Source organism: Lutjanus erythropterus, chromosome 19 (assembly GCF_056507025.1).
Source record: "Lutjanus erythropterus isolate fLutEry1 chromosome 19, fLutEry1.hap2, whole genome shotgun sequence".
NCBI lineage: Eukaryota > Metazoa > Chordata > Actinopteri > Lutjaniformes > Lutjanidae > Lutjanus > Lutjanus erythropterus.
Window position 1 is genome coordinate 11,534,251 of NC_139335.1, and position 113,504 is coordinate 11,647,754.

Consider the following 113,504-nt stretch of genomic DNA (forward strand, 5'->3'; position numbering starts at 1 on the left):
TTTCCAAAAATGAATAACCAGGTCTGGAAAGAAACACTGCTGTTTTTGAAATGTACTTTTTTAGTGCTTTGAACGCCACAAGCCGAGTGCCATTTAGTCCCATTACATTGGACAGAAGATATCGTCTAAACTTTAAACTCAACAGCTCTGCAACGCCAAAAAAATCTAGTTGGATAATAGCACTGCAGGTAAGAGGAAACATATGATTTATTTGATTTTGTGGTAAACTGTCCCTTTAAACTCAGAAAAAAAGAAGAAGAAAATTGGAAAGGAGAGGAATTGCAAGAGAACAACTTTTTACCAGGCATGGATGAGTGCACTGGAGTATCACTGGAGAGGTTTCTGTGTTGGGGGTGCAGCAGGTCCAGCCAGATTGTGCACTGTTGTTTTCCATTTCTGCCATATTTTGCCAATAAATCCCCTCACATCTTACACACTGGACCTTTATGGAAGGGATGAATCAGAAAATAACAGAAGAAAGAGAGCATCTTGTTTTTGAAAGACCAATGTTTAAAAGACAGATACTGACAGGACAAGCTTCCTGTTTTCCTGCACAACTTCCATGCAGTATTTTAGATTGTAATTTTGTTTCGTTTGTCAGATGAACCAGGGATTTCTGAAACAGGGAATTAGTTAAACAATATTTAGTTTGAGATTGTTTTCTAGTCCAGGTGCAGGAAATCCATCCACACTTTTCAGCACTGTTGTAATTTTGTCGTATGTTTGTATTTGTGAGCATAAAATAGAACTTTTCTCATGTGGGAGTGCATTTCCATGAGATTTCCCAAAAGCTTTGACAAAGCTCAGCTCCAGGATCAGCTGGCTCTTCTCAACGCTGTGCTCAAGCTGATTTATCTCTGTGCGGTGAGGAGACTGTCTATCAGTGGTTTCCAAATCACTGTCATGTTTGACAACTCAATTCTCAGGGTTTATTCTTGTTTATTAGTCTATCGTGTAGATTTTCAGCTCTCGGCAGAGATAATAATTGTGTAGCGAATGCTGTCTAACCAACGTTCAGCCCTCAGCAGAAAATATACAAGACTTTGGGGACAAAATGTCATAGGAGTGGTGGCACTAGAGTCGAATGGGAGAGAGGGAAAAAAACATAGTACCATGGAAATACCATATTGATAGTCACACTGCTCTTCTGCTTGATCATTATTCTGAGGTAGTGGCAACAGATGACCTTTCCTGGTCAGGAGCTTAGTGTGGTTAAAATTCAATTGAGTGGAAGAGAGCAGAAAGGAGAAAAGAATAACATGGTAACCTTTATTCTGCCATTGACGCTAACCTTGAACAATGGGCCCCAAAGGGGATGAACGCCTTGTACTTATATGTGTGCTGTAGAGTGTGCCTGTGTACATGTGTGTGTATGTCTGCGCAAAAGGAGCAAAAAGCAATTATTGTGCGTTTGTGATAGGAACAGAGATACGCAGGCAGACAGAGAGTGTGTGGGAAAGGAGCGATGATGAAATGGTTTTAAACAAAAGGTGGTTTGAAATAAAGTCATCATCGGGACTTTCACCATCTCTCTTTGTCTGTCTCGCATTAATATCCATCAGCACAGCTCTTGCTACCTCCACCAAACAGACCAAATCTCCACGGCTGCGTTTCTTATCCTGAGCCATTTCATTACTGACCTCTTCCTTTGTTCCCAACATCCATCCTTCCATCCTTCCCTCGCCTCTGTCTCCTCTCCAACTTCCCTCTTGAGGACTGAAACAGGGCTAATTGAAATAAATGAACTGGGGGAGCAAATCAGAGTTGATTACATCGGCTGTGTGAGGATTCTGATTGCATGCTTGTTGAGTGAATGTTGCAGAACCAGTTTGTAATGAAGAGGCTTGTTTGTCTATTACACTGACTGGACACTGCAGGCTGCCACACGCTGTCACAGATATTGTTCTAACCCACCTGTAGGAGTCTGCAGAGGAAAGGGAAAACAGCATGATTTCTTGTTTGTTTTTATTCGCACATCAATTTTTGACAAATACATTTGTTTTTCATTCAGGCAACAGGTTACTGCTCATAAAGTCCTCAGAATAACTGTACAGTATATAAAATTAGTACAACAACACTATACACAGGAGGGGCAGTGCAGGATGGGACAGGAGGAGAGGAGTTAATTACTGGAATGTTTAAATGCTATGAAACAAATTGAACCGCAAAAGTGAAAAATTACACGTACTGGATACACAGTCTACTGTTTGAGTTGGAGGAGGCAGACAGAGCGTTAAGGAATGTGATTTGCTAAAGGGAAAATCAACAGTAAAATAGAATTCACATGCATGCATGCCATTTTGGTAATGTTTCACAGCTCTGTTTTGTTAATTCACAGGAGTCTGTTTAAGCTGACATGCAGAGACAGACTGTAGTAATAATGTCATCTAAAAACAAATCCTGGAGCTGCTTCACAGACGGTGAATAATGCAATAACATGGCACTATAATAGCATGCATGGTAATTTTACTGGGATGTGACAGCAATTTCTGATTTGCAGCTCAACAAGTTTTAAAGGTAAATTGAAAGAAACATTAAAGGGATAGTTTGGATTATTTGATGTGGGGTTGTAGATAGATGGAGGTCAGCATGTCCCCACGTTGGAGAAGCAGAAGCCATGAACTGCTGTGGACAGGATCAGCAACAAAATATACTTAAGTACTTAAAAAAGGTTCACCTAAAAAGATCAATATTAAATTAAGTGTACGCTATATTTAGAAAATTTCTACCACTTTCCCTCACCGTCAGACAACCTTTTCCGATACCATTATACAAGCCAAATATTGTGCTCTCTTGTGATTTGTGCATCACACAATAACACAAACAATCTAACAAATCAATGCAGCGATAAACAACAAACTCCTGTGTTTGAGAGAAATTAAATCATTTCTAAATCAATATTTTGCGTCAAATTTTATTTATTTATTTTTTGGTAAGTAACCATGTAATTAGTGGGATAATAATACCGTGAGCAGGTCATTATTGTGAAATAAACCCCTTCAGGATGATTCAAGACTGCATCACCCTGTCAGGGTTTATTTCATAATAATGAAGTAACCCCTGCTGTGCATTATCCTTTACTTTTTCCTGGCGGCTAGGGCTGGGTATCAGTAATATCTCTAATGTACTGATTGAAATGTCCCAGTACCAAGTATTATAGAAACTTCTCCAGTGAAACGATACCTGAATTCAATCCATTTTGTACCCAGATCAAGAAACTGCATCACCACAGCGTTCTCTATAAAGAAAAAGAATTGGTACTGATATCATAATTTTTTTAACGATACCCAGCCCTACTGACAGCGAAGTCAAACAGTGAATATATTCTAAATGTAGCGTACACTTAAACTGGTATTGATTTTTCTGGCCTCTTTGCCTTCATTTATTGGATATGACAGCTGTAGATAGACAGGAAATGTGGGAGAGTGGGGACGACACACAGCAAAGACCCGGGGGCTGGAATCGAACCCAGGCCACTGCAGTAAAGTCACAGCCTTGGTACATGGAGCACATGCTCTACCAGCTGAGCTACGGGGATGAACCAATATTGATTTTTTGGGTGGATCTTTTTTTTAAGTGGCTAAAGTACCTTTGGTTGCTGATGCTGGTACTCCTCTTCTCCAAACTGGGGGTGTGTCGAGCAGCATCTACTGCAGATAATACTCTGACTATTGATAAGTACCTCACAAGCTCCACTTCAAATAATCAGAACTACCCCTTTAAAAATATCAATGCATCAAGTTCTCGAAACCTGATGCCGTCATTATCTCCATACTTGATATTGCATAATTGCTATTTTACTGGATTTACTATCCAAAATCAATGAAACAGCACAATGCAAATTCGCTTTAAGAGTGGATTTTCCCTTTAAAGCGCTAAGCCACATTTCTCTGAACCGCCCCTAACCTCCATTCACTGGCACTGTGAAATTGGCACAATCAGCCAGAAGATGTGCAAAAAACACAGTAGACTCGTCCCCAGCCTTTGAGGGTGTTTCCTGCCGCTGAAAGAGCAATAACCCTCTCCCTCTCTAGTCCTATAATCCTGCCCACAGAGACACACAAACACAGTGACACAAAAATAACAGAATCATCTTTAGCACCACTGAAGAGCAAATCATGTCACATTAACAGCAACATACTCTGTCGAAATTTCAACATATGAACAAAACCGAGCAACAAAAACCTCTGAGTAGGGAAGAAAACTGAAGACAGGTTATGTCGGCAATTATAAAACGCTTTCAAGAGATCCATGAAACGTCTCCTGGTATAAAGGACTGCAGTTAAGACTAGAGAACATTTTAATCAGCATGCTCTTAATTTTTGCCCTGAAATATCCCCAACCTAGTTGCTGAGGTATGTCATAGCAGGTATGTAGGAAGGATGTTAGTCTGACATACAGCACTATAGTCCTTGGAAACACAGAGGGCTCAAAAAGCTTATTATCAAGCCCGTGGAGGGAAGCAGTCCAATAAAGGAAACAACCTTATCCGTTCAAGTAAGTGTCGGGTTCAATAACTAGCTACGCCTATTGAATACTAATCAAGGTAATTCACTGAGCAAACTGCAGTTGAAGGGTAAAAAGGACAATTTATCATTCCTGCACACAGGAAATTAATTACTGTGCTTGTGTGGAATTAATATGCTAGGCTAGTTCACAACTGCTATGCAATTGTCATTATAGTGAAATCTGAGCATGCAAATGAGTATGACTGCGTCTCTGATTTATTCAGCTGCAGTCTGTGTAAAACATTAGGTAGCAACTAATTCATCCATGGTCTGAAAAATCACACTTAACTGACCCATACCACAGAATGACAGACAGTCTCCTTTCCGTGATCGGGCAGATCTGCCTTGTTTACAAGTGGTCATTGTCAAGTGGTGCACTCCTCGTAATTCTAGAGGATACAGCACACTCAAAGAGTGAGAGAAAAAGAACACAAAAACACTTCAAATTAAATATACTAATTGGAATATTTCCCTTTGGTAAATGTGCTTTGTTCCCACTGGTGCATATCCTCTTTCTTGCCGTTCTTCTCATTGTTGAAAAGCCACAGGACGTGGCCATTGAAGAGTCTTAAATAATATACCACAAACCCACCACATACAGGAACATTATACAATAAATATTGCTTGGGTCAGCGGTCAAAGTCCAGTTTCTTTGTCTGAAAACTTGCTGTGTGTCGCTTGTTTGTCGTTGGCAAGATGTTAACCGTTGAAGCATACTCGTCCAACTTGGAATCCAAATTTCTGGTTGCTGTTGCCAAAGTCTGCTGGAGCCACATCCATAATAGGGAGCAGCTCTGCCGAGGGGGAGTCAATCTCTAGAACAGTCCTTTCCTGACCTTTCCGGAACTGAAAGACAAAAATTAAAGCAATTACTACAATTTGCTTGACTTAATTCAACTAACTAGCTCTCCCCAGTCACTCTGGCCTAAATCTGTATTTTAGTCGGTGATTTGATGGCTACCCAGTTATTAAATCAAGCACCAGCAGACCACAGTAACACATAAACACATTAGTTTCATTATCTGTCCAGCTAGTTCCTGTCCCTGCATGCCCCTGCACTGACCTGGCAACCATCATGCACTGCATTGATGAAGGGGCTTTTGGCTTGTGTCAGCTCCTCATCATTGCTGCCCCGGAAACGGAGGGCATGCTGGTAGGAGCGGGCGGTGCTGTCAAACCAGCCTGCCGAGTTCTGGCAGGTGTAGGTGAAGCTCTGCTTGGCCGTGGCACTCAGTAGCTTCAGGAAGGTCAGCTGAACTACATGTACAGGGTTCCCATCCCTGTCATTGTAGGAGAACTGGATGGCACACATACATAGGCATTAGTGTACTGCATAGGCAGGGAAATGGCCACAAGTTTAAAACAGCATTACCCTTAAATGACACAAAATCTCACTGAGAAAAAATACACAAAAACAGGTTTTCTCTCAAAGCGATGAAGCCACAGAAAAACATGTCTGAGCTCATAATCTGTCAGACAAATATGAAAGTACAAATCTCCCAGCTTGTGCTGATGAAGGGGTTTACATAAGCAAGGGTGAAAAAGTTACAGCAACTTCTCATCAGAGTCTGAACAGCCAGGGAAAGTCAAGTAGGAAGGAAGGAAATTAAGGAAAGATAAAAAAAAAACAGCAGATTCCAGGATTCAAGGACATGAGAAAGCCTGTGAATTACAATGGTGCTGGCAGCTCTGTGATTATCTGAGAGGGTTATGAGACCTCTGATCAGGTGCACATGAAAGGCCAGCGCTGTGAGCGTGCTGCCCTGAATGCTAGTCAATGAGACAGAGCTGCCAATGGCTTTGTGTGAGTCATCCTCAAATCAACTGCTGGCGATATCAATTCAGCTCTCTCACTGCACATGGTCTAATAAATTAATACCAAATTATACGGTGCGTAGATTTACAAATAAAGAAAAATGTGCACACGGTTGAACACACACACATGCCTACACATTCATGTGAACGCACTCGTACAAATCCTCACATATCAATCATATGCATGAATATCATTCAAGCTCTCTCAATTAGGAGGAGAAATTTAGCTGAAAAAGACCGCTTGATATTTGGAGCCAGCTAAGATTAATGGTGGGAGGTGATGTTTGATTTGTTTTTTTGTACCTGCTTGCCTTTCCTGTATTGGCTGTACCAGCTTCCTGGCTTCTCTTTGTTCCACGCTGCTAATTTCACCTAGACACAGAGGGAGACAGAGGATGTTGAGCAGAATTTTAGGCTCAGGGGACACGGAGTGATTTGTGCTCTGATGTAATATGACGAGGTCGGCTTTGTAAAGGCTGACAGCGAGAGATTGGGAGACTTACCATCTCAATCCTCTTGTCAGGGTAGAGACATGTCTCTCCATCAGCTGTGAAGTTACAGTAAACCTTGATGGAGTCTCTGTGACAGCCCTGGTTAGGATCAATCCAGTAGTCTCCTACAAAGCACACAGACAAAGGGCATCAATAAGCACTAGATGTTGATATAATGAACTCATCTATGGTAACAAGATAATTTAAAAAAAAAAAAAAAAAAAGCAAACTAAACAACCTTTTGACTTAAAAAGTGTGTTTGTTAGAGCAGTGATTCTCCACCTCGGGGTCGAAACCAGATGGTGGTGGAGAAAAAACATAAATAAAATAATTGTGTCAAAGATGACAGTTACCAACATAAACCCCCATGTTCTGAACAGAAACAAACACTAACAAAAAGCAACATTTGAATTTTGTAACATAAAACTTAATAAATTACTCACTCAAAGACAAGGCATGATGGGAAATGATGCCATTTTTTAAACTGGAGAATTGTATTTACACTACATTGCCTGTACCAATGTTCTATATTGTGTTTGCGAGGGTGTTGGGGTGAGGAGATCACAACTTGAAAAGGCTGAGAATCCCTGTGTTAGAGGATGTGTGCATATTTAAGATAAGATAATCCTTTATTAGTCCCACTACGGGGAAATCTGCAGTGTAACAGCAGTGAAGTGGATCGCGAAATAGAAAGATGCATCAATAAAAACAATAAATAATAAATAAGTAAACAAGCAATATGTCTGAAATATGTCCAGTTTTCTCAACGAGTTTTTCTTAGATAGAACCTTGGTTTGGTGGTGAAATAGGCATCAATTATGAAGCAATGTCTTTGCTTACCATCTTTGTAGTCAGGTTGCACCATCATGAGCTCTTTGCAGGTCCGGGCGGGGCTCTCAAAGGTTCCCAGGGGCCTCCTCATCAGCTCCACCTCTGTTTTCATTGAGGATAGGGTGGCAAAGACTTCTTCCATTCCTTCTGGGTCCTCCAGAGGCTGATCTCCCTGGAGGAACTCCTCCATATCCGCATCCTCCTCCTTGGATGGAGCTGCTCCTCCTCCCCGATCGGAGTGCCTTCTTCTCTTCCGCCTGCCCTCCCTGATAGGTAGGGGCTCCACCATTGTAGCAGGGGGTCCCTGGAGGTAGCGCAAAGAGGTGAGCAAGAGGTGACAGAGGAGAAAGGAAGGGAGATACAGCTGCCACTGAGAAGGGCATGATATGTATCACTGGGGGTACTCACCGGGGCTCCTGGGGGGCCAACAGGGCCTGTATCTCCTCTGGGACCAACAGCACCCTGGAGGATAGGAGAGGACAAAACTTTGTGTCAATCATGTCTCACCTGGAGCCTCACTCACGCCACTTGGCTAAAGCCCAGCTTTATCCAGGCAGATATGGCTGTTGCTTTATAGGATTATCCAGCTGTGTGCATCAGCACTCTGTGGTCAAAGCCTTGGCTCTCAAGACACACTATAGTGGTTTTCATAACATCACACACACCACAACCAAATCCTATTAAAAGGGCCCAATGGAAAAATCACACACAAGGCAAGCGTGGCTGTACAGCAGGCTTTTAGTTCCAAAGACATGCGGTAAACACAGCAGAGCATTATGATTATGAAGCATGGTACATTTAAGCCAACAAACACACTTTTTCTCTCTTACCAAGCATATGTTCGCAGCAGCTGCTAACCAAGCTGAAGTGTGAGTATAGGAATGGCAATATATAAATAAGACAGATGACTGGACTCACCGTTTCTCCCTTCGATCCTTTCTCACCAGCTGTACCCTGAGAGTGAAGAGGAGGAGTAAGTAAGCAATAAGAAGACAAAATCTGTGAAAGTTTAGAAAACTATCTGATTACTCCTGCTTAGCAACATGGCAAGTAATAGTCAAAATTATTACTTACACTACTGAATAAGAAGGGGTAATAACAGAACTGTACACTCTGTGGATAGAACTGGTGCTCTGCTCTCTGCAGAGGGATTCATCGGCTAAATACCTGGTATCCAAATCTCACATGACCTTTAAATAATCATTTGTTGAGTTTCACTGTTGAACTGATCAGCCAGTTTACACCAGAGTCATAGAAGAATGACCATACTTAGTGATGTTTTCTTTAAAGTTGGAATAGGCAGTTAACACCCATGTTTGTCCAGACTCATTATGAGGTTTACTGAAGATACTGAAGATACTGAAGACATACATATTTTTATACATATTGTTGTAACAGCTACATCACTTACAGAGAGTCCAGGTGGTCCCAGTGGACCAGTGGGACCAGGTGGGCCGGACACACCCTAGACATAAGGACAAGCATATCTTGTTAGTGAACTGAACTTTCTTTGTGTAGAAGTGTATCAGATGCATCATTTTGCAAAGACATGTACCTCATCTCCTTTGGGCCCTTGTGCACCCTGGCTCCCTGGCAGGCCTCTGTCTCCCTTCTCACCTGCTTCTCCCGGGGGGCCAATTAGGCCGATCAGCCCACCATGACCCTGCAGACAGAAACATGGTTCATCATGGTTCATTGTTTCCCAGGGTTCAGACTGGTAGAAGTTGTTTTCTCTCTCAAAGTTCAAACACTTACTTTATCTCCCTTGTTTCCAGGGTCTCCTTTTAAACCTGGAAGTCCTGGTGGCCCCTGTTATTAACAACGACAGATGTATTAGTTTGCCAATACTGTCCATGTAGTATGTGACACATGGCTCAGTTGCGTTGGGAATCCTGATTTATGATTACAACTGTCCCAAATCCCCCCTCTCATTAAATAGGAATATAACAATCTTACAATTGGTCCTGGTGGTCCGGTTTGTCCTGGCGGGCCGTTTAACCCTTGCTCACCCTAGAAAGTAAACATATTAATTAAATATCAGGTTACGATATGCTGATTAAATGTAAACAGTACCTAATTCTGATGACTGTTTATTTAATGACATTGCTTCCGACTCAGACTGTATACTGACCGAGGGACCTGGAATGCCTCGAAGACCTTCTGGACCAGGCCTCCCTGGCTGTCCTTGGGGTCCCACTGGGCCTGTCTTCCCTGCTGGACCTGGGGTTCCTGTTGCCCCCTACAGAGCAAAGGAACAGACATAGACAGTGAGGCATTAGGGGAGAGATGGATCAGAAAGGCACCATGGACAAGGACAGAGCTCAGTTCCAGTTACTGTCTTTACCTTGGCTCCCTTCATGCCTTGTTTCCCTTCTTTTCCTGCAGGACCTATATGACCCTGGGGTTGAGAAAGACAAGGTTACTGAGATGATGGCAAAAGCTTTTAAATACAACCAAACACACATGGCCACTGGCTACATACAGATACATGCACATAAACATATAGGATATGCTTAACTCACCCTCCGTCCAGGAGGTCCTGTAGGACCTGGCTCTCCAGAGGCTCCTGGAGGTCCCTGCACAGAAAGAAAAACAGAAATGCATTTGCAGCCATAATGATGAAGAAGCAGAACCTCAATATATCACATATAATGAAAACTTCAGCGAGGCATACAAGACTACAAGTGTTGTTAACATGTCCAGCTAGTTACTTACTGCTTTGCCAGATTCTCCATTGTCTCCTTTAGGCCCTGGTGCTCCATCTACTCCCTACATTGATGATAAGATGTTGTTTAGAAGAATAATAACTTGATAATAATAGCTTTATTTATACATTCAAAAACAGAGTTTACAAAGTGCTTTTACAAACAAAGCCAGAGCAGGACTATCAGGAGGCAACAATAGCAAGTCAAAACAGTGAGACCAGACAAAAGCAGGACAGAATTAAGCTAAAATTGAGTTGAAATTATAACACGAACCAAAAGACACAAAAACAAAGAAAAAAGAACAATACGAACAATAAAAACTAACAACAGAATTGAAAGAATAAATGACAATGTTGCATTATGTCAGTATGAATAAATAAATAAATAGAAATAAAAAGAATAATGGATTAAAAAGACTGAAAAAAGATGACATCACAGAAGAAGAAGTTTATAAAAATGGGTTTTAAGAAGTGATTTAATGTCAAAAGCATGGTCGCCTTTAGATTTGAGCTTTGACTTTGCAACAGCCAGGAGGGACCCACCCAAGGAACATTTCAGCTATGTAGCTTGAGGCCAGACGCAGATGGGCTTTAGAAGTGATGAGTAAAATCTTAAAATCAATTCTAAAACGCATAGGGAGCCAATGGAGGGAAGCCAGGATGGGGCAGCCAGTTCGCCAGTTCACAGGGTTATATCCTACGGTGGGGCCCCTCTGGCTGGCATTGAGACTTAAATTAAAGTTGTCCATACTGTTACTATCAGGGCCCCTTGGGCTGAAACGACCAGCCTGAGGAAAATAAGTCTCCAAGAATCAGCAGCATCTTTTAAATCACTTCTTAAAACCCATTTTATAGGCTTGCTTTTATGTGATTCTTTTTATTGTTTCATTCTTTTTATTTGTATTTATTTATATTGACATGTTTTTATTGTTCTTATCTCTTTTACTGTTCTGTCTTCTCTGTACTATGTTTTTGCATCGTTTGCTTTTCCTTTTAATTTGACCTTAACTTTGTCTTGCTTCTGTTTTGCCTTACTGTTTGTCTTTCTGGTGTTATATGGCCTCCTGGGCCTCCTATTCTTGCTTTGTATGTCAAAGCACTCTGTAAACTCTTTTTTTATTTTGACAGATATTGCGAATGTGGTATGATTCACGATTAGTGGCAGAGATCACTTTTGCATCCCAATTCTCAAAAATCATGATGATGTGACATTTGGGGTCTGTACCAAACACATTTTCTTACATCTGGAGAACAAGATTTATAGGCCAGGGCATCTCTGCAGCACTACAGTACTTTATTATAATGATGTTTTCTCGCACATTTTGTCTTTATCAAAAAATTGCACCTTCGATTTGGATTCATTGCACTTGACCATATTGCAATTTCAATATTATTTTGATTAATTGTGCAGACCTAGTGCTATAGAAATAAAATTATTACTATTATTGTCATTATTAAAACAATAGTAATAGAAATACTGACATTAACACCAGGTTCTCCAGGGGGTCCTGAATCTCCGGGGAATCCAATAGGGCCCTGTGGGCAGAAACACTGAGTCAGAAACCATTGTATGTATTGCATGACATTAACAGACTGACTGATTCGACAACCAGAGCAGGAAAAAGTCACTGATCCGAAGAGACAAAGACTCACAAGGTTGCCTTTGGGCCCGTCCTCCCCTGGTGTTCCTCTGGGTCCTGGAGGCCCAGCTGCACCAGGAGGGCCAGAGTCACCCTTCTCTCCCACATCGCCTTTACTACCCTGGGACACCAGCATATGAAATGACAATCAATTAAAAGGCGGAGAAAAGACGAGGTTGAGCGAGACAGAAAGAAGAGATGGAGGCAACGTGACTCACAGCAATGCCAAGCTCTCCAGCTGGGCCGGGGTCTCCAGCTTCTCCATCCTCCCCCTGGTAGAGATGGAACATTCGGTAAGTTAAAGACACACCACACACACACACACACAGGCAAACTGTGTAGTTGCTAATGGGAAATGCTGACCTTCTCTCCAACGGATCCAGGCTGTCCGACTCCACCAGGCATTCCAGGTGGGCCCTGTGACAGGAGGAAGAGAACAGCTTGAACTAAAATATTATAAAACAAGGCCAAGCTTAAAATATTCATTTGATTTTTGAAAATCAACTTCTTGGTGCGGTATGTTTTTTCTGTTTTGTTTTTTCAGCAGTTCTGCTCACAGAAAGCTGAAACTGGAACAGAATTATCACAACACAAGGAAAAATATTGAGTGTCAGGTTTGATATGTGGATAGTGTGTGAGTCACAGTAGGGTGGATTCTGTTTCCTTTCTCTCAATCAGTTTGTTTGTTTGTTTCTGTGTGTGTATGTGCATGCATGTTGGTGTGCACGCATGTATGTCAGCGGATTGCGCTTTGTGTCTGGAGACAAACTCAGTAAAAGCATGTCTTCGGTAGAGTGCACAAACATGAGAGCTGAGTACAGCCACGCACTACTACTGAGCACCTGCTGTCAACCGCTTCCCTCACATGCCATCCCACCCCATTTCGCTCTTTTTCACTATTCAATCCATTTATGAATCCCACCATCTCCCCACTGCTGTTTTTCCATGCTTCCTGTGATGAAGCACTAGCGTGGCTCACACAGATTTCTGCAGCTTGCTGCTGAATAATTGACCGGTGTGAGAGGCTGTGGAGAGACGGCCATTACTAGAGGTAAATATAACTGCCTCTTAGGGATGATAGTCTAATACTTCTTAATGATTCATAGAGCAGTAAATATAACTCTCTCCCAGGGATTATATTCTAATACTATTTAATAATTCAAGTTTCAAAAGCAGTGGAGGGTCTGTGGCAGGAAGTGTTCAAATGAGGAGACTACATGAAGAGATGAGGGACTGGAGGATATAAAATATCTGAGGTGTGTGAGGATAAGCTATGGTTCAGTTTGAAATTTAGATAACACTTTGTATTGAATGGAGATCCTTTTGATACCAAAGCAGATACGCCGTCATGTTTTCTTTATGAGTCCCAGAGGCGTGAAGCTACCATTGGCTGAAAATATCAGACCTCCAATTTTCGCACAGGGTGTGTTTAATTTCAAAACAGCATTTGTGCAAGTCAGATTTTGGACATATCTTAAAATACAAAATTAACAATGAGAATGATTAATTGTCTGTAACGCTTTATAATAACCATCATTAATACATTAATGATACTGTTTGAGATGCTTTTGCTATGAAAACTTGATTTTAACCATTATAATCATCAGTTGCATTTTATAATATCCAAAGGATATTTATTAATGGTAACAGTGTTACATTTTTTTTTTTTTTACAAATGATTTCTGAAAGGTTTACTAGTCATTTGTTAATCATTAAAAAATACTTAATATGGTTATGAAATAATTTACTAATGTATCAGAATGAAATTGTTGTCTCAACAGTTATGATACAATATATACTTTGAAGGAGCAATATGTAGAAATTGTGTGTGCAAAAATGAGTGCTGCAGTCTAAATAGCAAGTTGGAGCCATAGACTATATATTAAATAGGTTGTAATCATATTTAATAAATGATCTATGATTGAAGTGAACTGTTTCCCTGTGCTCCCTCCTCTCCAGACTCAAGCTCAAGCAGGCGGTAGGAGAACTGCAGGAGCGAAAGACAAATGCAACGTCATAAATCGATAACAGGCAGTGATCAGTTCTACACGGTAAGTTGATCAGCTGTTTACGTCTGTCAATTGCGTGTCAATGTAAAGTTCAGCCTGAAAACAAAAGCCCACTGCTGGACACAGTTCACACGCTGGACTTGGAGTTAAGTGACTGCCTGTCGGACACAATTAACATATTGCTCAGTTTCACCTTCATTAACATCCTCTCTGTCTACAAGATTATTAATGATTTCTTATGACTCACAAATAGACACTCTTTCAGTGACCATTCAGCATTGACTTGATTAATTAATGTGAAACAGGTAAACAACAACAGTTATTCTATCCCGGAATAGAAAAGAGCGGCTGTGGCTGTAACGTTTCAATTTAGCATGTTTCCTTAATCTCTGATGACAAATTGTGGTTATTTTATTTTGATTCAGTAAATATATTACAGATTTCTCAGATTTCTCATTCAGATCAATTTACCATTTACTAATGAAGCTCATTATAATATAATTGTTGTATAGTTGTATAATTGTTACCTAAGTGTCAGTTTCTATGAATTACGTTAAAAATGCAAGAAAATCTGGTTAAAATCTGACAGAAAAAATTCTGAGTATTGATCTACATTAAATACTATTATAACATTTATGAATGCTGATCATGCTAATTTGCATTATCAGATAGATGGGCTGTGCAGGTGCATTTATTGTTTTAATAAATTTAACACAGATTTAAAGACATAAATTTTAAAAAGTCATGCTGCACTCTACCTCTCCTCCTATGGGCCCCTGAGGGCCTCGTGGGCCGTGCTGTCCTGGAGGTCCCTGTGGAGAGAGACATAAAATAATTTCATTAGGATCTGGGTGCAGACAATAAGAATATAGTGCATCAATAAAGCACACAGAGAAATATAAACTGAGTGTGAGCTGTGGGTTGGCTGGTGCCTCCTAAATGAAATGAGAGTTATAAGTCAGCCCATGGTGGATTGCTTATGTAATGGCCCCAGTATCTATGATCATTATCGTAGTGACATGATGAAGACGTCCAGACAGGTCATTACCCTCAATATGACAGGCTCTGATTCCACCCCCCCTCCTCCTCTCTTATTCTCTCTTATTAATAAGAAACCTCTAGCCTGTGATGTGTAAGACCAGATTCTCCGAGCCACAGTGACGGCATGTGATTTGACTTTTCTGTGCAGCTCAAGAGAGTGCCAAGCAATTAATCCTAACTGTGCTCGGCTTCAGTTTCAGTTGAGTAGATGTTGAGCTGTGCTCTGAATCACTCTGAAGTCTTGGAGGGAGCCTTGTGTTGTAAAGACACTGAGACAGAAAGACAGACAATCTGCCCAGAGAGAGACTGTGTGGGACTAGAGGAAACACATATCCTTCTGGCGGAGAGATACTTGAGCATTAGAGGGGAGAATTCTGTGATCCGCAACGCTCACACATGAATGAAACTTCCCCACTGAGTCTTCAGCATCTCTCCTCTCCTCTCTTTCTGTCTCTCCTTTGTTTTGGTTCCATTCTGATGCATTCCCTCCCTAATCTGGCTGTGGAGAAGAGGGGCTATAGAGAATCTTGTTGAGCGTGTGTTCATGGTTGACAGCGTTGTGAGATGACTGTCACAAAGGAGGATGCTCATTAGACAGCCAAGGCTGAGGCTAATCTGATTAGCAGCTGTCACACTGTCTTCCTGCTCACAATCAGTGCCCCGCCTCTTCCCTCCACTCCACTGCTCCACTGCCTCCTTTCTGTCACTCTCTCGATTTTCTTTTTTTTTTTTTATCATCGTCTTCTTTTTACATACAGGACCACCTCCTCTTTCTCTGGGCTCGTCTTCCTTGCACATGAAGTCATGGTCTGTTTTGTCATTCACACTCAGAGAACCGTCACACAGTGGAAATCTGTCTCAGGATTGTTTTAGGTTTAAAGGTTTAAAAGGCTTTCTTTCTTTTCACCGCCGTTATTATGAATATCATTTTAAAAGATGAACAGAAAGATGATACACCAACACTGTAGAGATATGAGGAACATAATTAAGAGAGCAGTGAACTGGAGAGTTTGTGTTTTGTATTTTTTCACAGCCAGCATAATGACACAGTATTATGTTATACGCCATAGTAATATGGTTGACAAGTTTGCATGAAGTTAAGTGCTGAGGACAGCTACTTAGCAGAGCTAATGTGGGATCTTCATTGTTTTGTCAAGAGTTGTCAAGGCTATTATAATGGAAACACAGCTCTGGGCTCATATACTGTAGTCTGGGTAGATACATTTTTTGTTTTAAATCAGCTGATCTTAATTTTTGTGCAACAGCCTCACAAGGCAAACCAAGCCCCACTGAAGACCACTGCCTGTAGTTTGAGGGCGGTAAATTTTAATGATTATCGGCAGAGGGAAAGGTAGCAGAATCAGCACAGCTGGTACTAACAAAATAAATAGGTGGCACTAATTAAATTTTACAGAGCTGTGGTGGGTTGTCTGTGAACCAGCTGGGTGTTATCTTTGATAACAAGCTTAACTTTGACCAACAGGTGAAATGAGTCGTTCAGTCATGCTTCCTGCATCTTCAAAACATGTCAGAAATTAGCAATTTTTTATCCGCTAAGAAACTGGAAACTGTCAGTACATCCTGTTTAGATGACTAGAACTCGCTGTATTCTTCAGTACAACCTCTCCAAACTTCATCTAATTCAAAATTTTGCAGCATAGTATCCAATACGAGTCCAAATAATGATTACTTTTAAAGCACATTTGGGTTTGGCCCCTGATTATATCACTGATTTACTAAGCCTTGACAATCCTGAATGCAGCCCTGTGGCGGCGGTGTGCTACTAATTCCTGAATCAAGGCCAAAAAACAACCAACAGGAGAGTGAACGACCTGCCAGATGAGATCAGGTTGGCTAGTTAGTTTTTACTATATTTATTTTTGAGTTTTAGTAATTAATACATGCTTGACATTTTTTCTGTATCATTTCGACTTTATATATTATGTAATTCCCTTTGTATTTATTTGTCTTTGTAAAGCTCATTAACAATCTTTTCTTTCTACAAAAACTGAACAGCAGTGTCTCGTTCCAGAAATCATGAGATGTATTCTATAATACGATTGGATTGCATTAAAGGGACAGTTCACCTATGCACCTGTGCTATTTAGCTTTCTAGATAGTTTTCTTGTGAGTTACAGAGTTAGATATCAGCTGTAGAGATGTCTGCCTTCTGTCCAATATAATGGTCCTAGATGAAATTCAGCTTGTGGTGCTCAAAGCACCAAAAAAATACATTTGAAAAACTGAACAACACTGTCTCTCTCCAGAAATCATGACCTGGTGTTTTGAGCACCACAAGATGAGTGCCATCCAGTTCCATTACATTAGAGAGAGGGCAGACATGGCCAATATCTCCACAAGTCACACCAAAACTTTCTAGATGGATAAATAGCTGTACAGGTAAGAGAAAAAAATATGTATTTTGGATTTTGGGGTGAACTGCCCCTTTGAAAATGTTTTTTTCTACTGATCGCAGGTGACTGTCGCACTCATAGCTCTCATAACTTTATTTGGACTGTATTATCTACAGGTATCAAGCAACATAATTACACCTGTAGTGCTCAATGTTATACTTCTAATGGTTTATAATTATAAAATTAGTGTAGATGCTGTTCACTGTACCCTCCTGATCTAGCCAACTCCTGGGCATCATCTAATTTTCTCCAAAACAAAAGGGATGGTCAAGTAAGGCTTTAATCTAGATTGTACCTTTTGATAGCATCGGTAACAGAACCACATCAGAAAGAACCACAATAAGAGAATGGTGCTAAGACTAACAAGATATTTCAGTGCCACTTGCATGACACAGTTTAGGGCCCTCATTATTAAAGGTCCATATTTTTTACAAATATAGTTTTCACCTCATGAACAGAAATATAATCTACAGTATTTGCAGAAGCATTAGATCCTAAACCTTCCTAATAAATAACTAAATTGACCTTTAAAAAAAAACAACTAATGAATGCATGAATATGTTTTCTCTTCAAAAATCTATTAAACTGTTTTTGACACTGGAGAGAAAAGTGGAGTAAAGTGGAGACACATATTGAAAGTTGTTTGGAAAGTGGGGAAAAGTCAAGTCGATATTCAGGACGAGGCAAGACGAGTCAAAGTCATAATAATCATGCAGCAAAGTGTGAGATGTCTGAAAAGTGGTGTTGAGAACAGACTTGAGACTGACACTGGACCATTGCAGTGGACTTGAGATGAGTGTTATATGTGCTGAGATTGCTGAGCAGCACTCACCATCGAGCCGACATGCCCGCTCTCTCCTTTCTCCCCTGATGGTCCCGGCATTCCCTACAAACACAGGTGTGGTGAGCAACACAGTCTCAGGCGTGAAATGGAAACAGATACAAACCACAGAATAAATGTGAAATCTGCGATGAGACAGTTTGGATAGGAAATTTCACCTGTAGTCCAGAAGGACCAGTTGCCCCCTTAAAGCCTCTCAGTCCTTCATCTCCTTTCGGCCCATTCATGCCCTGCTGTCCACGAGGACCTGGCTCACCATCCGCACCCTGACGCATACACAGACAGGTCAGCACTATGAACGCTGCGCAACCTAAAGCAACTTATTATACAGTGATATGCTGCTATATGATGCACTATGAGCTTTCATAACATACTGGCAGTCCTGGCTGGCCCACAGGTCCTTGACTTCCAACGGGTCCCGGAGGGCCCTAGAAAAGCAGAAGGGCAGTTCAATACTGTTTCACTGCAGGAGAGACATGATTAAAACCATCTGCTCACTCCACCAGAGGATCTACTGTCCAGACAAACAGTTATTACAATGAATTGCCCCAAACCAATTATCAGCCAGTTTGTCCTCTACCCCCTGCTGATGCTAGGTGATGATGTGATGTTCGGACTATTCACATAAAATTCATACTCACAGCTTCTCCTTTGTCTCCTTTGCTGCCCTTCTGGCCTGGTCCTCCCGTCTCTCCCTACGGAGACAAATGCACACACGTGAACACATATGCACGATTAAGTCCAACTAGAATCACCGCCCCGCCAGTCACTCAAGCTGATGTTTACATCCATGTATGTCCAGATATCGAGACTCATTTGAAATATGGGGTGAAGACTCTGAAGGAATTAAAGTTATTGAGTGTATTTTTTCACATGTACAACACATGATTCCAGTAAGTAATTTCAAGTAATATAGATGCTGTGTTCACTTAGAGACTATTTTTACAGAGGAGGACAGAGCTGATAGCTGAACATTATGATGTTACACTGAAGTTGACCTTTGATCTTTTGGGTGTTAACTGTCATCACTTCATCATTTCATCCTATTAGATATTTCTGTGAGATTTTGTCATGATTAGTGTGTGAATTCCCGAATTATGGCTGAAAAACTGACCACCAAATTCTAACCAGATCATCCTTGAGTTTGAGTGGATGTTTGTGCCAGATATAATTCAGTTCCCTGGAGGTGTTCCTGTCATATTGACATCCAAAATCTAATTAGTTCATCTTTGAGTCCAAGTGGATGTTTGAGCAAAGTTTGAGGAAATTCCCTCAAGGTATTCTTAAGCTATCACATTCACTGGACAGCCACCCGTGAAAAAAATGCCTCTGATCATGGTCAAAATCAGCAGACATTTTATAGCAGTGCTGAAGGCCATGCTGGCTTTCCGGTGTAACTACCTTGTCTCCGTCCTCTCCTGGAGGCCCAGGAGGTCCCGCAGCCCCTGGCAGACCTACAGGTCCAGGTTCCCCGTCATGCCCAGCCGGCCCCACGGGGCCCTTCTCTCCCTGGAGAACAGATGGGAAAACGGCGCACATCTAGCAAATGCTACAATACTTATTATCCTCATATAGCAGCGTGACACATTGATTAATGCACTGCACCAGGGAGGAAACTCACACCCAAGAAAGCAGCTTGATCACATTCATATTTTCTCTGTGCCTCCGTTACCTCTGCTGCTCTCCGTCTCATAATGACACATTCCAAAGCGAGAGCACATGTTGTTTATTACCCAATGGTGGGAATTGATGATGGTACAGTATGTGTCCATGAACATTGTTGCCTAAGAAACAAAATTAGCAATGTTCCAGATCTTACTGGCTCGCCTTTCTCTCCCATCGGCCCAGCAGGACCCACGCCGCCAGGCCGTCCTGGCTGGCCAATAGCACCGGCAGGCCCAGCGGGGCCCCTCTCCCCAGTGGCACCCTGGAAATGAGAGGAGATAGAGAGGTGAGGTGGGCATGTCACATGATTTACTCTTTGATTTAATGTGGTGGTCACGATTACTGATCACCATGGAAACAGCCTCCTGCTTCACATGTCCTAGTATTCTATATAACATAGGAGCTGAACAGAGAGCAGGGGGATGGGAAGCAACTTGACAAAATCAGACTTACAATAGGTCCTGCAACACCAGGTAGTCCTTCTCCTCCTTTCAGACCTGCTGGACCCTGGAGAGGCAGCAAATTTACCATCAACAAATTACAGTACTTTAGAGCTGCTCTGATTCAGTTTCCGTGTGCAAAACTCATATGTAATCAGCATGCTGCTCTAATTGCAAGCTGGACATTTAAATATAATCTGACGTTGACGCTGAGTGAAGTAGGATGTGAGATATATGGATGGATGATTGCTTTACCATTGCACCAGGCGTCCCTCTGCTGCCTCTGAAGCCTTGAAGCCCAGCAGGGCCACTTTTTCCTGGAGCACCTGGTGGACCAGGGTCGCCCTGGAAACCAAACATGCACACATATGTGATTAGATATAAGGCAAGTAGCCAGCAGACAGCAGGCCCTTATGCAGTCATAAATCACGCCAACCAGCAAGTCACACCAAGAAGGAACATTTATCTTTTATGAGCCATAATACACTCAACACGGCGAGGATTCCTCTGTTATTTATTAGCAAATTAGAGGATAGGATGAGACCCAGGAGATAAGATATTCAGGCACTGCTGAGAGAGTCCTTGGACTTTATCTAATATAACAGTAATAAGGTGATGCTGGCAAGTGATTATGATCCTGACATTATGATGAAAACCACTCACCTTGGCACCCTCCTTTCCGGCACTTCCCGGTAAACCGTGCTCACCCGGAGGCCCTGGTGAACCTGGATGGCCTCTGTCTCCAGTTGGCCCTGTCTCACCAGATTTGCCCTGAAAACAACCAAATTACACAACACAAATCATCACACAATTGTTATCTCAAAGCATGCTGTTGGAAATATACAGATATACAGATATACAGTCTGCTTGGGAATTAACTAGGACCATTAGCTGATCCTCTTACCTGTGGTCCAACAACGCCTGGGGGGCCGGGGGGTCCATTCTTTCCTTGGAAGCCCTGAAGAATGAGATAAGTGAGACTGATGACCCTCAAATTAACAACTGAAATATTCAGTGGGATCTGTGGAGCCAGGTTTTTTTTTTTTTTTACTAGATTTAGTTTAGGGCTCTCAACTTGCACTGGGACGTCAGTAATTCAATGCTGAAGTCATGACATATAAAGTGGATCATGTTGACTCTCTGCTCTCTGTTAAAGTACTGCTGGAGTGTGCTAGCCTGGCATCACCAGACCTTTTCACATCTCTCAGTTCATTTTCGATTTCCAAGGGGTGATATCAAGAGGTGCAGATGGAACACCATGGCTGCTTGATATGGGAAAAAAAAATCTTATTGCAATTATTTTGACAAATATTGTGATTGTAATTGCGATAGCATTCATGATTGAGGAAATTATCCTTTTTGCATCAACAAATTAATTTTCACAGAAAAAAAGCATGATGTTTTCTTACATCTGGAGAAGATTAGTAGGCCAGGGCATCTCTGCAGCACTACAGTACTTCAGTATTAAAAAACTGCAGCTTCTTGTTCATAATATTGCTCTTGGCCATATTTTGATTTCAATAATATTTCGATTAATTGTGCAGAACTACCTACAACCCATCAGAGCAACAAAACCCATGATGTAACACTGATTGACATGCAAGTTGAAATGGTGCTTGGTTTGTTTTCAAGCAGGAAAAAAATGGCACTCTGGTCTTAAAAGTTCTCAAATTAAAGCTAAAGAATTACTAAAATATCTTTCTGAAAACATTTGAAGTGAGTAATAGGCAATGCGGGAACAGACTCTTGAATCAAATCAATTTGATCAGCACAGTCTGGTTTGGCAGTTTTATCTAAGATTTGGGAGCCTGGTGGGTCACGCTTTCCCAAAACCAGCCCAACTGTGGGGGAGCAAAGGCACACTGTATTTGTGTGTGGTTATGTGGGCGTGTGTGTGGCGTGTGCCAGGCCTGTGTGCGTATGCGCTATTCTGGAGTCAGTTTGGAAGGATTTAGGTATAACTAAATGATTTTATTTTGAATATGGATGTGAATTTATAGATATTATTAATGTGATTTGATTGCAACCCAACCAGCGGAAAGTACAGCAAAAAAATCATCCTGCATCAGTACTATCCAAGTATCCAAATTCCATGGGAAAAACGCAGACCTGGCAACCCAGTGTGATGTATCACTTTTCAAAACTGGACTGGCGTAAAATCCACTGGTTTATGCTCATATACAAAACCCTCCTTGGATCGCCTCCTCTTTACTTGTGTTGCTTACTGCAAACCACATCTGCTGCCTATAACACTCGTTCCGCTCAATGTATTCTGTCGAAAATCTCCAAAACAAACATTGTAATTGAACAGTCGTCATTCCAGGCTGCTGCAGCCAAGGACTGGAATGACCTGCAAAAACACTGAAACTGGAAAAATGTTATTCCCAAGTCAGTTTTCAGAAACTCTGTTGGACATTCTCACTGAAACATGCAACTATTTCTTGACCCAGTAACATTTTTAAAACTTCTGTCTGCCGGCTACTCTCTGTTTGCCATCGCATGCTCCTTGTTCTTTTTGCTGCTATTGTTATTACTCTGCCAGTCTGCCTTGCTATTTGTTGCTTGCCTGCTTGTTTATTTGTTGCTATTTGTTGCTTTGCTTGTTTTGTTCTTGCTGTTATTGCATTTCACTGTCTGTCTTACTGTATGTGTGTGCTACTTTATTGTTTAAGGTAGTACCTTATGCTGCTGTCTGTTAGCCACCTGCCCGTGGCTGTTTTATACTGTTTGTCCTTTATGTAATGTGCGTTGTGTGTGTTGCTGTCTTTTTTTCTCCTGAAACTCCTTTTAGTCCCTGTCCCCTTTTATTCAAGATGCTCTTGCCTTTTGCCAGGCCGCCACTGTAAGTAAGAATTTGTTCTTAATGACTTGCCCGGTTGAATAAAGGTAAAATAAAAAATAAATAAATAACTGGTGACACTCTTCTGTCATCATATCAAACCCACCCCATATTAAATAAACAGTTGTGATTGGCCAAGACTGGTGGAAATCTGTCTGACTGGGAGGGTGGCAAGACGAATCTGCCAGATAAAAACATGAGCTCACAGATTCGTCTGGTTCCCAAGCTAACTAGGTGTACCTGTATACCGAATATGTAGATTTAATGACATTAAAGGTGACTCACTGGCTCCCCTCTCTGGCCTGGATGACCTGGTAATCCATCTTTTCCAGGTGGACCCTGAAAGGGAAGCATTTTCTTACATTATTGTAACAAACTAAACATGACCAAAGGTGAGAATAAAACATTAGATGAAGTAAAAAAAAAAAGGAGTAACATTAAATCACAGAGCAAATATCTTAGCCCACTCACATTAGGTCCTTTAGGTCCTGGTTCACCATTTCTTCCCTGTGGCCCTTGGGGACCCTAGAAAATAATAATACAGATTGTCAACATTTTCTGTCTCAGTCAGATCTATGATCTTATTTAAAGCTACAAAATCAGTAGTGTTTCCACCATTATAACCACAAGATAATAAAACATATAAATCTAATTATAATTATACTCCTGATATACTATTTACTATAATTTGGGAAAATGTAAACACAGTCTTGTTTCATCTGATTTCATGGAGAGTCCAACCAAGTGGGAGGCATTAAGAATAACTAAATAAAAATAATTGATCTTCTCACAAGGGATGGTCTCATTTACTTACTTAGGTCTAGAGGCCTCAGTTATGAATTGAGACTGTTTCATATCCACTTAAAACCTCTTTGTAGCAGCTTTAAGCAGGGTATGTACATTTATTTACTTATTATCCAAGAGTCAGAAGATTACCCGGTCTCCGAGGGATCCTGGAGGACCATCTTGTCCAGCAGAGCCCTACCAGGTGGATGAGGCAGAAGACAAATAAAACACATTCTCTTTCTGTGCAAAAAACAACAGCCACTCAAACATTTTTCGTTTTCTCCCCGCCAACAAATCTTTAGCTTTCCCAGGATGGTCTTTAAGGGTGAGAGTGTAAACTGAAGCTTCCCCTGCCAGACAGAAGCTCCTCACTGCACCAGATGGCCTGTCAGCTAGAAGTGAACAGCAACAACCAGCTCCAGTTCGATAGGTGCATTCATCCATACTTTATGAGACAGCCAGGTGTGTGTTTATGTGAGTGTAACTCCATGCGCATATGTCTTTGTCTATATTGATGTGTGTGTGTGTGTGTGTGTGTGTGTGTGTGCTTCGTTCTGAGATCACCTTTTCTCCAGGCTTTCCAGTGGGACCCTTTGCTCCTCTTCCCCCCCGAGCTCCCTATTGGAAAACAAACAACAGTCTGATTAGCACATTCATAACTCATCTGGAGGTGGAAGATAAACGTCTGCTGATGTGAAAACACTGCAGTGATGTAACAGTGTGCCTCCCACAAGTTGCGGTAAACTGATGGCATCTAATTAGAGCAAATACAGCTTTATACATTCAGAAAAAAACATGATGTACATCAACTATAGCTGTACTCACATTAGGACCTCTTTGGCCCCCAGACCCTGCCTGACCCGCTGGACCCTGCGGTGTAGAGGTTAACAATTATTTATCACTCAGTTATTTTACAAAAAATCCTACGTAGAAAAGTTTACATATTGTGAAGCAGCCAGAATGCAATGTGGTTTCAAATGTCACCGCAGTCCTCACCCTTCGTCCTTTCTCTCCTGGGACCCCGGCCACGCCAGGGAAGCCAAGTGATCCCTGCAGACACACGTAGAGGTTAATCAGCTTCAGCCTTCCATTCATCACACATCACCCCCAACGTCTCATTAACGTATAATTAACTACTGTATCAAATTAAAGCAAATCTAATCCATGAGCCCAACACAGCCTTAAATACACCATTCATCAACATGTAATGAATTGATGTCACTAATGAACTATTAATAAAATAGCCTTTTTTTAATAAGCCATTTATCATCCTTTATTTTTAATCAGACAGGAAACAGTCCAGCCAAAGACACACATCTTGCTGGTTAAAGATCTAATAAAGGAACCAGAGGACGCATTAACTGATCATAATAGCTCATCAATGCTAAATCACCTTTGGACCTTGTCTTCCCGGGTATCCTGGCAATCCCGGTACACCAAGTTTACCCTGCGGACAGAATAAGAGGGGAGGAAGAAAAAAAAAACTGAAACACAAAGAAAAGAGCATGAAAACCCTTTCATTAAGATTTTTGTGACATACTGCTGACTGTGCATGAACCAGTACAGCAGGATATCTCTAAATGAATGCATATAGGGATGACAGAAAGATTAAATGCTCAAACATGTGCACTGGTTCAGTGGCAGTCTTGCCTTAGGAGCAGGCTGTAACCAGATGTAATAAATGTGAGGGCATTAAAATCCATATGCTCAGTATTTCAGTGATTTTCAGACACTCATTTTATAAGAAAGTTTTGTCACAGCTGAAAACTGAGCTAAAGAAATCTAACTATTCTACCTCGACATCATGATGGCTGCAGCAGCATAATGCAGGTTTAAATAAGAGGTTTCAGCCTGTTCGATCTCCCTATCCTCCTCTTTTGTGTAGTGTACCTTCTCGCCAGCTATCCCAAGAGGTCCTGCATCTCCCATGGGTCCTGCTTGCCCCTTTAAGCCCTCTGGTCCATCCTCTCCACGAGTACCAGGAGCTCCATTATCACCCTAAAGTCACAAATGACAGTAGAAAGGAAGTGACTATTTTATTTCCATTCTGAGGGAAAATAACTGAGAGAAAAGAATGCAGAGGCTCTTTTGATTTGATGCCGCTCTCACCCTGTCTCCCTTGATGCCCATGTCACCTTTGAATCCAGGGAAGCCATCTTCTCCCTATGATGCATTGAGGAGAGACGATGTCTAATGAAAGCTCTTTGATGATGAATGGCATCATTATATTATAATTCATCAAGTGTCCTTCAGTCATTCCACAGTTTGACAATAAGCAACAGAATAGACTCACTATCTGTTTCACCCACCTTCTCTCCTTTGCTCCCCTTTAGACCCCTGACTCCATCTGCTCCCTGTGAAAACACTTCATTTACTCAGAGTCTTTTTATTGACATTTAAAGCAAAACAAAATGCAAATAAAATGCTAGATATAGTTGCAAAGACATAATACACCCTCCATGTTCCTGCTCTAACAGATACCCATCCCTACATTAATAATAATAATAAATGGGTATAAGACAAACAGAAAATAATTTTTCTGTATAGGTTAAAAAAGGTTTCCATATAGCATAAAATATCTGAGCACACCCTCTTGTAGAATAGCCAATCTTCTCAAACACCTAATGATGTGTATGATCTTATTCCACATCTTAAAGGTTGGAGGGAACTTAAGGAGTTTAACTTGTCTAGCAAAAACTATCATATTTTGTTTCCTGGCGAAAGATGCATGTCTGTGCTACTCCAAATACAAAAAACACTTAATTTAACAAGAATCGTGACTGACAAACCTACTCTCTAAAATTCTGGACACGGAAAAATCACTGGTTGCCTGTGTTTCTAGAAATCTCAAAACACTGAAATGATTTATAAGTGTGTATTGATTTTCTCTTGACCTAACATTGCTCTGTTATTGAGCGGCTTTTGACCTTACATTCATTTCATACTAATGATTGCCAGCACAGTCAGGCTTCCCTTAAGCTTCCCCTGGGGGATTTTGTGCCAAACTACCAGATAAAATAGCAGACGTGTAAATGTGACAAACACAAACATGAAGCAGAACGTCACTTCATGACAACTTCACTTTTATTTCTCAGTTTCAAAATGGACTGTTCCACACATCCGCACGCAGCTCTGTTCTGTGTGACTCTGACATTTCTCCCGTCCGTCAAACGTTCCTCACTCTGTTGTTAGCAGTCCCCTTGAGAGCCGGGGAGCTTTCCCTCCACCTGTCACCTGTCAGTCATGGACTCAAACAGCTTGTCCGTCACAGGAGGACATGCGCGCAGAATGAAATGTGCGAGGGAATAAACATCTCAGTGGACATTACACCTGAGATCATGATGCATTTATGTCTCACCTTGACTCCGCGGGTCCCTGGGTACCCAACAGGCCCCTGTGCACCTGGTAAACCCTACAAAAATACAAAAGAACAAAGTATTCTTAGCAAGCGGCAGCCTGAAAATGCATTTCTCTTGCCAAATGTGAAAAATCATTGAACTGAATCACTGAGTTTCTATCCTTTATTGTCAGTGAATGTTTTCAAACTGAAAAAGTGGATGATGCTGATGAGTGCGTGCTGCTGAATCTAATGAGCTAATGCTCATGTACAATAAAGATGATGGCATAGTCTGAACACAATGATTATAATGATAAGTGTAAGCATTATTGTAACCTGATGTGAGTGCATGCACAATTACGGCAGATTGCAAGAAAAGCATGCTATTGCACTTTTAATATCTACAGCAGACAAGCATCAGATATACAGTTACCCACTTGGATGCCTTTCTCTCCCGGGGGGCCCTCTCTTCCTGGGTGACCCTGAAACAGGAGAACAGGAATCAGATTGACTAAGCTCTGCTGCAGATACATCATCATTGTATCACTCCTTGATGGAAATCTCTGAATGCAACCAACCAATGAACAAGAGGAATCACCAGCGGCACTGAGAGTAAAGCACCATAAAAATATCATTGTGTCACAAAGCTTTGCAGAACAACAGAAGGAGCATTAAGTGAAATGCATTCAAATGTGTCTGCCTGTGATCTAAAATGAGTTTTCAGAGATGAGAAAAGGCGCGCTGTAAGATGTTTCATTCTTGTGCGATTGTCACATGGCTTTGGATCAGTTCCAAAAAATGCCTTGTGTGTCCCCCTAGCGGCAGACCAAAGAAAGTGTAGCCTGGCAAATTTTATCCTCTTGGCTACTTAAGCTAAACTAACTTCTGTGTCTACATATACAGCTTGTGTGATTGTTTGTCAAGCATTATGTGGCTTTTATGTGGAAAATTCTGGCCATCTGGATCTAACTGATGAAGACTGTGTACTGTAGCTCTTTGCTTATACATCGATCTGTAAGTCTGCATGTTTTTACCCATTATGCAAGAAAATGATAATGACCTGTGCCAAAATGTGATCCTTGAAATAAGAGAAGACTCTTCTAGTTAATCACTTAACGCTGCAAAGAGCTCATTGCATTCAGATGTCTTGTCAACTGAGCGGCAGTGCACTCTCTGTTTATATGTATATATCAGATTGTATAATAAATAGTGAACAGAGCCTCTGTGATGTCACCACCAGGTTTCTGAGGCGCCCGTGTGAAGCTCACAGTGTGGTGGCTTGCCACCTTTGCAGAACCTGACTCAGGTGATTCATCCCAAAATGGTGGAAAAGGTAGAACATGAGTGGAGCTGAGGCGGCCAAATGAAGCAGCTACTAAGCAGCTAGCCATCTGCGACGGCACCCACCAGTCACTCAAAGCAGGCATTCCCTTAATTATATATAACTTTGAGGCTTAATGTAAATGTGTGAGATATATTAAAATTCATTCCCCTATGCAGTGGTCTGGAACAGGGAAATTAAACCTACTACAAGGAATTTTTAACTAGCTATGAAACAGTCTCAATTTATGACTGATGTCTCTATATGACCTACATAAGCAAACAAGATCATCTGCAAGAAGACTGGACATTTCTATATAGCTGTTCTTAATGTTTGCCACCAGGCCGGATTTTCAGTGAAATCAGCTGAAACGAGTCTGTGTTTACATTTTCCCTGGCAGACTTATGTTGAGTAGTACATTAGACAGTCAAAGGGAGATTTTTAATTAGATAATTTTATTTTTTTACATTATATTTTGTGCTTATTACAGTGGAAACAGTACTGCTTTTGTTCACAGGCGCCTCCAAAATCAACACAACATGAAGGTTCCTTGTAGTAGCTTTAACTGTAGGGCCCGAGACCATTTTTTATACCAGGCTGTAAAAGTTGGACATTTTAATATGGGGGGTCTGTGTGGATTGACTCTCTTTTGGAACCAGCCTCACATTTGAGGAAGTGCTGCTTTTGGCACTTCTGCATTGGCTTTATTTTTCAGCCCTGGATGCTGCTGCTTGTTACGTGGATACTTGATGTGGAAAGGTACAGTATACATGTTTGTGTGTGTTTGTGCCAATGCATGCATTTATCTATTTGTGTGTCTGTGAGTACTTACGGGAGGACCATCGATACCTGGTAGTCCTGTCATGCCTTGTTTGCCCTGGGGACCCTGTACAGGACAGAGACAGGTCTGAATACTGGAGCTGAGCTTCAGATATGATCACCTGAACTCTTAACAGACACCACATTTCCCACTTTGCCGCTCCTCTACCAAACACACTGTATTTATGACTAAGTCCACTTGTATTTTCTTTTATCAGTCCAGCCTCATGATGAGCACCGGCCAAGGCCGTCCCTAGTGTCTGTTATGCCTGTGTGTGTTTCTTGTGTATTGATTTCCTGTCTAGCCGTGTCTTGTCTGAATGGGAGCCAGAAGTGGTTGGGTCGTATTCTATAGCTCCGCCGGCCTCCCCTGGGTATGTGATGACAGGGGTCACAGGGTCACAGCTTTAATTCTGAAATTAAGTGAGAGACATGCTACCTACCTTCTCTCCTGGCACTCCAATGGGACCCTGAGAACCAGGCAAGCCCTGGACCAGAACAAAGCGTCAATCAGGTTAAGTGTCACAAGACTGGGAGAATGCTGCGAGTTGAGGTTTTGCTTGAGTCTTTGTGTATGTGTGCATGTGATTATGTGCGCATGTAAGAGTTGTCAACAGTATGTGTGGATGTGCTTGTGTGAGCTTAGGGGTTGGATGAATTGTTGACATAATGGGAAATTGAAAATATAATTAAATCTTCTTCATATGACTGTAATGTCTCTGATTACATTTTAAAATTAAATTTCGTTGCTCTTCCCCCCAACCCCTCCTCTCCAGACTTGAGGCAGCTCAGGCAGGCTGCAGGAACACTGCAGGAGCACAAGATGAGCGCGACATTATAATTTGACAATAGCAAGCGACAGTGAGTCCTCCACTGTAAGCTGATCGGCTGTTTATAACTGTCACTTGTCCATCCATGTAAAGCTAAGACTGTTGTACCGACAACAAAAGACACCGCTATAAAAAAACACACTCTGGAGTTTCAGTTCAGTGATCACCTGCCTTCTGCCTGCCAGATTCCATAAACATATGGCTCAGTTTAAGTGGTATAAATTATCTACAACTCATAAATAGACACTTGCTCATTTGGTGAACATTCTGCATTAATGTGAACTCGACAAACAATAACACAAGTTACGGGCCAGAGTGTTGTTATCAGCGATACAAGCAATTTAACTTGGCATGTTTCCTTGATCTCTGAGGACATGTTTGTTGTAATGTTATGATTTATTACAGCAGATGTATTACAGATTTCTTCTTTAATGCATTTTAATGACCATGCAGTTGGATTGTAAAAACACTTCATATCCCCCAAAGACCAGAGAGTTTTATAAACTTGTAAAAGAGCAAGCAAAAGTAAAAAACGTCAGAAATAGGAAGTGTTTATGCCAACATAATCGTAAAAGAGCAAATGTGTTTTGTACGCACACAAGTGATTGTATGTATTCCAGACTCATCCGTATGACTTGAATATGTGTGTGTTAAGCGGATTAACTTCCATAGAGATGGTACATTTTTTGTGTTGGTACAGTACCTGAACTCCTGGATTTCCCTGTTGACCTGGGGGCCCTATCTCTCCAGCCGGACCCTGACAACAAGAAACACACACGGGGAGTCACACACTCTGCCTCCACGTGATCTTCGTCATAAGCTCATCATCACATGACCGGTTAACTGGTTCATTAGAAGGCCACACTAAGCCACTCCAGCTGATGTTTCTGCAGCTGAGATCACTTTTAAAAAACTGTTAAACACGCTTGATTTAAACAGTTCACACATACCGTGGAAACCTCTTACAGTGACCACGGTTACAGTGATCAACTGCCTGTATCAATGTAAAAATGTAAAACTATGTTAATTCTGTTTTTTAACTTCAGACCCATTAGCCTCGCAGGAATCCTTCTGCCTTTGTTGCTGCCTTCGGACAAAAAAAAGAAAGTAATTTTCTCTCAATGAAAAACAGTTTCCTTGAAGATTATAGCAAATTATCAAAAACCAGCTACAGAAATGCAGCAGTGAAACAAGATATATTTTACATACAGTACTGTATTATAGTGTATTTGAAATATACACAGTACAGTAATTTAATTTGTTGGCTTGAAGCATTTGAAATAGCTGTACTGTATTTATTAATAGTCATTCAAATTCAGAAATGATGTCTGTTTCATTACTTCATATTCATGTAATAAATATATCAGTGTCAATTAGATGGTGATTTGCATGAAAAAGCAGAGAAAATGGTTGAAATAACTACAAGAGGTTTCTACTGTATCACAGTCCTCAGTTGTATTTCATGCCAGTTATGTTGGTGGATTCATGTGTTTATGAAGGTAGCAGGACTGACCTGGTTGCCCTTTGGCCCTTGTACTCCATCAGTTCCGCTAATACCCTGAAAAAATGCACACATACAAGATGTCAGAGCATAATGGATGAAAAGTCAAAGTTTGATTGAAAAAAGAGACAGCGTTCAATAGCTTCCCTGTTTATCCTCAGTGGCATATTGATGGTTCCATGAACTAGAGGACCTTTTATGGAGTTGAAAGAACTGAATAGCTCTGAATCTGTAATCAAGGCGATGTTGACTTACCGGTTGGCCAGGTGGGCCAGGTGGCCCCCTTGGCCCAACAAGACCCCGAGGACCCTGGAGACAAAACACAGCAAATAGTCAGCGGCTAACCTGCATTCATGATGAGATGGAGTGAGTGTGGAATACTAAATCACAAATCACAACTAAAGAGAGAGGGGGAGAGTGAAAAACAGGGAGAGACAGATAATATATTTTTGTGTGTGTGTTTGTGTGTGTGTGTGTGTGGGCGCATCTGGTTGTGTATGTGGTAGCCACGGAGACTGCACTAGCCTGTGTTTGTGTGAGTGTTTGTGTGCTCTGTTTTTGTCAGCCTCCCTCTTTGTAGGCTGGCCAAGCCACCTGTTCCAAAGCCACATCTGTGATCTCCTGGGAAGTGATTGATATGGAAATATAATCATTCAGGCCAGGATTTTATCTCTTCCCTCTCCGACTGTCTCTCTTTCCTCTCTCCATCTCTCTTATCTCTTTCACCACCAACCAAATTTCTGTCTTGCGTTTGTCTCTGGCTGTCTCACTTTTCCCATCGCTCCCTCTCTCACATCAAAACAGCCAACTCCTCTCCTTCCCTGTATGTTTGGAGTTCTTTAACACAGCTTTCCTAACATGTCTTACGGCAGTCTATTTCTTCCTGCGCTGGGTGATCCATTTGTAGGGACAGAACCCCGCTGAGACCCAACCTCACATACTGGGAGAAATATGGACTTTGAGTCATAACCAATCAACCAGGGTTCACCGCAGAGATACACAGAAAAACAGCTTCTTCATCTGTGCTCCTAAGATCCTTGTGGACTCCATGATCCATGATCCAACGTTACTTTGCAGGTATCTTTGTGACAGATTTTTAATACACAGCCATTGCATGTATTTGTGTTCATGCTTTTCTGCTGACCTTTTCTCTCTTAATGCTGGGCTGAACTCTGTGGCAGGCCTGCATTAATATGGTTTGACCAGGTTTTTATATTTGTTGTGTGTTGTAAAACATTGTGCTGGGTTTCTGTTGTGTTTGCATATGTATATTATGAGCAGTTGCTTTTGTACTTGTAAGTTTTTCTGTAAGATTCTGGCTTAAATCCAGTGATCTCCCACAGTCCCCAAGGTTTGTTGTGGAAATCATTAGTTTCTATGATTCTATGATTGCACTAAGAAAAAAGGTTTTTGTGTTAGCATATCACTGAGAGCCCAAAGCAGATACCTAATAAGCACATCTTCTGCATTAAGTATTTTGGAAACACTTTATATTTAGGGTTGATGATTTCTCATGATTTCTCACTTCACAAACTATATACTATAAACTATCAAAATTGCAATTGTATTTTTTCCAAATCCATAACAAACAAATACATAATCCCTAACTATCCAGAAAAGCCTTTAATTGAAGAACTACAAACATGATTAAATCATGTAAACTTAATGCTTAGAAATCCCGATGATTGTAATACCTTAGTTGTTACATTAAGTAATGAATTGTTCTTGTATTAAGTCATACATTAAATACTGTTAATTGTTGTACATTCCTGATAGTTTGTGAAGTACTGCATGAATGAATCCAGGCTTTTTCTTGCATGAGGTCACACATTAATTCATGATTATTCATGTATAAAGTGTTGGCAGAATTTTTAGTGAAGAAAGCCAATAAACAGTAGCATTTTGTGGTATGCTGTGATGTGAGTGTCTATGTGTGTGTATTATGAGGGAGCGTTGTTGCATCCTTCCAGACGTGGTTACTCACAGGTTCGCCTGGTTGCCCTCTTGGCCCCACAGGTCCATCAGATCCCTAAAATAACAAAGAGGAAAACAGATTCAACACATAAATCTCATGCACCTCTCTGAGTCAACCTCCGGCGTGGATACATTTATATCCCCACAGACATAATCTGTGAAAATAGCTCATTAAAGAAATTCACTGCCTGACAGATAAGGCTCAACTATCTTCGAGCAAAGACTAATAGACCGCTCTCTAAACTTCACCCGCCCGCCTGCATGGATTGATACTATCTTGACAGAGCTTCTATCTTTCATATTTTCACTTCCATGTCAGGGATGCACTGCACCGCTTTCATGTCTTCTGCAAACCTCAGTGCTGAATAAACTCAGGCAAGCATAGCGGAATTAAAAAATTCAGGAGTTTGTTACTTCATTTCAGTAAAGCCTGCTTTGATCCGTGTGGCTTTACCAGTTAAATGGTTTGTAGAATTGATTCATCGGTCTGGAAAGGTTCTCCCATTTAACCTTGCATGATGGAAAAATTAAGAAAAACAAAGCACTGCTGCAGGATGTGTTTTCTGTTGCAAGTAAAGTAAGTAAATTTTGCACAGTACTGTGCACTCACCTTTTCTCCTGGCTCTCCAACAGGCCCAAGAGGACCAGGCTTTCCTCTGTCCCCCTACAAGATAAAAGCATTAGCTACAAGCCTCAAGACATTTAGGCAAGCTCTGTTTCTATCAGAGCAGAATCAAGCAGATGCTTTTTAGTGTACACTGTCATCACAGAAATCACAACAATCATCGTAATCACAATATGCAAATAAACATCTGCCATACGACGTGTGATGTGCCGGTGTGTTACTGACTGAAAGACTAAATGAACACAGTCACAATGTTAAGTTACCAAATCTAACTCACTCTGTGTCCCTTGTTTCCTGGGAGACCTGGCAGGCCGTCAAAACCCCTGTCACCCTGAAAAGTAATAGAGAAGCAAGTGCGTTAAACCCTGAAACACACACACACATATGGTAATGTGTAAAAATTAGCAGAATTGTACTGCAAGTCTCCCCTGGCAGAGCCTCCCATCTGCTCTGAGTCTGTGTCGGGGAGAGGGAGCTCTCAGATTAGCTGTAGGTCTGCTAAAATGCTGCTTTGACTGATAAAGACTCTGCTGTTCTGTCAGACCCGGCATCAAGGGAGCCTGATTTATTTACTAAGCTCTTCCTGCAGCTGTTAGGTATTGAGTTGCCTCGTTGTCAATACATACAATAAGCTGTGGGCTGCTGGATACTTAAAGCCTTACACTTGCAAGTGGAGATTTGTTATCATACAAGACCTTGCTGCCTAAACACGTGTGGTATTGTTGTGCTCATGGAAACAAGAAAAAGAATAAATAGAAACTTAACACCAAACATCAGGAATATAGTCTAACAACTGGCAATGTAGCATTTTACACACAGCTAGTATCCAAATATGCAGTAAGGACATAAATACTTTGCTGGAACAAAAAAACTGTGGGTTGTTGGTGCAGCTCAATTAGTTACGATTATCACTACTGCAATGCAGTGCAGTGAGATCTCAAAGAGTTTACCTTGGTGCCTGTTTCACCTGGAATTCCACGACCTCCGTCCATTCCTGCACGCCCCTATGAGACGCACAATCCAGTTAAAATAGGTTTGTCTTTATACTACATCAAGCACAGTATGCTTTTAGCACAAGATGCAGATACAGAGGTTTTCAGCGTGGAACTGTACAATACTCTAGATATCTCACCCTCTTTCCTAGCTTTCCATTAATTCCTGGAGGGCCCGGCAACCCATGTGGTCCCTGCATGAGAAAGGAGAGATAGCAAGACAAATGGAAAATGGTGTGAAAAGAGGGACAAAAAAATGAATAGTGTGACAGAACAGGAGTGGTATGAGTGAGGTAAAAACAATGTCTGGTCTTACAGGAGGGCCGTTGTCGCCTCTGTCTCCTTTGAGCCCAGTGGGACCTGGAAGACCCTGCAAAATAAAAATACAAGAATGCATTAAAGCATGACATGATGTTCAGGAATGATTCAACTCTTCACTTAAATTTGGCACCATGCAAACAAAATACAAATGAGCTAAGAACAAATCATCCTACAAATCTGTTCATTTTTGCAACCCTGCAGTGATTTCACAAACAATTTGAACACACTGTGCGTGCATAATGATGAGGTTAGGATGGAAGGAGAGAGTAGAGCTTGTGCCTGGTCAAACACAATGTGAAGTTTGGGTTAAAGGTTGCAGGAGCCCTTAAGGTACAAGAGTGATGTAAATGTGGTCAAGGTCAGAGGACGGCCTTACCAGTGGCCCTGGTCGCCCTGTAAGACCCAAAGGACCTGGAGGTCCCTTCAGTGACAGCTGGAAAAAAACACAACTGGGTGGATTATGTGCGCTGAACACAGTTCCTTTTGCCTCAAATATGCAAAGAGATCACTTTTTTGAAATTATTTTTTTTATTGTAATTTAGTAAATCATACAAAACAAAGGGATGCTATGACTTCATGAAATATAAGATTACAGAACCATAGAAATTAGCATTAATTCAGTGAGCATGCACACAACAGCCCCAAGACATAAGATCTTGTCACAGGATGCATTAAAGCAGTCACTCAAATGACCAACCTTATCAAATTATCATGAGATTATTTTACAAAACTCTTCATAGCACCTTATTTTCATTTTTTAATCTAAAATAGTTCATAGATTATGTTCTAATCTAGCAATCTATAACTCTTATATATTTATATAAACAAATCATTGTGTCACTCAATTAATGAAACGCAGTCCTCTCTACATGGGTATTCTGTTATGACATGGTGCAAATATTTTTAATTCAAGTCTAATATCTTTCAAATACATTTCTCTCGAGTTGTTCTGTCACATAACTCAGTAGAACAATTTAACAAAGTCAAGTTATTCCATGGGACATACATTCAGGCAGTGTTTCCCAATCCTGGTCCTCAGGGCCCACTGTCCTGCATGTTTTAGATGTTTCTCTGCTCCAACACACCTGATTCAAATGATCAGGTTGTTATCAGGCTTCTGCAGAGGCTTGATGACGAGCTGATCATGTGAATCAGGTGTGGTGGAGCAGATAAACATCTAAAACATGCAGGACAGTGGGCCCTGAGGACCAGGATTGGGAAACACTGCATTAAGGAGTCCCCAGAATATTTTCTATCGTGTAAGACCTGGTCATCATACAGTTTAAGATGATAATCTCAGCAGTCCCTGATAATGTATGCACAATATCGCCTGTGTGAAGGTTTGTGTGAGATGTACCTTGGTCTGTTGCAGGATAGCCTGTGCCTGTGCCTCCTGGGAAGACACCACTGGTCCCTTCTGGGAATCACCTCCATACTGGAACTGGAGGCAGTGGAAAAGAGGAATCAGTCCCCACTGCAGGATTCCCCAAATGTAAATGAAGTTCAATCACACAGCCCCCCCTTGTGGTCATGCCACAACTCCACACTGGGAAAAGGTATGTTGTGTGTGTGTGTGTGTGTGTGTGTGTGTGTGTGTGTGTGTGTGTGTGTGTGTGTGTGTGTGTGTGTGTGTGTGTGTGTGTGTGTAGGCATAAGTGTGCTTTAAGGTCTTACTGGTAGCATCAACAGGGTTCCTGGAGGACCTGGGATCCCATCAACTCCTGCAAGACCTGGACGTCCTGGGGGACCCTGAAAAGGGAGGATTGGGAAAAAGATAAGCATCAGCTACTGCTTGTGTGTGTGTGTGTGTGTGTGTGTGTGTGTGTGTGTGTGTGTGTGTTTGTGTTTGTGTGAGTGAGAGAAGGGGAGAGGGTCTAAATGGAGAGAAAAACAGCTCTGCAATCTGATCACTGTAAGAACAACCTTTGCTTCATTTCCACAGGGCATGTCACACACACACACACACACACACACACACACACACACACACACACACACACACAAACACAAACACACACACACACACTACCTTATCTTCTCTTAACACATTGTAAAGATCCATTTTAACAAGTTATTTCATGTAACAGAGTCAAGATTGTGTTTATCAGATTACTGCTTAAGTTATCTAATAAGTATTCAAATGGAGAAGACATTCCTCCACTAGTGATTACAAGAAATTTGAATCAATGTCTTTTGTCAAATGAGTGACACTTGCAATGTAAAAATTCTGGATATGCAATAAAATTAGTTATCAAGTTAGAATCTAGAACAAACCATACAGGTTTATCATTTTCTACCAGAAGCACTAAATGTCTACAAGATGTCCCGTTAAGTATTACATAAAGCCTTAAAGCCATGAGTTAATTCATTTGTGTCAATCACTGGTAGAGAGGCTTATGTGTGTTAAACAGTCTCACACTGCTGCACGAAGAGAGGCAGCATTCCCTCTCTGTGCTTTTGACTCCTTCACATGTAATACTTCCAATACCTGTGTTTCAGGAGGACCTGGAGGCTACTGCAAGTTTAAATTATACCATACAAAGGCATCATTTGTTAAAACACATATTTGGTGTGTGAATTGTGAACAGGTGGTATTTTTTTCATCATAGGTGACATTACAATTACACTAGACTGTGAAAACAATCTTATAAATGAATGTTTACATGAGAAGTTATGATAGTAAGGACCAGACATGGTACATGCACAATATAAAGAGGTGATATATTCTTTTGTTTTAGTATTTTAGTTTCAGTTAACTTTTTTAGAGCAAATAGAAACTTGATTGTGACCCATATTCACGTCTTTTTAATGCCACGGATAAAGAGATTATTTGTTGATTTATTGTATTTGTTAATTCTTTACACATTTATTGATATCAATGCCGCATTCACTGATACCATTGTTACATCTCTTCAAATAAGCAAATAAAAAGTAGGTTTGTTTGTGATGTGGGCTGAAAGTGTAATGTGCGTAGCTACTGAATGTTTGCACAATGGCTGAAGGTGATGTGCTTGTTAAACAATGGGGAGCTACATGCTAATAAACTGCCATCAGCATCTTTGCAAAGCAAAAATGATAAAAAAAAAAAAAACATCAACAACTGGGAATTGACAGAGCATCTGTCAGCGTGAGTATGTGTTCCATTGTAATGAATCATGCACAAATACACTCATTGGAGCAATGACACACACACACACACACACAAACACAAACACACACACACACACACACAAGAAAATCAGGTCAAACATGTGTGAGTCAACATCCGTCCCTGAAGTCCAGCAGGTTCAGCTCAGGACTGAATGAAGACATTGTGATCCCATGGACATGTTTCAATGTGAGGTTGTTGAACCCTCAGCTCTGTCCCACAGGTGACCAGTGTTGGGAAGGTTTGAAAACATATTCCACTACGGACTGAATATATGCCATGAAATGTAATTTGTAATGTATTCCATTAGATTAATTATTAAGTTAAATATTTTAAATACTTTGGATTACTTGGAATATTTCAAAGTTGTCTTACTGAGCCCGTTTATCTGAGTCACTCTGAATGTAGTTATTAACTTTTGCATTATATTTCCATTCCAAAAATGCATTCCTGTCAGTGTCCTGTCTGTGTGGGCCAGGTGCACTGCAGGCGCACACTTAAAAAAAAAAAAAAACTGTTTATGTGACGTGTATTTCTAATATATTTTGAAGCAAATCAAACAAAAGCAAAGAAAGTATTCAGTTCTGTTACTCATTTTTAAAGACAGTGACTGTATTCAGAATACCACCAATTTAAACTGTCACTGGTTACTCATATTTTGTATTTTAAATACGTATTTTACTTGGGTCCAGGTCCAAGCCTAATCCATACTCACCAGTTCACCGGGATCTCCCCTGGGACCTGGAGGACCGGTTGGTCCAGCTGGGCCAGCGAGTCCCTGAGAAACAAACATTCACAGCACTCAAACAAACATTACGAACAATGAAATAACAATCTTATACAACATATTCTAACTACAAGTGCTTGACAATACTTCATTTTTATTTATTTATATAGCTTCATTGTGTGTTAATGGATGCTTCCAAAATTAAAGAGCAATCTTGCATTGCATTGTAGTGTAGGTGTGTAGTTTTTCCTTTCTGAAAACACAGAGCCTGCATCCTGATTACAAGAATCTAAAACATTTTGCAGCACATATGGACAGTTTGTTACATGATGTCACATCCTGTACAATTACAGAGACGTCATTTTTTCTTTTTTTCTTACCTCTGGCCCTGGCGGACCTGGGGGTCCTTCCACTAATGTACCCTACAAACAAGCACAGCCAGAATGAAATGTACATTAGGAGAGTATCAGCTTATTCCCTTTCTCATAACTGAATCTTCAGACTATTCACTGAATGCTTCTAGTAGCGCACCGGTTCAATAATAGCTGGCTCTCCCTTCTGGCCTTTCTCTGCTCTGAGGCTGGCCTGAGGAGGAGAAACAGATGAATAGATGTGGGCTGTTAGAAATCACTTGACACAGGCAATTGAAGACGTGACCACTCACTTAATGTATGAGTTCACTTTGAGATTTACCTCTCCATCCCACGTCCTCGCTCGTTCCCGCTCTGCAAAGTCAAAGCCGTCCTCATATATTTCGTACTCTTCATACTCTGACTCGGTGTCATTCCTGTAATCTTCATATTCAAGAGTCTGTTAAGGAATGAAAAACGCCATTAGTGACAGGTGTAGTGGATCCAAAAATAACCTCTCGGTGTCTCTGCGCTGAGGTGAAGACATTTCTCGTATTTGCATTTAACCTACCTCATATTCAGTAACATTCGGGCCCACTGTTACCGTGGAAACTGAGAGATCATCATAGAGGTCTCCATAAAGGTCATCACCATACTCCTCCATGACTGGCTTCATCGCCGGCTTGCCCTCCTGCAGCACAACACACACTTAAATGAGTCACGGCGAAGATGAACCCGAGGACACTGAGCACTTCTCATTAGCACCCAGTGCTTCCTAGTAAAAGCACATATTGTAATTGTAATGTACGATATGAATGTTAGCAAAACAGGTGGATTTTATGGGAAAGTGTTGATTATCCTGGATACAGGTTGGCAGGTGTGAAAGTTAATTACAATGCTGGAGTGTAATTAGTTGATGGACTCAGATTCATGTGGCAGCATGGCAGAGACTGTGACAGCTACAGAAACAGCATGTGAGCATGAAAATTAGTTTGCTCTGCAAATTAGCAAATAAACAAGAAGCAAACAGAGAAACGCCTTTTTTGTTTCTGTGGGAAGTTAAAAATTGACTGTATTTTTAATAAATGATGAGCAGTTGTCAAAGTACCATTTTGACTTTACTCTTGAAATGATATTTCACCTTTATTCTAAACATTCGGTCTTAATCCTGACAAAAATATTTTTTTCATATGTCTGGGACTAATACTGACAATTCAACTTGACATTTCACTTTAATCTCAAAATGCAAAATTACCCTTAAACCTTTCACTGCAATATCTATAAAATGTCAGGAAATAGTGTAAAATGTCCATCCCAGTGTAATTAAGTCTTTAAATGTCTTGTTTTGTTGATCTAAAACCAACAGATATTCCATTTAATGTGATAATAAACAGAGACAAAGTGGAAACCTCCATATCTGAGAGGCTGAACACTCATTTTGCATGAAAAAAATTAAACAATTAATTGATTGTAAAAATAGTTTAATTCTTTTTTTAATGCCTGTCTGATTTGGCAAGTGAGTTGCTAGATTTACTAGCCCGATGCGGTATTTTACTTGCCCTGTGCAAGCGGGCAATCCTTTTTGTTGCAGGATGTAGAGGAGCTGATGATTAGGATGGTGCTGGTTAGTGGTGGTGGTAAGTAGACTGAGAGGGAAGAGGTGCTCTCTATGGTTAGGAGGTATTAGGGGAGTGATCGGTTAGAACTGCAAATGGCAGGAGGGGTTGGGGTGGAGAGCATCGACAGGTAAACTCGTCTACCTCCTCAGTAACCTTTGATTCGGGCAATGCACTGGGCACCACAGTGGGGGCCTCAGTTGTAGAGTCAGGCTCATGTGTGGGCATCTCCATGAAGGTCTTGTCGAAGACTTCAGTGGGGGCGACAGTTTCTAGGGTGCTTTTAATGTCTGGCAGCTCTGTGGGCTGATAAGGCTCTTGGGATAGATACTCGGGCAGTGTTGTGGACACTCTGAGGAAGCCGTCCTCAAGACCCTCCTCTTCATGTTTTTTCTTTCTGGATCCCTTCTTGCCCTTGCCCTTGCCTTTGCGCTTGCCTTTGCCTTTAGAGCCCTTATCCCTCTTCTTTTTGTTCTTTTTGCCTTTCCTGTCCTTGTCGGAGTGCTCCTGTGGTTCATCGGGCTGGTCACTTTGCATCAAGGCATCAGACCCAAATTGGGAGTTCTTTTATGGAAAAGGGAGCGTAAGATGAGGGCACAGGTAGAGGATGGAGAAAAAAAACAAACACTGCTGTGAATGAAAATACAATAAAGGAAACAGCCTTCAACAGTAAAGTGATGCATAGAGGTCCTCAAAGGGCCAGTTACCTACTGTGATTCCCACTGAGCTGGTAAAAACCTAAAGCAAACATGAAATGAGAAGGGACAAACAAATGTAGAGTTGTTTCCTCCCAGTGAAAGCAGAGTGTGTATTTGCTTGTGTGGTCAGGGGTCACTCTGTCTATGATCCTACAGAGGTGCTAATTCTTAGTGTGCTTTGGCAAGTGAGCAAATACAGGTTGTGTCATTATCCAGAGTGATGTCCATTGCATGGCAGTGATTTGAATGGGCTCTGCCTGAAAATGACTCTGAAGGCCCGGTCTGTGAAAAGACATCAGACGTGATTTAGATCCACTTATAAACAAGGTCAGTGTGTGAGGGAGAATGATGGGAAGTAGGTCAGTGGGGTGACAGATGTTGACATGTTCTGGATTCAGAGCTCATTGCTCAGCTGTAGTTCTGCAGAGTCCAGCTGGATGACTCAACATGACCTCACACTACCACTGATGAAGCTTCTCTGGAAAATCATCAGAGACCACATTCACATGCCAACACGCAAACCCTGACATATATGAGTGTGTGCACGTAGCATACAAATAAAAAAACATAAATAAAACATTTAAGTGCTCAGTTAAAACATTCACATTGCATTCCTTGAAGCACAGCCACACAAACACACACACACACACACACACACACACGCACACATCTCTCTGCCTCTGTTCCTCTGGCTGCCTTCTTCCTCCTTATCTCTATCTTTCACACACCACCAAAGAAATATACAGTAATTCATATCCATGACTGATTCGATTTTTTATGCACGCCTTGAGGAGGGGAAGAGCTATTATATCATGTTTGAGTTATCTGCTCCTGGCTGTATATGTGTGTCTCTGTGTGTGTGTCCCTTGCCAGAGGAACACCTGACCTTAAGAATGCTCCACTGCTGGAGGCATTTTAAGGAAGACACTTCTTCTTTGACTGATGGCCTGTTCTGTCTTAATCTCTCAAGTCTCTTTCTTCCAAACACTCAGTACATTTGCACCACTCAGACCTCATCTTGGCTGGCCCTGTTGTCTGCTTGTAAATCATGGAAGTCCTAGGGACACATAGGTCTATAGATAGGCCTGCTTGTTTTCATTTTACTAGCTAGCTATGATGCAAGGGCTTCTGCACGCCAGAGACTGATGTCTAAAAAAATGTGTAAGCACAACAAAACAATAAAAAAAAAGAGTGAATGAAGATATTTCGACCTCTGTGTTCAGATAAAAAGCCCTGTCTCTGCAGTTAACTGAGGTGACCTAAAGTTACGCTTCATCGAACTGTACAAAGATTTGCGTGGGTTTTTCCGGCAGGCGTTGCCTCCTGTTGGTGGCAGTACTGACCTCCCGCAGCTCCAGGGCTTGGATGTTGTAGGGCAAAGCAGAGTCACAGTCTGGTATGTAGTTTTCGCAGTAGCTGGCAGCGGCCTGAGGGTCCTCCACAATCAGTAGCTGCTGAATATCCCCCTGAAAAAATCCAGAGAGCAGAAAGAAAGAAAGACAAATGTCACATTATAAAGCCTGGCATACAGGAGAGGCAGAATCCTCTCACTAGAGCACAGACATAAATATACAGCAGTCTCTGCAGGGTGAAGAGATATTCCATGGACCAAAAGACTGAACCTGTCTCATGCCCACTAACTTTCATAGTTTTGCATATTGCAAAATGTGGCCAGACACTAGAGAATCCTGCATTTCAATACCATGTTTTGGGACATACTAAATCCTTTTTCTGTACCCTGCTGAATGAGTCTTGGTACAAGGAAGCTTTGTTGAGGGTTCTCTGACATTTATTTTCCTGATTTGTAGTTATAGGGCTCAGTATTGTTACTTTCTGTAGAACAATTGAGCTTTTTATTTCCTAGTTAGTGGGGCTTTGTTTATTATTTTGGCCTTGGAGAGCCCGATGCCTTATTCCCTTACATTTTTGCAATTTTAATCTATTTTTATCTTTTTGCTGTAAATTAATGTTACACTTTAAGTTTTCAGCAGCCCTTTCTTGTCATTTTGTTCACATTTTCACAAAGGTTTTAGGAAAACTGGAAAAGTAACTCCCTATTTTCCCCTAGACATTAAATACAGGTCATAACAACCTGTAACAATACACCGTAACACTGCAGACAAAATGAGTACATCAAAGCTGGCTGCATACTAGATATAAAGTGGAATACAGTAGCATCATCAAACTGTCACTACTGGTACAACTACTACTTACTACTGCTTCGCTATGTTCCCATAACTCCAGGAGGGGCCTGATTGTGTACTTGAAACAGTCAAATAGCTCTCCGTCACCCCCCTGTCAGGACCTTTCACTTCCCAACCTGCCCTGGAGGCGTAGCCAGTGTGTATACACAAACACGCACAGAGACAGCACTGCTGGACCCTGCAGCACTGAGCCCACAGCCTCTGTTGGCTTTAATGGCCTTACACTCAACATCACTCTTGTCTCCTGTCCACATTATTTTATTACATAATGCTTTGCAGTGCTGACCAATTATAACCGGTTGATTAATTCTCAGCTGATATACTTAACAACAAATCAGTTATCAAGTAAAACACAATGATCTAAAAACAGTCTCCTCTGGTACATATGACTATAAAACAATTTAGGCTCAAATATGTTTTGATAGCCATTTGTCATTACTTTGTACATTTTATAGGTTTAATAATGAATAAAACGACGTATACAAAAGAGTGAAAACAACTGTGAGCTACAGAGCCAATTCTCTTCGAGACAAGTCAGAAAGTAATTCACTATAAATTAAAGGCAGGCAGCCATATCGCACGGTGTTTGACAAGGTCTAGATTACATTAGCGATACGAATCTTTGTAACTGACAGGGCATTGCAAACATATTGCCCGGTGAAACGTTATCCAGGGACAGACGGGCAGCCATTTGTGATAAATCAAGTCAGATTAACCGCTTGATGTTGTGTTAATTGTGGTCCCATTGTAATCTCTTTAATTGGGCTTTAGCGGCCAGAGGTGAAATAAATCAAAACATATCGCTTCTCTGTTAGCTGCCACCAGCTCATACAGTATGTCTTATAATACAGCTCGAATCGTCCCTCATCAGCAACGCATGTCTTACGGAAAGTCTGGATCACCATACGCAAAACTATAAACCAAGACTGCTGAAACAGTCATTTTTGCTTTATTACATCAAACATGAAAGGAGTTGTTATCCACTTATCCTTTTTTCTTCCTGTTTTGGCCAAAAGCCAGTGTCAAGCAAAGCAAATTATTGCACTCTGAGGTGAGAGACAGAGAGAAAGAGTGAGAGGGAAAGGCAACAGGGAGTTAATCCAATCTAATCCAATCTCAATTTGAGATCAAAGGCAACACTTTCACACAGAAGTTTTCCTGTTTTTCTTGCCTAGCAGGGGCTCTCTCTTCCAGAAACACACAGCGAGTAAAGTGTTGCCCAAAATCATGTGTGCTCTGCCATTCTCCATTTAGGACGGGGTAAGGACATCTGACGAGGACATTTGAGGACGTGCCGAAAAAGAAAACACCTCAGCTGAATCCACAAAATTTTGATGGCTCACAAACACCCTGGATGAGGTCACACATGGCTCCGCTGGCAGAACTTCATGAGAGTTTCAGAGAGTGACCTCTTTGCTTTCCCCTGCTGTCTGCAGCGAGGAGTCTGGTGCCAGCTAGCCAAGAGTCATACTGTTTCACCAAATCACAACTAACTAGACCATATATCAGGTGCTGCACACTCATTTGCAGTGCCTTAATCAGAGCTCAATCAGTAAAAAAAAAATTGCGCTGTAGTGTGAGTCACATCCTCTGTGTGGGTGAAGAGTAATAAACAAGCTCGCTGTAAAGAAACATCATTTTTGATGCTCCTTATTTGCTTTAAGGGCAACAGATGCTCAAGACTAGCCAAAAACATCTGACAACAATCCGACATAAGTCATTACCAAGGCAAAATATGACTTCAGCAGACCTTGACAGATTTAATGTGCGTCTCCGATTTATGTGATAAATCAATGGGGTTACTAAACATTCAAATAAAGCTGCCCTTTAATGATATGCTTGACAAGTCCTAGTTTCAACATGCCTATATCAGCGAGCCAAAAACATTTCTCATTTCCAGTGCTAATCGAGATGGAATAGTTCTGAATTTCCTCACAAATAAACGCTGGGCTGCTCTTATCTAAGCAGTCAGCGTGTTTGAGGCACATACACAAGGCACACAACAGCCAAGACGGAGTGCGACCCAACTTGCAGACAGTTTGATGTTTGCTTTGCTATAAATGCAAGCAGAGTGTCGAGTTTGAACACCAAACTTCTGTGGTCATTTGTAGACAATCTGGAAGCAATAGAGACATTAGTGGCTGACCACGGTCCCCATGCTCCCACGCTGAGCTCCCACACTGGGAGAACTGGACCGGAACACTGACCTCCTCCCCCAGAACCAGGGCCTGGGAACAGAGGCCCAGAGGTCAGCCTGCTTAATTTCTCCTCCCCTGGTACCAGCCTCACCCGAGGTATACAACATCAATGCCAGACATGCATACTTATGGCTATGAATACATATATTACATGCACACACTGAAACTTATATTTCACAACCAGATGTAATACAAACATAAAACAGGATTTTTTGAGGATTTTTCTCTTGTTCCACAGAAAACAAGATGTTAAAGGGATAGTTCACATTTATGAAGTGGGGTTGTATGAGGGACTTCTCCACAGTCGGTGTATGACCTACAGTAGTTGGCGCACCTCCAGTTTGGAGAAGCACCAGGAGTACTGCTGTATCACTCTCCCCAACACCATCAGACTACTTTGGCAAAAAAAAAACCCCAGCAATTTGCTGTTTTACCGCTGCCTCAATCGGTTAGTTTGTTTAACCCTTTAAAGGCAGAATAAGTAGGATTTATCATTTGTCAAATTCCAAATTTACCAACATTTTGGTCCTGAGTATCCCAAACACAGTAAAATAATGACAAAATAAGGAAATACAAGCAAAGTTAAAGTTGAAAAATATTCTAAACAGAGGGTACACTTACTATTTTTTAAAATATGGATTGCTGCTAATCATGTCCACGCCAGCTTAGCTTCCTGTAGTCTGGCTGCTTCTCCACCATCTACAGTTGGTATTACACTGATTATGGATAAGTACCTCACACAACCCCACTTCAAAACATCCCTCACAATCCCTTTAAGACTCAGTTCTAGATTAAACTAAGTGCAATGTTCCATACACATGACCGCAATGACCACAGAATGTGCACGGACTAAAGGATGGATCTGATCAACACATAGTCTGAAGGGTATTAGTCATCCCCACAAATACTGTATCATCATCATCATTTATCTTCACATAGGATGATAAATAAGGGCATGGGAGTGTTTTTGGAGTAAGGCCAAGGATTAAACGGTCTCCATTGCTTCTGAAAAGGGAAATTTATAGAGCCCACAAGGAGACACATTTCTTAACTGAAGTGGGATAGAAAGTCGTTTAAAAACTGGAATGCCTGTCAGTGCAGAGGGAAGTTTAGGAGGGGAGGGTAACTTACAGCACAGGAGGGGCAACTGAGGTGAACTCAGGCCAAAGGGAAGGTAAAGTTAATGTGTGGACTGCAATTGTTGAGCAGTATGTGTTGTCAGGACATCTGTTTTTGTCCGGGTGAAAGTGAAGAAGGCTGTGGTTTCTGTCTATTAGGCCAATAGGGAGTGATAACAACACTCCTCTGTACTTTACTCATAAAGTTTAACAGTATGTTCCCTTTTGCAGACTGTGCGGTATTCTTGGGACACTGAGGGGAAAGAAAGTTGGGAGGATAGTCATGTATTTAAACTTGACTATCTTATAGCACTATCTATCTTTCCATTTCTTTCTTTCACTCCAGTGCTGAGCAGACACAGAGCCCTGAGGACATGGCAGGGGAAGGGGCTTGAGCTGATCTCTGTTTCATGCTGTGGGCGAGAGATTTAGACTGGAGCCTCATTGGGAATGACAATGGAGCAGGGGTTGCATATTGTCATGGGGAGCACAGAGAATGACTTATGACAATAAAGGTTACTGCAGCGAGAAAGAGAAAATGGGACCACTAGTGTGAATCCTCTCCCAGCATATTGATACACATGTGAACATATACTTTAATGCTCTTCGCTAGAGACATTTCCTTTAACTTCAAAATGAATCAAATTATCTAATTTTTCAAGTAGCCACACTTGGAAATGATTTAAAAGAGTAAGACACAACAACTGTACATGCAAAAATGGGTACAGCAATCCAAATAGTGAGTTGAAGCCATAGACTGTATATTAAGCAGTAACTTTATCTGTTATACACGTCTCCTGAGATTTAAAAAATCCCAACATGCATTGACAGAACAAGCAGGCATTTGAGTTCTAACCATCGCACATCACAAACTACATTTAATCAAGCATGTTTCTTAGTGTCCAAAATGTACAGCTGGCCTTTCAGACACACATTACCACATCTATGGCCAACATTTCTATACTGCCAAATCCAAAAAGGGAGGACAATGTGTCATTTCTTGGCTTTGCTATGGAAATAATGAAGCTGGGCATGTCTGAACAGCACGTCCTCTTCTCCTCAATCTCTCTCAACCACGTCTTTTCCTCTGCACTCCTTTGTTCCTGCAGCGCTTGATTGACAGGAGACCCATGTCACCCCTAAGCCTCTTGAATCGTGATTTTCCCTTTAAACCTTTTCTCAAATAGCTTCAAAGGAGGGGGGTGATTCAACAGTATCATATACAATTTGTATTCTGCTTATTCCACCTGTATAATGTACCACACTGTAATGATCAGACAATATGATGTATATGATCATGCATTAAATGTCAGATCCTTTCTAGAATTTTAAAATTAAGTGGATATGAGAGATGTTTGGCCATTAGTGCAACAAGAAGAGGTTGCCTAATATGATCAACAAACTATCCAAATCCTCATTAGTTTTTTTAACAGACTACAGAAATGTTCTCATCAGCAGCAGTAGCCTGACCTATCTCCGCTTTGGCAGTGCTGGAAAAGGTGTGGCTCTACATATTATCATTCTGCTATGGGAAAAGAAAATGCTCTGACTTGTTTGTATTTCTTTAAATCAATCACAATCATCTTCGGCTGCAAAAGCCCAGGATGCAGCAATGGTGCCCCTGCTCTTTCAGTTGAACATTTGCACGTGGGGACGAGAGCTCTGCCATTAAAATGGCTAAATCCCCTGCAAAGGAAAAGGTAACGGCTGCTGGCTTGTTTATGTTCATACCAGGAGCGACCAGGTTAGGTTTAGGGTGACTTGCAATTTTCAGTTTGTTGGCTGCCAGCTCAGATGTTGTTGGTGTTGTTGTTTCACATAGCAACAAGGACTTGAAAATGCTAACTTGCAAATAGCAGAAGAATAGAAAATTGCTGCTTGAAATAGGTGGGCAGAGGCAGGCTTATACCCACAGCCTGTCAGACAAGCAGCAGTATGGATAAATGGCATAACTGCGAGAGGCTAAAGCAAGAGACTGAGAAATAATCTAAGAAATAAAAAAGCCATACAAATGAAAACAAGGTCATCAGTACATCTCCCTACGGCGCCTTGTCAGATGATTCACCTAATATGAATTGCATATTACCCCAGTCAAACAGTCTCCTGTGGTTTCATCCACGTATTTAATAACACAAAGTTCATATGGTGCTGACTCTCATTTACTTCTTCGCAACAGAAAAAAAAAAACACAGCACATGATGTATTCAAATTCTGTATTCTTTTTAGTAACTGCCCACCCACACCTGGTGAAACTTTGGCGGCTTACAATGAAAAAAAGGAAACTGGAGTTTTAATATAGGAACATTTAAAGAACCGGTGTGTAGGATTTAGTGGCATCTAGTGGTGAGCTTGCAGATTGCGAACACCTTGCCTCACCCCCTTCTTCCAAATGTGTAGATGACCCTAGGTTGGCCGTATCTACAGCCAGCGTTTGGTGTGTCACTGTGGCAGAAGACCCACACCCTCTGTAGATATATACAACTCATTCTAACACAACAATTCTTATTTTCACAAGATTATACACCAATGAAAACATACTTATCAATATTCTATTCAAATTCTGTCATATTTTGCCAATATATCCCTGTAAATCTTACACACTGGACCTTTAAAGAAAACCAGGACAACTATCAATTATAAATTTTCAGAGGCTCCAACTGTTTGCTAATGTTCTACCTCAAATACATCTTCGTCCAGCAACCGTGTCCCAAACACAGTGACACCATCTGTGCTGACTGCAGCGTTGTCCCCTCGCAGCAGATCCAGGGTCTCTACCCTCTGACAGTCCAAGTAGAGGGTCACAGACTTGTCCTGCACGCTGTAGGCTATCCTGTGCCATCTGAAATAACAAAGAGACAGTGAGAATTACTATAACAGACAGTTGAGCCTTGGAGGGAGGTATTGTGAAAATGTACCAGTGGAAGTATTTTTTTGTGTGTGTCTGGAGATAAGTCTGTTGCCCAGCAGAATCAGTGATGCATAGAGCTGTTTCACACCTCTTTCAAGTCAGGCAAAACAGAAGTGCCTTTGAGCCTGTGAAGGATTGATTTCCTTAACTCCTTTGATCAAGTCAAATCATTGCAGCAAGAACTCCAGAAACATCTTATTCCCTTTAAGGTCAGTCAAGGTCAAGCACACAGAGTGAGTGGTGCGAATCAAACTGCAGAAGTGTGAGGACCGCCTCAATTTTCAAGGCTTGAGAAAGTTAAACTTTCACAGTTAATAAAAATTACACACATAAGATACAGTGTGCTGTCAGATCAGCAGAAGGGCAAATATTTCATTAAATCTGCCCTAATGAAGAAATTATAGACCCTCAAACTACCCACTTTCCATCAGCCAGGTTGATCTTCTTAAAAATGGGGTACATCTCTGGGGTGGGTTGTCCATGCTGGTCCTCATACAGGAAGACAGGCGAACGGCCCACTTCAAGCCCAAGCTGCTGCACCCCCTGGTCATCATACACTGAAAGCAGGAAGAACTGGGAGCCCTTTTTAGCTCGAACGGTGGTCATCAGGGAGAAATTCTCAGGAAATTTGGAATCTGGAAGGGGAGGAGAGGAGAGGAGAGGAGAGGAGAGGAGAGGAGAGGAGAGGAGAGGAGAGGAGAGGAGAGGTGCTGTTAAGTCATACAAGAGGGAGCACAGCAGGGAGCAGACATTTTTATAACATGCAGGCACCACCCGCTGCCAGTGAGACCTGAGTAAAGATAATAATGATGAAAAATATTGCCCATGAAAGCTGTGAGCACCCACTGGGAGGAGTAAAGAGAGTTCAAAGTCAGGTTCTTAAGGTTTAACTGAGAGAAGAATCCCTCAAAAAGTGACACATTTGAGTGCGTTTTGCCATTTTTGGAAAGCATTTCATTGCTGCATGGGACAGGAGAGATGACATATAGGGTTTAGTAGGAAAAAAGCGCCCTACCAGGGAAGAGCTGTTTGGTGGGAGCGCTGAGCTGAATCTTTTTGTCTATCTTGTAGGCCAGGTCCGCCTCCTCCATGCCCCTCCTGTTGGTGCAGAGACCAGCCTCTAAGGCCACCCCCTCCATGTTCTCTGAAAGCTCCAGCACTTGCAGAACATCAATGGGATTGACTGGAAATAGACAGACAGAAAGACAGACAAAATGAGCCATATACACATAATGACAGCCATGGCCCCCCTCACTTTTTCATTATGCCCTTCAAAAACCTGAAGCCCTGCCCACACTGCCCCAGCTGATATCACCATTTTCTCCTCTTTCTCTTTCCTGTCAGTACAGTTTGTACATGCCAGTATCTTCTGTTGAGATTCTGATTGTGATGCTGCACACGCAACCAGAGGTGGGTTGTATTTGGATATTGGTATGAACTGCATACTTCATAGTTACTCATTTATCGCTGACTATTATATATTCTTATTATTATTAAATAATACTATTTTTTTATACATTGTTTTGTTTGATAACCTTTGTGCTCTAAAAAAAATGACAGCACCAAAGGCCAAACTGATGAAATTCAACGCCTGGAGCAGATAGAAGAAATATGGTGTCTGTATTTCATTTCGTGCTCGCTGACTGTAGCTAATTCTATCTCTTTAAACAACACATTGCTTACATGCTTTTAAACAAGCCGATGTCCAGCTTTCTACGTATTCCTGTTCCTAGTGTTGTATGAAAAACTATAAAAACTACTTATGACAGGGTGGAGCTTGCGGCTGACGGCAGCAGCATGCTTTTAGTCATGTCAGTCTAACACTTAAACTCCTCCAGTGTGACAGCACTTTGTTGTCTGGCTCAGTTAAGTGCTGGTTGTTACCGAGCTGAAGAGCAGGGTTTAGTGCGGCTGGAAGCTGGTCTTAAAGTGTGGAGGCTTCCTGCTTCCTCGGAGTCGGAAGAGACGAACTCCTCTGAGATGTGGCGGCAGGTGGCCAGGCTTCTGTGGGTGTTATTATAGGATAGGGGTGGTACACAGCCTAACCCATAATCCTACTGCAGCACACCTGACAGCTGACACCTGCACATCGCTCATCCTGCACCAGAGAGCAACAATATGTCCGCATCGCACTTATCACAATTTGAACACTTCACTGGCATAAATAAGGTCTCCTCTCATTATCTATCATGATACTTTAAAGTGTTCGTATGAAAACACTTGATAAAGGTTGATTTGAGGACAACTGATCACATCAACTGATAAGAGGGAGATTTGTGTGTTGTGCAAACACATACAGTATCAAATTATGCTTATTTGCATTGAGCATGGCAACTAATGCCCGTGTAGCTACAAGGTTTCTCCCAGTGTTGCATCTCTCTCATTACAATGTGCCCTGCTTTATTTGCAGTCCACTGCTCATGTTATTAGATGTTCTGTTGATAAAGCGCTGCCGTGAGCATTAGCCAGGATCAGAGTTCTGTGCGCAGCCAGTCTCCCACCAGCTGCTAGAGAGAGCCTGTTCGGGGCAACTCAGCACTTAGCATTCCAGGCATCTGAAATGAGGATCCTAAATCCAAATTGCCTCCTGTAGCTCCTGCCGCTCATACAGAGCTCGCCTTTTATTCTCCTTGTTAATTAAACATGTGGAGAGAGTTTACCGTTGCCCAGACATTGCTTGCAGAAAAAAGCCTGCCTTACATTTTATGGCATTATTTATTTGCATAGCAGAGGCCGTTTATTCCAAGCAGCTTTGAGAGCTCACACTCTCAGTCCCATAGCATGGCAACAGGGCTGTAAATAGGTTAAGCTGTGAATTACAGCTGGGCTCCAACAATGGAAAACATTAGGTACAGATCTAAAGGTATTTAAGGCCTCAAGGCTTAAATTTTCATTTTATACAGAGTCATAAACAAGGCATGTATATTAAATAATTACAGAAGTTGCTGGCTTCTAACAAGGGAAACCTCAGGCTGTTATTTGTACAAGTGGCTCCAATAAATGTTCACCCACAAACAGTCATTTAGGATAATTTTCAAATCTGCTCTAGCCATCATGACAGTGAAGCGAGAGCTAAATGTCAGGGGAAAAGGTATCTATTGACTTTAAAAGGTCAAAGCCCAGTCATCCACGCTTAGATCAAGAATATTAAAGACAATGACGGCGTCCTTATCATACAAGGTATCTCGTATGTGCAAGAAGGTTTTAAAGGACCAGTCTGACCGCCATTTTTAATTTAGAATGAAAATATATTGATTCACACTGTTTTTCCCAGGTAGGGGTGTCCAGCCCCCTATAACTTCCGCCTATGTTGATTTCAGCATACAGTCGACCTGTGTGGGCACTGGTTGAAAATAAAAAAAGAGAATTCAATCAAAAATGGACAAATGGCTTTTATTTTGCCACCTCATACCAATGCTAAACTCCTATGTTTAATTTGCAATTTGCAGTCATACACACAAGAAAGATTAAATTCAGTGTGTAATGTTTTACTGAATCAAGTCTTTGTTTTTTGGCCTGATGTGGTCGCCTGATAAAATAAGGTAGATGGATAATGATGGTTAAGTTGGTTAGTAAAGTGAATGGGGTGCCACAAACTCGCCATCATGGCATTAATTAAGAAAGTCAGTAGAAAAAGTCTAACTGCATCCTTGAATGCCCTGATCAGGCCATCAATTCAGAAGTAAAAGACAAAGACATGTCACGCCAGAGTCTCTTTTATTCTCATAGCTTAAGGTTTAATCTTCATTAAATAATTAAACATCTGCATTGCGGTCAAGGCACCTTATTCTTAAATCAGTTTTCTTTGCACTTTACATCATGTCTGGGTCCTAATCCTTAATGTTTGTATTTAATTGAATTTGTAGGAATGTCTCTGTCTTCTTCTGATCCCAAGTGAGCTCTTTGTAGCTCTGTCGTGGCCTTGTTTTATTCCTGCCTGCAAATCAATTTCCTTTCAGACAGCAAAGTTTAAAGTTTGTGTTTTAGTCAAAGGTCAGAATCTAGTAAACTCTCTGTGCATCTCTCTCTCTCTCTCTCTCTCTCTCTCTCTCTCTCTCTCTCTCTCTCTCACTATCTTTCTTGTTCTTTCTTTATCTCTCCCACCATGCACAGGGAGGAAGAGAGGTCAGAAGGCAGTGATGTTTGGAACAGTCTGAATAATGTTCTAAATTGAAGCAACATGGGACTAATTACACGGGATTCTTGAGTTTCTGTCAGCTCATTCGGAACAGCACCTGACAAAATCCCCTCAAAACAAACTAACACAATTAACTTTACAACAAAATTGCTTAATTTCTAGCAATCCAAAGATGATGTGTCAATGCAACCCATGAACTGCATACAGTAGATCTCTGAACCACTGAGTTTTAAAAATAACTATTGCCCAATTCTAAAAATGTTCCAGCGATGGGTTGACAGGAGACTGCTGACCTCTGACACTCTTGAGAGTGCCCAGACAGAGAACAGTCAAAATGTGCAACAATGCCACAGGGAGAAATCTGAGACAAGGAACACAAATTCCTCCAAAAAAGAAACTGCATTCACAGTCTCATGTCAGTTAAACTTGCAGGGAATAATAGGCATCCCACATCCAAGTGTGCAAAATAAACTGCTGAGGGATAAGTTTGGCAAGCTGATTCAGAGGACGTGGGAAAAGCCTGTGTTGGACGTAAGGGGATGCAACTCTGATTGCTGCTGTAACACCATCAAAAACTAGTTGAATCCAAGATGACCCACATAAAATACAAACAAGTTTCTCTAAAGTTCCCCTATTTCACCATTTCAGTTCCACCGCCCCTGACTCTGGCGTCAAGAGGAAAACCCCAGGCTAGTGGCAGGCAGCCATTTGAAGTCTGGATTCATGCAGCAGTCAATAAAAGAAAGTTATCTATTCCCTGCTTTGGATCCATTTATGGTACCTTAAGTTGTGCCAGTTCTTACAGCCTCTTTTCTTTACCTGTCCTGCAGCACTGACTGTCTGAGCAGGTTTTTCTTGCATCTCATTATCTCATGTTCTTATCTCACCTGTCAAATGATGTTACTTCTACAGCTGGGATTCACAAAGTGGGGCCTGTAGGCCACTGGCAGCCCCCGGAAATATTTTGTGTGGCCCATGAACATGACTTGATATGCATGCATTATATTTTAATCATCCACTGTCCACTTCAATACTTTCAATTTCAATAGCCTACATTTAAGACTGGCTACTGCATCAAACCGCGACATAACAACTGTCTGTTCAGGGCTCAACAGCAAGGATTGCCCGCTTGCCCAGGGCAAGTAAAATGCTGGTAAATGTTGTTGTCAGCCTCACAGATATGGGCATTTCATGTTTTTCTCTGTTTAACTGAATATCTTTGGGTTCAGACTGACATAGCAAGACATTTAAAGACAACAACTTAGCCTTTGAGAAACTGACACAGACATTTTTCACTATTTTCTGACATTTTATAAATGTTGCAGCCCTAGATTAAATAGGATAATTAACTTCAGTCTTTGTTGTTATTTGATAACTATTAATAAATAAAGCAATTTGCATGGGGGCAAGTAAAAATTGGCTTTGGGCAAGTAGATTTTTGACCTACTTACAAATGACAACTTGTAGAAAGTTGAACAACTTGTAGAAAGTTGAAATCTAGCACAGCAAATTTTACAATTTTGGTGGACAACTTGGCAGTTTAAGATGGAAGTGAGATGAAAAAGCCACCACACAAATATATTGTGTGGTTGAAGAGAAAAGAAGTTTTCAGGAAAAAGGAATGAAATCTTGTCAGGGAACAAATAATGTGGTCTGCTTTATCTCCAAATATGTGAATGTAATGTGAAATGTCATTATCAGAAGTTCATGGATTTTCTTGTGCAGCCCTCGATCATATGTTGACTCCCTAAATTTGCACTGAGTCACCAAACCTGAGAGCCCCTGTTCTGGAGAAAATTAGGAAGAGTGATCAGCATCTTCAAAAACACTCTGGTTTGGCTTCTGATAGACAGGACTTGTGGCGTGTGTAGCACGCTGTCCTCACCACTTTGAGATATGGCTCAACATGTTTGAAATAGCATTGCAGAATCTCTAAGGACTCATGACTCAGTGCGGGGTTTTTTCAATCACACTAAAAGGTCAGAGTACATGGGAAGGAGCCCAAATACCCAGCAATTTCACAGACATCCAGCAGTTTGGGGAAAACAGTAGTAGCTGACACACACTGTACAGCATGTAATTACTATGCAAGTATATCATAATGCACTTGAATACAGATTCACTATGTTATACAGAGTGCCATTGTTTTCTTGTTCTTGTGCTTTTTTTTCTCTGAGACAACCATGTCTGCCCAGCAACAGTGCTGTCCACAGTCCTCTTTAGCACTCCACCGCACAGATCGTCTATCCCCTGAAAATGCCACCAAAACAGTCTACATCTGTGTATCTTCCCTGGCTGTGTGACACTTGACACAGTCTCTCCATGCCTCGCGGTCAATACAACTCAGCGCCACTTCAGTCATACATGGACATAATGTGTTCTCTGTGTTTCTAGAGCAAATGTCTCTGAAGACATTCTTTATGACTCACACCACCTACACTCCAAGCTCAGCCTGAAAATACCACTTGCACACACACACACACACACACACAATACAGCACTGTCAAAATCTATTGCGCCTGGGAACTGGGGAATTTTAACAAGAAATAAAGCCAAAATGAATCTGGGCAATGAGAATTTCCCATAGTGTCTTGGACCACACCCTGAGATGACTGGAGGAAAAGCACTGACATTTGAACTTTAAATTACTGTTTGGAGATGTGCATTGCATGCAATTTATAATGAATACAAGATGACAACACATGATCCTGTGCTGAGCATGTGTACATCGAGCAGAAATACACACAGCATCTTATTCTCATAATTGGATCTCTTCTTCCTTTTTAAATCTTTACAGAAATTCCACTCTCCATACAGTTGAGAGAGCATTTCTTCAGAAAACACTTTAAATGTGACAAGCTGTAAAGCATGTAGTGAGGAACTATGAAAAATTGGTGACAGATCCACTAGAGGTGGTTGAATAAATCCAGACAGTTTCTCCTAGGCCCCGTGAAGAATAGCCTTAATCTAATTAGCAGTGGGTGTGACCTTTTGTCTGGGTCACCGCTGTTTGTGGACAGGAACACTATGAGGCGAGGGGAGCTAATAGACACTCTGAGCAGATGAAAATTCAAACACATGAACGGCCGAATAAGATTGATACTCTGGCTGCACACATGGTGACATTAGCATTACCAAACAACTTGCACAAACTGTTTATATGAAGCTCAATTATAAAACGCCCACACAAGGAAAAAACAGCTCTTTGGACCTCTGCCCTCGTCAAAAATTGCCTCTGAAGCATAGCATTATTTCATCTGTCAAACACTTTTCTCTTTTACTTGTAAACCAAGCTTATTAAAACCAAGAAGTGTTAGAAATATCTACAACAAATGTATATTTATTGTTACATGGATGCAGAGGCATTTGCTGGGTTGGAAGTATGCAAACTGTGAGGCAGAGATGTTTATCGCCCTCAGTGTGCTTTGTGGTTTGGTCTGCTTTCAGTTATCACTGAGAATTTAGCAGCAAGTCAAGTCAGCGGTTGTGTAGACGACTGCTGGGAATGTTTCTTTTTTTTAAACATATTCTGAGAAATTATGGTTTATGAATATTAAGAGACAATTAATGTGATAATGAAAGTAACCAAGAGTACCTTAAGTTAAGTCTTTGATCCATTTTAAGCATGTCTTTTCTGTAATACCAGAACAAATTTGTAAAAACATTATTAATATTTATATGAGTATGGTCTCCAGCCTGTGCAGGTATGAAGAGATAGACGAAAACCAAAAACAAACATAGAAGCTGATGTAAGAAAGTACATTTTTGCTGAACTGCACAAGCACAAAAAGTACAATGGCCAGGAAGAGTGAGAACTGGACCTAACTTGAACAGCAACAGGAAATGTTCTAGTTCTACATAAAAACAACACTGCTGAGAAATTCAGTTTACTAGTGCTTTACCATTTTCCTCCTATGGATCAAGCCTTCTACATTATGTGAAATGTGGTTAAATTTGAGGAATAAAGGATAGGATAATGAATGCTGTGTGCTACAGTTTCTTTTTCCAGTGTTTCATGCATTATACCAACAGTTACTGTAAGCATTTTTGTGCATGTGCATTTTCATAATTTTTAAAATATATAGACTGTGGGAAATGCACTGAATGTCCCTTTTGTAACTTCAATCACAAACCGAACATGAGAGACAATGTCTGAACTTAACAAGTCTCCATGTAGCACAGGGATCTCAAACTGCTGGTCCGGGGGCCATTTCTGGCCTTGCCTCCCCTTCCCTGTAACATGATGTCAAAAATATTGGACATTATTTAGTTGTTCTTTCTTGTTGTTTCATGCCAGTTTTAGCTACCCTTCCACAGAATCCAGTTGAATCCCCGTGTTTCACCTTGATGGTGAAACCGTAGGCAAATTTTCACATTGTGGACAATAAAGTTTGTATATTTGTATTCACAATCATATCCTATTTAAATATTGTATGCCTATGAATCTATTTCTGAAGGACTGCATGTTGCAATTCAATTATATTCTATGTCCAGAAAAGAAAAGTTTGTTCAACAACATTTCTGTATCTGCAAACACAGTGGCATGTGGCAGATTAGCAAGTTATCATATTAGATTTATGATCAGTTACCAAACAAAGCTAAAGTTTTCACTGTATACTCTATGGTGTTTGACGAAACCACAGAAAAAACAATAATTCTCAGCAAGCCAGTTCCATCGGTGTATTAATGATGAAACTGCTGTTTGCATTTTTTTGACGAATAGTATGACAAAATAGGCTCTGCTAGTAATTCACAGAAATATTGCGCCCACTTGCAGTACTTAAAAGCTGAAGTGGCCCCAAGCCAATTTGAGTTTCAGACCCCTGGTGTAGGGTGTATCACGTCAAACATGCCTGTCAAATGCACGAATGCAGCTGTTGTTTCTCTCACCTAGCCTTACAATCCTAGCATGTCCAAAAAATTAAGACACACACAAAGCTCCAGTTTATGCCTCTTCAAAAATCTTTTCTTCCCATGATTACATTTGAGTGACATATGTAGGCCACTTATAGATGAATGACCAAAAGTCTTAAATATGAAAACCATTGTAAAACAATGCTTTCTCAGAGTACTCCACTGAATATGGGTCAGTGGCTGTGTCCTGTTGCTTAGACACATGCTCACTGTGACAGTGAGTTGGTGTTGAAGCTGCAAGATTATAGTGGAATTTGGTTACACATTTCCTTCCATTTCACATCAGCACCACATTCTTCAATCTCCACAGTTTGTTCTGCTCATGTTTATTCACAGCGTGCCGGGTCAACGGGCCAAAAAGCTGCTTGGCCCATAGAGAAAACACCTGCCCCTCAAGGCCCCTGACTGGGCAGGCGGTCCACACAAACACACATTTTTTTTTAATTTCTGTACTTGCGAGGACATTCTTTGACTACAGTAAATCCATTCCCTGACCATAATCTCCACTGCATGCCTATCATTGGCCCGTAACCTCGCCTGACCCAATTTTTAATCATTACAGCTAAGAGTTGAGGGTTTCTTAATACTGGAGGATCTTTTCTGAGGATATCAGGTCCTCATAAATATGACATATATCAAACCACCACAACAAATACAAACACAAGTTCTTATGCACATGTGCATCAAAGGACACACACCTCAGGCACAGTGGATTACCTACATTCAAACAAGCATACATATGGCCAAGCCCATTTATGTTTCAAGCTCAGGCAGTCATTTAGCTTCTCAGACATCATAACATTCAGGCAGCTATTATAGAGAGTAACAACAGAGTTGGCAATCAAAGAATAACACTATCTGCTACACCATGTGTAATACATGTGAGTACACATGCTCATTTAGAAGTTGTGGTCCTTTGTTCCTCTGTGAATTCTCTGTAGGCCTCTGTGGTACATTGAGGCAGATCATTCCCCTCTATATGAGCAGATTAGTGTCTATATGCTAAAGGACACTTGGCAGGTCCAGTTAAGTTGAAATATGAGCCAGGTCACAATGTCACTGAGGGTAGCATATTGTTTTCATGAGTCTACAGACGGCTTACTACTGTGACCTCTGCTGAGATGTGCATGAGCATGTGACGGATGACTATGGTAAAACTTTTCTAAAGGCTCATAAAGTGGGATAAAGGGGCACGTGACATGTAAGGGGACACTGCGAAGAAGTCAGCTCCTCTGATGTCTGCTCATTGCAATTCTACAGGAAGCATCTCCAGCTAGTCCACAGAAAGCTTCTCGAAGCATCTAGTGATCAGAAACACAGAGCCATAGAAGCCTGAGGGAAAGGGAGTTACTGTGTTTCTGGAAGCCAGATGTGTGTTGAATGCTATAGATTGCAGTCCAGCGCCATGAAGTGTTTAAGCATCATTTCTACATATTAAAGACTTGGGGGAATTCCAAGCAGTTTGCTTCATCAAACAGTCTGGGAAGCAGTTTGATATGACACTTGCAGCATCAGCAGCTAGGGACAGACATCTCAGCATCTCTGAAACTTCTGATGTTTAATGTTTCCATTAGTGAAACACAAACTCACATAACAGAAGAAAACACTAGAGTTGTAAGAGGCGTAAAATTCCTCTTTTTCTATTCTCTATCCTGCTAAATTCAGCTGCCTTTTTCATTTGTTTTCATTTGCCACTAATTTGTTGCTAGATCAAAGGCGAACAAGGCTCGCCGTCCTCCTTTGGGAGTCTGGTGCAGGATTGGCAAGGAAGCTGGATCAAACGGGACGCAGTGAGGGGGCTGTACGCACGATTTCCCCTCTGTCATAGAAGCAGTCAAGGATGAGGCAGGGCATACGCAAGAGGAGAAAGATGATGTAAATGAAGAGATAAGGCATATAAAATAAAAACAAACACCGCCTATTCCCCGACTTTGAAAAGAAAAGAAGAAAGAAACAAAAACTGAACAAAAATGTGTTGAGGCAAAAGAACAGAGGATTCTGATTGAAACTAACTGTGGACGTGTGCAAGAATGTCTCACTTCCTGTCAGCAAACATGACTACAAAGTGTTCTCTCATCTCTGTCGAACACACACAGAAAAGGCGGCATATGGGAAAACATTCTTGCACTGTAATAAACACACACACACTCACAGGCTCAGAGACACAAAGACTTTATCAACCACATGCACGTATCTAAGACGGCCATATCAGCACCACCATATGTCCCCTGCACTTTTAAATCATCTCAGCCTCCCACTTCACAGGCTCTTATAAGAGCACAGTGGACAACACTGCCACTGTGTCAGTTGGCTCCCCTCCTTCTGCCATTGCTTTGTTTCAGCCTCTGAATTCCAACAAATCCTTGCCAGCCAGGAAGTGGGTACATGTGGAAGCCACGAGTGAAAAGAAGGCATCTTTTAAACACTTCTGGTGACCACAGGGATAACTCCCCGCTGTTGAGGCATGTCGCTCCATCAGGGAGTCTCTAAACCACAGCACCTGCAAGGAAATGGTCTGCTGCCAGTTGGAGATACTCAGGACATGGCCACAGGGCATGAAGGTCTGTGTGGGTGACAGAGAGCAGGAGGCCAAATGACATGCAGTATGCATGCGCAAGTCGGCTGTAACGGACTATCTTGGGAACAAGGAAGGTCAAAAATGGCTGAACAAGCCTAAAAGTGTGGCAAATAGGGACACTGTGACAGACAGAGAGACACAGCTGTTTAACAGAGACCAGGCACTCTTCTTACTGGTGCATCATTGAAAAATGAGCCCAGTCACTCCACTCCTGCAACACAAAGCCTGACTGGGCCACATAAGTTACAACGTGGGACAGACAATACGATAACAGATAATTACCTGCTTCTCATGGCCAATACTGATAAGATAATCGATATTTTCACATTTTTGTATTTTAAAAAGAGGTTCATATAATCAGTAGTGTATGCACGCCTGAGGGCAGCAGTAGACTCAGGCTGTCTGAGGGGCAGGAGCGAAAAAATGAAAAGGGAATCACCTGTATGCGGCAGGGCACCAGCACGGCAAAAGTAGTGATGCATTTATGGTTAAACAGTTTCAATCCCTGGATTAGATTAAAACTGTTTTATAATGTGGCAACCTAAATTGAACTTTGTCATGTTTGGAAGGGCAGTTCTGACTCTTCAAATGTTCATCTAGTTTTCTAGTAAAATACATCAAAAAACATACATAGTTTATAGAGGATTTTACCCATTAATTAAAATTAAATGCTTTGACATATTCAAAATTAGATATTATTGACAATATTTCTTAGCTAATGCACACAGTTACAGATAGAGTTGGACTGGCCAACACTGGGCATTATTTATCATGCCTCCCTTGTTAACAACTGTGTAAAATATGATCTGTGTTAGTAGCCTGTAATAAAGCATGTAAAATACTGAGGTGTGCCAGAATAATCATAACTCAGGCAGTAAGAGTGTTAGTGCTAAGCGCCTTCACTTAAGACCTATGTGAGCAGAGGGCACATTAAACAGATCCATGACAGGAATTTTAATCTACTCAGTTCGGCCAGTGTTCAGCCTTTCCCCTCTTTCTCAAACCAACGTTAAACCTTTTCACAGTAAACCGAAGCTGGTCACAAGCAAACTCAAACATGACATCATGCATCTCTCGAGGTCGCTGCTGCGAGTCTTCAGGCAGGCAGCACACCTGACACAGGAGGAAGGACACATTCAAATTCAAACCTTGAAAATATGTCAAATCAAAATGTGCGAGCTGAAGCAGGAAACAAACGCTGAATCAATCAGAATTTGCTTCTTGTGCAGGGGCCAGGATCATTAGTATGCGTGCACACACAAAAATAGCTTCTACGTGATTGCAAATCCTCCGCGCAGTTCTGAAAACCTTCCGACAACTTGTAAAAGTCATTTGAGCCAGCTCAGTTTTTAATCCCAGCCTGAAGCGAGTCTGTGGGCCAAGAAGCAGCATCACCAACACATTCGCACACATTCAAAGACATCAGAGTGGAAACCTTTAAAGGCAGAATCAGTTGGATTTGTCCGAGCTGTTCATAAACGCATCAGAAAGATAGCTGATTTCTGAATCTCATTTCCAGGTCGTCAGATACCGACGTTTTGGTTTGGCAAAGCTTCACAGCACAGCAAAATGATGGCAAGAAAAGTAAATACAGGCAGAAGGCAGGGTCTGCAGATTCAGCCACCAACACACACTTGTGGATCACAAGTGAAGATTTAAAGAGATTATGTTTCTGAGAGTCTGTACACGTTTAAGGGAAAATATTGCATTTTATGCCTTTGAAGTAAAGATTATTCTTTTGCGCTAGTAACTTCGTGTTGGCTGAGGGGAAAGTGATGAATGAAGGTGCCTGAAAAAGTCATGAAAACTTGGATAAAGTGACAGAGCATCATTTACAGGGCGCCCTTACGGGACTTGTCGGCATTTTAACTTATTCTAGCATCTATAGCACATGGACATCTTTATTATTTAACCAGATACTTTACCAGTTTGTGTTGCCGTCACGTGAAGTAGCATCAAAAGAAACAGCGGTGTTCTCCTGCGGGACCTGCTCCTTATTAAATGCTCCATCTTTCCAAGCGGAGACCCCCCTCTACCTCCGCCACCAGAACTTTACTCTGCACAAGTTACTTCTGCAGGAGCTCAGCAGCCATGCGGGGAGAGAAAGAGAGAAGCCAGTCTGTAGTTCCACTTGCTTGATTGTTGGAGAAGTTTTGTTGTGGTGGCTCCTCTCAGTTTCGCTCTGTCCCTCTCATTCAATTTCTCCCTCTCAGCCTCACTCCCTCCCTCTGTTCTCCACCTCCTCCGCCTCTTCCCTCCCATAGGACGGTGTCCTGGGACGCATGCATGAGCGGTGCGCCTTTGCGAGCCTCTCATCATAAATCACGTTTATTACTCGCGATAATTTGTTAGGTCTCAAATCTTAGAGGTGCTCATTACCCACATAAGTGATGTTTCTACCTGGTAACCTGTCAGTTTCCTGAGTCTTGCTGATTCAATCAGTGTAGGCTGCTATATTATCCACAGAGACACTGCACCTGAGTGGAGGATAGGAATAAACTGAATTTGAACAAGATGTCACAGTGAACATGATGATGATGATGATGATGATGATGATGATGATGATGCAAACATTACAGATTTCTATTTAATTCTTATTTGGCCTGCACAGATTTCCCACCTTTCACCTGACGGTAGATCCGAGGTTCAGCTAAATCATTTGAAGCTGTAGCCAAGCTTTAAAGGAACAGTTCACCCCAAAATCAAAAATGCACACTTTCTCTCTGGCCTGTGATGCTATTTATCCATCTAGATTGTTGTGGTGTGAGTTGTCAAGTTTTTTGAGATATCGTCTGAAGAGATGTCAGCCTTCTCTTCAATACAATGGGACTAAATGGCGCTCGCCTTGTGGTGCTCAAAGCACCATAATAGTACAGTATAGTATAGTATAGTTCCAGACATCATGGAAAAGTCACTCAAGATAATCCGCAGAGCTTGTTGTAAGCAGTTTCATATAGGAACTACTTTGAATCTACAGGAACTACTTAAGAAAGTAGTTCCCGGATGAAACTGCTCACAAGAAAGTGTATAGATTGTCTTGAATAACCAGGTCATGATTTCTGGAATGACACGTTGCTGTTTACAGGTTTTTACGATTGCTTAAGCACAATTCTTAAAACAGGCCTCATTGTGTCAGAACACAAGGCACAATTCATAAATCCATACCCAAGCAGCAGAACACCTCAGATCTTTTGCAAAAATTAAACACGTCATTCAAAATTAAACAATAATTTGTAAAGACTTTGTCACCGTATGGGACACACTTGCTTCATATAGTCTGATTCTGTTTGAACCAGTTACACACTGCTATGCTCAATATAAAACATTTCTACTTTTGTAATGATAGAGTCTGGGTTTTATGTTTTTCAGAGACATTGTTAGAGGAAACTAGATAAATATATTAACCAATCACAAAACATGAGACCAGTCCTTCACACTGATGGAAGTAATTATTTCTCCTCACATTGTAAAATCAGTCAATACACCCCAGCGTTGCAAGGTTGCGTTTTGCACTGAAAATCAGAATGGAACATATTCAAAATAGAATAAAGGCTACATTAACACAGAAAAAACACTTGTGGAGGGATAAAAGAAAGCATGAATAACAAAAACCCCTAAGCATCAAAATGTCTGAAGTGTTTATTGTGCGTACACCTGATTGGTGAGTTTACAATTAGGAACCTATGTGTCTGAACACCTGACGGTTCTGTTTGATCAGTTGGATATGTGTGGTATTTCTACAGGCAGTGCTTTGAAAGGGCAAAAAGTGAGATTATGTTAGATGTCTAATGTAGAAAAACGTGTTTAGGACTTGCAAAACACTGTGTGCAGTTAAGTGTGTGCAAAAAGAGTGACAAAAAAAAAAGTGCTTTTAGTTGTGCAGATCTGGGTCTGATGCCACTTTGAGCACCACAAGTTCCATCTAGTTATCTAGTCATTATCTGGAAGGAAGGCAGACATCTCTTTCTCTACAGGTGATTGGAAAAATTTGTATGTTTGATTTTGAGGTGAACTGTCCCTTTAAACTTACACACAGCACCAGGTAAATATCCCACCTCTGGACGGTTGATGGAGTACGGTTTTTGCAGAGCAGGACAGGTTATCTCCACCATCAGTCTAATCTCAGCCCAGCTTTGCAGCAGCAGATCTGTAATGCTTGTTCAGGCTGCAGCTTGACCACTGAGAGGCTGGAGGCTCAATCACCTCAGGTTAGAGGTCATGGGCCGCTAGTTCATGGGCGGGCACACCTGGCTAAAATCCTTTATTTAAAACAAGAAAATGTATTATTGCACATCCCCTAACTCTAAGGCTGAGTGGTTGTCCAACCTCTTATAGCGCCACCAGACAACAGAAAGCTCCTGTTTCCACAAAACAGAAACATCAGTGTTTAAAAAGACATATTTGAGTGATTCTCCTTTTTGTACAGAAAATGTTTTTTACAGGTTTAACATAAATTAGAGCGAGTTAGCATAAAAGAACAAAAAGTTAACAATATTTTAATAGGAATACTGCTGACAGGAATAAGCAGAAATAATTGGTTATGACAAGTCACCTACTTCTTAATACTGCCGGGGACATCTGTCCCAGTCATCTGCCAAAACTTCAGCCTGTACAGTGTCGATTACCTGTGCAGACTGAATATAGTCCTGCCAGAAGCTTAATTAATTCTAGGAAGACTGTGGTATTCAGTTGAGACATGCTTGAAGATAAGACTTGTGAAGACCTTGTCTAATTGGAAAATTACCAAAGATAACGTTTCCGGGGTCCAAGCTAGAACAGGCCTTTGTAAAGTAACCAGGAGCTGAATTCCCTGAGAAGATTCAGAGAAAATAAACCAAACCGACATTTCGCTCAAGTCGCTCAGCCCACAGAAAGAGAGAGAAACACACCCAATTAAAAGTCACAGTCCTCTCTTTGATCCAAAGATGATGTTCCATATTATTCCCAGCCAAACCGACTCTGAGCCACTAATTATTAGACATTGAACTTCACTGACCCACAAAGTGTTCTGTTGTGAATGCAAAACATGTTCATGATTCTTCATGATGAATAAATGATGTCAAAAAAGAGAGGTGCAGCAACATTTAAAAACATCATTCTTCAAGAGAGATCCAGTAAGAATATAGAAGATAAATGGTTCATTTTTGGAGCTTCAGAGTCTGTAAACTGAGAGAACAAAAATCGGAGAGTGATTAGAAAGACCATGGGAGTGAGAGATAGAAGGCTGTCTGACAGAAACACCAGGATAAGTGGTTATATTGAGGTTGATCTGGTGGGTAAACAACGGACGCCCTGAACTCCCACCGTCTCCCCTCTCAGTACCAGCTTAGCCAGCCTGAGTCAGGGCCACATTCCTAGCAGCTTTTAGCAGATAGTTACTAAGAATCCAGTGGGTAGTCTGAGCTCTGGGTGAGAAATATTTCCACAGCATGTGCTATATGTACCATTGTTCAGCTCAGGACCTGTACAACTTGCAGATAATTATTTTTTCAAACACACTACAAACACTAACCCCAGTTTCTAATATATAGTGAGTTCCCTCTCATGAAATAAACCTGACTTTAACTACACACTTGTGGGTTTCCACATGACTGGCACCAAACATGCAGTGATTGAGCCTGAGACTCAACACATACATTTAAATTATTACACATGACGTGACCGTATGCGCAGGAAAATTCCAATTAAAATCAAAGTCAATCCATTTGTCTCATGCCAGTAGTTTGTCAAATTCCATTAACCAAAAGGCAAATCAGACTGATTATGATTAATGTAAGGCAAACAGATAATTCTTTTTCAAGTTGATATAAACACATAAATGTTGCTAAAAAAGTGGTCAACATGGAGAATGAAGTCAGTTCATGCTTGTGGTCTCTTTATCCTCATAATCAGTCTGCAGAAACCAACAGAGCCATTTTGTTTTGTACGCACGCTGCAAACACTTACAAATCATGTGGAGATATTGAATTATACTCCATATGTGTTTTGAAATGTATTAATGGATAAGCAGTTATATAAAAAAAACATAGATGAAGTTTGGCAGGAGATGAATCTAACACAGACTTTGCAGAAGGAAAAAAAAAACGCATACCGATGTGTTTCTGCTTCTCTCTATATTTCCTATTTTAATTTCAGCCTCTTGTCATTTTTATTTATTTATTCTGTTTCCTTAGAATGCCATCAATCATTGCTTATACTGTTGAGGTTTGAAGTTTATCCCACACATGTGACACAGTGTAACTGAAGTGTCTCTCTCTCCCTCTGCAGGTCATTCTGTGCTGATAAATCATGGTGGACTTTTCTTATCATTCCATCACTGCGAGGGTGCAAAATAAGGTGAGGTGAAGTGATCTGTCATCTTCATATTTTAAGCCTTGTGAGACATAGTGAAACCATATTAATCCTCAAGAGGAGTTGATGAGCGTCTAGGATTAGAGACCCTTTCAATTGGGCCTGCCTCCGGTCTGCTCCTTGTGCTGGAGAACATGCCAGAACAGGACAACAGGCCAACTGTCAGGTGAAATATGCATGTGAAGTTTCAGATGCAGGAGGTGACTGACTCTTTTAGCTTGCCAAAAATTTATTTATGCATGTTTAAAAGGGAAAACACCTTTTTTCTATGCAGTTGTTATAAAATACCCAACTTAAAAATCTAATTCAGATCTTATACCACTGCTTCCTAATTGACTTGTGATGTCATTTAATGTCATATGTGATAAACATTGTTATTACATTCTGCCATTGGGATATGTTTAATTTTAAGATGAGTGTGGATGATAATTGTGTATCTAAGTTTGTGGTTTGTGTGTATGTGTGTGTGTGTGTGTGTGTGTGTGTGTGTTTGTGTTTGTGGTGGAGCCTGACAGCTAATCCATAGTCACTTCATTTCATTATTTATAGCAGAACACCACATGGAGATTCTTAGAAACAGCAAACATCTGTTTGCAATACGTGCGGTTTCAGAGCTAATAATGATCTTTTATGCAGGGTGGTGTAAAATGTTGGCTTTGTCAGTGACTTCAAAACAAGAAAAACCTCTGACATCCTTCATTTATTAAGTACAAGTATAAATGTAGGTTAATGTGTCTGGTAAAATCCCTGATCTGTGAAAACACCCCAAGACAAATGTGACTGTGCCACCCACTGACTGCTGATGATAGCATCTGCACGTATCAAGCAGCATGTGTTCTTACATAAGAGCTTTCCCCAAACCGCGTTCTGTGGTATAAATCCATCTGCAACAGGTAATCTGGGGTTACCTGCCTGCGGTGCAGAGAGAGAGCACATCAGACTGTTTAGTATTTCACAGCACTGAAATCTATTCTCAGGTACAAGTACTGTTACATTGAACTGTACACTGAATTATTACTCAGCTACACTAGAAATAAGGGTTCCAGAAGAGTCCTTCCTGTAGGGCTGAGGGTCTTCCCGGAACCATTTGATTGTGGAAAACCCTTTTTGAAGAAAGGGTTAGGGTTCCAAATGGACCCTTTATACAAGGTTCTGCTGAGAACAAAAAAAGCTCTCCCATGGGGACAAACAAACAAAAAAAACCCTAAGAAAACAGTTGAAGTGTAAGGTATTATTTTCAAAAACTACTCAGTTTGAGTTATTTTGGTGTTTGCATTATCACTAAATAGATTACATAGGATAATGCACACTTAAGTATGAGTAAAATTACAGGCATGAAACTCATAAAAGTACAAGCACCTAAAAAATGACTTAATTACAGTAACATGAGTAGCTGTAATTTATTTCCAACCTTAATATTTCATCACCACTGCACTTATCTCAACCAATGATGGTATTTAGAATTTGAAAAAGAGTTGTTATACCTAAGCCTCGTTGAAAGGAGCAATGTCATCACCAGAGTAAAACCTGAGCACGGATTGGATGCAGAGCTGTGTTATCAGACATCTTACCCCGCACAGTCAGTCAGCTGTAATTAAGTTACCAAACCAGCGATGTAACCGCGAGAAAGTGTGTGGAAATGTACCCTTTTGCACCAGGCCAGTGAGGGGAACTGCCAGACAGGTGATAATTATAATAGCTGGGGATGACGGGAGACTAAGCTAATTAACATCTAAGGACCATGTCTGTTAAATGAACTGCTCAAACAAATAGACTAAATAAACTCAACCAGCTACCACACTCGAGCTCACCCTGCTGTGCACCCTCCTCTTCACTGTTAGCTTATAGCACAGAACAGCGTGATTGACGACTATTAGGCTGATAACTGGCATCTGCAGGGGCACTAAAGGTTAATCCAAACACTGATCCAAATATAATTCACACCAGCGTCTCTCTGAAGTTCCTTTCTGTGTGGAAGACATTTCAGTTTTATCAGTTCTAGGTGCCTGTGACACTGGTTTTCTTGCAAATACCTAGGCAAATTATTTCATTTGCTACATAAAATGTATTTAGATCAGATATTGGGAAGACATGAAGAATCTTAGAATATGCAAATGATTTGGTTAGATTTAGTGCCACAATAATAAGTGCTCAGAAACCATTTGAATAGGCTGAGCAGTTCTTTGTGTTTCTGCTTGTTTCCATTAACTTTGAGCCACAAAAATGGTTGCCTTCACGTTTAAAGCTACAACAATGAGTTATGAAACAGTCTACATTTATTATAGATGCAGTAACATGCAGTAACAAGTTAATGGACCATAAGATTGGCCAGTTCATCTTAATGCCTGCCACCGGGTCGGATTGTCCTTGAAATCAGATAAAACAAGCAGCAATGTGTTTACGTCTTCCCAGGCAATGTTACAGTGAGTAGTAAGTTATCCAGTTAAAAAGAGAAATTTCTTATTTTTAATGTCATATATTGTGTTTCTTATTACTGTGGAAACACGACTGCTTTTTTCTGCAATAGCCTCAAAAATGAACAAAATACGAAAGTTCCTTGGAGTAGCTTTACAGTTTTTTAGAATAGCTAAAACACATTTCTTGATATGTTTCATCTCAAAACTGAAAAACAAATTTTCAAATTATATTTCAAAAAAACCTTTGACTCTTATGGCAAAAACAAACCAAACCACCTCAAAATCATTTTGTCTGTGTTCCGAGTCACTCAGTACTTTCAGATCACACAGTCATTACACACTGCATAAAATTATCAGCAAATATTGGCCTATCCAGCTTTCTTGATCTATATTGGTATTCACCTATATTAGCTGATAAATAACAACTATACTAATATCTGAGTTAAAAGATTCTCAAAGCATTTAAATTCTTAGAAATATGTTCTATAAAAAATGAAGCATACTTTGTGCTGTTCTTTTTTTACTGTACTTTTTTTTTTTTTGTGCTGTACGTTTTACAGTAAAACACAAAATGTGAAATTATTGGTTATCTTATTGGTATTGGCCATGAGAAGTAGGTAATTATCAGTTATCGGTTACAGCTCAAAGAAAATCCTTATCATGCATCCATAACTGCAAGAAATACAGTAATACAGACAGTGGATTCATGATCCCACAGCGTTGTCTCTTTGTGCTCCACTTTTTGGTTTTATTCAACATCACCGCCAAAGGGAGGAAAAATATTCTGTTGGGTTGAAGAAAGAGGAGTATGATGAAAGTACATTTACTATATGAATCTCTGGCTGAGGTTGAACCAGATTCTTTTCTAGTCAGTTGGTTACATTCACATCATTAGAAACAAGTGAATGAATGATAAATGATAAATGGGTTTAGGGCACTGAGCATTTCATTCAGAGAATGGAAATTAGTGTTTAAGCAATTTTTTAAAAACCTTAAGAACTTTTTGATTAATGCTTTACAACTGGCACATGCCTGAAAGTGTATGAATTACATAAAATGATGAGCTGTAACTTTATGAATGTTTCTAAGACTGTCATTAAGTGGTACTCAGAAATGCTACATTATGATCTTCAGTGTGTCGTTGCTCTCAAAGCGTTCTCTGTCGAGTGTTCATTGTGTGTGGTCTGCAGCTGCAGCAACACGTTTAACGCTCGTCTTTCCGTGCAGCTCGTGGGCTCCTCTTTTAGCACTTTCTCTCAATTAATGGTGTTCTCTGCCTCAGAACGCCTAAGACACTTTCCCAGCTCACTCCTTTTTGAGTCTTTGCACCCATTCTTTCTCTGTTTTTAAGTCTCCCTCCCGCCCACCGACCCCCAGCTACTCTTTTCCTTCGTCCCTTTTATTCTCATGAAGTTTGCATTCCACACCTCCTCTGCAGACTGCACACAAAAGAGCAGAAAGCGCCACTCCTGACCTGTGGCAAACATTCCAGTCCTCTGGGCCCTTTCACACAGCCAGAGACCCCTATCCTTCCAGTAGCATGTCTCCTGTCCAATGCAACTGCATGGAGATGCCACCAACTGGAGGGCCAAATCAAGGGATTGCCAGTCTGATGCACTTGCTGTATAATGAGGAGTATCTGTAGAAATTATTTGTAAAATATGAAAAGAATGAGCATGTATGAAAATGTTAGGGGATGTATTTGAAATGCAGTGTACGTATTCATTTGTTCTAACAAATAGTTTAATGTGCATTGTGCATTCAGTGCAGAGTATCTGCCTAATAATCCCAGAATCCATCTTTAATTAGGATAAGTGAAAACAGACATAGGGTTTATAAAATTAGTTGGACAAGCAGTGGAAGTTCCAGAAGCATCTGCTCATGTATCTCAAAATTCACTACACAGGAAATAGGCTGTTAAGCTATAAAAGTAGGGGTTAGAGGGGATGGGGGTGTCATTTTCTGAGACTTGGACTTCGATAAAGAGGTTACAGATGATTTGGGCCCAGGGCACAGCTGCAGTTCGCTCAGACGTGTTGGAGGAAACAGGTGAAAGCTCTAAAGGAAGGATGTTGAAAAGCTGATTGCTACGAGGAGGTTTAGATGCTGTCGGTGCAGAGGTGCAGTAGAGAAAGTGGATAGGGGAAAGTCTGAAGTGAAAAAGGGAGGAGGGTTTACAACAAGACATTAAATACAAAGTAAGCACGTGGCACGGGAAAGCGTGTGGGGGCTTGTATTATCCCCTCCTCTTTGTCTCTTTCCTCACTCCTTCTGTGTCTTAGTGCCTCAGTCTCCTGAAATTCCACAGCAATAGCTTGGAGGCTGGTAGACATCACTTGCTGTCCAGCAGCACCCCTCCTTGTCCATCCACACCTGTCCACTTTCTCCGGAGGCACAAAGGAAAGCATCCCAGGATGCATACTCCACCAGTTTATTCTGGCCATTTTTGCTCCATATCCACTGGTGGAGTGGCCATCTGGACTACCAACAGCTTTCTTATTGATACACAATGGATTGATTATGAAGTGTATGCGTGGTTATTATTATTGGTTTTGATACCACCTGATAGACCATGCATCCACACTTTGACACAACTTCTGTCCGCCACCTGGAAGCAACTGGATCAGACCACCTGGTGCATAATGCCTTGTTGCTCATGGGACAGGAATATTCCTGGCTGAGGCTTGTGGATTCAAAGGTGCAGCACTGCAGCTGGGTACTGCTATTTCACAACAGTATTCACTGTGCAACTGCCCCAAAGACCTCAAACATTAGTGTCGATGAGTGATCTGTCAGACAGTATCAAAAGCAGTGACCATAACCACAAATATACTTAATAATTAGTTAATAGTCATGTGTCTCACCAAGTAAAGTCATAACTTCACAAATCATTAGCTAATGTTTATGAAAACAGATTCTGATCACGAGTCAGACAGTTGCCAATGGCAACAAAAATAAAGTTACAACAGCCGAAAAACTGTAATAAAACTCATTAGTCTTGTGACCCACTTGTACTAAATAATTAGTTAATAGTCTTGTGCCTCACCAAGTAAAGTCATAAACTGATATCTTTACAAACCATTAGCTTATGATTTATTAATGCTGATCAGGAATACGACAGTAGCCAGTAGCAACAAAAATGTGGCTTTGACCCACTGTGGTAATTAACACATGAATTACCAGTATAAATTAATGCTAGATGTTGATGGGGAATTAATCTGTGACTTAACTAATGGTAATTAATACATGACTCAGTCTGTGAATCAGATAGACTCTATTAGTTCCTGATGTGGTAAATATTAATGCATATTTTATTTCTTCATGAGTCATACATTAACACACGATGATCTGCTCATGGAAGCATTTATAAATGCATATTAATGGACCAGAATTGTAAAGTGTCACTGATCTGACTACAAATGAATGATTTACAGCAAAATAACCAAAGTGTTGTTTGGTTGTTTTTAATTGTTGGGTCAGTATTCGTGGGCTGGTGTGGGTCAAAGGTTCATTCTCATTTTCCATTCTCCGTCCATCTGTGATCATGACACTGGTCAACATCTGCTGATCTGCCATAAAAATACAAAAAGTAACATTCGTTAGTGGATTATTTTACTCACATTACAGACTCTTTTTCGTGTATGTATATGTTTTTGTTACCTCTTCTGCCTTGACACTCAATTGCAGCTTACTCTAACATCGTCAGCCAAATCTGAAATGTATTAAAATATATACTGTGTATAAATATATAAACTAAAATGTCACTGCAGCGCGTGTTGTTTTGCACACTGTCAGCTCGGATTTAAAGCTGTTTTATCTGACAATGCAAATTATACTTTTTATTATCTCATTGTAAACTTCTGCTTTCCAGTGAGAGAAATGGGTCATAGCTTAGGGATGTTCCAAATAAGCAGACATCAGCTTTGTGAGACAGAAAGAGGAAATTGGGCCTGAACTCTATGTAAGCTGACAGTCTGCTCTCTGTTGTCTGCATAATAGACAGTTTATCACATACAGTGATGTTGGAAGTCTATGAAAAAAACCCCAAAAAAACATATCCATCACATGCCTTGTTTTGATTTTTTCACAGTGCAGTTAAACCTGCGTTCACACCATCAGCCTGCTGGTTACTGGCCGACCCTTGATGGCTCAGGCCAGGACTCCACTCATTGTTAAAATATGTCTTCCCTGTGGGAGAATTTCTCCTTTCAGAGTTATGACGGAAATGAATAGTTGCTCTTCAGGATGGAGGTCTGTAACCTCAGTTTACCCTCAGAGGAGACAAACTCAGAAAACTCAGGAGCGTGTCTTTGTCCTGTCTCGCTGTTCCCTCTGCCGGTCTCTGTGTCCTCTGCTTTCACCTCTTGTCTTGTCCTTATAGTGACCTTGATGCTTCACACCGTGTTAACATGTTAAGATGGGGATGAGGTTAAAGGGGTCAACCGAGGGGGAGGATCAAAACAGGGGGACCCATATTCATCATCGTGTCCTTGTAATATGTTTAAAATGGCAGAAATGTTGAGTTTTTGTTGCATCAGTAAAATACAAGATGAGACTTCATGAGCTGGGCAGAAAAAATCAGCAGCAAATAAACTCAAATTCCTTTGAGGAGCAACTTTATAGGCACATATCAGACAAATTATAATATTAACTAAATTATTATAAAATGTCATACCAGAGTACTGCCTAATCCTCATTAAATCTGTCCAAACGACAAAAAAAGGGCAACTCAGCCGAGAAGATCCAGCATAATAATCTCTGTTCAATTATTTAAAACAGAAATAAATGTGCTAATTGTGCCATTATTCAATGACCATATTAAATACATCAAGTAAAGCATTAATAATATATCTGAATGTAAAACAATATTTAAGAATGTAGCAATCTAATAAACTGAAATTTACATAATGTAAAGTTCATATGGCATTTGATAAGCAGATGCAAAAACAGTTTAAGTGAGTTAAAAGAGACAGACATAAATCACAGATTATTTTTAACAAAGCACACACTCATTAATCACTTCAGACTGCTCTTTGGATCTTCCACTCATCTCTGCCTGGGGGGTTATGAGGATCAATCGATAAATTCACAGTTTCCTAACACTTTCGCAGTTTGCATGTGGTTGCATCACACTGAGCAACAGGTCCAAACACGACAGACTGTGACTCTTGCACTCTGGCCTTTAATCAGAGAAAAAGAAGCAAGTCTGCTTTCAGATCTTATCAGGGGCACTTTGACCTCATACAACATCTGTCAACAAGAGGGTCCAATGTCACCGTAACAGAGCCGGATAACAGCATCGCTAACAAACAAAACTGATAACCCAACTCAGCCCATTTGTCTTATGTTCTTAGATTTAGTTAATGTTTGGATTACACTGATGCAATCAGCAGTTTTTATTTAATGGGGAATCATGTATCCAGTAAGCCTCACTGCTCTTTAAGAGTGTTTCACCTCTCCTTGCCACCAGATGGCAGTACAATGCAGCGCATTAAATTATCATAAACATTACTTTCAAAAATGAAGGTGAGCATGGGAGGACTAGTTTCATAAATAAATCAGAAAATCAAACCCTTTTCTGGGTTTCACTTATGCAAAGATAAGAACAACTAACACAACAACAACAACAACAACAACAATAATAATAATGATAAAATAATAGTAGATGTGATGTGAAATCATATGAGCAGCCCAAATATTTAGTAGCTCGTTTAAAATCTTGTGTTGACCAATTTACTTAATTTAATTTAAATGATATATAATTTATTTAATAATATTTTTAAAATAAGTTGGGTAGGCTACCAATATATGATGTTAAATTTTAAGTCATATATTAGTGGTGAAGCTGAAACCATAAGATATGAAGAAACCTCTGAGAATACAGTGTGCAGAGTGCAGTTGTTTGTTGTTGGGGTCACCAGCAGCTCACAAATCAAATAAGCACTGCCCCCTCCACAACACGCACTGCGCGCATGCACGGCCACACACATTTTAAAGGAATTAACTTGATTTTCAGGCAGGCGGCACCTATCAAGTTGAAAATCTTGTCTGAGAGGGGTGTTTGCAGTGCCACGTCTTTTTTTTTGGTTACTGATTTTATTGAACATGTGACTGAATTAGTCGCTCACATGGCTGCGGTGGCTGCATGATCCGCTTTAGTTCTTTAAAGTCCGGTGATCGGTAGCTCCCTCGGCAGCGACCATCCGGAGCAGAGGACCGCTGAAAAACACAGCGCCTACCCGGACAAATCATGGCGAACAGCGGGCAGAAAGTTGTGCTGATCACCGGCTGCTCCTCCGGCATCGGGTTACGAATCGCCGTCACACTGGCCAAAGATGAAAAGAAGCGTTACCATGGTAAATGCGCTTTCTTCTTCATTGTTTCTTTAATCGGACCTATTAGTAGCAAGCATATAACAGTGTGGTTCGCTTGAAAATCTATTCCGTGTTTACTTTCCCCTGCAAAGCTCTACTATTGCACCAAGCCTCCTTTACGCACAAAGTTCGGTTGAGTTTCATGCGCAACTCTCCGTCTTAACGCAAATAAGTGACTTAGTGTAGTGTCCATTGAGATAGCTAACCCTGGTGATATCGGATCCATATCCTTTTGTGAGGACTGGGCTTCAGTCGCCCCTTTGGTTCAACTATTATCATGTGAAAGCGCAGTTTCCAGGGCAGGGCTCTGCGAGGATGCCGCTTGCCAGGCGGAATCATAAAAGGAGTCTTGTCAGTTCTCTTTCAAGTGACTTCTCCAGCACAAAGCCCCCTTTTATCGCAGTGAATTGTAGACCGCCTGCTCCGGTTTAGTGCCGTGTCTAATGTGCCTATAGTCCTCTCACTGGAGCGAGTGTTGAAAGGGGGACAAAGTTTGAGACCTGTACAAGCGAGGGCTCACTCTGAAGCAGGGGCCTTGTTTGAAGTCTTCATTGGTGCACAGTGGAGTTAGGTTGTCCCACTTTGACATTGTTGGTCTGTGCGTCTCCTCTCCTGCTTCCCAGCCATCATTAATGTCAGTGTAGGAATTGGGGAACCAAGACCATGTCAGGGAGCCTCAGAGAGAATTACATTAGACCACCTTCCCACCCCCACCCGTGTTGGTAAGAGTGGCTTTAAGAACCCCCTTGTTGTTAGACATAACTTAATGCAGAATTACATAATTGTCTGTAGACAGTCAGTGTGTTAACAGTGAAATTCGTGATTTCAGAAGTTATCTGCTGCATTGTCTAATTAGTTCATTTTAGCCAAGTTAAGTCTGTACTGCTGTCCTTTTGTTTTAAGAACCACTGTGCAAGGCTTAGTTTAAAAGCATAATATGCAACATTTTCTGAAAAACAACAGTGTATTGACTATTAACATAATCCCTCTCAAATAGCACTTAGGACCCACTAGAAGTGTGTCCCCTCTGTCTGCATTTCTCTTTATTTTGCTGTACTCAGGAGGCTTTACTAACCCAAAACGCCTGTATTTGACGTTTTAAGATTGAGTCCCACCAATAAACTACCTTCTGGAGCTCAGACAAATCCTACTGATTTTACTTTGAAGCATTCATAATCTTTGGGGACCGTCAGGATATGATGGAATTTATTACCATGGAAGGGTAAATGAAAACGCAAAACAAACGTGATAAATTGATCCCTTTGCACTGGTTTGAGCAGAATTTTCACACAATATGACTTGCTTTCAATAAGGCCACCTCTGTGCAATGAAGTCGATCTGTTCTTTTCCCAGAGTCTTTAGGAAATCCAAAAGAGATTAAATATTGCATTGTGCATAAAGTAGTAATTAGTTGCAGTAACGCGCACCAAACTCAGACAAACCCCAGAAAGACCTCTGTGTGTGCAATGCACTGTGGTTCATTCAAGAATGTTTAAGCAGCCCAAGAATAATTCCTGCAGGAGCTACAAGAACAATGGATCTCTTGTTCACTTCTCTACCAATACGTAAATCTCTTTGTTGCTTTATGGACACACAGATCTCAAATCATAAGATCAGGCTTAATTAGACTCTGTCAGATGTCATTAATGCATAGTTTGTATTTGACTACCACAAGTTGCATGACGCTGACACAGCAACAGTCTCAGAAATGGCCCTGGTTTCATCACTATATGTTATGAAATGTCACATCAGTACCGTTGCATACCAATAGAAAACTTCTACAGCAAATTAAACAGCAGAGCAATCTTACTTCTCCAATCTTGTCCCTGTTGAGGCAAGAATCAGGTGAGGGTTTGGCTTTATCTGTCAAGGACAACAGGTAGATTCAGCTGAATGTGTGAATGACAGGCTGTTTACTCCCACTGATCGCTATTGTGCAACAGCACTATGTCTTTTCTCAGCTAGATAGTGTCAGTCAGCACAGTGTTAGCACAACATGCGACATGGAAGAAGCCATGAAAGCCAAGTGAGCACTGTGCTGATAGGTGCTGTCACTGCTCATGATAGATTCCTGTGCTGTATGTAGGTTAATGTTGCTCAGTGTGTAAAGTTCAGAGGAAATCAATTGTGTGTCCTGTAAACTGACAGGCGTGGTCACTGCTGGGAACTCTGACCCGCATGTCTGACTCTGTCACAACTGGACGTGTGTGTGCTTGCTGGAGTGTGTGCTAAGGAAATCATTTAGTGGTTGCTTCACTTATAAGAAAACAATCCATGACTTTCTAAATGATTCCCCATCAAATGATAAATGATGTCAACTAAAAGGTCACCCTAATAAGAATGAGCCAGAGTGCTCAGCACACTCCAAAGCATTTCTTTGCACTTCCAAGTTGTGTTGCTGTAAGACTTTAAAGAACCACTTTAAAGTTAGAAAGTTTGTAAAGTTTGACGCCCCATCCTGCAAGTAAGATAATATTTTCCACTTCTCTCTCTCTCCTTATCAGTGATTGCCACAATGCGGGACCTGAAGAAAAAGGACAAGCTGGTAGAGGCAGCTGGAGACACATATGGCAAGACCTTGATGTTGCTTCCACTAGACGTGTGCAGTGACGAGTCCGTCAAGCAGTGCATTAACAATGTTAAGGACCGCCATATAGATATCCTGAGTGAGTTGGACACACCTGAAACAAGGCCCCATTTGACCTTTATCCACCTATGTGGGAATTATGAAGATAAACAAATGTGCTTTTGTTTCATTATATTTTGAAACAGCTAATAAATTGTTTTAGTAAATAACCTAAAGTGATTAAGTTGTGTAGTGTATGGTCTAACCAAATGCAGAGAACTATTATAATAGCCTGCATTCAACAAAACAGTAATGTAGATGACAGAGAACAACAGTAAAAATCTAACAGACTTGTCAGGTGAAAAAGAAAAAAAAAAATCACAGTGCAGTGTTATTACAGAAACAATAAAAAAAACTTTAGGACAAAATTTTCAATATTCACGACTGAAATGTTAGGAAACAGTGGTCCCTTTCTTGTAACGCTGTCCTCCATGGTTTTGCAGTTGACATCAAGAGTAGGTGGGGGGAGGAGATTGGGAGAGTCTTGACATTCCAGTGGGCAGAAAGATTCTGCACCAAAACAGAAAGGACCAGCATACTGTGACATACAGCTGAATCTGGCCCACGACACCTTCTTTTGCTTGTTCTTTTTCCAAAGGGGGTTCCTAACAGCTAAAACAAAGCCGAAAATGACCCCTAAAGATCTCGGCACGTCACCAAGAATTCATTGGGTTCTTGATATTGGTCTCTCTAAAATAATAGAAATAAAAAACAAACAAACTGATAGATAAAATAATAATTAAAATAATGATTACTATAAATCTATTATCATGGTAAAATTTAATGTTGCTGGACTGATAATTCTTAAGCAGGTAACTCTTTTCAGTTCTTGCGTTTAAAGCTTTACTCTGGATAATGGTTCTCCCTGTAGACCTGCCTCCATTTTACTCTAAATCCAACATTACATCCCCCTTCACCTCGTTACTCAAGACCCAGAGGCCCTTCAACATGGACTGGTGTTACATCACACCTCTCTGTTGTTGTCACACACTGACATCTGGTGGCAATATCAAGTAAGACCATCTGTGATCTATCAGTGAGGGATCCGTTCTTGTAGAAAAACCAAAAGATCAGTGCAGACAACACAGATATCACTTCATATGAAGTCAGCAATATCTTAACCATTCAAAAGTTTTGCAGTGTTGGAGATACGAGTGTGTCATCTCTGTGTCTGTTTCCTGTCAGTCAACAATGCAGGTGTGGGCCTGCTGGGACCTGTGGAAAGCATCAGCATCGACGAGATGAAAAGAGTATTTGAGACCAACTTCTTCGGTGTTGTTCGCATGATCAAAGAAGTGATGCCAGACATGAAGAAAAGGCGTGCAGGACACATCGTGGTCATGAGCAGTGTCATGGGTCTACAGGGTATGATTTGTGTGTTTCTAAAGATACAGAATAAAATCTGTAGTGCAGTTCAGTTTGATCTAAAACCACAGGATAAGATATATGCAGTTCCCACATTTTCAGTCAAAGCCTTAGGGCTTTTCACGCTACGTATTCTTAACTCAGAGCCATCCTTAGCCCTGGGCTAAGAGTTGACCCTGAGATAACGCATCTCCTTTTAACACACACATTGTTAACTCCGGGTTAACCCACAGTTCATACTGCACTTCTACTATCCCTGAATTAAACATGTACTGGAATATGCAACTCATGTTTACATGCACTGTTTTAGAGCAGGGCCAGCAGGCTCTAGACTAAAGTTGGGGTTAGCCCACTTTGGAATGTGCCAGTGTGCCAGCTTGCATAGCCTGGGGCTAAGAAGGTTCAAAGAATGCTTTTAGCCCAGTGCAGCTTTAAAAGCCCTATATTTGACTGAAAAAACAAAAGACTCTTTATTTAGTCTAAGGCTCAGCAGAAAAGCAGGAGAAAATAAAGATAACAAATGCTGAGCGTTCAAGGCTCACGTTGGGCTGTAAATCATACAGTTTGTTCTGTGCTTCAAGTGGAAATCATAGTGAATAATACCATGCAAAACCATGCCAGTGTTGTTTAACTAACTTGAAACATTTCCGTTATACTGATTTTATTTTATAAAACAAGCTCTCTTTTGAATGCTGTAAGAAAACACTAACTGTTTTTTTTTATTTCTGATTCTTTGTGTAATCTGCTAAAAAGAGTTTTGTTTTCTAATAATAGTGCTGACTAGAGATGAAATGATAATCACTTTCATGATAAACTGTGATAAAATCCAGGCGATTAGTGTTACAGTTTAAAATTTTAATTATCTTTTAACTGTGTTTGATTGCCACGCTTTGAAAAACGGCAATTATGTGGGTTTGTTTTGTGTCAGTTAAAACATTGACATCGCAAAGGGTATGATGCAACTTCAACTCTTTCAACACTTTAACAATACAGAGATAATAATGATAACCATGATATGAAATGCTAGCAAGCATTTTAAAGTCATGTGAGAATACTTGGTAGATGAAATCTGAAAATGTTTTTGTGTATAAAGGCTTAAAGACACAGTATGCAACATTTTCATTAAAAAAAAAAGCAATGTGTAGACTCAGAAGCATAATCCCTTTCAATCATGGCTAGAAGTGTGTGGTGTTGATCTGTCTTACATTTTCAGTCAAGGATTGCTGACTTGACTTGAGTCAAATAACAAGCAGCTGTAAAGAATTTTTAGTGTTTGTTTTAACTTGTTTGAAGTGCCAGGTGGGCGGGGTTTACCAGAACAAGTTAAAGAGTTTCTGATAAGTTGTCAATCACATGCAAGTTAGATAAACTGACTTACATATTCTGTCTGGCACATCTATTGTCGTATGTGTGAGCTTTGTGTGTAAATGATGTTTGACTGATGACTGCTGTTAATCGAGACGTTTGAGAATTGATATTACAATCTACTGATGCCGCCCTTTATCTCTCTGCTTTGTTGGTTTAGGAGTGGTGTTCAATGATGTTTACACTGCCTCTAAGTTTGCCATGGAAGGTTTCTGTGAGAGTATGGCCGTGCAGCTGATGAAGTTCAATATCCGGTAGATTACCCTCTTTCCTCTGTTCTTCCTTCACATCTGTCTTTACTTTGTACTGTACATGCTCCCTCACGGGCCTTTCTGCATCTGACTCACAAACCCACAGGTTGTCCATGATTGAGCCTGGCCCAGTGCACACTGAGTTTGAGACAAAGATGATGGAGGATGTGGCTAAGATGGAGTATCCAGGAGTAGATGCCGACACAGTTCGTTATTTTAAAGACGTTTACCTGCCATCTTCCATAGATATATTTGAAGCCATGGGCCAGACGCCAGAGGACATAGCCAAAGTAAGTGAACATGTTTCTAGTGATGATCTATCTCACAATTCAAGAATCACTGTTAATAATCAGCCTACAAATCAGTCAAAACTTTCTCTTGCTTCTCATCGCTCCAGTGCATTAAAAAGGTTATTGAGTCAAACAGCCCTCGCTTCAGGAATCTGACCAACAGCCTCTACACACCCATTGTGGCCTTAAAGTACGCAGATGAGACTGGTGGCCTGTCTGTCAACACTTTCTACAACCTACTCTTCAATTTCGGCCCTCTCATGCACATCACCATGAGCATCCTCAAGTGCCTGACATGCAGCTGCCTGCGCAGACGCACCATCTCGCCTAACTGAGAAGGGTGTCCAGTCCTGCCCCGCCGAGTTCCTGCTGCATTTCCCTGAGGTTTGGGGCGAAGCAGGTAGAGTAGAGCCAGTAACTCTGGAGAGAGGAGATGCCTTTTAGTTCAAAGACACTACCATGATAAGCTTTGCCAGACAACATGCACAGTTGCACAAGTTTGTCACAGAGATGCAGGATGACCTCATGTACACACACATACGAGTAAACATACACTAAAACACAGAAATACACACACATTGGATTATTGTACATACATATAGGTGAACAGATGTAGTGTTGGATGTCTATATTGTTTTTAAGAGAACACACACACAGGACATGAGATATGAGCCCCATGGACAAACACAAAAGCACAAATATGAACTCAGTTACAGAGAAAAACACCAAGATTATAGATTATTAATAATGCTATAAATTCTAGCCTAGATAACTATACACCCAGGCTCACCAGAGTTATAACATGTATGAGAGAAACAGAAACAGTATATCTGCTTTTATTTTGCTGTGCCCTGAATTTCATGTTGCCTTAACATAGTGTTCTCATGGTCATAACTGCTGTTAAATCATATTTTTAATCTTTTGATGAACTGAATGTTTTTGGTTTTTAAAGGTTTGTGAAGGGTTGGGTCAGATGTGTTTAATATAGCATCGTGATTTAGAAATAAACAGAATTCTGATTTACCCTCAAAGGTATTATTATTTCCGTGTTTGTTTTTTTTTGTCAGCTGGGATCGGCTGCTGCCCCTTGTGACTGTGCAAAGGATAAATGATTATAATTAATGGACGGATGTTTTTTAAGGATGTCAATGACAAAATGCGACAATTTTGACTAGGGCTTCACAATTAATCAAAATATTATCAAAATCACAGGATGGCCCAGTGCAATATTCAATTTGCAGAAGCAACAATTTTAATAAAACAGCATTATAATGAAGTACTATTGTGCTGCAGAAATGCCTGTTCTTCAGATGTAAAAAGAAACATGTTTGTTTGATACAAACCCATGTAGTATTATCATGATTTAATAGTTTTTTCAGTGAAAATAAAAATTATGGTGTTAAAATGAACTTTCCCTCTTATTGTTAATCAAATTGAATGTGTAGTATCCATCAAAATAATCGCAATATAACTTTCCTAATTGTGTCCTAATTTTGGCTAACACTGCTTATTGATTCTGAAAGCTCTGCAAGGTCTTTTTCACTGTCTGCAAGACTCACTGGGTTCCAAGAGGGGGCAGTATTTCATTGTTTTTTTTCCCTGGCGGCTAACCTGTGGATTTCACAGGACCAGCAGCGAGCCAAATTGAAGCCGTAGTGTAAAGGAATTTGTCCTCAGAGGCCTGAGATGCCTGAAGTGCAATATAACTAAATAGTTTGAATCTTTAGATTGCAATTTTAGGAATAACTGCAAACACTTGACATCATGTCTTTAGGTGCAGATTTGCTTCACTCATTGGATTTGTTCCATTTCAGTGGAACCCTGTTTCAATAGTACAATAGACAACATCAATTCATACTGATTAATTTGGAGAGATGAACACTGATCACTATCATAGAACATAGTCATGTAACAACAGTATCTCAGCTAACAGAGACTATTGGGACAGTATTCAGGTAAAGACACACATAACCTGTCTTGCAGAACACATACTTGTTTTTGCATGTCCATATTTGTGAGTGTGCATGTCTGTGCACGTATGCAGACATCAGCACGTTTTTGTGTGTGTGTGTGTGTGTGTGTGTGTGTGTGTGTGTGTGTGTGTGTGTGTGTGTGTGTGTGTGTGTGTCAGTGTGTTGTATGAGCATGTCTATGGGCCAAGTTAGTGATCTGTTGATGGATATAAAGAGGTCATGGCCTGCTCCCCATCAAAACCCCTCCCTCGAACCCCCATCCCTCTCGCACACACACCCTGCTTTGTGCCGTGTGAGAGAATGTGACCTGGTTCCCATCCCTGAGGAGGGGTGAACCCTAATGACGGCCTCCTCAGACACATTGCGCAGCCCCGAGCCTCCCTTTCCAGCTGGCCCCCTCAGCCCATCGGGCCGGGACCCCCTGGTCCACACAGGGAGAGGCCTGCTTTCTGGCCTTGATGGCCAGGCCAGAGTTTATCCTCTCTGCACACACCCTGTCCCAGCCCACCCTGCCATGCCTCCCTGTCTTGTCCAGGCTGGTTACACTCCACCCGGTCTGGCTGCATGGAGCTCATCATCAGAGGACAGTGCAACTGGTTGCAGACCTGTAGTTTGTGTGTCGTGTACAATGAGTGCAGCGCCTCGGCTCTGTGTATGTGTCTTCATCAGAGGCGACAGCTACGCACAATGGAACAAAGACGCTGTCAATCACAATCAAATGGGTGTGTGTGCGGGGGGTGGAGGGGAAGGGGGAAGGGGATCCGAGGAGGTTCAGGGAGGAGTCTGTGTGTCCTGAATGTTCAGGGGGATGCCAAGACCCAATGTGGGACGCTGAAGGCTAAGGGCAGGGGGTGCACAGGGGGTTTGGGGTACTGAGGGGTGGGGGTGTGTCGCATTTGGGAAAATGAGAATTGGGGTGCCCAGGCCTGAATGGAAGACCTGTTTACTAATTGAATGAACACAGGAGTTACAGCAAAGTCTCATTAAACAAGAGGTCTTATCAAACCATTGTTGTGTACCTTTGTTTCACAATCAAGAACGTAATTGCTATATAATGAGGGCAGCGTGACGTGGTTTGGGCTTCCCTTAATTGTAACCCTGTCACAATTACTGAGCCACTAAACATGCATAAGCTCTGTCTCCATGTACCCTATCTTCAGCTATGCACCCACTAACACGCCACTTGTATTTCAAAACAGGGGCTATGAGTACAGAGACAGAAAAAAGGAAACCTCAGTAGTTAGCTTTGGCATGTTAGTAGGACAAATTCTTTGTAATCTGTCTGTCTCCTCTGGTGTAAGGTCATTGCTGGTTCAGCCAGTTTACCGTATCCTCCTTTGACTGTCATCGTCACCAGAAAACCACACCGAAGCCTGAATCAGATTGTGATGAGACAGACTGTGAAGTCAGAGAGGGAACTGCAAAGGTCAGGAAATTGTGAGAACTGAGCTGTGAAAATTGGAGAGAAGAGGAGAGGGAAGAGAAGATAGAAGAGAGGGCAAGTGTGAAAGGAACAGAAGAAGCAAAAGAGAATCTGGGTACTGTGGGATGCTGGCATTAAGTGGAGCTGGTGTCTAGACAGGGTGCTTCAGCATGATCCCAGGTCAGGATGGATCAAAATCAGGCTCCACTTAACTGTTTCTGTTATTACTTCTAATAAAGGCTCCATTCTGAATAATTTAGCAATATCACATGAGAGCGAGTGCTCTTGTATTGAATATCAGCATGGCTGTGATTTGGCCATGGGCACAAGGCTGCAGGCCGAGTGATGAAAATAATCGCTTTATGTGACAATTTTACAAGCGCCAATTATTAGTGAACAATAATAAGCGTCAAGAGATTATGATTTGTTTGTTTATTTACTCATTTACACAGACTGGGACTGCAACTGGACTGTTGCCAGACAACACATTTTCCTACATGCTAATGTTAGCTTGCTAGATACTTTGTCTAAGTCTACATGAGCTGTCCTTCAGGTGTTGAATCCATAAAACTGCCTTAAGATTGTATTCAGCTTCTTAAAAGACTGAAAGTCTGTGTTTAAATTTTTTTAGACTGAAATCTGAAAGCAGTTCAAAGAGGAATGTATGTTTGCTGGCTGCACCTACAGCACATGTACGACACAGGGTTGTGTGAGTCAGCAAAGCAAAACAAGATGGTGGGATTTAGTTTTGGGATTGGGTTGGATTTTGTCTGTAGTTTTTGGACCCAGCACAGCTCTGTGAACCTTCAACTTTTTCTTTTTTTTTTTTTTTTAAACAAGTCTGTGTAATATAGATAACTTAACATCTACGTATTACAGTCATGTAAGGGATGAAGTTCAGCAACTGCCAGCTGGTACTGGAAAAATAATACAGATAGGGTGATCGCCAGGGAGTTAATGTTAGGTTAGGCCAGTAAACTTATTTTTTCTTTTCTTTTAATTAAGTTTGATCATTTCCTGTCACTCAGCTTGCTATTTGTGACACTTGTAGTTAAAAGTCCCAGTGTTGTTGTACTTTATATCAGCATTAAATGCCTCCTGTCCAATCAAATGACTTGGTCGGTGTCTTACAGAGTGGTAAATAGACCTGCCATATGACGTGATCCTGGGATCAGAAATATATTTAAGGCAGATGAAAGCTGAAAAAAAGGTGCAGGTCAGTCACCATTTAACATGTAGCCACATGGGACGTATTAGCATCCATAGAGCTGATCTGGAGTCTGCAGGGAGCTATCAGTCTTTATATAGTCAAAACAGGAGAAGCCCACGTTGCCCTGTGGTTGGCCTGTGATGGTCCAGGTCTGTTAGGGCAGCAGAGGCCACAGAGAGAAACAAACACACATCTATCTCTCCTTCTTCATCCCTCTCTGTCAATTCTTTTTCTCCTTCCTGCTCACTCACTCACTGTCTGTCTCCCTGAGAACCACTGTCTGTCTGTCTGTCTGCCCTCTCCCCCATACTTCTCCATAACTCCGCTTGTGCAGTGACCTCTCACAGCCCCAACGTGGGTCACTTGTTTATTCACACATGGAGAGGGGGGGGTCATCATCTCTCTTTCTGAGTAGAGCTGCTTGTTTTCACGGCCATTCAGCATCATTTGGAGGTCAGAACGTAAATCAAAAGAATCTTGGCTCTAGCTTGCCAGTCATACACATTGTTTTACAGACACAGAACCGCTATTGTCATCATTACAACATTAGCCTTGTACCCTTTCCCTACTGCTCCTCCAGAACATAAACAATCCTGCAGGAATTTCCAGGCTGGAACTCAATTTGCCCACTATCGTACCGTTTTGTTCCGCTGCACTCATTCTCTCAAAACTACCAGTTCCAATGACTGTGAAACTCTGTGATTAGAGGGTTCAAGCGTTATAATTCTCAAACAAGGGGATGATGGTTGATTGTGCGGGGCTTAGAGATGATGTAAACTGAGCTGGGGTAATATGATTCTGTTGTTTTTATTGTGGACAATGAGGTAAGATACGGTGTTATATTCCAGAGAAGTCTGACAGCAAAGCCGCTGATGTAAATGCACAGATTTTGCTCAAAACCTGACACTCCGGTTTGTGGGCAAGACAAGCCGAAGGGCACAACAAAGTCCAACAAGCCAAAACAGAAAAAAAAAGAACAGATAAACAGATAAGGAAGAAAAAACAACACAACCATACAAACAAATCACGGTTTTCTCACCATTCTGTGGACTTACATTTCATCCTGTAACTTATTATCTTTCCCTGGGTTTCTAACCTCTTCCACTGTGGATCAGTTGTTTCCTTTTTTCAATGTAGTAATTAGACGTCTGGGAATCTAGTGTGGAGTAGCATTTATATTTTTAATTTACAGAAAAACAACCATGTACTTTGCTTTTTGGTTTGACCAACACCACGGAGGGAACACTTTCAACTGAGGCGTGATGATCCTTTTAATTTGTTTCCCAAGGAAGTTGTCGGTGTTTTTCTCTTATGCCTCTGGCAGCGCGAGTGAGTTTAGTGAGTGTTTATGTGGATGTGTGTATGAGTCAGACAGAGGGAGAGAGGGAGAGGAGTGATTGTGATATTTTGTGTGGCAATATTATATCCATATACAGACACCAAGTATCACCACGTTGTCAATAATTAATATTGCAAACAAATTAAACTTTTCAGTACCAGACTAATCAAATCATTTACTTTTTCAATCCACTACATGGTGCAGACCCGCAGAAAACAGTAGCACATTTTATTTATTTTAATTTAAGAACACAGGTTTTATTTTGTTTAATTTTTATTCACTTATTTAACAGTAATTTACTTTAGTTGCATTGTGAAAAATGCCATAACAGTCTACACATATTTGCATTAAGTTGGACTATGTAGGCTGTACTAGAAACAGTTCAGTTTGTCAGGTGCATGCAACATTTATAACAGGTCTAAATGACAGTCTTTGTTAGTCTGTCTGCTTGACAATCCCATTTTTCTGCAATAAAATAATTAAATTGAGATGAACAGGCTTAAAAACTTTATGAGATAAAACAGATAGATAGATAGATAGATAGATAGATAGATAGATAGATAGATAGATAGATAGATAGATAGATAGATAGATAGATAGATAGATAGTATGCAAATTGACAGAGACAGTCTTTGTGTGATAGACAGTGACCTCATCAAAGAGTCTATCAGTATTGTAGTTTGTCCTTGCCTAGCAACCCTGGCTGTATCCCAGCCTTATTTCCCTGCCAGAGAGAAAACCTCGCTCTGGACCCCATCAGCACTGCCATGGATCTGATGTATTCACTGTCACCATCCATAAAGATGAGAAACCAAACAGGGTGCAGGCACACCCATGCCAGGAAGCCTGTCTTACCCCAAAGAGCCCACATCATTGTTTATTCAGCTTGAGTGCATCATATCTTGGCAACCACGGTGAGAGTGAATAGACATTCAACATTTTAGTTCATAAGAGTGTAATCATAACACAGCTTCAAGAAGTGGCTCAGTTTAGTATACAGAATCATGAAAATGGCTCTTGTGCATACTTTTATGTCCCTAGATCAAAAAACTCATTTTGGTCATCTGCTTCATTTGAGAGAAGATGAACGCTAAACTTTCATGGATCCACCATCAAAACAAAAGAATGCCTCCGTCTATTGACCGTGAAAAGATGTTCATAGATTTGTCCCCAGTGAAGAGATGTCTTTGTTGGTTATCTCCATTGGTGAGCCGCCTCCATTTGGCTCAGCCTAATCAGAACACAAACACGCCTCTGTCATTTGGCTGCTCTCCCTCTCACCCTCCATCTCTCCCCCTCTCTCAGTCTGTCTCTTATTAACTAACACTACAAATTAGATTCTATTTTCTCCCATCTCAATTCATTTTCACTCCTTTTCTTCCTCTCCTCCTCTCGTTTGCTCATGAGTGTGTGTGCACACGCAACAGAAAGAAACTCGCACCATACTGTTATTCCCTCCTCCCACCTTTGCCTCTGATTTGTTTTCTTTCTTTCATCTTCTTTCTATCTAATCTACTCATCTAGATGGTGCTAGCTCTCCCTGAGGCACACACACACTGGGGCCTGGCATACATTAACTTTGCTTGTCTGTGCACAGCCTGGTTTCGGTTGCCGCAGGGGAAGTGTTGCAATGTAAAGAGAATCCCTGAGGGAGAAGACTTGTGCTAGATTTCTGGTGAATACAAGGTGGTCACATCCTGAACATGTTCAGCATTACAGTTTCCTAACACAAAAGAAACATGTTCAAAAAAGAGGGGAAACTACTGAGTAAACAAGGAGAACTTGAGTGTCCAGAAACAATTTTTAACTACACTTCAACAAAAGTTATTCATTAGAAGTTAAATATGTTATGCACAGACATTTCAAAGTTTTACTACACACTAAATTTGGAAGCTGAGACTAAATTGCTGAAACCTGAAACCCATGTATCAAATAGAATAATGTCCGTAAAACTACAAGCTTTTTGCCTGTGCTAAGTTTGTCTAAATGTCAGTTTTTTTTTCCTAATAAACACATCATTCAAAATAAAATCTTTTGTTCACAGTATGTGCCACTGGGCCTGTGCTAGTGAATTCTATAGAAGAGTTCATTTTAGTGTTGGAAAGGGCTGTATATGACTGCCAACCCTATGCACACATGCTGTTCATCATGTGGTCATATTGATGTGTTCACTATCCACAGCTGGCTGCGTCACTCCAGATCCTGCGCGCTGTCACTGGATCTCATATAGGCAAGTTTTTTTTGTGTGTGCGTGTGTTTGTGTGTGTCTGCACTGTGTAACCACAGTTTGTTTTCTATTGACTGTGCTGAAAATTTGTCCTGTTGTTTTACAGATTTACAGTTGTTGTTAACATTGTGTTCATGTGTTTTGTGCATATTTCCAGTAGTCTTCATGATTTTTGACCGATTATTCATCACACAATACAGTGTGGTATAACACTACAAATCTAAAGCAAGATTTTATAGGATAAAAAAAACACCTTAGTATGGAGTTGTTTAAATCCAACTCAAAAGAAGAGCTGCTACATTTGTGTCCACTGCAGGGCCAACTTAAAAAAAAGTATAGAAACTACTGCTTTTGTTAAGTATGACAAAAATATGTTAGTAATGGAAACAAAAAAGTCAGTTTTCAGAAATACTGGGCTTTCTTGCAGTACTTGAATGCTGAACTGGCCCTCTAGCAATAGCAATACCACCAGAGGCCCCAAGCCAATTTGTGTTTGAGGCCCCTGCCTTAAATCTGCCTTAAACCCTCAAAATACAAATTTTCATTGTAGTAACATATTTGAATGGTTTCATATTGCAGGAAATACAGTATGATTTTTGTGCATTTTTCTGGTTGTGTTTTACTGTTTTGTATCTCAACTTTTGAGCCTTATTTCATGGAAAGCATGTTAACAAAAAAATCCCCTCCTCCTATAAACATGTCCCCTTTTTACTACTGTAATATAGAAATATGCCTTACAGTTGGTTATTTCACAATACTGAGTTCCCATTTTGAACACACTTTACAGTAAAACAGCTGTAAACTGTGGGTTATGTTTCAATCACTGACCACTTCTTTCAAAATTCATGAATGCTTTACTCAGTCAAACTCAACCACCAGCAAAACTCAGTAAACCCAGTATTTACAGCCCATTTTGCATGTTTATATAGATTTGCTCAATGAAACAATAGGGGAAAAAAAATACACCAACCACGGTTTACCCTTAGTTTAGCAGGCCTGCTCAGGTGTCTGCCAGTTTTGTAACTATCTATACAAAGAGAACAATTTGAAAAATACTTTTTATAAACATGGACCCATCCAGACATATAGAAGTGGGTAAAACAGGAAGAACAGGTGGACAGTTCATGACCTCCCTCGGTGAATGCTGCATGCATGAAGAGACTTGCATAACAGTAACAGGGAGCAATCAGGAATGCAAGGACAGGGTGACTTAAGGTTGAGGTGTGACATGGAAGAGAACCTGTGGTCAAATGTACAGAAGAACATCACTTAGCATTTCCATGTTGTACATTGACTCTATATGTTGTCTTTGTATTGGATGTACATAAGTATATAGGTTTTGGGCTGAAAGCCACAGGCTAAGTTAGGCTTTTTTGTGGAATATTCATGTTCTCCATGTGTTCTCCTCATTTTCCTCTGGGTGCTTCAGTTTCCAACCACCCTTAAAAACATGCATATTAGGTCATATGACACTCCTGCCATTGCCTGAACTGCTACTGACCACGGAGCTGGAACTGGTCCCGAGGCACTTTGCTGTAGCTGCCCACTGCTTCTAAAATAGGTAAAGTCCAACCCAGAGGACGCATTTGGCTGCAAGGACTAATAAAAAATAGAAAAATAGATCTTTTATTATAGCCCTTGAAATACTGCAGAATCATTTTTATGTTTTGGAACAAAATAAATACATAAATAAAAAGCATACCAAAGGTGCCGGTCTTGATTTGTAATGGAATAATGGTTTTGGCAATAAAGCAAAAGCAAAAAGAAAAAGAAAACATTCTGTAACGTGACATGTTGATGGTGGTTTTAGGATACTGTGACGAGATGAAAAAGTGTTTTTGAGAGAACGTTTGTTTGTGTTATGGTAGAGATGTATAAAGTGTGTGTGTGTAATGTCCACAGTGCTTGTGCATTTGAAACTCTTCAGTAATAGACACATGAAAAAAGCCTGGCACTATTCATTTTTTCTTTTTTTTTTTGTTGTTCTTTTATAACCCAAAGCATCTTAGTTGGAACTTGAGGTTCTTGAGAAAAACACATAAATAAGATTACTGTTTCTCATCTTTATCTAATCAAATAATTCAAGAGTCAGAGAACAATATTATTTGTTAGATTTATCAACAGATTTATTATTATTATTTATGGATGTCAGTGGTAATGCCACACAGATGACTTCATTCTATTCAGAAAATATGTTTCACAGCAACAACGGCAGGAAAATGTTCTTATCCATCAGATTTAAAGTGCTGGATAATTTTGATGATAATGTCTTATACTCAAACAATCTTTAATGGTCACAGAAAAAAAACATGCATAAAAATCAACACCCCAAACATAGTTTTAGTCATGTTGGTCACCCTTTATTTTACAGTTCACTAATAGGACATAAGAATCTGTACTTTGTATTCAATTAGACAAACACTTTAGCCCGTAAACAACCACAACAACACCTTAATTAATTCTAATTTTATTAATTTTATCAAATTAGGCTGAAACTAGAAATAATATGTTCCTTATTAATTAAAGTGTATTATTTAATAGAGGCATATAAAGGACAGTTTACAAAAGAACTGTACAGCAAACTAAAGTGAAATCACATATATGCTTCTCATTTAAAAACAATATGTGATAACAATCTACCAAATAAAGGCCAAAATTAGAGAGGTAGAGGAATATTTATCAATCGGTGACTGCACAGGCTTAATACAATAGCCAGATAATAAGGGTCCAGCAGTGGAAAACATTACACTTGAGTTTACAGTACCGTTCTGTTGTAATGTGTCCCTATACCTCCAATAGTCTAATAAGGGTCTAATAAAGAGTACATTATTTCTAGTTTCAGTAGAACTTAGGACTGTTTGTTGTGTCTTATTAGTGTCCTGTAAAATAAAGTGCAACCCGAGTTATGTGTTTATGTTGCTCATGATGTTTTATTAGTATACTACAAAATAAACAGCGACCGTAATGTTATAGCATGCACTTCCCATGTCTTTTAACATGAAAATATTTTTGATGGAATCAGAACCTAAACTTTCTGTGCCATATTAGTGAAACCAGACCTTTCTCCCAGATCCAGGCCCTCTCCATATTTCCCCTGACCTGCGGAGAATGGCCTAACTGTGGCATTTGCTGAAGGTCACGTCGGCCATGAGTACTGGGCAGGACCCCACTCATGTCTTCGCCCACTTCCTTGGATTTTTTCCAGGAAAGAACAGAGTGATGTGTTTGGTCCATGGTGGGAAAAGCATCCCTTGGAATGTGAGTTTGGGAGAACCACGTGGGACCAACATAGAGGGTCTTCCCTTTCTCAGTAAAAAGACCTCTCCTCCTGAGGCTGTGGGAAGGTCAGAGGTCAGATGTACCCTGTGCCCACTCTCCGCAGCACACAAAACCCACAGCTGATGTTGGAAGTCTGTCCAGAAACCCTCAGGGCAGAAGTGGAAACAACTGGCTTCACAGCTATAGCTGTACAAGTCTTCTTCTTCTTCTTCTTCTTGTGCTCAGTCTGCCGAAACACAAATGGATGTGTGTTTGAGACAGTCACAGTGACAGATATTAATAATGTATGGCTTTTACACGTTCATCTTGACTGTAGGTGTGATACCTCAAGAGATGAGTAATGTCTACCCAGTCAGGTGAAAGTAGGTGTTCAAACCTGCAGCACAAATGTGTGACTCTTCAAGGATGACATGATGTAAGCTGGGATATTCTTGCATGTCTATTATGCACAGTGTGTATGCGCTTCTCTTTTATTGCTTTGTTTTCTGTGACTTGTTGCCTTGGGTTAGTGTCCTCCTCTGCTTTGTTCCTGACATAATGCAAACCAACCAGTGGAGCAGTCAGGGCAGCTTGCAAAACCACTTGCCTCCAAGTCCAAGCCTAGTAAAAATAAAGGGCTTAGTATTACACAAAACACTGCGGGGTCTGAACCAAAATCTTACAAAAAATATGTTTCCCAGTTCCCTTCAGATATATTTATGATGTGTTCATATTCAAAAATCCACCATTCAAGTCTCTAGATATATTGTCAATGAAACGTGAGAATATTCCTTCCATTCCATCTTGACCTCTATACACCCCCCCTCCTTTCTCCTCTTACAACGCAAGCCCTTACAGGAAAATAATAAACAGATGAGCGGGATGGGAACGGCTCCCGGCGAGAGCAGCCAGGTACTTAGACAAGCAGGCATCACTGCTCTGGTTCCCAGGCTGGAGGGAAGCAGGCAGGCCTCGGCTTGACTGTCCCAGTCACTGAGTAGAACCAGAAAAACCTGACAGAAATCACCGTTACCTGTCACTTTCATCCCCCAACTTACCGGCTATACACACCCCCTTTGCACAAGTCTGGACACACAAACAGAGAAACTGAGAGTAAAACAACTATTTCTACACAGAAACCACCAGTGAGGTTTTGTTGTCTGTCTTGTGTGGTTTTGAGACAAGAAACTCTTGACAGAGGTGGCAAAGGTACACAGATTTGTTTCTCAAGCAGAACTTCAGATCCTTGTAAAAGTTGAAGTACTGATTCAACTTCTTCTTCTGCCTGTTTCTGTGCAAAGCTAACTGAACCTCACCTTTTCTCCACGGTCAAGTCTCTTGTCTGATTTGTCTTGTTACATCTTTTATATAATTTTCATCCTGTTATGTTGTCTTACAACTTCCTATGTTTTTTTTTGTCTTGTTATATTGTCATCTTTTTCATCTTGTTATGTCCTATTTGTCTTAAGGCTTTTATGTTGTTTTAATCTTGTAACATCTTTTTCGTCTCCTTACACCTTTTACGTTGTTATCATCGTGTTACAACATTTTCGTTACTTCTTTAAAGTTGTTTTCATCTTTTATATCATTTCTACTTGTTACATCTTGTTGCGTCATTTTCATAATTTTCCTCTCATGGCATCTGTCATGCATGATGTACACTGATATGTTTGTTCGCTGTGTGTTCGGTCTTGATGTTGAGAAGGCAACATACAGACATGTAAAAAGAAAAATTAATAATTTCCCTCAAACTAAAGTAACAAGCCTGTTTTGAAAATGTAAGAAGTAGAAAGTACAGATTTGTGTTCAAATGTAGGGAGTAAAATTAAAAAGTCAGAAAAATGAAAACCCACATAAAGCACAGATACCTGAAAAATCTGTGTGGGTGCCAAAGTATGTGTTACTCAGTAACTTCCCATCTGTGAAAACTGGATACTATAGCTGTTTGAGATGAGTTGTGCTCACACTTGGATAATCTTGGAGAGCAGTGGATTCTCCCAGGCTTGTGGGCCTCGGCCCATGCCAGAGCATTCTGCAGACAAACACAGACTATTAACTACTCAGTTTCACAGTAACAACCACTCCCCCCCCCTTCCCGCAGCCTTGCGCACACCCACATACTGAAACATACAACCACTTGCACAACTCTTTCCACAGCAGACACACAGAACCGCTAGAAGGCTCAAAATGGCTTTGTCCGTCGCATACACATATCTCAGAGACGTACGGCCTCAGCCTTATCATTCTCTTCAGAGTTCAGAAATGCAGGTCCAGTCGGCACAAAAACAAAAGTACTTGCTTCAGTTCCCCACTCCCTCTCTCTCCTTCATTCTCTCTCTGTATTCTGGCAAGGTCTGCTTTTGCAAATTAAACACAGATCTCCCATAGATGCTGGGCTGACAGCTCCAGCTACGTGCCAACACTACTAAATGTCTGGAGGTCAGAGGGGCTAGGAACACAGGATTATCCCCACTGACTCTCTTCAGCCAGACAAGTATTTCAGTTGGCTCAAACTGTATATGCTTTTGTGTCACTTGGATCCATCCGTTGGCCAGTGACAGATAAACACTGCAATCATAGTGGGCTGATGATGTTTGCTACAGCACTGACATCACAGAAATATTGAATTACTGACCCACATGACGCTGAATACACATGTGCACAAAAACACGCACTATAAGCACACAAGCACAAATAGACATAAACAAAGTGGGACAAGCCTCAGAAGTGTGTACAGACACATAATGTGGGTGGGTGTAGCGACACCACAGCATGTTTAAAGTGACGAAAGCAAGGTCTGGATCAGTGTGTACTTGTTTTTGTGTCTCTGAGTCATTCTATTGTCGAAAAGGTCCAGCTTGTTTGAATGCGAGGAGTTCTTTCACATGATTTCTCAAGTTACTCCTTAAGACTTACTCCTGTTATGAAGAAAGCGATGCCACGCGCAACCTGCTGTTATTTGCTTATCTAACTGTACATATCTTTCTCTGTTTCTCTGCGAGTGAGTGTGTATGTTTGCGGAAACAGGGACATGTTTCATCTCAATCAGTCTACCAGGAGCCACTTTGCCCAGTGGAATCAAAGAACACGTCCATTAAGTGCAGATGCACACTTTGAGGGAGCAGAAGAGAAGTCAGATGCCCCCGAAAATGTGGCTGAAAGTGCACTGAAGTGTTTGCACACACCAGAGAGAACAAAAGCACAAAGAAAATGTGCGGAAGCCACAGCCGTCTGGTCCCTGTGGCAGGAGACTGGTCACTGTGGCGAGCGTGGTTGAGGGTTTCGGCAGGGAATTGGGTACAGAGAACAGGCCCTTGTATGGTGAAATGATGCAGACCCTCATTCCTCTGGCCTTACGAAAGACTATTTTGGGGCATTTTGAACTCTCCCACGCAAGCACAACAATTTTGGGGTTAGTTCATTTATTTATCTTTTATGTTTTTCATCTAATGAAGCCCAAGAGACGGACGAGTATAGTTGTTTTTGGCCTTTAAGTCCGGGAGGAAAGGAGGAGGGGTGTGAGTGTGTCTGCGTGCCTGAGTGTGTGACTGTAGCCTGAACAATCATTGCATTCGGTACTTTTGAGCCTTACCCCGCAGCACCGCAGCAGCTGTGACTCAACTTTCCTATCTGTAGCCTATTGCAAAAGGTGTGTGTGTGTGTTCTGCAACACCACTGAGCCTAACCCTGTCAGTGTAACAGAGCGAGTTTCTGGCTTTGCACTGGTCGAAACTGGATGTAACTGTGATTTATGATTATTCTCATATATGCTGGAGGGGAAGGGGGAATGAGTGAGATGGCGTGGGAGAGACCCTGAGGAAAGAAGCTTCTCTCTCACAACCCCACTGCAGAGGGCCAAGAGTGGGGTTAGAACCAGAGTTTCTATTCTTTTTTTTTTCTCTGAACGCGGGTGTGACACAAAAACTGAAACACACATGTACATCATGAAGGGATAAAGCATAAGAGAAGTACAAAGTCATAGCAAAATCTCCTCTTATTTTTGCATTCAATAGTTTTTGACTTGTCTGGTAACACTAACCGGCTTCAAGGACATGGAAATGCTTTGTGGCTCCACATTTTGGAGATGATGATTTTGTTTTTATTGTAGTGATGGCTATAAAAAGTGCTCTATTATTCTTTTAAACGAGGTCATATAACTTTTTCGCATTTTTATTTTTTGTCCTCAAATTGTTTGGTGATTATTCATGGTTTCAACAAGGGACTCTACTGAGCTGCTTGGCATATAAAACATGAAAGATAAATATACAGAGGGGGAAATATTTTATACCTCATCAGTTCTTTTCCTCTCATGGACTAATGTCATCACAAAACATGTAACGGTGCATTTATGTCTAAAGGTAAGATGATGAAAGGGTCACTATGGGCCATTTGGATTGTGAGTTATAGGCCGTGACAGACTTTATGAAATATTTGTGTTTGACTGAGACCCTCATAGAATTGTGTGTTTTTTAAACAGTCAGCCAGATGAGACGAGGGGCTTTCAGCAGCAGTGGTGTGTGACGGGCTGCTGTTGGGTCGGTGACAGTTCTGCTGTAGCTACAAGCTCTGCCAGAATATTTCCAGCGGGACCAGTAAACATAAATGTCCAGCAAAGTGCTCACATTCTCAGTCCAGTGTTGATGATTAGATGTCGTTTATGAGTCTCAGAAGCTATGATATGGTTCATAAGCAGTGTTAGATAAACCCAAGTAAACTCCGTTTATCCACTTCTTTGAAATAAGGCTTAGAGTTTACTCACCTATTGTCAAATCTTCTGTATCATTCAATGAGGGGGGGAAATGTGCCAACAGCTTACCCACCTCTGTATTTACTACTACACCCCTGTCTGTAACTATGTTGTAACCTGTTCAGTTCAGATTATTTTTATGCCCATTTAAGGTTTTAACTGTATAAAGCACTAAACCAGGTATTGCAAACAGCATCTGACAAAATTTGAGAAGAATTAGATAAATGATACATGTTTTCAGTTATGGAAAAAAGTACTCAGATCCTTTATTTATTTATTTATTTATTGGTTTGCTGAACAGAACAGGAACAGTGCTCATTAATAGACTACCATGCCGGATTTAAGAGGCTATATTTTATCGGTAATCCCTGCACAGATTTCACAACAGATTTCACAAAGTCATTCTACTGTTGTCTACATCTCATTGTTAGTTGTTCTTTGTAGTCTTCTCCTCATGGCCAAAGTACGAGATTAGATATTCCTTTATTAGTTCCACAACAGGGAAATTTTCAGTATTGCAGCTGCAAAGTGGATAGCAAAAATTTAAAGAAGCAAAATTAAAAATATAAAATATAAAATATAAAACAGAATATAGGAACAATATAATACACATTATAAATAGACTCAACAGTTGAATGTTAGTGGCAATGTTGCAATATCAGAGAGCTCCTGCATACAGGAAAGAGTCGTGCATTTAAGTAAAAGTTTGCATTATTATCACTAAAATGAACCTAAAGCAACATTATGGAAAACTTAAAACAACAGCTTCTAAATCATTTTGATGGTACACTGACTTGTAATAGGAGGACTGGTGCCTCTGTCATTCCCACTTTGTGGACCAAATACACGTTCTTGCATTATTTGTCCTCTGGCTGCTCTGCCTAAACCCACAGTGATTTACAGACTTTCCTGATGGACAGATAGCTTAACTTGTTGCTAAAGTGACTGCTAAGGCCACATTCAGACAGAATCAGAATCAGTTGTGGCGTTTAGCCGCAGGGTGTGGGGAGTGTGGTTATTTGCACAAAGAGAAAAGCCGCTGTGAAACAATCAGAAACTAATGTTTTATTTCTCCGATTCACTGGCTTTCTGGGATTGTTCTTTAGTCGGTATCTCGACCGCCCAAGGCAGTGCACACTCTTGTCACTCTCTCTAATAAATTTTGACACCAACCAAAGAAAGCGCCTTGGTGTCACTGTTCTCCAACATAAATTGTAAACCAGAACCAGACGGTGAAGCTGAGAACACAAAATAAACCAAACAAGAATACAATTGTGGAATATCATCAAGAACTCTGTCTGGATAGTGCCTGTTTTCAAACATATTTCAGGCTGAATGCGGAGAGCGACTGATCACAACTCCTAATTGGTCACCGCAGTGCAACATCATGTTGCATTTCCCCAAAAGTTAAATCTTTTTCAACTTTTTTCACCACATGCTGCTGTGGGGTATCCAGTATGCTGCAGCTTAAATTGACTAACTCCATTGAAAATTACTGAGAAAACCAGTGTCTATCAGTGCCTGATTCTGTCTGAATGTCGCCGAACTGCTGCTAACTATAGCCGCTGTTAGCTAGTTAGGTCAGTTAGCTGTGCAACTAGCTCACTCTGTATAAACAGAGTTTATTAGCTCACTGTTTTTGATCATTGATCAAAACAATAACGTGTACTTATTATCAATTTAAAACATCAAAGGTAAAAGTGCATAATTCATAGTCATAATTGAAGAAACTAGACCCTGTGTATGTTGTACTATTGTGCCGGAGGAAACAAGAGTCAAGATTGTCAAGCTAACAATTCTTAACAATTCAATGTGCTGTTCGGTATTTAAATCTGTAACATGGCATCATGTTTCATGAGCATCATCATGTTTTATTTGTAAAATCAAAATCTGGAAATTATTCAGTAGCTAAAGCTGTCAGATAAATGTATAAGAGTAAAAAGTACATTTTCAACTGAATTATCGTGAAATACAAATATAAAGTAGCATTAATACTCAAATATAAATTTGTTTTTGACTGCAGTACTTGTGTAAATGTTTTTCACATTCCACCACTGCTTAGTTTTTAATCTGAATTTGTGAGACTACCAGGACTCATCCAGCTGCACGTTGCCCTTGCTATTGACCATGAAGTCTTCCTCCTCCTCCACTCTGTAATGTCTATTAGGGATGCCTATTCTTCTTCCTGGTATGAGCCTGGCCTTCTTGCATTAAAGCTTGTATACACACTTCCATGAACCCTGATGTGGGCCCTCTACATAGTATGCGAGATAAGACTGCGGTTGTAGTGTAGTCAGCTTTATCAGAGAGGCCCCATGAATGGACCAGCATAGTTTCACTGAAAATGCAACAATAACACACCTATCACACTCCATTCCCTCACTCTCTCTGCTGGGATGAGTGTGAAGGATAAACTGTCAGACTATCTCACAGAGATCATGTTCCATACTGCACCATCAAGCCTAAAAACACTCCCTGTGCAAGATAAAGCTTGCACTATAGATACATTTACACTGGCGCAGAAATCACTCCACAATATCTGCAGAGAGCAAATGTTCACAGTAAGATGAATTGTTTGTACAATAACAGCCAAAGTTTGATTGTTTATTCAAGCTCTGTATCACAAGCCTCTCATACAAAGTCCAGTTTCTTCTCTCCTGCTGTGCCACACCGTTGCCCAAGTTCTTACCGCCCTGTAAACACTGACAGGAAGTGATTTCACTAAGTGGATCTATTTCATTCTGTGGAGGAGTCAAACTCACACATCCTCAGGGAACAGACCTCTGACCCCCTTTGTGCAGTCAGCCAGGAGGTTTCTTCTCCGTGCTCTTCTTTTCTTTCTCTTTTTTCATCCCTCCCCAGTCAAAGTATTTTCTCACTGGAAGCTCCAACTCAGTATGCATCCCGTAGAACAACATTTTTTCAGTGTTACTCTGTTGATGATGGAGGGAATGACAGGTGAAATGGGAAATACAATTAAATTTTTTTTTTTTACTGGAGAATTGGATTTTCCCAGTGTGTAGGACCCCTATTAGGACTGTAAGAGCGTGTGTGGGAGGAGGAAACGAGAGACAACTTATGGTTGCAATTTGAAGATGCTTTTTTTAGTCACTCTTAAATGTGGGAAGTCAAAGTCATTGAGCCTGGGGCGCCTGTGGGAAGGCAGGCCTGAGATCTGGGAGAGAGGGAAGTTTAGATCTCCTGGTGGAATTCTCTCACTTTCAACTGAGGGGGGGCGCTTTTGGTTTGCGGGGGCCATAGGTTTGTTGAAAGTTAGGAATGCTTATTTACATTAGATTGATTCAGTCTGTCACAGTCAAAGAGGGAGGCATACAATGTTAATCTGCAGGAAACGGAACATGCAGCCCACACCACATGCAGTTCTCTGTAATGTGGGAATCCTGAACCACATGACGCTGTAAATGCTGGAAGACGGCCTGGAACAGAACCACAGATTATAGTTTAACCAGGGGGTAAAAGTCAGAAACCTAGTGCAATTTGGTGTGATCTCGCTGCGCTTTTGTGTGTGTGAAAGAGAAGGAGAGAGAGAGAAGAGTGAGCAGAAAAGAAAATAAGAGAGAGACAGAGACCATGCACAGGCTTGTAATGGTGTAAGTGCATCTTAGCCTTTCGCGCTGGTTCCCAGAGTCTGAGCCAGCTGGATGGTAACTGTCGAGTCTTTGCTACACAGCTGCCCTCCAAAACTGATTAGAGAGAGCTGGCTCACTTCGCAAGCAACCATTGTGCCCTTCTTTCCAATCCGAACTTGAAGAAAATGTGAAAACACTACAAAGATTACACTGGTGCTGTTTTTCGCTGCTTATTGTATTTTGAGGATATCAGATGTGGCCAGACACATTTCCCTTGGCAAACTTGTGATTGATTCCGGTCTGGAAATTAGAATACCATGAGTTTGTAAACAGAGGGGATTAGTGTGGAAAATGTTTTGGATAGACTCAGTTTTTGAACATCCAAGTACTTCAAACGAATATAGCTGACAGATGTGACAGCTGACCAATGACACTGCCGAAATATATCCGTCGTGCGCATGGCTTTTTAAAAAGTGGCTGAAATGCAATCTGCCCATCTGTACAGGGGCCACAGCAGTCTGCTCATGCCGGAACACAGCACGATGAAAAAGAGCATCAAATCAGCGTGCTAATTCACAGTAAATCCTCTTAAAAGACTCCGTTCCTTCCTGTCACTCACACACATACAGGGGTCACAACCTCCAGAGTGTATGGCTACAGAAGTTTTAAAAAGCAGAACGAAAACGTCACAGTCCAGCCACAGGCCGCAAGCTGCAGCATAAGAAATAAGATACCCACAAAATGGACCTGCTGCAGGAAAAAAAAAGCACAAAGGGGGGGTTCAAAGACACAGGCATGCAGATGAGGAGTCTGAGAGGAGTCTTGTTGAGGATGGAACGTGAGTTGGACTCATGTGAAGGTCACACAGGCTTTGTTGCAGAGGGCAAACCTGGCCACAGCTGGGTGGTATGGCAGGTGGCGTGCAGATTTGGTTACCTGGAGCAGAAAGCAGTCATAATCTCAAAGTGCAGTCGGGTAAAATTGTCATTGATTCACCAAACAATAAAAAGGGATTAGTACTGAGTGTAAACTTCCAGTCATACAAACAAAGTCCACAAGGCTTCCACTGTAATGATATTTTATGGTTGATTGTTAAATCAACCCCAAGAAACAACAGTTTTTCAGCGTGGGAACAAGCAGATAAAAATGAAACAAATCTACAATTGCACACTGACATCAGATACAACTATATTTGAAAACCTTTAATCAAGATAAGAGTTATCTGGTTAGGAATAAATCTCAGAATTGCGATGTGGATTTGGTAATCCTAATCAGAATCCAGATCAAATGTTGTTTTGGGGGTATTTCAAAACTCAAAGGTGGAGATTAGGATGGTTTTAGTGCTAAAAATCAAGATAATCCCAATCCAACTAGAAGGGTGAATGCTGCATGGATTCACAATGTGGATCTAGAGCCGACCTTTATTATGTGGCCACAGAGTAAATTCTGATGCATTTATCGCTCGTGTGGAGGGAATCTAATTCTCAGGCTGATGCATTGAGTCTTTCCATGACTCTGTCCACTATCAGCGTGCATGGTTGGTTTCAAGTTGGCTAATCAGATTCAGTGTTGGTCAAGTTGTGTTATCTGGGCTGCCATGGTCCACCAGTCCGCCCATTCTGTGAGCTCTTAGTGGGAGTGCAGTTTCCATGCAGTCATGAACTATAAAGGGGAAGTCGTGTTGGCCTCCTGCAGTACTGTGGGAAAGTGCAGCTCTTGCTTCCTCTGCTTATTTGGACCAATCTGGTTATAAATGGACATTCACAAGCAGGCAGCCCTGCAAGGACAGCCCAGAGCCCTCTAGTCACATTAGCCTCTTTAATATTCCCTATCTCAAGAGACCAGAGTTCTGAGAGAGAGGTGCTAGGGGCCATGCATTTTTTCCATTCAAGAGAGCAGAAAAAGCAGTTGTATGTTTTGAGTGGACGTTTAACCCAAGATGTTTACAATAGTAATTTAGATTGATTGTCTGAAACATTCAGTCCCCAGAGATTGTGTCAGATTTCTGATTTACGGCTTTTCTTTTTTGCAGTTCTCCCCCGTCCTTTTCTGCTCATTTTTTGATTATCTTACTTCTCCCTATAAACTGTATCTGAAGCATGTAACAAGATAAAGTGAACAAGAAAGGCGACGAAAGAAAGATAACAAACAAGAGAATCAGATTTGGCTAATTTTACACTGGATTAAAAACCCACTAAAACCCACTAACATCTAGCTTTTGACTTTAATGGGAAATGGTGCGACTGGCATTCACTCCCAGGTCAAATTACTCGGCAGTGATGTGAACATATCCTGAAAGGAAATGCTAATTTCTGCCCTTTTTGGTAGCAGAAATGAAGTCTTGTTGCCTCCACCAGTAACTTCTTTGACTGTTTTGCCTCCTTTTTCATCCATACTCACGCTGCTTGGCCTGACTCGGTTTTTACTCGGTGTGTCAGACCTGCTCAACAGAGTCTGTAGCTGCTTGAAGGTGTGTTTTTACTGATGAAGTGTTTGTCTTTAGACAAATGTGTGAATGGTATATAAACATTTTGCTTCCTATAATTTCTCTGCAATAAAAGTCCACCTTTATTTTGTTATCTTAAAGCTTTTATTATGAAGCAGCAAAATCAGGAAGCATTCTATAGTTCTATCTGTGGGGTTACCACTGCACTCTCTGCACTCTGAACATCTGGCGAAGTAATAAGAAATTATAAGCAGCAGTGCAAGAGTGAAACTAAACTTCAAACTGTAGAGATTCAGTTAGAAGCTACAAAAGCACTAAGAGTTGAAAACACAGACACTTTTAAAAGCCTTTCTCTCTGCTCTCCTGTACACATGAGTTCAGACAACAAGAAGGTAAACTCATCTACTGGCAATGGAAAAAGGGCCAATTGCCTCATTTTAGTAGGTTTATTGGCTTTAAATCTGCATGTATGCGCTAATTTTGATGTTTAAATGGTATAAGTGAATGTTTTGATACATGCTCTGCCTTTTGAACACTTGCACAGTCTCAAACTGAAACTCCGTAAGACTGTTTTGAAACTGAGCATTCTTGTGCAAGTTGCATTCCTGGACCTACTAGATCACCACAGACATATTCCATATCATTAGATTACAGGCCTGCTGAGGTCAGAGCACCCACAGAGGAGCTTCATTGTTATGTGTGGTGATAGATCAGAAGCCAGTGGGAGGGGATAGAGTAGGTCCTGGCCTCTGTCCCTGGCCGGGGTTCAGATTGGACCCACAGCTGCACAGGCAGGGTCCTGCAGAATCCTGGGCCTGAGCTGAGCCCCAACAGGTGCTGCATTAAAACTGCCCCGAAACCGCTCTCTTTGGCTTAATGTTGATCCCCTCTTGCAGGCGCCCATGGAATGGCACTCTCTTTGACATGCTGTTAAACCCAACGCTGATCTGTTACCAAAGCTGAGGCCAGCAGAACATCAGGCCTCCAGAAGGCCACTAAAGGGAAGAAGAAGAAGATTGGACTGAGGGACAGAAGTGAAGGAAAGAATGAAATATTGACAAGATGACTGAAACTGGAACGAAGACAGCAAGATAAGCTTTGATCTGAAAATCGTTGTTATATTCCCTCTTCCTGGCTCATCTTTTGGATGACTGACAGTGCACTTTATTTCATTGAGAAATCCCTATTATCTCATGCCCGCCTCTTTTCTCTCTCTCTCTTTCACTTGGACTCATTTACTCAAACTGTGACTTGAAACAACAAAGCAGCGCTGCAGCTTTGGAATGACAAAAAACAAGTACAAGTCCCCGGTCTTCTAGAGAAGTTTTGTCCGTGTTCCTAGAATCTCTCAGTTGGACGCAGTAGCAGCAGCTGTCACTGTCGCTCTCTCTCTAGCCTGGCGCAAAACAGCATTATACTTTTAATGGGTGATTAGTGTCAGATATCTGGCTATTGCCGCCTGGGCCTCAACTGTGGGAAATAGTTAGGCTGGTTGCACCTGATGGCCTCAGTTTAGAGTTTCCTCCTATCTGAAGAGGAACACAGGGATCCAGCACACACACACACACAACTCAGAAGATGAACTCCACAAAATGGTATTTCATTAAGATAAGCACAGCTCTGCCACTAAGCTGGAGCCCCTCCAGCCATCGCTGGGCCAAGGGGCAGAGAACAGGAGTTCACCCAAGCATTTTTCAGCCCAAAATCCCCATTTTCATTATACAGTATGACAGTTTGGCCAGCCTTCTCTGTGAAACTGAAGAGGCCTGCCGAGAGTTATTGTGTGCATGCTTTAGGGTCAGGTGAGGTGAATTCCTTGGCCTGGTTGAATGAATTCATAGCTGATGGTCACAGTGTACAAAACTTAGAACCTCAAAATATGAAATTAGACACTTTCACTCCAGTCTGTTAATAATAAGAAAAATCAAAAGGGACACTGTAGACAGTCCTATTTTGTTACAATTGTTTTTGTGTTTTTTGGCACAATTTTAGGAAAACTATCATTATCCAGTATTGGTAAAAATGTGTCTGTTTCCTTGAAAGTTTACATCGTGCTGCAACAATGGAGCCCTTTTGTTTTCCTTGAAACTTCAGCATTTGGAGGAGATTGCTCTGTAAAAGAACAATGGTGCAAATATTCTGGTTCCACTTATCTACAATATCAAATTTACTGGATCTGGATTTTTCCCTTTGCGCATTTCGCAAGGATTTGCAAACTCAGTGCTCCAGTGTATCCCCAGCAGCAGTGGGCTGGGTCAATCATAAAATGATGAGGACCATGTGGAGCAGCTCTAACAAAACATCATCACCCAATCACCTGCATGCATGTGGCACAATAGTGTGATGCAGCTGTTTACAGACCACTGGGTGATGGGAAACAAACAGTAACACACACATTAACATTTTATGGATGCATATGCAGATTGTTTTATTTGTTTCTTCGTTTCTCTTTCAACCCATGTCTGTCTCTCTCTATCTGACTCCACTGGCACGGCAGCATGTGAATGATGCCCCTCACAGCAGCTAAGAGCAGTGGGTAGACGGCTGTCTGTGTGACGGCTGTGGTGTCCTCTCTAAGACAAAGGGAACTTGGCAGGCTGCTGGGTTGCGGCTGGATCAAACAGGCCTTGTTTATTGGACCTCTCCTTCTTTGCTTTGCGCTCATCAGAGACTGTGTGTGAGACTGCAGTCTGAAGTGTCTGAGAGATCTGCTCACTCCTCGAAGACGTGAACCACTCAGACCACACACAGGGCCGCTTCAACCACCACAAAGGAGGGCCCAAAAAGAGGCTGCCGCACTCACTGTGCATGTGCTCTCTTTATGACTTCTTCAAGTCGCTCAGTTTCTATCTGTACTGGTTCTAAACTGTTTTTTTTTCTCTCATTTTTGACCTTTTCCTTAGTTTTAGGCCATTGTGTCTCATGGCGTAATTTTCTCTGCTTTCTCTTACTCAGCTTCCCTCACCAACCCCCTGCCTCTCTTCTTTCTTTCTTTCTTTTTCTTTCTTTTTTTCTGTCCCTGTACTCACTCTGAGAACAATGTCTTTGCTCCGGTTCTGTGTTTTTCCATGGTGCAGCACTGGAATGTGTGCCTGTTAAAGGTGATATATATTTGCTATCGGGCAGAGAGAGAAGGCCTTCATTACTGTCTGCATGATACAGATAGAAGGGAAAAGGCGAGGTTGAACACCAGTTCCCAGAGCCATTATTCAAGCCTCCATACTGGGTGCAGCGATGATATCTGAGATTCATACGGTTAAGACTGCCAGTAGTAAATCTTTTAACAACATTTCAGCAGCGGGTGGTGTGTAGTATGGAAGAGGTGGTGTTTTTATGAGAGTGAGTGTGATAAGTGCGAGATAATGATCAGCTTGATAAGTTTAAGTGGAAGACGTGGATGGAGGATCTCTTACGGACAGGTTACTGTCTTATCCTACATCTACCGTTGGGTTCTCAGAGCACTCAAGGCTGACACGCGTACAGTATAGAAGATCTGTCATTAAAGTTATGACTTCGGGGAGTAAGAAAATAGGAGGCTAAAGTGAATTCCCCATCTGAGCCTCTCTCCTCTAAATATTATGTGTTTGACTGACAGACAGTTCTTATTCTCCCACATCCTCCTATCGCTGCCCTTGATTCCCACGCTAAGCACTAGCACTGATGATGGGAAAGATTCAGAAACACAGGGACACTCTGAAATTCCGGGATTCTTGCGGTGTGTACAAAATTGTCCCACAGTTTTCTAACAGGAAAAAAAAGAAGAAGAGCATGGCGCACTGCAAAAGATGTCAGTTTTCAGTCTTTAAACCTTTTTTATTTGCAGAGAATTCTGGACACGGCACATTCACAGTTTTATATCATTTTTTTGAACTTATTTTTTGAAGTGTGTTGATTTGCATCAAGTACAATAAATTTGGGAATCAGCGTATGTATGTTAAAGGGCAGTTCAAAAATACATATATTAATTCTGGCCTGTAATGCTATTTATCCGTCTAGATTGTTTTGGTGTGAACTGCTGTGTTTTGAAGATTTGTCATAGATGTCTGCCTTCTCTCCAATACAATGGGATTAAATACCACTTGGCTTGTACCAAAATAATACATTTGAAAAAAACATTTGGTTACTCAAGATAATCCAGACACTGTTGTGAGCAGTTTCAGTTTTGTATGAATGTGTTTTACTTACAAGAATGTGTAAATGTATTGACAGTCAGTTAGAATGTAACCCAACTACAACATTTTAAAAGTGGGAATATCTTGTTATCCATATGATGGGTACTGGACTTGTATTGCACTTGTAGTATCACAGCACAGTTTGGTTTCAGAGGACTCTGATTACAATTAATGTGTTATTTGTAGTAGTTTTTGAAGCATTTTTGGATATCTGCTGGCCACATCCTTTGTTTTGGAGATAAAATGTAGGATTGTATAAATCGCTGTATGTTACACTAGCACACAACTTCACCGTTGCTTTACCTGATCTGAGGTAACCTACATAACCAGAAAAGAGACATTTCTAGCTAATATATTACTCAGCCGCTCAATCCAATCCAATTTTTTTGCAGCATAGGGAGTGGTTCCCGGGGTGACCTTACTGCTGCTCACAGCTCACATTATAGAGAAATTACAAAAATGGGGAGGAAGTTCTCACACAAGAAAATGGTTTTCATGCATGCTCAGCCAAGGCCACCGAGCACTCTTATCTCTCCGTCATCGATCCCAACCGTGGAGAGAAGCTTTTCCCACACAGAGTCCCCTCACCCAGGAGCATAAACAAACACACACAGCCTGCCATCTGCATGTGGAGCAGCAGAGCTAATGGGAAGCACTGAGAGCTATTTCACTGAAACATCACAGCTACTGAAGCCTGCATAGAGAGGCCGAACTGTAGTACGTCTGGGAAGGAAAGGTAAAGAGGGGAAGGTCTCATCAGGGTTTAAGAGGAGTGGTTGAGGGAGAGTTGGACGTGACTGAATGATGGAAAACATCAGAATGTGCAGGGTGCCAGGCTGAGTCACTTCGGACCATAAAGCCAAACACTGGCCCACACAGAGCATGTGTTTCTGTCATCAGGAGGATTGTATGCCCTGAGAGCCTGTCACTTTAGGAGTTCTTGTTGCTTTGAACACGCCAGCGTTCAGGCCACAGCCACATCAGGACAGAGAGATGAAACAGGTTTGAGCCTTGTTAAAGCAGGGGTCCAGATCTTGTGTGAGGCACACGTGTGTAGAGAAGACCAAACATCCAAATAACTCGAAATCCAGAGTGTGTAACAGTGAAACCCCCACCTGTTCAAAGGTTTCACTCAACTCAGTCAAGGTCAAAGCTGTCCCTTCCAAATGTCACATTAATGAAAATCTGGAAACTGCACTTGGCAGTACTACAGCCAGTTTTTACTGCAAGTTAGACATTTCAGTACCATTTGTCAAATGGAAAACATTATTTGTAATTAGTTATGCTGTTAGAAGTGCAAATGCCAGGCCTGGTATTTTTCATCCTGCACAGTAATTCCCTGTCACTCACTAAACTCAGCAGTCCACTCAACGCTCCTTTGTCCAAGACATGACATTATGGAAAATGTATTTTGCGAGGGCTGTGCTGAAAAGGAAATCCAGGCATTAGTCACTCAGGCCCCTTCAGTGCTGTCAAAGCAGGGACTTTCTGACTAAATGAAAGGATTCTTAAATACTTGTCACATTTTGTTCTTCTTTGATGTCTCCTTCCCGAGTGTCGGATCTGATCACTATTTAAACAGTGCCCCACATTCATTCATCTAGCCTTGATTTCAGCGACCACAGCAGTGATCGTGCCTAATTGCGGTGTGTGAAGTGTGGTTTGTTTTTGTAAAGGAATTATAACAGATCCAAAAATTCAGCTCACTCTTTCTATATGATTTTCTTTATTGTCTGCTGTGTTTGAAAATTAACTCCCACTTGCACACTGTCACTGGGATCATTATTACACACAGAAATATTAAAGTCGACGGTAGAAGCAGGAGGAAGGAATGAGAGCTTAACCAAAGGGACTCAGGTTTCAGAAGAACTTCAATCAGTCTGGGACTGGAGGCCAGTTTGCGTAAAACCACAAAAAGAGCAGACCCCATGTGAAGAAGAGAAATTCTCTAGTATATGAGGGCGTGGGCTGCTCACTTCCCTTATTTGCAACCCCCTCACTCCTGTGCCTCAAGCCCAACTGTGATTGCATTGACCCTCTTCCTCCTTGTGCCCCTGAGGCCGCTCTTATTGTAGCATTGTGGGGCTTCAGTGCTTCCTCCTCCCTGTTTGTCCTACAGGAGCTTGGAGAGACAAGGGAATTAGAACAAGCTGTTGAAACAGCACTTCCATGGGAGTGCAGGTCAAGGAGACCCCCAAGATGGCCTTTCTCATATATGTGGGAAATCCACCTCCAAAGCCCACTTCTAAGCAGGAGGAAGCCTGTGTCCCACATATTCACAAAGATTGTAAAAGAAGAAGATTTAAGTTACATCCGTCCAGACCAATGTTACTGAACTGGCAGCAGCAAATACAACATTGCTGTCCAGTGAAAATCTCTCACCTCCAGATTTTGTTATTTTTAGTTAATTGAGACGATTCTCCTATTCATAAGCCAAACACACCATTTATAAAGCCACTGCATCATCTGAATGCATGCCTGTTTTTCTTAGCTCATGAGAAGCTGACATTTTGGAGATCAGTGTTTTCCACTAGACAGCAACTGTGTATAAAGGGCAATTTCATGATGTTGGCTGGCATAGGAAAAATCCAACGAACACTGCACCTCTGACGAGACACTGAGAAATTTTGTGTTGTGTGGGTGCCACAATCTGTGCCGTTTCCTGTATGCTTGACATGTTATTGTAGTAGCATGTCTGAGTGCATGCATGTGCACTGGAGACAGGAGAAGGAAAATAAATCAATTGCCATCCCCTTGCTTGAATCACAGAACTATTCCTAGTAATTACGTCCCATGTTGGAGCCAATAGTGTAATTAGGGGTTAGTACAGGGTAGAGTGTGGACCACATCTAGAATCCTCCGGGGACTTCGTGTCTCAACATGTTCACCAGAGTGTGAGAACCTCAGTCCATAAGCACACCTAAACACACAGAGTTGCTCCACATCGTGATCTTACATGACAGTTTTTTTTTAATCAAATGATAGACTTGGATATTTTTTAAAATGCTTAAATCTTTAATCCAATTTTTCACATATTTATTTATAATCAGCACTCCAGAGAACCATTTTTTTTTTTTCAAACTTGGCTATGCTGGGAAGAAGCCTTGGCACTGTGAGAAGCCTCTGAGACATGAGATCTCATGACACACAGTGCAATCATCGCTCTTTGCTTTGACTAAAGGAATATGAATGAGTCAAGCAACAGGTGATTCAAGGACTGTTTTCTCCACAAAGCAGCAGGTGCCTGCCTCAGTCCAAACAACCCAGCAGGAGCCTTTGCTTTCCAGTGTGAGAACCACAAAGAAGGTCCAAGTATCGCACCACCTTCTGATGTTTCCAACAGTCTCTGAACCTATTCTGGTGAACTGCCTAGATTCCTCACAATTTCCACCAATCGTCTCCCCACTGTTTCCATTGTATTGTTTCCAGAGCAAGCGTGAAGAACTGACTGTGCCAGAGCAAGATCCTGAACTATTAAACACAAGGGAAATATATAATAAGATAAATAAAATTGATGAGATAAATAAGATATTTTTTCTGTCAAAATCGGGGTTTAATTTCTGTAATAAATCCTGAAAGAAAATAGGAGATGTACTTTCAAATTATACACAATAGGGTGGACCATGTCCCAGTGGTTGATGGTGCCCAAAGGGTATGGCTGCATTTCTCCACTAATATGACATCTGTTGTTACTGCAGGGGCATGCAGCAAACTGTCCTCTAACCGGTAATCTAGCCTC

The 113,504-nt window shown here is 41.1% G+C and overlaps 2 protein-coding genes and 1 long non-coding RNA gene across 3 annotated transcripts; 1 reads left to right on the plus strand and 2 right to left on the minus strand.

Annotated features, from left to right (window-relative positions):
- Positions 1-5,182: 5,182 nt before the first annotated feature.
- col5a3a (collagen, type V, alpha 3a) lies at positions 5,183-64,551 on the minus strand. The gene is made up of 67 exons (XM_084745279.1): positions 64,267-64,551; positions 51,727-51,894; positions 51,133-51,346; positions 50,480-50,642; positions 43,627-43,749; positions 41,730-42,149; positions 40,541-40,660; positions 40,313-40,429; positions 40,151-40,204; positions 40,000-40,041; positions 39,608-39,670; positions 37,419-37,493; positions 37,102-37,185; positions 36,121-36,177; positions 35,740-35,793; positions 35,564-35,617; positions 35,382-35,435; positions 34,709-34,762; positions 34,417-34,470; positions 33,817-33,861; positions 32,088-32,141; positions 31,845-31,889; positions 31,035-31,088; positions 29,945-29,989; positions 29,515-29,568; positions 27,799-27,843; positions 27,383-27,436; positions 26,334-26,378; positions 26,134-26,187; positions 25,915-26,022; positions 25,418-25,471; positions 25,021-25,074; positions 24,850-24,894; positions 24,589-24,642; positions 24,175-24,219; positions 23,710-23,763; positions 23,524-23,577; positions 21,304-21,357; positions 21,063-21,170; positions 20,655-20,744; positions 20,413-20,466; positions 20,114-20,221; positions 19,696-19,803; positions 18,936-18,989; positions 18,669-18,722; positions 18,453-18,560; positions 18,286-18,339; positions 14,757-14,810; positions 12,353-12,406; positions 12,208-12,261; positions 12,003-12,110; positions 11,832-11,885; positions 10,361-10,414; positions 10,168-10,221; positions 9,990-10,043; positions 9,777-9,884; positions 9,602-9,655; positions 9,401-9,454; positions 9,201-9,308; positions 9,057-9,110; positions 8,564-8,599; positions 8,054-8,107; positions 7,655-7,949; positions 6,827-6,939; positions 6,627-6,695; positions 5,572-5,805; positions 5,183-5,354 (listed from the first exon to the last, which is right to left on the minus strand). Exons 1-67 carry the CDS (start codon positions 64,349-64,351, stop codon positions 5,208-5,210), a joined length of 5,622 nt encoding a protein of 1,873 aa, XP_084601405.1. The 5' UTR covers positions 64,352-64,551; the 3' UTR covers positions 5,183-5,207.
- Positions 64,552-74,396: 9,845 nt separating this feature from the next.
- On the minus strand, positions 74,397-77,368 carry LOC146309356 (uncharacterized). Its single transcript, XR_014772422.1, has 2 exons — positions 77,238-77,368; positions 74,397-74,678 (listed from the first exon to the last, which is right to left on the minus strand). It is a non-coding gene; the product is annotated as an uncharacterized LOC146309356 (long non-coding RNA).
- Positions 77,094-83,975, plus strand: rdh8a (retinol dehydrogenase 8a). The gene is made up of 6 exons (XM_084743937.1): positions 77,094-77,465; positions 79,988-80,149; positions 81,295-81,474; positions 83,000-83,093; positions 83,197-83,380; positions 83,488-83,975. The coding sequence occupies exons 1-6, from the start codon at positions 77,360-77,362 to the stop codon at positions 83,713-83,715; spliced, it is 954 nt and encodes a 317-aa protein (XP_084600063.1). The 5' UTR covers positions 77,094-77,359; the 3' UTR covers positions 83,716-83,975.
- The last annotated feature ends 29,529 nt before the right edge of the window (positions 83,976-113,504 follow it).

Bases quoted from the DNA above. Each gene is read 5' to 3' on its own strand.
- rdh8a (XM_084743937.1), top strand. From the start codon at position 77,360: ATGGCGAACAGCGGGCAGAAAGTTGTGCTGATCACCGGCTGCTCCTCC. The intron at 77,466-79,987 runs GTAAATGCGCTT...TCTCCTTATCAG, and splicing joins TGAAAAGAAGCGTTACCATG to TGATTGCCACAATGCGGGAC. The intron at 83,094-83,196 runs GTAGATTACCCT...ACAAACCCACAG, and splicing joins CTGATGAAGTTCAATATCCG to GTTGTCCATGATTGAGCCTG.
- col5a3a (XM_084745279.1), bottom strand. From the start codon at position 64,351: ATGGAGCATTTAATAAGGAGCAGGTCCCGCAGGAGAACACCGCTGTTT. The intron at 26,379-27,382 runs GTGAGACATAAA...GTGTTTTCACAG, and splicing joins CAGGGACCCGCGGAGTCAAG to GGAGCAGATGGAGTCAGGGG. The intron at 8,600-9,056 runs GTAAGTGATGTA...CTTCACTCTCAG, and splicing joins TGGGACCACCTGGACTCTCT to GGTACAGCTGGTGAGAAAGG.